Genomic DNA, 144,179 nt, shown 5'->3' with positions numbered 1-144,179 from the left:
CTGAAAAAGAGATACTAGCATCATATGAAGGAGTTCGCGCTGCTTCAGAAGTGATCGGTACTGAAGCACAGCTCCTCCTAGCACCTCGACTGCCGGTGCTGAGCTGGATGTTCAAAGGGACGGTCCCCTCTCTGTTACCAATCAGGATACATAACCACGGGCGTAGTTATATGTGGTGCTTTATTTCAGCGCTGGGAAACCAGGGGTTCGCACCCAAAGCTGGCTTCAGCAGTCAGTTTAAGTTGCACAGTATTTATACAGTCCATTCACATACATATTCATATAGTCATTAGGATCATTAGGATATGTAATAGTTACTCAACATTTATTGCAACATCGATTGCAACACCTTGGAACTACTTTGATCATGCACAGTGTCCTCTGGTGGTCTTTCAGGGGGTCTTCAGGATGAAGTAAGTAGTCTTCATTGCTTCTGTCCTTTTCACCTTTGGGTACTGCACATGCGCACTACTCTATAATTGCGTAACTGCTGACTAGCTTAATTTCCAGAGATACTGTATATATTTCTTCTCATTCTAGGCATATTTGGGCTAAGATAAATGCTAGGTGATAAGATAAGAGTATACTCAAATCCCTTATTAGGTAAAACACGATATGCAAAGGATGAATCAGTTTTGCACCTGTTCCAGAAGGGATCATTTTGTAAAATTGATTCTGTTACTAACATTTCCCCCCTTTGAAAATGCTTTTCTATTCTTAGACAATGCATTTTCACCTCAATCAACTTCTTCGATTATTGATTCATTTATTGCGATTGATTGGTAATTAGGCAGATGTGACAATTTGCGTCACGCTTCTTCATAAGCTGGAGGGCTATCAAATATAGGATTAACATAATTCCTACTCAGGACACTGAAAATGCAATTATTCCTAGCACTTGTTTGACTAATTGCACGCTTAATTGCAAGTACAACTACACTTTCTAGTAGTGAATGTACCCATCCTCCCAAATTTAAATCAAATTTATTCAACAGAGCTCCTATCCAGCTCTGTTCTGCATCTTGCCTTTCTTTTTCAGCTTCACCTCTATTTGGGTTAGTTGGGAGATGTCTTTCTCAACCTCTGAAGTTACGTTTGGAATATGGATGCAGCAATGATCGATTCTATCTTTCAAATATCCAGACACCATTTTCTTTCAATAGCATTATGTGAGTGCCATTCTATTCTGCAAGGTCATTTTAGTCGTAGCTTTTAATTGTATATTAAGATCCTGAAAACCTTTCTTAGTTATTCTGGCCAATCGATCCATTTGCCCGATCAATTTATCAATCATTTCTCTATTCCTATAGGCTGCAATTGGTGCAAAGAAAGATTCTAGTGCCCAGCTTGATGGTTCATGCCACACATCATCCTCATTTATTTCTCATTTATGCCTGACCAGTAAAAGTTCTTGACTATTTTTCAAAGGTGACCTTTTCCAAATGGGACATTGTGTTGGCAGTCCCAAAGTAATTTCTCTAATTGGTCCTCCCATTGGCAAATGTCTAGTCCAGGTCCCATCACTTAAGGCCCAAACTAAATGTCCCATACTGCCTATAACTCCTTTACAGTCAATTTTGTCTTTATCAATGCCAATTTTAGAGGCTACCTGTGAGTCTAATTGTTTCCGACAAATGCAGCCTGTAATCACTGCCACCTTGACAATGGACAAAGGTATCTCTTTAATATCTGCTTTTCTGTACCAATTTCTGTTTTCTCTTGGTTTTTTGTTTTTTGTTTTTTTTTTTTTTTTAAATTCCTGAGTGGCACTCTTAACTATCTCCTCCTTATACTGATCTTGCACTTCTCCAATTTCGTTCTATCATAACATTCAGAGTTAATATGAGCGTGATAGTTTAGAACATATTGGGTTAGTCTTCCTATTCTCACACGCTCGTAGCTCTTGGTACAGGGATTAGCCAGGCTAAGTTGGGAACAACAAGTCACCACTCCTAGCAAGCGGATCAGGTCCAGGTTTCTACACCCTCTGCCTCTCTGGCCTACCAGGTTGCAGCTGGCAGCCGAGTTTGTCATCTTCTCGGCAGCAAGGGTAGTGTCCCCGCCTTTCCTATTTTTACTGTTAGCGTGGCGAATTCTTATAGTTTCCCAACTTTTGACCTTCACTTCCTAGGCACAACAGGAGCAACACGGAATTTGATTTCTCTTTCTACACTCTGTTCTTTAATATTGGTAGCAGTGAAGGATATCAGGAGGTCTTGAAACGGACCTTCCTATTATGGTTCCAAAGTTCTCTGCAAGAGACTTCACATACACGTAACTAAAATGTGGCCTTCTATCAGAGGATATAACAGCTGGAACTCCAAACCTTGGTGTTATTTCATGTATCAATGTTCTAGTCACCTCCTAAACTTTTGCTGTCCTGGTAGGGAATGCTTCTGGCCAACCTCAAAAAACATCAGTTAATACCAACAAATATCGGTACCCCTCCCCCTTTTTCCTGGGAGTTCTGAAAACTCAATTTGCCATTGTGGTCCAGGCCCATTCCCCTTCCCCATTTGACCCATTTCAAGCTTGAGCATATTTTGGGATTAGTCTGGAGGCAAAGATCACACTGCTGTCACCTGTTTTACAGTGATATACAAATTTCTAGCTCCTGTTTCCCTAATCAAATGTTTGCATAGTGGTTCTACTCCCCCAAATCCTTTCCTATGTTCTTCCCTTACTAAAGGCCAAACTAGATGAAAGGGGACAATAAGTTTTCCCTGGTGGGGGGGGGTGTGAACCCACCCTTCCTTATTATATGATTCCTCTAAATCTATGATGAGTTTCGATTCTCTTTAGTATACTCTGGCTCACCTTTTAAAGAGACCTGCCTGCCAAGGACCAGAGTACTTTCTGTTTTTACCTTGTGCTTAGCCGTTTGTTTTACCTCTCTGTCCCCCAGCCTTTTCTGATTCCGAGCTCACTTTCTGGTGTGCCTTAATATGCATGGTTGCCATTTTCTTAGGAAGTTGAACTGCTTCCGGTAGTTTCAATATCTCCTCCACACGTTTGATATATTTGCCTTGAGAGTTCAAAAGTCCCTTTTCTTTCCAAATTGCTCTGTGCACATGCACAACCCTCACGGTTAGCTGCTTCCGTTTTCAGAGTTTTCAATAGGAATGTCTTTTAGATTTATTCGATTGTATTATGTTGCTTTGATGGTCTCCAGGCAGTCATGATGAACTGGTTCTCCAAAGTTACCACTGAGGAAAGAAGCTGGGTTGACAATGTTAGTGACGATAATTTCTACACCATCTTGTTAGACACTGTGTGGGATACTAGCACAGCCATTTTCTGACCCATGGTAAATCTCCAGGCCTCCTGTATATTCAGTACCACTGCAGCAACTGCCCGCAGGCATCCAGGCCACCCCTTTGCAGTTGCATCTAACTGTTCAGAGAAATAGGCCACTGCTCGTCGGTATGGGCCAAGATCCTGTGCCAATATACCCAAGGCTATTCCCTGTTTCTCGTGAGAGAATAGGAAAAATGGTTTACTCACATCTGGGAGTCCTAGAGCAGGGGCTGACATCAAAGCCTTTTTAAGTTCTTTAAAGGCTCGTGTGGCTTCCTTATTCCATTGCAGCTGTTTCTGGTCCGTAGGGTCCAGGTCATGCACATCTCCTTGGTTCTAGTAGCGATTAAAACGTCATCCACATATTGTAGCATCTGTCCCTCATCAGACGAGGCTTCCCAGGATTCAAAATCTTTAGCAAGCTGATTTCCAAATATTGTCGGGCTATTCGTGAATCTTCGTGGCAACACTGTCCATGTGAGCTGGGTTTTACATTTATTTTTAGGGTTTTCTCATTCAGATGCATGTATTGTCTGGCTAGCTTCATGGAGAGGGAGGCAAAAGAAAGCATCTTTTAAATCTAAAACTATAAACCAAGTCAAATTAGGTGTTAATACTCTCAGAAGGATGTATGGGTCTGCTACCACTGGGTAGAGGTCCTCAGCTATTTTGTTTATAGGTCATAAGTCCTGAACCACCCAACATGACCCCTCTGGCTTGCGGACAGGCAACATAGGGGTGTTATAACCGGACTCACATTGCTTTAATAACCCCATTTGCTGGAATTTCTCTATTACTGACCAAATTCCTACTTCTGAACCTGAGTCAGAAGGTGTATATCTAAGGGGAAATCCGCATACTCTGTGCACATTACACACACCCAAGCAGCCCAGCAGGAACGGGCCAGGCGGCGACTGCCCCCCACCTCGCTTCATTCCCCGCGGGTGGCGAGCCCAGAGGAGAGGAGCTGCAGCAGCCACCGCTCTCCTCCCCCCTTTTCCACCGCTTTAACAGGCTAACAGGCAGTCAGCTTTTCACCTTTTTTTTTTTCTTTTTTTTTTTCTCCTTGCCGCAGCTTATCAAGGGGGAGCTGCCGGGCATAGGCTTGGGCTCCTCTTGCCCTTTTTCTCTCTTCGTTTAATTACTTTATATGCAATTTCAATTAGCTGAACAATAGTTACGTCCCTCAGCTCCTACCTTTTGTAATTTTTTACAGATGTCAATAAACAGCATATTAAGCATCAATCCCTTACATTAATTTTAGATCCAAATCAGTCTATCCACAGAACAACACTAACTGCAATACAGCTAACTCAGAATTTCACATTGAAATCACTTCCCCCACGTATTTACCCTCATGTGTATAGATGCATCTGAAGGGGGAACAAGTTGGTACTTTAGTAATGGAACCGGTTCTCATTTTGTAATTATCTCCCCAAACAAATTCTTTTGGTACCAAATATAAATATACAAACTAAAATACTGAGCTCAGACACGCAAACCAAATACCAAGTTCAAATATGCAGATAGATCAGAGTTACACTTACTCAAGACAATATCTCAATCTTTGCATTGCACCTTTGGACCGCCTACTGCTCAGCCAGGTAGCAGTGCCGCTAGGTCTCCCTGACAAAACAAGTCAGTGCGCGCTGGAGTCCTATCGGCACCCACCCCCCCGCCGCCGCAGCAAGCTGGACTGGGCAAGGCTTTTATCAGTGTCTCATCTAGTGCACTACAACTGTATTCCAAAAACAGGATTCTTTATCCGGTGCGCATACAAAAGAGCCCAATTTAGTACACCGAGATGAAACACAGCCTATCACAGAGCTGCACAATTCTGGATGCTGGAATAAAGCTTAACATGCTAGAAAGAAAAGTAATGTCTACCACACACAAAACTTCATCCCATTTACCTTCCCTCTGACAAAATCTCATTAATTACTGGGGCCACCAGTGGGTACAATATTCAATTAACTTCTTTTTATACATTGATTGTCCAAATCCAGCCTCCTTCCAATGTTTCAACAAACAATCTAATGGTGACATCTTTGTATCGCACATATCAACACAAAAGAGTATCACACAGACGATTAACACAGAAAGATAACACACAGATAACTTTACCAGAACAACAGTAAATACGGATCAAATCACCAGTTTCAACAGCAAATACAGATCAAATTACCAGAACTACAGACCAGGTGCTGAACAGCATGAATAACCAAACCAAGTGCTGAGCCTGCAGCACAAATAACCAGACCAGGTGCGTGCAAATAACCAGACCAGACCAGGTGCTAAGCCTGCAGCATAAATAACCAGACCAGATGCAGAACCTGCAGAGGTTTCCCTCTGTCTGACGAACGACTGCCTAGGCAACACCTCGGAAGCTCCCTGCCCAACCGAGTGCGGCTTTCGCCGCGTCTGACCGGCAGGCTACTAGATGCCTGACCAGCAGGCTACCAGACCAGAACCAGACCAGATGGGTACTGAATAATCCAGATAAAACAACAGATAAAGCACCTTCTTACCAATCAGAGGTCCGTCATGAGCAGCGGAGAGCTGGTCGCATCCGATGCACTCCCCAACAATACCTCGGTGCTAGCTGGAGCAGGATCGAGATGCAATCCGTCTCAGCAATGCCCGCGAGGTCCCACCTGGGTTGCCAAAATGTTAGCAATCAGGACACATAACCATGGGCGTAGTTATATGTGGTGCTTTATTTCAGCGCTGGGAAACCAGGGGTTCGCACCCAAAGCTGGCTTCAGCAGTCAGTTTAAGTTGCACAGTATTTATACAGTCCATTCACATACATATTCATATAGTCATTAGGATCATTAGGATATGTAATAGTTACTCAACATTTATTGCAACATCGATTGCAACACCTTGGAACTACTTTGATCATGCACAGTGTCCTCTGGTGGTCTTTCAGGGGGTCTTCAGGATGAAGTAAGTAGTCTTCATTGCTTCTGTCCTTTTCACCTTTGGGTACTGCACATGCGCACTACTCTATAATTGCGTAACTGCTGACTAGCTTAATTTCCAGAGATACTGTGTATATTTCTTCTCATTCTAGGCATATTTGGGCTAAGATAAATGCTAGGTGATAAGATAAGAGTATACTCAAATCCCTTATTAGGTAAAACACGATATGCAAAGGATGAATCAGTTTTGCACCTGTTCCAGAAGGGATCATTTTGTAAAATTGATTCTGTTACTAACATCTCCACATCATGCAACCAATGTTACGTGGAGTAAATGGATTGCATTGATCACTCAATGAGCTCAAACTGGAAATCCCAATTGCCCAGGGTTCGTAGAAGTGATTACAGACTGGTCAGAAAGCAAAGACTTTGGGATGTCTCCAGATGAGGAGGAAGTAACACGTTCTGAAGGAGCAGCACTGTATAATACTCTTTCAGAGACTGATAAGCAGTATGCACTGTTCACAGATGGATCCTGTCGTCTTGTAGGAAAACATCCAAGGTGGAAAGCTGCTGTGTGGAGTCCCACACAACAAGTTACAGAAGCCACTGAAGGACAAGGTGAATCTAGTCAATTTGCAGAAGTAAAAGCCATCCAGCTGGCTTTGGACATTGCTGAACGAGAGAAGTGCCCAATACTTTATAGTGACTCATGGATGGTAGCAAATGCCTTGTGGGGGTGGCTACAGCAATGGAAGAAAAGCAACTGGCAGCGCAGAGCTAAACCCATTTGGGCTGCCCCATTGTGGCAAGACATTGCTGCTTGGCTAGAGAGCCTGCCTGTGAAAGTTCATCATGTAGATGCTCATGTGCCTAATAGTCGAGCCACCAAGGAACATCTAAACAACCAACAAACAGATCAAGCTGCTAAGAATAAAGTAGCTGAGGTGGACTTGGACTGGCAAAATAAAGGTGAACTTTTCCTAGCTCGGTGGGCCCATGATGCTTCAGGGCATCAAGGCAGAGATGCAACATACAAATGGGCTCGTGATCGAGGGGTGGATTTAACTATGGACACTATTTCACAGGTTATTCATGAATGTGAAACTTGCGCCGAAATCAAACAAGCGAAACGGTTAAAACCTGTATGGTATGGGGGGCGATGGTTAAAGTATAAGTATGGAGAAGCTTGGCAGATTGATTATATTACACTTCCACAAACACGTCAAGGTAAGCGTTATGTACTTACAATGGTGGAAGCAACCAGTGGATGGTTGGAAACATATGCCGTACCTCATGCTACAGCCCGAAATACTATCTTGGGCCTTGAGAAGCAAGTCCTTTGGCAGCATGGTACGCCAGAAAGAATTGAATCAGACAATGGTACTCATTTCAAAAACAGTCTTATATACAATTGGGCCAAAGAACATGGTATTGAGTGGATATATCATATTCCATATCATCCACCAGCCTCTGGGAAAATTGAAAGGTACAATGGTTTGTTAAAAACTACACTAAAGGCACTTGGTGTTGGAACCTTTAAAAACTGGGATTCACATTTAGCAAAAGCCACTTGGTTGGTCAACACTAGGGGATCAACCAATCGAACCGGGCCTTCCCAATCAGAAATTCTATGGACTGTAGAAGGAGATAAAGTCCCTGTAGTACACATGAAAAATATGTTAGGAAAGGCAGTCTGGGTTACTCCTGCCTCAGGCAAAGGCAAGCCCATTCGTGGGAATGTTTTTGCCCAGGGACCTGGCAGCACCTGGTGGGTGATGCTTAAGGATGGAAAAGTTCGGTGTGTACCTCAAGGGGATTTGATTTTAGGTGAAAATATGCAATACTGAACTGCATGATGTTAATTGCCATACTAACAGTGTTTAATAAGTGTCTTTCAGATCAAGACATTGGTGATGAAACCAGAGCTAGCTTCTTTGAGCGGCGCCTGACAACTTCTTCAAAGTTGATGTCTTTAACCCACAAACAGTGGTCATGAGATGTACTTGTACCATTTTTTCCTGCCCTGGGAGACTGTTGTGACAAAACGAACTTAATGAACTTTTCGAAGGATGGTCCACTGATTAAGATTAATTACTCCTGTGTATATATGTACATATGTGTGTGTGTATATATATATATAGTAGTGATTAATTAGATTGTATTGATAGATTGTATTGATAAGGTTTAAGTATTCAGTGAATGGCATATTATAAGGGGTGGAATGTCCTGGTTTTGTTAAAAAACAAGTTTCTCTTTTAGTGAATTTGCCTGTCAGCTAAAGTCTTCATATTAGCTGCATTTTCCTGGAGAACCAGATACATGTTTTGGTAAACATAGCAATGGAATGCTAACTTCTTGATAAGGACAGATTCACATCTCGCGAGAGGGGCAACGAGAAACAAGTGACCAAGAAACTGACCAACTGTGTATAACATTCCATTCACGTGAATACTTCATATAAAAGTGGGAGATCACGAGGATCTCGTCCCTTTTCCTTTTTCGCCCCTTTTGCTTATGGGCGACATTAGGAGAAGACCTTACTAGTCATCTCTGCGAACTGAGGCCTAGTGAGAGATTGAATCCAGCTCCGGTTGGCTGCAGAGTCTAATCCAGGACTTTGGGTGCTGGCTCTGCAGTTGCTGAGACTTTCAAGATTGGTTTTGTATATTTTGTATTATTTTCTCTATTCTTATTAGTAGCATTAATAAAACATTTTTAATTTTTCCAACTCTCTTCTTTCTGTCCTTCTTTTCCTCCCTATCGCCTGTCCTGAGTGGGAAGGGGGGAGAGGGAGGGGCAAAAGGGGGAAGTGGTGGGGAGAGAAGGTTAACAATACATCTGCCAGGGTTTTATTGTCACCCCGCAATATAAACCCTCGACAAACGTGGATGGGATGGAATTCTGAGTTGATCAGTTTTAGTCACCTGGTTTGTTTGCCTCTCCTTGCAAATACGCCTCTTTCACTTACAGGACGTGCATTCTTATTGAAGACCTTGCATTCCATTGCTATGTCTTCAAAAACATGTAGCTAACTTCAGAAAAGTGCAGTTACTTAGAAGAACTTAGCTGAAAGGAGAATTCACTTAGAGAGAAACTGGTCTTCTCTGGACAGACTCTAATAGTTTGATGTCCTTTTTATATTGAGGTGCCCAAAACTGCACACGGTGCTCGAGGTGAGGCCGCACCAGTGCAGTGTAGAGTGAGACAATCACCTCTCTTGACTAGCTAGCTATGCTGTGCTTGATGCACCCCAGGACATGGTCAGCTCTTTTTGGCTGCCAGAGCACACTGTTGACTCATATTCAACTTGCCATCAACTCAAACTCCAGATCTCTTTCCACAGGGCTGCTTTCCAGCTTCCCGTCCCCCAATTTTTACGTATAACCAGGTGTATGGGGATATAGTGGAAGACTGGCAAGGAGGTTGTTTAAATGTAAATACGCTCAAGTGACTTGCAGCTGTGGTGTAGAAAAAGCACATACATCACACTAATTTTTTTACTCACCTTGTACGCTTGACACGTAGAACCTCTGTGTTAGATAACATAGGCCTGTGAGAAACTCTAGGACACCTTATCATTGTGCCTGAGATTCCTGCTTTGCTGTGAGAAAGTGAAAGGCTGAACCTGCGTGAAGCTGTGAAATAGAGGCGAGTGCAGCAGGCCCAGTGATCTTCCACCAGGGCTGAACTGCTACAGTGTCTGCATCCCCGCTTGTGTTACCTCTGCATGGGAGCTTAGGTGCTACTTCAGAAATCCCCCAGTATAGAGGTTACTATAATAAAACTTACTGTTTGCAAATGCATTCGTGGCCTCTGGCTCTTCTTGCAATGTGACTGCATTGGTTCACACACCAGGATTATCCTGTCCCAAGTGCAAGATCTAGCACTTGCTCTTTTTAAATTTCATACGACTGGTGATTGCCCAGCTCTCTGTTCTATCCAGATCTCTCTCTGAGGCCTCTCTACCCTCGATGGAGTTCACAGCTCCAGTGTTGTCAGCAAACTTACGTAATATGCATTTGATTCCTGTATCCAGATAATTTATAAAACTATTAAAGAGTTCTGGCCCTAAAACTGAACCCTGTAGCACCCCACTGGTGACTGACTGCCAGCCTGATGTAACCCCAATTACTATAACTCTTTGAGCCTGACTCGTCAGCCAATCGTTCATCCATCGTATTATGGACGTGTCTAGCTGTATGCTGGACATTTTGTCAAGAAGGAAACCATGAGAGACAGTATCAAAAGCTTTGCTAGAATAATAAAAAAACAAAACCAAAAAACAGCACATCTACTGTCTTCCCTTGGTCAACTAGATGGGCGATCTTGTCATAAAAGGAAATTAAGTTAATTAAGCAGGACTTTCCCCTTGTGAACCTGTGCTGCCTGTGACCAATGACTGCATTGTCCCTCAAGTGTTTTTCAACAAAACATTCCTGTATCCAGATCATTTATAAAAAATTAGAGAGCAGTGTCCCTAAAACTGAGGCCTGGTGAACTCCACTGGTGACTGACTGTGTATATAAACCTTGTATCCACTTTAGATGGACAGAGTTGTGGCGGATGCACTCGACCCCCCCCCCCCAGCCAAAACAACAGCAGTTTGGTCCAGGCTCCAGAGGAGGGAAGGGCCTAAGCCATAGCCAGGCCAAGAACTCCTTCCAGGAGACCCACAATGAAGCAGAACAGCACACTGAACGCCGGTGGCTTGTGGGCACAGGGAGTCTCGTGCATACTTTTCCTACTGTATGCAATTTGACTACAAGTCAACCACTTCATTCTATAAATACAACAGCCTGGATGAACCCACTTTGAGCTCTCCCTGCTAAATGAGTGAGCTGTATGGCAATGGTTTTACTACTCACAGGTCAGTGGATGAGTCCAATTTAAGTTCAATATTAATCATTTAGCTTAAGTAGATGCACACAAAACATAACATATTATTTAGAGATATAAGGTTGCATGATTTTTAGTGTCCTCTTTGATTCATGTTACTTGGTAGACTAGATTTGCTAAAATTTTAAGTTGTAAGGTCCTGCTTGTATTTACCAAAAGCAACTGCAGACTATACTAAACGCCTGCAAGATCAAGTCTAGTTTGTATTTTGCTGGGAAAAATGGAACTGACTGGGAAAACAACGATCCAAGACTAACGCAGAGACATCAGACATCTACAAAGCGGGACCTATTTTGCACTTCGCTGAGAAGAAAGGATTTATCCAGACAAAACAGCACCTTCAAGGATATGGACCAAAACCAGTATCTACAATGGAACAAAACAAAGGCCCACGTGGAGTCAGAGAGAATGGGTCCAATGGGGAGCAAAGGACATGGTGGTGAAATTTTGCTATTGGACTGGATCTTGGTGTGAATGGTCTGTAAAGATATAAAATTTTGTAACTTTCTATGCTTGGGCTGACCTCTGCGCAGGTACCCAGCTCGAGCCAGGCCTTCTGCTATTCTACTCCGTTATTTTTTTTATTTTCTGAGAATTTTGTCTCCTGAAAGTCTGCTCTGCATACAGTTATAAGACCTTGCCTGAAAGTTTGCTACTGGAGTTCTAAAATGCACACTCCGGAGCAAACAGTTATCAGGGAAAGAGGCATCCTGACAGTTTGCACCATGACGGATAAGTCCTTGCCTGAAAGTTTGTCCCTGGAGCTCCAAGACACAGCCCCCGGAGTGAACGGTTATCAGGGAGGGAAGGCACCTGAAAGTTTGCTTCGTAATCAGATACAGGCATCTGGAAAGAAGGTAAGCAGCATTCAGCTTGGCATATTTCCCCCATGCAGTAAATAATAGAGTGAACTCACCATAGAACTCTTTTCACTGCCCTGTGACAAGAGTTCATATCAGCAGAGTCTGTTTCTCTGCTACTCTGTGTTCTCTCTTACAGCCATAGTAAATAAGCTGTTTCTGTTCTGACCTGACCAAAAATTTGTATTCTTGTTATTTCCCGAAAGTTGTCATGTTGCAGGAGAATAATATGCCTGGAGAATCCTTAATCTTAGTATGACATGTTCATGTACAAAGGTCTGAGGTTTGCTCCTTCAGTCTGGTGTTCCTTCTGTTACTCTATTCCTCCCACTAACATTTTGTTGACAGTGTATGTTTGTCTCAAAATGAAGAATGTGGCCTTATACATGTCATTAGCTAGAGTTTAGTGTTTCAAATGATTTGCATGTACTATTTGTGACAACCTTGAAGCACTTCCCCCCCCCATCCTTAGCAGAACAAAGGACAAAGGACCTTGTTATGCCTTAAATGTCTGGTTTTTGTTACTTTGGGAGGATAAGATTGTGTAGGCAGGCATGTCCCTTATCTTTACCAAGGCAGTATGTTTGGTGGAAGAGATAGATGGTTATAGTGTCAGGCACCTTGTCAATTGCTGTGAAAGCCTCATGGCCTAATTGGAATGAGATGAACCATCTGTCAGACAACTAATTATTAGAAGAAACCATGAACCAACAGGTACCCCTGATGGGCAAGACAACTCACTTCTAGTGAGTCCCATGAACTTTCCCCTAGTTGGAAGACCCCAGACCCATTTCCAGAAGAGTCTTCCTAATTAGCATGAAGAGTGAGCAGAGGGAGGAGATGAACTGCCCACATGTAAATGAACTTGGCTATAAAATGACCCCGCACGTGGCATCAGGTGGTGGCATGTATATGCTGTGCAGCCGAACCGGAGTCTTCAGTGTGTCCACCAGACATTACTGGATCGATAACCTGTGGAGTGGTGATATCTTACTCTCTTTCTCTCTCTCTCATATCTTAGTTTATATCTTATTGTCTTTCCCTCTCTCTCATATCTTAGTCTTCCTTCTCTCTCTCTCTTTTCCTTTTTCTTGAACATATAAATGTAACATCATTTTAAGTTCTGCTGCTAAAGTCTTGTTTTGTATTATAGTTACTAATTGTTGCCAATCCACCATTTGTAGAAGGACTTTTGCTGTCAATGTGTTGATAAGTTTTGTGATATTGTAACATACTTTTGCCAAGTCACTAATTGCTGTAATTTGTATTCCATCACATGCTTTTAGCAAACTCATAATTGAATTGGACCCCTGGAGTGATTGTCTGTCATTCACTTCGCATAACCGTGCAGAAATACCCAGAGTTAACTTACACCTGATCTCATCTGTTGAGTCAGGGTGCGTGTTGTGTTCAGAGTTAACTCATCCCTCATCCCATCTGTTGGGATGGGACACTATTGCACCTGGAACTATGCAAAATCTTGGAAAATATGCCCACTGTTTATCTGTAGAAGAGCAAGGCATCCATTCTCAGAGACTGATAGTCTTTTGGGGAAGCATGGAAATGAGAACATTCAAGTAAGCAGGAAAAGAATTGCAAAATTCCCTTTGTTGGGGTAAAGTAACTATGGGTGGCAGTGAACAAGGCTGACTTTGCTAGAAGTAAGAATGAGAGAACAGATGATAACTGAGAAGATGGTTGCAGAAGACATAACAATGAGCTTAGGAAAAGGAGAGCAGAGGATGACACAGGTAACATTAAACGTGGATGGCTCAAAGTAAATACATGCTTTAAAGTAGTCAGGATTATGTAATTTCAAAGTATATGATTAGATATCTAAGATGAAAGTTTGGAAGAAAAGAAAGACTATGGTGAAAATAAATAAGGATATTAGACAATGAAGGGAAGATAAGAAGAGGAAAAACGTTAGAACAGGAGAAATTCTAAACTTGACATTATTTAGCAGACACATAACATAGAGTATTATGCGAAAAATAGTGTAGAAGAGGCAGGTGTCTTTGGGAGATATGACTGTACTGGAGAATTAGTGTTTTCAACAGAACAAAAAATCCATCTTTTTCTTCCACCTAGTGATGGGAAGGAACATTTATCACCTGGAATCATAATGAAGAGGCAAGGAACATATGCACTAGGAAGTCTAGGAAGGAACCTCATGGTCATCTTTAGATTCCTCCCTTCCCCAATTTATAACCAAAGCTTTAGACTGTGATCATTATGTTTCTTGATCTTAACTATAATCCATTAATACTGCTTTACCTCAATTTGGGTCATGTTTTAGCTTTCTTATGGGCAACAAAGGTGGGGATTTTGTGGTTTTTGTTTGTTTGTGGTTTTGTTTGTTTGGTTTGGTTTTGTTTGTTTGTTTGTTTGTTTTTCCCCCCCATCCCCTCAGAACTGCAAACTGTGAAAAGAATAAACCCAAGGAGATGATCAGTATAGAAATCAGAAAGGGACTTGCTCTCACACACCACTAGCAGTATCAACTGCTCTGTACTGCTGCTTAAAGGTTTGTTTAGGCCAAAAGCCACTGATATTAATGAGTTTTCTATGGGCCCCAATGGCTGAGAAATCTGGATCCACTTAGTAACTGCTTCTGAACCTAACTGTGCTGTTCATGAAGGATTTTTATGGTCAGAACTTTTGTACTGTTTAAAATACGCTTTGCTGTGTAACGTACTGTTTTGATGCCAGTGGTACAGGCTCCAGTGTGTATGTAGCTCCTCAAACATCATTATGCCTTAAACTAGTTTACTCACATAAAATTACTGGAATAGATTATAATGGATCACCTTTGCTTCAGTTTAAAGGAGTTTACAGTTAGGTGTTCCCATTTGAAATGTTTCAGTTAAAAAATCATACCCCTGAGAAAAATGGTTCACTGGATGTAAGCTGAATGTCATTTAGCTTCTATGTAAGGCCTGGTTCATCTGCCTGCCATCCAGTAAATCAGGCAGAGGGATTTACTACCAACTTTGCATATATTAAAAACACAGTTGTGGTTTTCCCTGTCTTTGTGTTTTTGACAGACCAGTTATACATGGCTTTTCATAGGATCTTAAAAATGTTTTCCATTTAGAAACACTGTTCAAGACCACTGAAACATTGGTTAACAACAGAAGAGCCCATATATGCTCTCTACAGGGATCTCTCATGTTACTTATACCTTCCTCCTCATTATCTCACCTGAGACTTCTGCCCATTAGCCACTAGAGGAAGAAAAAGCCATTTGGAAAGCCTATGACCTTTCTTTGCACATTGTTAGCACAAGATTAAGAAGTGTCTGATATTGTCAATGCTCCTTGGTGTCTTTCTCTGTGCCTGCTGAATTCTCATGAGGCCTTTTTGGATCTCTGGGTTGGTATGTAAGAATGATAAGTTGTCCTTATCTACTGTTTTCCTAGTCCTGTGCTTTACACACTCCACTTCCCTTGTACCTTGTGTTCAACAATGCAGATTTTTAGGTGTTGTTTTGATCAGCACTGCATAGCCTGAGGTAACAGACAATACTGAAACAGAGGCTCACAGTTTTTTATATGGACAGGAATAGGATATTTATCAGTTATAAATTTGGGACTATAAGACAATAGAAACCAGAAATGGCTGTAGCCACTTCAAAAATAGAAGCTAAAAGCAACAGGGACTCTGATCTCTCTCCCCCCAAAAGGAATATGTGAGCACCATATGAACAGTGTATAATATTGCAGAAAGAAGTGCTTATTAAGGACTGTAGGCATTCTAGAAGCTTCTCTGCACCCCCACACTGGCTGTGGGGTACCCCTGAAGCCTCCAAACATCCCCCACACTGGCAGCAGGAGCCCAGCGGCTCACTGGCGCCTGGGCACTCCCTACTCCTAATGGCCCTGGCCAGGGTGCTCTGGGGCCAAACAAAAGAAGCTGTTAGCCTCAAGTAGCAGAGAGAGAGGGAGATGTGCCTACTCCTTCCATACTGAAGGAGGGGGGGGAGAGAGGGGGGGTTTGCATTCTGCCACACGGTATTGGGAGGTGTTTCAAAACATAGGAAAGCATTTGAAAATATGAGGAAGGAAGTTCTTGTGAAATATTGTAATTAATGGTGACTGCTGTATAAGTTAAATGACTGGGAAAAGTGTCCAGAGAATAGAATCTTGAAGTATAATACTTTGTTACAATTAATGCCGTTTTTAAGGCGAGAAGAGCAGGACAAAATACATCTCTACAAGAGATCATTAAATCATTTCTGACAGTTTTACAGGTGGAACAGTTTGAAATTCAACAAGCTGAGAGAGAGTTAACTGATAACACACAGGTCACAGTAAACTTGCTGAAGTCTGCAAGATGCTTTCCTCATTACCCTGTTTTCTTTGTAGGTATCTGTTTAAGAATATTACAGTTTAATAGGTCTTTTCCTGTTATATGGTATAGTTCATAGACTGTTAAATAATGAGAATCCATGGACTAAAAATGTGCGTTTGGTGATAATACAGAAGATCATGAGTAATTTAGTTCCTTACTGCGTGAACGTGATGATAAGATTTTGTGTGTAATAGCTGTTACTTTTCTTTGTAGCATACTAGCTTTATTACAATATCCAGACTTGCGCAACTCTGTGATAGGCTGTGTCTCATCTCGATGTGCTGGATTTGGCTTTCTTGTATGCACACCACGTAAAGAATCCTGGTTTTGGGATAACAATTGTAGCACCCCAGATGAGACACTAATAAAAACCTTACCCAGTCCAGCTTGCTGTGGCGGCGGGTGGGTGGGTGCTGATTGGGCTCCAGCGCACACTGACCTGTTTTGTCAGGGAGACCCAGCGGTACATCTGCCTGGCTGAGCAGTAAGTGGACAAAAGGTGCAATGCAAAAATTGAGATATTGTCTTGAATAAGTGTAACTGTGATATATCTGCAAATTTGAACTTGGTATTTGGTTTTCATATCTGAGCTCATTATTTTAATTTGCATATTTATATTTGGTACCAAAAGAATTTTGTTGGGGAGATGATTAGAAAATGGGAACTGGTTCCACTGCTAAAATTCCACTCCTAAAATTCCACCTTGCTCCCCCTTAGGATGCATCCTTACACATTAGAGTAATTGTTTATATTGTTATCTAGTAATTTTGAGACCAGAAAAGAACTTAAATTGTTAAACTCTGCATTGCATTGAAAAAAACAAACAACCCCAACAAACAAACAAAAAAATGCACCTAAATGCTATGATGGATGTGAACTTGGTATTGTATGAGGTTATATTTAAAAGTTGCTAGAATATGAACTGATTTGGATCTAGGAAAATGGAATAATGGACTGATGTTTAATATACTGTTTTTTGACATCTGTAAATTGTAAAAGGTAAATGGGGCTGAGGAATGTAACAACTGTTGAGCTAATTGGAATTGCATATAAAGTGTTTTATGGTTGGAATAAAATGGGAAAACAAAAAAGCAAAATATCCCAGGTCTGTGCTTGAACATAAATTTCAGGCCTGTGTCAAGCTGCAAGATAAACTCAGCTCATTGTAACGAAGGAGTTTGCCAGAGCCTCCTACTTCGTACCAGCGATTAGGCCACCTGTGTGGCCTTGGCTACATCTAAACTGCAGCAAGAAGAGAGAAAGAAGAAAAAAAAAGGAAAAACCTGTTTGCCCGCTGCTAAGAGGAGAAAGGGGGGCTTTACTCCCCCCCCCCCCCCCCCGATCTCTTTTTTGTTTTCCTGAAGTGTTGTCATCCATCCTTGTTGTGGCACTGTGTTGCTTCTCGACTTTGAATCAGGGGTTGTTGGTGTTGTTTCTTTTTGCTTCAGTCTTGTTTCCTAGGTTTTGGCACATCTGGGGAGAGAGCTCATCATTTTACCTCCTTGCTGAAGTCAGTCTTTTCACACTGGTCAGCTTTGGGGGGTCAGAGTGCTCAGTGCTTCTCTGGGTCAGAGTGCTACTAATTTGGGTGTGGAGTGGACCCAGGCTGGTTTGATGTGGAGTTCAAACTGATTTGTTTTCATACTGGGCTGGAGATCCTGCCGTCTCAGATGGGGGCGAGAGGGAAGTTTTATTCTTCCCCCAGCAATGTTACTGCTGGAGAACTGTAATACTGCACCAAGGAGTCTGAGGGTTGAAATTTAAAGGCATCACCAGTGGATCCATAGTTCTAATGAAGCTGGGATATTAAACCACATTTTTTTTTAATAGACTTATTCTGTGGTAACTAGCTGTAAGAGACTTCTTAGTAAATTCACCATGCTAGTTTCTGAGATCATGGGAGAGAATCAAAGAAAGGCTCTTTTTGAGACCAATGGAATGCCAAATTTGGAACAAAGTTTTAATACATGAATTCTTGTATTTGCTGGAAAGTCCTATACCTCTCTTGGGTCAAGATTTGTTAAGTAAATTGTAAGCTGAAATAACGTTTTCTGAGAATTCTGATTAGTTGCATGTCCTACAAGAAGCTGCTTGGATGGTGCAGATCTGCTTGTGCAAGTGAGAAATCTCCAAGGAAATTTCAAATGCTGTATTTCCACTAGTATTAACAGCCAATGATGTTTCGATAAAGCAAATACTACACTGATAGATCTGAAACAGGACTTCGATCCAGTAAGGGAAAACAATATCCAATAAATATGACAGCCAAAATGGAGTTAGAAACTTTGAGGAATAAATTTATGACAACCTTACAGGCTGACTGCATTCGATTGGACTTGCAGATTTGTCTATTTATAGCTACAACATTGAAACAACCTGTGGCTATTGTGGGACAGTATGATGAGATTGCTAACAGACTGATATACCAATTGTTACTCTGATCAAGAAAAGCAGGGAATGAGTTTAAGTCTTAATAGGCCATGATCCTTTTGTCATGCACATACCATTTGTGAAATTTAATTTCGATTTTTTATTTGCAATCTACATCTTTGTAAATTGCACTAGCTGATTTTCTTGACAGAAAAGCTTTTGGCATGCCTAAATGTAAATTGATGCAGAACCTGCAAGTCTTTAACATCAGGTCACAGACTATACTTGTATCTGGTCTGATCCTACATACTTGCACAGTTTTGTTGATGGTTCTGGGAAGTCTCATAAAGATGTAGTGGTCTGCTGTGAAGATAACAATTGACATCATTCTGTAAAAATTATTGAAGGTTCAACCCAATTAGCAGAACTTGGCGCAGCTTTACATTACTTAGAGCTTTTTAAGGAGGAACCTCTAAATTTGATTTCTGATTCTGAGTGTGTAGTCAAGGTCCAACGCATGTATCTGATTCTGAACTGTATTTATTTATTTATTTATTTATTTAAACAGAAAGGGGGGAGAAGTAGGGGAAACACCACAAAACCAATTGTCAAAATCATTGTATGTGATGAATCACTTGTATCTAAGTGATGCAGCCCTGTGATGAAACACTTTGCAAGTATGATCCAAAAAAATACTAAATCAGAAAGAACCTACATTAGTTATGGTCAAATCACTAGTTAATGGTAAATGGAAAAGGCCACATCACTTGATAAGCTGGGGAAAAGGTTATGCTTGTGTCATTACAGGTCGAGGATTGAAGTGGATTCAACGTGGATTCAACAAAGATTCAACGGATGCAGATGGACAGGAGGGAGATAAGTTGTGAGGACTGTTTCATATGTAAACCATGGATTCTAAATCAATGTTACAGATGCTCACAGACCTGGTGGTCCTGAAGCCTATTAGCAAGCAGGTGGTGTACCTTCTGTGGAGAACGGCAATTTGAACAAACAGCAGGAGAGCCAAAAAAGGGTGATATTACACTTAGATAGTCAATGCAAAAATGAGGTAAAATTATGAGACATTCCTATAATAGTATCTACTGCACTCTTTCTCCCTACTCTAGCAGCTGGTAAAGCTTTAGGAGACATATCAAAGTTAAGCTATTGGTCTTTTAAACAGGCTACTCTAACTTCTGAGATACTAATTCAATTAATAGTAGATGTTGATGGTATTAGGCATGTTACATTTCAAAATCGTGTTGCTATAGATTTTTGTTGTTATTGTAAGGACATGGTTGTGATGAATTTAAGAGAAAGATGTTGTATTAACTTGTTTAATCCTTCTGGATCTATTCATAGTACTTTAGACAAACTAAAACAGCATGTTAATAAGATTGTCATAGTGGAATTAAGGTTTGACAAATGGTTTAAAAGCTTGGAAATAGGTGGGTAGTTGTTTGATCTTATTATGTAAGTCTTAGCTACATTATATGTAACTGTAATCATTGTTGTTAATCATACGTTGTATGGTGCAGTGTATTTCAAAGATGATTCCACGTCTTGTAAACAAGGCCTGGCTGGTTCATAAACAAAAAGGGGGAATTGTGGGAGATTTGAGGGATTTTCTTGAGGTTGTTGTGTGGATGTGTTTCTATTAGATGGAGATTTATTACTGAACTACCTAGGCCCAAAAGGAATTTTAAGGCCAGTTTGAAAGCTGAAAACAGGACCTGCTGTGGGAGTGAGGCAGTTCTACAATAACAGGGCCTCAACAAGACGTAAATCAACAGACCTATTAACAGTGAGATTCGGGCGCATGGACAATTCTTGAATATGGACAATATCCAATCAGCTAATGCATGCTTGGAGCGTGGACGTGCGATCAGGAAATAACTGCATGTATAAGGAGGCTTGTTTCTGTAATAAATGGCTTCGCTTGAATTCCTGTTGGAGTGTGTGGAGTCCATGATTTTTCGCCCTCACAAACACTGCCAGATCCCTTTCTGCCAGGCAGCTTTCCAGCCACTCTTCCCTGAGCCTAGAGCACTGCCTGGGGTTGTTATGACCCAAGTGCAGGACCTGGCACTTGGCCTTGTTAAACCTCACACAATTGTCCTCAGCCCAATGATCCAGCCAGTCCAGATCTCTCTGTGTGGCCTTCCTACCCTCCAGCATATCAACACTCCCACCCAGTTTGCTGTCATCTGCAAATTTACTAGGGGTGCACTCAATCACTCTGTCTGAGTTGCCACCTCCTTCCTGTTGAGTGCAGAAATGAGATGCACTGAAAACTGCAATGCCTGCAGCCGGCACCAGTCAACAGAAAGGGCCTAGTTCTTCTCCATGACAGTGCCCAACTGCACATCACACAACCAACACTTCAAAAGTTGAACAAATCAGGCTACGAAGTTTTGCCTTATCCTACATATTCACCTGACCTCTCGCCAACCGACTACCACTTCTTCAAGCATCCCAACAACTTTTTGCAGGGAAAATGCTTCCACAACCAGCAGAATGCAGAAAATGCTTTCCAAGAGTTTGTCAAATCCCAAAGCACGTATTTTTATGCTACAAGAATAAACAAACTTATTTCTTGTTAGCAAAAATGTGTTAATTGTGATGGATCCTATTTTGATTAATAAAGATGTGTTTGAGCCTAGCTATAATGATTTAAAATTCATGGTCCAAAACTGCAATTACTTTTGCACCAACCTAATGAAATAATTTTAGCTGTTTCCATTAACAGAGTGCTCTGAAGGAAATGTCTACGCTCTCCATAAGCACACACAACTGCCATTGGATTTTGCAGGAGTTAGATAAGCATATGAAGAGAATAAATCTTTAAAGCAAGTGTATCAAGAGAAAAAAAGCCTTTAAAAAGGAGCAATTATAAAGATGACAGCTGCTGTTATGCATCCATTCAAACAAAACACAGCAAAAAACACAATGTTAGTGACATTTCTATAGTACTGTACTGTATTTATTGTCAAGTGAAAGTATAGGGTTAACTGATAGATGTATTTTTCTGCCCTCATGCCCCTGCCACATTACACAGGCTTTTTCCAGGTAAGTAAATAATAGAGCTAAATGCACATACTGTCAGTAAATGACTGAACTGTTGTGACTTTCTTTGCTTTAGGTATATTTTTGAATGATACACATTTTTACTGGAAAAAGTGCAGCTTATATTCAAAAGTATAATTAATACAAAGAAAGACTGAAAAGACACATTTTCTTTAATGGGTCTTCTTGAGTATAAATTCACCTTATTTTTGTGTGTCAGTCAGATGCTATTAGTAACAAATGCAATGTTTCTCTTTTTCTTTTTTTTTAAATGAAGGATCATTATAAGATAGAAGTAAACCGACTTTTAAAATCTGCTATGAAGTTTTAACTTAAAAATTATTTAAGCGACTCAGAACATAGTTTTACTCAATAAATTTTAAATACAAAAATACAAGCACGATTACATTGTTCAACAAAACATGTTAATGACATGGCAATCACCTTGGAATCATGCTACTGTGGTGTCACAGGCCAAACCATCCAGTCAGACTATATACACCAGTGTTAATGCTTTAAATTACAAAAAAAAAGTAATTTTCTAGACCAATCACTATCCCTTCCCTCACTCACTCTGCAATTCACGTGTTTAAGACTATTGTTCTTAGCAAAGGGTGGGGAGGGGGGTACAGAGTACTTATTTTTGAAACTTCAGTTATTTGTGCTTTCAAAACATGAGTAGAGACTGTGAACAGCACAGCAGACTGCTCTTGCACTGTTCACCATGTCCTTGCTACAGTTTACTTCCCGTGCTCCACTCCCCAGGCCAGCTCTGCCTTCACAAGGAGTTGGACTTTTTCGATCACTTGATCATGATAGGTTGAAACTCAGTGTGGCGCTGAGCATGCTTTGTCAGGTGGTCACTCCGCATGAACTGCTTCTCATAGAGGGGGCATCGAAACTGTTTTTCGCTTGTGTGGATCCAGTAGTGCTGGGTGAGCTCATCAGAGCAAGAAAACTTTTTAAGGCAACCAGGCCACGTGCAGGGGAATGGTCGTTCACCTGCAGGGAGAAAAGGATGACAAGAAATTTAGGAGAGGGATATGAACACCAGCACATACAAACTTTGCTGCAGCAGGACAGCTGAGAAATTGGGGAATATGCTGCTGAGAGTGATACAAATGGCTGTCACTTGTCTTTACAAAAATGTGGTGCAAGTGGTGCAACAAGCCTATCCTTGCAAAAATGTGCAGGCTTATGATAAGGAGAGGGGAAAGTTAAGTATCACAGTATCACAGTATGTTTGGGATTGGAAGGGACCTCAAAAGATCATCTAGTCCAATCCCCCTAAAAGAAAAAAAAAATATCGCTACGTCTAGGCGGGATTCTGACTTAGAGGCGTTCAGTCATAAACCCGCAGGTGGTAGCCTCGCGCCAGTGGCTCCTCAGCCAAGCACACACACCAGGGGTCTGAACCTGCGGTTCCTCTCGTACTGAGCAGGATTACTATTGCAACAACACATCATCAGTAGGGTAAAACTAACCTGTCTCACGACGGTCTAATCCCAGCTCACGTTCCCTATTAGTGGGTGAACAATCCAACGCTTGGTGAATTCTGCTTCACAATGATAGGAAGAGCCGACATCAAAGGATCAAAAAGCAACATCGCTATGAACGCTTGGTCGCCACAAGCCAGTTATTCCTGTGGTAACTTTTCTGACACCTCCTGCTTAAAATCCAAAAAGCTAGAAGGATCGTGAGGCCCCGCTTTCACGGTCTGTATTTGTACTGAAAATCAAGATCAAGTGAGTTTTTGCCCTTCTGCTCTACGGGAGGTTTCCGTCCTCCCTTAGGACACTTGCGTTACGCTTTGACAGGTGTACCACCCCAGTCAAACTCCCCACCTGCCGCTGTTCCTGGAGCGGGTCGCGCCTGGCGCTTGGCGTCAGAAGCGAGAGCCCCCCTCGGGGCTCTCCCCCCCGCCTCACCGGGTAAGTGAAAAAACTGACCAATCAGCTAACTAGAAGTATTAGGAGGGAGACCCCTATTTTGAATAAACCACAATTTGAACTTTAGTGACCTGTAACTCTAATGCGCATGCTTAATTGCCTTATACATATTAACTTCTCCGCCCTGAGATACCTTGAGTAAGATATAATGAACATTCAATTCATGTAAACCCATGTTGTGTGTTCTGTGCGGATAGATGTGTCAGAAAGTTGTAACCTCTGAGTACCTGAACCAGCGGGGAAAGGAGGAGGGAACTTGCAGCTGGAAAACTAGTATATAAGAGTTTTTGACCCTCCTATGTGTTGAGAGACCCCACAGGGACCTGTCTTGTGGACTCACTGATGCCCCTAGTTGACTCTCCCTTTATTTGAATAAAGTAACCTCTTTTATTCCTTTGTCTCCTTTTCTGAACATTTACCTCTAGTGAAGCAAATTGCCATACAAGAGGAAAAGCTGCCTTTATTTCTTGCCGTAGTGTCAGTGTCTGCAGAGTTGTTGATCACTTACTTGATTGGGTTTCAGTCTCACCTCTACAAGAAGCCAAAACCCCCTCCAACCACATGGAACTCACACTCTAGTGCAGAATTTTACATGACTCTGAAAGCCGTCATAACAACAGATGAGTTCTACCTATTCTATACATTTTTATGTTGTGCTCACTACAGAGGTTTGAGAAAGGAACACCACTATTATTCCTCTAAAACTTCCATTCTGGTGAATAAAAGAAACTGTAACCATTAGAAAACAAGCAAAAAAAAAAATCTCACTCCAATCTGGGAAGAACTTAGTGGGGAGGGGGACTGGGAGAGCTGTGCAGCCCTGGAACTAAAATATGTATAGCAAAAATGCTGTGGCTGTAGAGAGAAGGCCTGTGCTGCCCCTTTTTTCCTTTCCCTTTTTCCCAGAAATCCAAGCTGCTCCACAAAATAAAGGACTCCTCTCAGTTTCTTAGATGGTTGATTTGAGGGCAAGAAAAATTATCTCATTATTCAGAGGTCTATCAATATGAATGTTTGCTATGATGTTAAAGACTAAAACCAAACACAACCTAAAAAACACTGCACCTTTGTTTTAAAAACAAGGATGTGAGGAGTGAACAGTACTCACTATAATTTCCCTAACATCCCAAATCCCTGCAGTTCACCTCTACAGGTTGCATGAGCCTTGCATACAGTCACAGACCAAATTCTTCCTGATCTGCAAAGTTGACTGTGGTGGGCTGATCTTGGCTGGCTACCAGACCCCCATTCAGTCACTCATTCTCCCTCCTCAACAGGACAGGGGGAGAAAATAAGATGGACAAGCTCATGGGTTGAGATAAAAGTAGTTTAATGAGAAAAGAGAAGTCAAAAAGAGGCAGATGCCTCCCATCAACAGGCAGATGTCCAATCACTTCCTGACAAGCAGGGCCTCAGGATGTGTAGCGGTTGCTTCAGAAGACAAATGCTTTAACTATGAATGTCTCCCTCTCTTCCTTTCCCTCAGGTTTTATTGCTGAGCATGATGTCATATGGCAGGAGTGTCAAACTCATTTTCACCGGGGGCCACATCAACCTCACAGATGCCTCCAAAGGGCACAATGTAATTTTAGGACTGTATAAATGTAACTACTGTGGGAATGGCAGGATGTGTGGTTCCAGTTAAAGGGCCTTGGACAGGTTATAAAGAAGCATGTTTTTTATGAGTGTAAGGAGTGATAGCCCAGGCCAGTGAGAATGGTAGCTCAGGCCAGAAAACTGCTCCATTATGTATGATGTATGAATTTTGGGCCTGGGCGTGTGAATGAGTGAGTCAGAATGCCGCCCACAAAATATGCATGGGAAAGTGACTGAAAATAGTCACAACATGAGTGTGGTGTGTTTGGGATAACAATTATTGAAAAAAAACATCCTGTCTAACCTCTCGGTCCAGGCCCGTATCTGTAAACCTATAAATTGAGAACTGTTAATAAAAACCTGGCTCAGCTCTGTCTGTCTCTGCTCTCACTGCTAACAAGAACTCTGTGTCTGTGCATCTCTGTCTGCGTCTGTATGCATCGTTCCTCATGACCGCAAATGGTGCCCCGTGTGAATGTCTGACCCTTGTGAAGCTCTTCATCGAGCAGTGTGTGTGGAGGCGACCACGCAATCTGATGGGTGAGTAAATTTTTGTGGCTACACAATCCCTGGGTGTAACAGGGAAAAGCAGTCCTCGTTGAATGAGTGAGCTGTGGGATTGCATTAATAATGGGACAAGCTGCTTCCCCTGTACATAAGCTATATCTGCGAGTTTTACAGTACACATTACGTGCTTCTGTGTATTGCCTTTCTGAAAATCAAGCAGCTTGTCAGGAATGTGAGTTAATTGTTTTACTGTTTGTTATTATAGTTGTTTCTTTGTGGTATTGTTTGTGTAAGTGCACTGCAAGCCTTCTCCCTACTTCTCCCACTTGCACTGCAAGCCAATCCGTGCATCCTCCTCCTCCCTCCCTCTTCTCATGGTTTTTACTTACGTCACGGGGGAGTGATTTTAGGGTTCTGCTTGCTGCAGAACAATGTTTAGATTTCTTAAAGAGAAGCACGAGTGAAAAGAGTTCTATGGCGGGTTCACTCTATTTTTTACCACATGGGGGTATGCCAAGCCAAATGCTGCTTACCTTCTCTCCAGGTGCCTATACTCATTCACAAAGTAAACTTTCAGGTGTCTTTCCTCCCTGATAACCGTTTGCTCCAGGGGGCTGTGTATTGGAGATCCAGAGACAAACTTTCAGGTGAGGTCTTATCCGTTGTGGTGCAAACTGTCAGGATTCCTCTTTCCCTAATAACCGTTCGCTCCAGAGTCTGTATTTTAGAAATCCAGCAGCAAACTTTCAGGCGAGGCCTTATGACCACATGCAGAGCAAGCTTTCAGGAGACAGGATTCTCAGAAAACAAAATATTTAATGGAGTAGAATAGCAGAAGGCCTGGCTCGAGCTGGGTACCTGCGCAGAGGTCCACCCGAGCATAGAAAGCTACAAATTTTTTTATCTTTACAGACCATTCACACCAAGATCCAGTCCAATAGCAAAATTTTACCACCATGTCCTTTGCTCCCCATTGGACCCCTTTTCTCTGACTCCACATGGGGCCTCTGTTTTGTTCAGTTGTAGTCATTGTTTTTGGTCCATATCCTTGAAGGTGCTGTTTTGTCTGGATAAGTCATTTCTTCTCAGTGGAGTGCAAAACAGACCCCACTATGCAGATATCTGTAATGTCTCTGTGTTAGCCCTGGATCTTTGTTTTCCCAGTCGGTCTCATTTTTCCCAGCAAAATACAAGCTAGACTTGATCTTGCAGGCGTTTAGTGTAGTCTGCAGTTGCTTTTGGTAAATATGAGCTTAACATTTTAGCAAATCTAGTCTACTAAGTAACATGAATCAAAGAGGACACTAAAAATCGTACAACCTTATACCTCTAAATAATCCATTACATTTGGTGTGCATCTACTTAAGTTAAATGATCAATACTGAATTTGAATTGGGCTCATCTGCTGACCTGTGAGTAGTAAAACCATTGCCATACAGCTCACTCATTTAGCAGGGAGAGCTCAAAGTGGGCTCATCCAGGCTGTTGTATTTATAGAATGAAGTGGTTGACTTGTACTCAAATTGCATACAGTAGGAAAAGTCTGCACAAGATTCCCTGCGCCCACAAGCCACCGGCATTCAATGTGCTGTTGTGCTTCCCTGTGAGTCCCCTGGAAGGAGTTCTTGGCCTGGCCTCCTCTGGAACCTGGACCAAACTTCTGCTGGTTTGGCGGGGGGGTGGGTCAAGTGCATCCACGAGAACTTTCGAGATGGGGTCGGGAATGACTGTTGTGTTCCTAAGAAATCGGTATTGGGAGGTGTTTTCAAACATAGGAAAGCACTTGAAAATATGAGGAAAGAGGATCTTGTGAAATATTGTAATCACTGGTGGCTGCTGTGTAAGTTAGATGATTGGATAAAGCGGACGGAGAATAGAACCTTGAAGTACACACTTTGTTGCAATTAATGTTGTTTTTAAAGCAAGAAGAGCAAGGCAAAAATAAATATCTGCAAGAGATCATTAAATCATTGCAGACAGTTTTACAGGCAGAACGGTTTGAACTTCAACAAGCTGGGAGAGAGAATTAACTGATAACAAATGAGTCACAGAAAACTTGCAGAATATTCTGTGAGATGCTTTTCTTTATTGACCCGTTCTCTTTGTAGGTATCTGTTTAACCATATTACAGTTTCATAAGTCTTTGCCCGTTATATGGTACAGTAAGTTCACAGACTTAAATCATGAGAATCCATGGACTCAAAATGTACATTTTGTGATAATACAGAAGACCATGAGTAATTTAGTTCTTTACTGTGTGAATGTGATAATAAGACTTTGTGTGTGACAGCTGCTACTTTTCTTTCTAGGATGCTAGCTTTATTCCAACATCCAGACTTGCGCAACTCTGTGATAGACTGTGTCTCATCTTGGTGTACTAAATTTGGCTCTTTTGCATGCACACCAAGTAAAGAATCCTGGTTTTGGGATAATAATTGCAGCACCCCAGATGAGACGCTACTAAAAGCCTTGCTCAGTCCAGCTTGCTAGAACGGCAGGGGGGGTAGGTGCTGATTGGGCTCCAGCGCGCATCGACCTACTTTGTCAGGGAGACCAAGGGGTACCTCTACCTGGCTGAGCAGTAAGTGGCTCAAAGGTGCAATGCTAAAATTGAGATATTGTCTTGAATAAGTGTAGTTGTGATCCATTTACATATTTGAACTTGGTATTTGGTTTGCATATCTGAGCTCAGTATTTTAGTTTGCATATTTATATTTGGTACCAAAAGAATTTTGTTTGGGGAGATAATTACAAAATGGGAACCAGTTCCGCTACTAAAATACCACCTTGCTCCCCTTTAGGATGCATCCTTAGACATTAGAGTAACTTTGTGGGGGAATCCTCTGACAAAAGAAAGTTTGAAATGATATTGTATTCACTTGTGGTTTGAATGTGAGATTCAGAGTTATAGTGCTGCATTGCAATTAATGTTGTTCTGCAAAACTTTGGAGAAAATGGGATGAAGTACAGTACTGTAAGTTAACTGGTTCTTATTGTTATCTAATAATTTTGAGACCAGAAAAGAATTTAAGTTGTTAAATTCTGATTCAGATTGAATTTATGTGCTAGTTGGAGATATGGGAAAGAAGACTAAATGCTATGATGGATGTGAACTTGGGAGAGGTTGTATTTAAATTTGCTAGAATGTAAACTGATTTAGATCTAGGAAAACTGAAGTAATGGATTGATGGTTAATATGCTGTTTATTGACATCTTTAAGAAATTGCAACAGGTAAATGGGGCTGAAGACTGTAACTATTGCTCAACTAAACGGAATTGCATATAAAGTGTATTATGGCTAGAATTTAATGGAAAAATAAAAAAGTAAATTATCCCAGGCCTGTGTTGTACAGCTTGAACATAAATTTCAGACCTGTGTCAAGCTGCAACATAAACTCAGCTCATTGTAACCAAGGAGTCTGGCAGGGCTGGCAGCTTCCACTTGGTACCAGCAATTAAGCCACCTGTGTGGCCTTGGCTGTATCTAAACTGCAGCAAGAAGAAAAAGAAAGAAAAAAAAATAGAAAAACCTGTTTGCCCACCGTTAAAGCGGCAAAAGAGGGGCTTTATTCCCCGTCCCCCCGCTGCAGCGATGTTGCCACTGGGGAACTGTAATACTGAATGAAGGAGTCTGAGGGTGAAATTTAAAGGCATCCCCAGGGGATCTGTAGTTCTAATGAAGCTGGGAAATTAAATCAAAAATCTTTTAATAGACTTATTCTGTAGTAACTAGTTGTAAGAGTCTTTGTAAATTCACCATGCTAGTTCTTGGGGTCATGAAAAAGAAAGCCCATTTTTTAAACCAATGGAATGTCAAATTTGGAACAAAGTTTTACCAGATGAATTCTTGTATTTGCCAGAAAGCCTTATACTTCTCTTGGGTCAAGATTTGTTAAGTAAATTGTAAGCTCAGATAACGTTTTCTGAGAATTCTGTTTAGTTGTATGTTTGTCCCGGTTTTGTTAAAAACAAGACCAGTTCTCTCTCAGTGATTTTTCCTTTCAGCTAAGTAAGTTCTTCTAAGTGCCTTCTAAGTAACTACACTTTTCTGAATTCTTGCCTGCATGTTTCTTGGACACTGTGCTCCAAGACAGATAAGAGTGGCCAGTGGAATACTGAAGCTCGTGTTTAGATTTATTGCTATGACAGCCAAGTCAAGATCCTGGATCACATCCCCTCTACCTTTCTTAAAGAAATCTCACAACATCTCTTTGAAATGTTTGTATCATTGCAAACTGCATTACAGCTTCGCAGACGCCCATTGTTTGTTACTCATATACACTCCCATATGACTTTATCAGGTCCCATAACAGAAGGAAATGCAGTTGCAGACTCTTATACTGCAGCTACAGTCTGCTTCCAGTCTGCCAGGGCGTCACATGCTTTCTTCCATCAGAATGCTGCTGCTTTAAAAAAAGATGTTTGATCCAACACTCAGACAAGTGAAAGACATAGTTCACTCTTGCCTGGAATGTCAAGGTCATATTACAAATTTACACTCTCTTGGAGTTAACCCTCGCAGGCTCACAGTTAATGCCATTTAGCAGACTGATGTTACATATGTCTCATCTTTTGGTCATTTGAAATATGTACATGTTTCTATAGATACTTTTTCAGGTATGCTTTGTGCATCTACTTATTTTAGTGAGAAAAGCAAGGATGTTCAGTGACACACTGGACCCGCTGTTTTGCTATGCTGGTGTCACAGTCCATTTGGTGACGGACTCGTGATGGTTCATTTACCTTGATCTCAAAGCACAAAATTAAGGCGACCTAAATGCCAAGGGGTTATAATTCAATCAAACAGTGTAACTTTATTATTTTGCCCGTAAAGCGGCACATGATAAAGTGGAGAAAAAGGGAAAGGAAAGAAAGGAAAGAGGATTATAACTATCACCATGGGTCCATAGGTGTCCCTATGGTCCCAGGTCCCAAACAGCATCCTGCCAGTCCTCCGTCATGATCCTTTGGTGAGGAGATCTCTCCGATGTTTGGTTAGGAACCATCTTTTATGCTAAGCAACAGCGTTTCACCCCTCCTCTCTCCCATGGATTAAGGCCAATCTCTGCCTTTGTTTCGCAATCCAGACTTAATTGCGCAGGCCCAAAAAGTCCCCGCTTCACTTGCCAAAACTTATCTGTGCCTACGCCACCTCACATTCAGAGGTCTCTTACTTGTCCGCTGGGTGACCTCAAGACCCTCTGCGAACCTCTGCGTATGCTCCTCTATGTTGGCCTTAGTAACAGGGAGGAGGTGGGGCAAGTTTGATTGAGGCAGCAGGTGAAATCCATCTTCTGGACAGCAGTTATTGTTACCTGTAGTCCCAGGTTGTAGAGTCCCTGTAGCATGCAGTTCTTTCTCTCAGGCCATTCTTGGTGTCTCTCCAAGTTCCTGATGGTGATGTTGAGGCAAATACTGTTCTTCGGACTGACTCTTACACGAGTATGCCACAACAGATTAAAACTGACAACGATCCTGGCTACACTGACAAATCCACGCAATACTTTTTATAGCAATGGGGTGTTTCGCATGTCACAGGTATTCCACATTCTCCCACTGGACAGGCTATTATTGAACAGGCACATTTTACACTGAAATGTTATTAAAACAAAAAAGGAGGAATATGATGCCCCAAGAACAATTAGACAATGCAATATATCCTTTAACTTTTTGAATCGTGCTATGCCTCCCTTCCTCTATCTCAGCAGTGGAAAAACACTTCTGTGCTCCAGATTCACTGTCTCAGAGACCAAAGGTTTTGTATTCAGATCCCCTCCACAACAGTCACTGGCAAGGGTCTGTAGAGTTAACCACCTGGGGGAAGGGATATGTTTATGTTCTTCTTCCAACAGGACCAAAGTGGTTTCCTGCAAAATATGTTAAACCTTACTATGAGTTGGAGAAATGCGACACAGTACCCAATGCCAGAGATGCAATGTCTGTCCCTGGAGCAGAGGTCAACAAAGAAACAGAAGAGACCAAAGGAAGAGGCCAATGATGTTACCTGGGGGCAGCTGAAGAAGTTAGAACAAAACGCAAGCACTACGATGGCAGCGACAGGAACCCCCTTCACTCCAGTTAACACCTTCTTAACCTATTTGGCTATCATCTACTGCAAAAGTACAGTAACTGTTTCGTGATGATCAGTTTTGGCATGATTCCAACTATAGAGGGAAATCTTGTATATTGGGCTTACATGGTGGAATCCTGAAGTTCCTCTCTCCAACAGTGACACACACTGCATAGGTGGTGCATGGATACCACCAGAAGGTCAGCTGCTGGAAAACAAGGATTGGATTAAATTGAATCAAACATAACAGTATTTTGTTGAGACCACTCCTGTATGTGCTTCTAACAAGCCAATTAACAATTGTTTAACGATGTCAGAGAAGTTTCACTTGTTTTATCAAAAACAAGAGGACAGAGGGGTAGTTCAAGGCAATTTAACTTTTATTTCCATTCTGGGTCTTGAACACCATGATTTAAGTCACAGTTCTGCTCTGAAACCACCTGCTGACATTCCAACGTGCAAGATATCTAGAGAAACCATGGGAGATGTTTTGGGTTTTTACTGGCCCCCCTATAAATAGAGGCACCAGCATATCAGAATGGTACAGATTTACATTATTTGGACTGGGGACAAAGTGGTGAAAAAGAAATTCAGTGCATTTGTTTTCCTTGTCAGGATGGCTAACCAGCCTCCTCCAATATTTGATAATAACTGTAACTGTTGTAATTTTCAGTATTCTAGTGTTTATTAGTAGGTTGATTTGTAATGATAATGTATAACAGGAAAATGACACATAAGGTAAGATGATCCAAAGTGGGCATTCAAACTCACCAACAGAATGCCCCCCTTTGACTTGGGAGGGAAGAGGTGACTGCACTACCACTCCAAATTAGCCTGTCAGCTCATGACTGTGGCCACGGGGTGGATTGTGTGGCAGTTGCACATCCCCCCGAGATCTGGAGCCCTCAGTGGAGCTGTTGATGGCTCTTTAGCACCTTTTGTGTCCCACTGTGCCTTTCCTCATGTACACACCTACAGTGGTACCAAAGGTGTTGGAAAGTAAGATGTGGGAAAGCAACATGTGCGGTTCCAGCCACCTGGATGATAAAGAAAGATCAATACTAACATGACCATCCAGACAGTCGAAGACATAATGCTAACATAATAATATATAAAGGACCTTGGACAGATTACTTTGAAGTACGTTTCTCATAATTGTAAAAAGTTATAGCCCAGACTCGTGAGAATGGTATCTCGGGCTGGATAACCACCCCCAAGTGCATGGGATGTGTGAATGTCCTTGGGCCGGGTCTGTGAATGAGTGGAAAAACAAGTGAGACAAACATCATATGAGTTCAGTGTGTTCTTAAAAACAATTAGTGGAAAAAGCACCTTTTTGTAAACATCTTAGTCCAGGCCTGTACCTGTAAATCCTAGAAATTGTCAATGGTGAATAAAGAAGGCAGTCTAAGCCTAGGCCTAGGTCAGCTCTCTGCTTGACCAGGCTCTGCGTTCCTTCCTGAACAAGATCTCTGCCTCTGCATGAATTTCTGTCTGCGTCCCGGTATGCATCGTTCCTAATCGCCGCAAAAGGTGCTGTCAGTCACGTCCTCCCCTACCCCAGGGCAGGGTTACTTCACCTCTACCAGCTGGGGGGCAGGAGGGGTGGCACCCTTGGTCAATTGACAGGGTCCTCCACAAAGAAGGTGCCAGAGTAGCTGCAAAGCTTCTGGACTATGTTGTAGTGCCCACAGCCAGATCTGACCAGATAAAATGGGGTTCCCACCAAAGGTGCCCTTTGGAGTGGTCTTCTCAGAGCTGTGGGTCTGTGAACTGGAACCCTTTCCTTAGACTGTGACACCGTCTAAGGAGACTTCCCGGGATTGAGAGCGCCTCACCTCCTTGTTTGGGTGAGTGGCTATTTACCGGCTGTATCCTTGAATGAGTCCTCGCCTAACCCATGCAAGTGATAATTTCTTGTGGATACCCTGGAGTGAGAGGCCTCTGTTTTTGTTCTCTGTGAGTGAATATATGCATGTTGTGGATCCTCATTTTTCTTATGTTACTGTACCCCAATAATCTTCTCAACTGATATCCAAACCTGTATTTTATGTTGTTGGAGTGCTAAATAATTGTATAAACCCTGTTTCTAGTCAGTTTACTGGCTACATTTCTTTGTCTTGTTGTCTACCTAAAACTGACTTTGGGGTGCCTCTGTGAAACACATAAAGGAGGAGTCAAAATTCTTTCTGTAAAGACATTTTCTGCTGAGACTAGAGAGCACACAATTCAATGGAAGAACAAAACTTGACAGCTATTCACACCTCTGTAATAAATATATGTGAAGCAGCCCTGTTGTGGATAGGACATGGACAGAACACTTTGGCTACCAGAATAAAACTGCATTGTGATTTGGAATATACTCAAAAGAATTTATGTGCAACACCGTTGAAATTGAGCTATAGTGTTCATGAGTGAAATCAAGTGAAACAACATCTCCAGAGAGCATTCTCAGCTAATGTGCAAGACCTGGTTCAGGATTTAGCCAGTGCCCTGCAAAAACAATTGCATGATTTGCAAGAATCAACATTGCAAGACATTACGGATGACATTTTCTAATAGCATAAAGTGGTTAGACCCAAACCCATAGTTTTCAGTCCTCAATCTGCATATATGGATTTTTGTGGGAATGGGATTTGCTTGTGTAATATTTTTTCTTATAGTCCTCTGAATCATCTAGAGAATGACAGAGAATGTAAAGAATAATAAAGCCAGGGTCCTTGCTGCACTCACTGTGAACTGGATGTTCCAAAACAAAAAAGGGGGAGATGTGGGAATGGCACAATGTGTGGTTTCAGCTAAAGGGCCTTGGACAGGTTACAAAGAAGTATGTTTTTTATGAGTGTAAGGAGTGATAGCCCAGTCCAGTGAGAATGATATCTCGGGCCGGAAAACTGCCCCCATATGTATGATGTGTGAATGTTGAGCCTGGGCGTGTGAATAAGTGGGTTGAACGCCGCCCACAAGATATGCATGGGAATGTAACTGAAAACAGACACAACATGAGTGTTGATAGAGGGAACTAACACTTAAAGAGTTAACCATATAGCAATTGCCTAGCTTAGAGCTTTGTATAACTTATTGTGTGAGAAACAGGGACTTGCTGACGACTTCACAGGCCTTGCAAAGATAAAAAACACAGTTGTATCCTTGGGTGGACAAGATAACGGGAGTCTTGGTCACCAAAGAAGAAGATAACCTGGCTGTAACCAGCTCATCAATTTGAGCCTCAGCGAACCCAGCATACCAGGCCAAAGGTAAAAAGTGCACAGTGAGGTAGATGTGCAGCCTTCATCCCAAAGACCCTGGCCCGCAACCACCAGGAGGCACTGTGCAGGCGCAACCAGGAGGAGCTGAAGGTGGAGACTGTAGAAATGATTTGCCGGAAGTCATTGTAATATGAACTGCCTTTTTGGGGAAAGGTTATGAATATGCATATGCGTTCCTAGAATTTTCATGAATATGTAACACTTTGTAGCATTGAATCAAGTTTGCAGCTGCTGGGAATTTGCACATGTTTCGGAGGAGCTATCCCCCGTGTGCCCAGTGCTGAATAAACATACCTTCTTTATAACCTCACAGGTTGTAAATTTCTTTCCACACGTCAGTGTGGTGTGTTTGAAATAACAATTATTGAAAAAAAAACCATCCTGTCTAACCTCTTGGTCCAGCCCCGTATCTGTAAACCTATAAATTGAGAACTGTTAATAAAAGTCTGGCTCAGCTCTGCCTGGCTCTGCTCTTGCTGCTAACAAGAACTCTGTGTCTGTGCATCTCTGTCTGTGTCTGTATGCATCGTTCCTCATCGCCGCAAACTACTCCTACATTTATACAGTCCTAAAATTACATTCGGCCCTTTGAAGGCAACCATGAGGCTGATGTGGTCCCTGGTGAAAATGAGTTTGACACCCCTGTCATATGGTATGGAATACCCCTTTGGTCATTTTAGGTCAGCTGTCCTGGCAATGTGGTGGATTGTGGTGGTTGCAATACGACTCTCCCCATCTCCTCCCACTCCAGGTCACTCCATTATCTGGCTACCAGGACAGTCAGGCATGATTTGGGGAAAACAATTCCCATTGTGTGAGTGCGGCAAGACGGAGCACTGAGGCATCCCCCCCACTGTGTTCCGTAGCTCTGTCAAGAACAATTCCCCATTGTGTAAGCGCAGTGAAATTCAGAAAACTCAGGCACAAGCGCAATGAGTCAAGACACAAAGGCACGCCCTCCGTGCTCTTGGAACTTGTGCCGTATGGGAATAAATCCCCTTTCTGCCTGGGAAAGGTAGCGACCATCAGTCACTTTGGACAGTTTGGTACACCTGCTACCTGGGACTCAGCCTGAGCAAAACAGTACCAGAACTATACCATCCGGAGAGTTCTGGATGCTACCAGAATATTACCTCATCCTAAGAGTGGCTACAGTGGAAAAATACTGACTGAATTCAACGATCTCGTGACCCTATAAATAGAAATCCTAAAGTGATGCCCTTTGAGCTCTCCTGGATCACAGCGGGCTCTGATTCAGTATCTCCCTCTGAGGTGGGATGCCCCTCACAGACATCTCAAGATGAACCAATGCCACAAAGCTATGGGCAAGGACAGATTTCTCGAGTTTGAACAAATCGCCCATTGAGGAATGCTGATGCACTGAAGTGAGTAATTCGCTTAACTTGAAAGGGAAATTTTATAGGTATACCTCCACATATATTCCACATACATATGCAGAAACCTATAAGATAGTGTATGTGAATATATTCATATATCCATGGATTAATGCACACAAGTATGTGTGTTTATAGATTTGTATGTAAGCTTTTAATCATATACCTACCTCTGTGTGTGTCTATATGTGATTTAACTTTCTCTTTTGTAAGTACAGTGTGACCCTTTACATCATTAAATCTGTAATCAAGTTGCTGTTTTAATTATAACAAATCCCATTTAATTGTTTTAAATAATTTTGTTAATCAGCTGTTAATTAAGCATTATTAAAATCATATATTAAACTTGTGATCTACCTTAATAAATCTTAAATTGTTGCTAAACCAAAGCTGTGTAACATTCCATTCTGCAACACAGCCAGACCCAGTACAATTTCCACCCCTTATTCCGTACCATTTGCGTTATGCTCAGGTCAGTACACTGACTCAGTTATATTAAACAGAAAGAAATGAAAACTTTTAAGTTTGCATGAAAGCACCGAAAGTCACAGACATCATGTGCCAGTACATTTTGATGTCTTAATTCCCTTTCTTAAGAGTCTATGTGACAGTTATTTACAGTCAACCATGAAATATAAAAACTGTCCCAGGAGTGTTTCCAACTTGGAAGAGTTGGAAAGAATTTCAAGAACTCCAGTATTTCTCATACTGTGAAGTTTGACATAACACACAAGCTCACTTTATATTTACAGATTACAAAAAAAGGAATCATTTATAAGCAAGTGTGCCTTGGAATAACTCCTCAGAAACAGTCGCAGAGATGAAAGACCAGGCTAAAGAATTGAGGAATTAATAGCCCAGAAGCCAGAATGAAAACCAGTAATAGAAAGCATTGCAAAGCTTCAGAGAGAAAAACAGGGGCAGAAGACTGGGGGGAAAATGACCAGTAGCATCCAGAAGATGTGATAGCAAGGAGGAAGATGATGGACTGAACAAGCTGAGATTTAGCCACACAATGGGCCCTTAAAGCCCTAGTGAAATTCTCATAAATATTGTAGCAATTGTAATGGTTTAGGTTCCTGCTTATATTATATTCTTTGACAGGCAGACTACTCTGTCCCAAAATGACCAGCATTTGCTAGATGAGTAAGAGTTTGCACATTAAGGCAGCCTCTTAGGCCAGCCACAGCATAGCCTGCTTCCTGTGCAATTTCTTTCCTCATCTCACAGCAAGATTGGCTCTTGGTAAAGGAAGAAGGAAGCAGAAATAACAAAATGCCAATTTAGCCTGGTGCATTAACCCAGAGCAGGGTGGAAACATCACTGCAAGCCATTCTGACCTTGTCGCGGGGGAGTAATTTAGGGTTCTGCTTACTACAGAACAATATTTAGATTTCTTAAAGAGAAGTACAACTTAAAAGAATTTGGTGGCAGGTTCACTCTGTTGTTTACTGCATGGGGGAAACATGCCAAGCCAAATGCTGCTTACCTTTCTCTCCAGGTGTCTGTACCCGTCTTCCCTCGCTGATAACCATTCACTCCAGTCTGTGTCCTGGAGCTTCAGAGGCAAACATTCAGGCGAGGCCCATATCTGTCGTGGTGCAAACTGTCAGGATTCTTCTCTCCCTGATAACTGTTCGCTCTGGAGTGTGTATTTTAGAACTCCAGCAGCAAACTTTCAGGCGAGATCTAATAACCATATGCAGAGCAGACTTTCAGGAGACAAAATTATTAGGAAAAAAAAATAATTAATGGAGTAAAATAGCAGAAGGGTTGACTCAAGCTGGGTACCTGTGCAGAGGTCCCACCCGACCACAGAAAACCATAGACTTTTATATCTTTCTTTACAAACCATACATACCATGATTCAGTCCAATAACAATATTTCAATTTGAGATCTTCTTGCTTCTCATTGGATCGTTTTTCTCTGATTCCACGTGGGCCTTTGTTTTGTTTACCTGTAGACGTTGTTTATGGTCCGTAGCCTTGCAGGTACTGTTTTGTCTCAATAAATCCTTTCTTCTCAGCAAAGTGCAAAACAGGCTCTGTCTCTGAGTTAGCCTTGGATTGTTGTTTTTCCCATCAAAGTGCAAACAAGACCTTATCTTACAAGTGTTCAGTGTAGTTTGTAGTTGCTTTTGGTAACTATGAGAAGAACTTTACAGCTTAAAATTTTAGCAAATCTAGCTTACCAAGTAACATGAATCATCTACTTAAGCTAAATGATTAATATTGAACTTGAATTGGGTTCATCCACTGACCTGCGAGTAGTAAAACCACTACCATACAGCTCACTTATTTAGCAGGGAGAGCTCAAAGTGGGCTCATCCAGGCTGCCGTATTTATAGAACGAAGTGGTTGACTCGTAGTCAAATTTCATACAGTAGGAAATATATGCACGAGACTCCCTGCGGTTACTGGTGTTCAGTGTGCCATTCTGCTTCCTTGTGGATCCCCTGGAAGGAGTTCTTGTCCTGGCTACGGCTCAGGTCTTTGCCTCCTCTGGAGCCTGGACCAAATTGCTGCTGGTTTGTCTTGGGGGGGGGGTCGACTGTATCCACCACAGACCTATAGGTTATTTTTTAGAGATTTCTTGGCTTCCTGATGTATCTTTTTAAATGTGGTTGGAAGCCTTTCAGAATAAGCACTGCCTGTATAGAATAATTTAAACTGTATAATTTTGCTCGTAAACACGTGAAGGCCGTGATCACAGCTAAAACCCAGGGCAACACTGGGAGGTGAACAGAAACATACAGAGAACTTCTGTGATGGTGCCATGCTAACTGGTCTCTTGTGGCTTTGCTCTGCTTGATGTCTGCACATGACATGTGAGTCAAGCATTTCACTTGTACTGCTTTTTTACTGTCTCACGGTTTCTGTCACAGCTCCTTGAAGCAGGCAGCAGTGGGAGATGCAGATCCCCCAGGGAGTGTGGGAGAAGTGCTATGAATCTTGCATGTGTGGAGGCATCTAGTATATCAGGTACCTACATGCCAGAGCAGTAGAAAAAGTTCAGGAATCCTGCCCCTTCCCCAGAAGCAACTTTTCCTAAAATATACCTCAGGACAGCTATTCAGCCGGCAGAAATGCCTAATTCTATTAGAGGGAGATCAGGTATCTAGACTGGATAACAACGTGCTACTGACTTCTGTGCTCTAGCCAGACATTCCCCGCACCTGCATGTTTTTCACAGAATCACAGAATGTTAGGGACTGGAAGGGACCTCAAAAGATCATCTAGTCCAATCCCCCTGCCAGAGCAGGAACACTTAGATGAGGTTACACAGGAATGGGTCCAGGTGGGTTTTGAATGTCTCCAGAGTAGGAGACTCCACAACCCCCCTGGGCAGCCTGTTCCAGTGTTCTGATACTCTTACTGAGAAGAAGTTTCTTCTCAAATTTAAGTGGAACCTCTTGTGTTCCAGTTTGAACCCATTACCCCTTTTCCTACTGTTGGTTGTCACCGAGAAGAGCCTGTCTCCATCCTCGTGACACTCACCCTTTATATATTTGTAAACATTAATAAGGTCACTCAGTCTCCTCCAAGCTAAAAAGCCTCAGTTCCCTCAGCCTTTCCTCATAAGGGAGATGCTCCACTCCCTTAATCATCTTTGTTGCCCTGCGCTAGACTCTCTCCAGCAGTTCCCTGTCCTTCTTCAACTGAGGGGCCCAGAACTAGACACAATATTCCAGATGTGGTCTCACCAGGGCAGAGTAGAGGGGAAGGAGAACCTCTCTCAACCTACTAATCACCCCTCTTCTAATAAACCCCAGGATGCCATTTGCCTTCTGGCCACAAGGGCACAGTGTTGGCTCATGGTCATCCTGCTGTCCACCAGGATCCCCAGGTCCCTTTCCCCTACACTGCTCTCTAGTAGGTCATTCCCCAACTTATACTGGAACCTGGGGTTGTTCCTACCCAGATGCAATACTCTACACTTTCCCTTGTTATATTAAATTTTTCCCTGCCCAACTCTCCAGCCTGTCCAGGTCTCTCTGGATGGCAGCACAGCCTTCTGGTGTGTCAGCCACTCCTCCCATCTTGGTGTCATCAGCAAACTTGCTGATAGTACACTCTATTCCCTCATCTATATCACTGATGAATATATTGAATAATACTGCCCCTATTACTGACCCTTGAGGCACTCCACTAGATACAGACCTCCAACTAGACTCCGCCCCATTGACCACGACTCTCTGGCTTCTTTCCTTCAGCCAGTTCGCAGTCCACCTCACTATCCATTCGTCCAGACCGCACTCCCTCAGTTTAGATGTAAGGATGCTGTGGGAGACTGTGTCAAATGCCTTACTGAAGTCAAGGTAGACCACATCCACCGCTCTGCCATCATCCATCCACCTCATTATGTCCTCATAAAAGGCTATGAGGTTGGTCAAACATGACTTCCCCTTGGTGAAGCCATGTTGATTGCCCCTAATGACCCTCTTAGCCTCGATATGCTTTGAGATGGCACCAAGGATAAGTTGTTGCATCAGTTTCCCAGGGATGAAGGCGAGACTGACCGGTCTATAGTTACCCGGGTCCTCCTTCTTGCCCTTTTTGAAGACTGGAGTGACATTTGCTTTCTTCCAGTCCTCAGGCACCTCTCCTGTTTCCCAAGACTTGACAAAGATGATGGAGAGTGGTCCAGCAATGACGTCAGCCAGCTCCCACAGCACCTGCAGATGCATCCCATCCAGACCCATGGATTTATGGACATCCAGACTTCCTAATTGTTCCCTAACCCAGTCCTCCATTGTCCTGACTTCCTCTGGGGCCTCAGGGGTATGGGGCTCCTCAGGACAACCTCCGGCAGAGTAGACAGAGACAAAGAAGTCCTTCAGTAACTCTGCCTTCTCTGTATCTTCTGTCACCAGGGCACCCACCTCATTCATCAGTGGGCCTACATTGCCTCTAGTGTTAGTTTTATCTGCCACGTATTTGAAAAAGCTCTTCCTGTTGTCCTTGACCCTTCTAGTCAGGTTTAATTCTGAGGAAGCCTTAGTTTTCCTAGTTGCCTCCCTACATCTTCTGACAACAGTCTTATATTCTTCCCAAGCGGCCAGCCCCTCCTTCCATGATCTATAAACTCTCCTCTTCCACTTGAGCTTGCCCAGCAGTTCCCTGTTTAACCACGCAGGTCTCCTGGCTCCCTTCCTTGACTTTATATGTGTCAGGATGCTCTGATCTTGAGCTTGTTAGAAGCAGTCCCTCTATACTAACCAACTCTCTTGGACCCCTTTACCTTCAAGCAGCCTTGCTTGTTTGAAAAGGCCGAATTTTGCCCTGCTGAAGTCCAGGGTTGTGATTCTGCTTAATATTCTGTTCCTGCCACACGAGGTCCTGAGCTCCACTATTTCATGGTCGCTGCAACCAAGGCAGCCCTCAACCTTTACTGCTTCAACCAGACTTTCCTTGTTAGTGAGGATGAGGTGCAGCAGTGCACCTCTCCTAGTCCGCTCCTCCACCATTTGCATCAGAAAGTTATCGTCAAGGCACTGGAGGAACCTCCTGGACTGTGGCTGGCTAGCTGAGTAGTCCTTCCAGCAGACATCAGGGAAGTTAAAATCCCCCACAACAACCATGGCCAGTGACTGTGAGGCTGCTCTCAGCTACCTGTAGAATGCCTCATCAACTCCCTCACCCTCATCTGGTGGCCTGTAATAGACACCCACAACAGTATCACCCCTGCCAGCCTGCCCCTTGATTCCCACCCATAGACTCTCAACTTGCTCCTCATCAGTGCCTGGACAATACTCAATACATTGTAGTTGCTCTGTCACGTAAAGAGCAACTCCACCACCACGCCTGGCTGGCCTGTCTTTCCCGAAAAGGACATAGCCATCCATGACCACATTCCAACTGTGATCTGTCCCACCATGTCTCTGTAATTGCCACCAGGTCATAATCTCCTGCCTGAACACAGGTTTCTAACTCCTCCTGTTTATTCCCCATGCTGCACACATTGGTGTACAGGCATTTCAGAGAGGAGCCGAGCACACCAATTTCACCCTAGGGGTATGGGAGGCCTCCCAAACTTCATCAGCTCGAGAGTGCTGCCCCACTGATGGAAGCCCAACTACAACCCCATCCCCTTTCGAGTCTAGTTTAAAGCTTTCCAAATGAGCCCTGCTAATTCCTGTCCCAGCATCCTTTTGCCCCAGAGAGATAAACCTTTCCTGCGTATCACTGTCTGGACTGGTGTCTTGTGCCTGTAGCACCAGCCTTGTAGCCAGTTGTTTATGGACTGAATTTTTCTGTTCCATCCCATTTCATCACCCAAAACTGGAAGGAGGGAAGAGAATATCACTTGAGCCCCAGATTCTTTTACCATCCGTCCCAAGGCCTTGAAATCTGTCTTCATTCCCCTCAGACTGCAGGATGCAGCTTCCTCCCCATCTGTCTGGAAGATCAGCAGTGGGTAGTAGTCTGTTGGGTGCACCAGGTTGGGGAGCGTCCTGATAATGTCCCTGATCTTAACTCCATGTAGACTACAAACTTCCCTACGATGAGGCATGGATAGAAGTCTGTCCAAGATGAATGGTTTGTTAGACGTGCTTTGTTTTTCTGGCTGACAGTATTGAAGGTGGTCACAGCCATGAGTCCAGAGTCTGGGATCTACATTATCTGATTTGTTATCAAATAATGCTAATGATACCATTTCACGTATTGACTAGCAAGTCAAATGGACTGTAGGTGCAGTTGCATGAACAGACAGCTAATTAGACACCCCTGACTGATGTATGTACAAAACAAGATACCATCAGGTAAATGGTAGGACTGTACTGCCTAGGATGCATAATAGCAACTATATTAAGTATTAAAACTGAAGAATAGTTCTAAGTTTTACTTATGGGATGCAGTGTCCATATTCAATTCCCATTCTATGTCTAGCCATGTGACATGGCATAGCTGTAGCCATATAGTCATAGTGTTGAGGAATGGCTTAAAAATAAGGGACATGAGTCTGCAGAGCAGTTGTATGAGCAGAACCTGTTCTGAATGCCTTAGCATAAGTAGCAAGACTAGGTCACAGTGGGAACTGTTTCAGCAAAATCAGCAAGGTCACTGTGACCTTGGCAGAGGTTCCTAAACAGCTTTAGAGAAGCAAGAGCACAGGAACGTAAAACAAGCATAGCTAGTAACTGCAAGTAGGAGGACCATGCAAATGTGACTGTTAGAGCTTAAGCCAATTAGTAGGGGACAGGTATGCATAATTATCGCGAACTGTATAAGTATATACTGTTTGGGTTACTAAATCTAACTATGCTTTATCACTCCTATTGAGTCAACCTGTATGTTCCTCCGCCACTCAAAAGTGGCGCCCGAACGGGGAGGTGAAGTTTCCAGTCGGAGCGGTGGATGCAGAAAAGCACCGGTTAGCAGTGAACCGGGGGGTAAAGATCGACCGAACGCTGTTCGACACGGCATGTCGTTCCGAAAGCCTGGACCGTCCAAGAGGGGTCCGCCATCTGCAGGGGCTACTGGAAAGGTTGCAATGCAGAAAAGCACCGGTTAGCAGTGAATCGGGGGGCGAAAGCCTGGACCGTCTGAGAGGGGTCCGCCGTCTGGGGGGGTTATTGGAAAGGTTGCAACGAGGATAACGAGGATGAGGATAACGAGGATAACGGGAAAATGGGAAAATGGAAAAAGTTGAAGTGCCAGCAACATGGATCTCGATGTAGCCCTAGATTTATTACAGCGCTTCTTAGAAAAGCGGGGTGTAGATTGTATCAAGCCACTATCGGGGTTAGTTGCGTTAGGAAGAGTGAAGTTATGGAGCAAAACGTATTTTCTGAAGAACAGGCTGTAGTTAAGCTCCTCCTGCATATTCTCTCTGTGAAAGGACTTAAATAGGAAGAAAGTAACATTCGTAGACTGTTAATTTGGGAGAAACCGAGAAGGCTTTTAAAAGTTAACTTTGGGATGATAAAGGGCAGAAATTATGGAATAAGGTCAGCAATGGAGATGATAAAGAAGCTAAATCATCAGTAACTACATGGAAGCTTATAAAAGATTTTAAGGCTGAACGGTCTGCTGCTGCTGGAGTTTTTGTAGCGTTGTGGTCTGATAAGAAACCTGAACATCGCTGTGAAGTTTACCCAGTTCGTGTCTTTGATACCCTCCCTATTCCATCCCCTGCTGTGCTTTCGGCACCCCTGATTGTTCAGCAGTCTGGGGCGGGGGGAGGAAAAATGCCGAATGGGTGTCCTCCTACACTATTACCCAACCCTGGTGAGAACAGCAAGTCCAGAGGACTGGAGTCAGACAACTTGCCCAAGGAACCTGTGAAAGCTGAGAACACTAAGGTCATAAATAAGTGTATTATCAGTCCTTTTACCAATTTGTATCTGCCTTTAGCATCTTTTAACCCTCCAACTTCCACGAGAGAGCAGAAGGAATCACCAGATAAGAACTGGACAAAAGAACTGTGTGAAAGATCAGATCAGCTATTAGCGAGTGAACCCAACAGTCAGCAATATCAAGCTATGAGAGAGGTGCCTGAAACCAACAAAGCAGCCAAATCATTTGCAACTATTAATTAGGGTCCCAATGAGAATTACATGCAATTTATTGACCACCTTCAAGAGACCATCAATAAGCAGGTTGAAAACTTAGAAGTTAAGGAAGCACTGGCGTTGAAATTAGCAGTAGAGAATGCTCATGTTTGCTATCAACGTGTTATCTGCGAGTTTTACAGTACATATTGCGTGCTCCTGTGTACTGTCTCTCTGAAAATCAAGCAGTTTGTCAGGAACATGAGTTAATTGCTTTACTAGTTGTTTTTAAGTGCGCCGTAAAACCTTCTCCCCTCTTTTCCCAGTCACGCTGTAAGTAGCCCTGTGCTTCCCCCCCTCCCTCCCTCTTCTCAAGGTTTTTACTTGCAAGATTGGGTCAGGAATGATTGTTTTCAGTTGTGTTCCTAAAAAATCGGTATTGGGAGGTGTTTTGAAACATAGGAAAGCACTCGGACAAGAAATCATTAAATCATTTCAGACAGTTTTATAGGCGGGGCAATTTGAACTTCAACAAGCTGAGAGAGAATTGACTGATAACACACAGGTCAGAAAACTTGTTAAAGTCTGCAAGATACTTTCCTTATTAACCTGTTTTCTTTGTGGGTATCTGTTTAAGCATGTTGCAATTTTGGTAGGTCTTTATTATATGGTACGGTAAGTTCACAGTCTGTTAAATCATGAGAATCCGTTGACTCAAAATGTGCATTTTGTGATATTACAGAAGATCATGAGCAATTTAGCTCTTTATTGTGTGAATGTGATGGTAAAATTTTTGTGTGTAGTAGCTGTTATTTTTCTTTCTAGCATGCTAGCTTTATTCCAGTATCCAGACTTGCGCAACTCTCTGATAGGCTGTGTCTCATCTCGATGTGCTGGATTTGGCTCTTTTGTACGCACACCAAGTAAAGAATCCTGGGTTTGGGATAACAGTTGTAGCGCACCAGATGAGACACTAATAAAAACCTTGCCCGGTCCAGCTTGCTGCAGCAGCGGGGGGGCGGGGGGGGAGGGAAGTAGGGGAAACACCACAAAACCAATTGTCAAAAGCATTGTATGTGATGAAATACTTTGCAAGTATGGCCCAAAACCATGCTAAATCAGAAAGAACCTACATTAGTTATGGTCAAATCACTAGTCAATGGAAAAGGCCACATCAATTGATAACCTGGGGAAAAGGTTATGTTTGTGTCATTACAGGCCAAGGACTGAAGTGGATTCCTGCGAAATGGGTCAAGCCATGGCTGAATAAAGACAACAAAGATTCAATGGATGCAGATGGACGGGAGGGAGATAAGTTGTGATGACTGTTTCAGATGTAAACCATGGATCCTAATTCAGTGTTATAGATGCTCACAGACCTGGAAGATAAATCGAAGTCAATCCATAAGGAAATTCAACAACTTATGGACTACACTCAGAAGATTAAAGAAGATATAGGGCTTTTCGGTTTGGAGGGGTTAACAAATTGGCTAGGGTTAGAAGGGTGGTTTAAGAGCTTTTTACAAAGTGTGTTGCTTATCTTAGTTATAGTAGCTATAGGGTTATTGTGTTTAAGCTCTGCTCTCTCTTGCTTTAAAAGAATGTTTGAGCGAACAGCGAATCAGGCTCTGCTCATACAAAAAGAAAAAGGGGGTGTCGAGGGTTAAGATTGCAGGGTGACAATCAAACCCTGGCAGATGTATTGTTAACCTCCTCTCCCCCCCACTTCCGCCCTTTGCCCCTCCCTCTCCCCGCTTCCCACTCAGGACAGGTGATCGGGAGGGAAAGAAGGACAGAGAGAAGAGAGTTGGAAAAATTAAAGATGTTTTACTAATGCTACTAATAAGAATAGAGAAAATAATATATACCAAACCCATCTTGGAAGTCTCAGCAACTGCAGAGGCAGCACCCAAAGTCCTGGATTAGACTCTGTAGCCAACCGGAGCTGGGTTCAGTCTCTCACTAGGCCTCAGTTCGCAGGGACGACCAGCAAGGTCCTCTCCTAATGTCAGCCATGAGGAAAAAGGGAAGGAAAAAAGGACGAGATTCTCGTGATCTCCCACTTTTATATGAAGTATTCGCGTGAATGGAATGTTATACACCATTGGTCACTCTCTCGGTCACCAGTTTCTCGTTGCCCCTCTCGCGAGATGTCCATCTGTGCTTATCAATAAGTTTGCATTCCATTGCTAGGTTTACCAAAACATGTGTCTGGTTCTCCAGGAAAATGCAGTTAATATGAAGGCTTTAGCTGACAGGCAAAATTCACTAAAAGAGAAACTTGTTTTTTAACAAAACCATGACAGGGGAAATTGTTGGAGAATGGCTTAAAAATAAGGGACATGAGTCTGCAGAGCAGTTGTACGAGCAGAGCCTGTTCTGAAGGCCTTAGCATAAGTAGCAAGACTGGGTCACAGTGGGAACCCCTGACTGTTTCAGCAAAATCAGCAAGGTCACTGTGACCTTGGCAGAGGCTCCTAAACAGCTTTAGAGAAGCAAGAGCACAGGAACATAGAACAAGCATAGCTAGTAACTGCAAGTAGGAGGACCATGCAAATGTGACTGTTAGAGCTTAAGTCAATTAGTAGGGGACAGGTATGCATAATTATCGTGAACTGTATAAGTATATGCTGTTCGGGCTAATAAATCTAATTATGCTTTATCACTCATATTGAGTCGACCTGCGTTTTCCTCCACCACTCAAATCATAGCAGGGACTTCTATCTCTGCCTGCAATGCCTACCCTAAAATCCAGAGGTACAGAACTACAGCGGGGCTGACCTCTTCCTATCAGGAATTTGAGGGAGCTGATGGGAAAGAGATGGAAAAGCACACAACTATGGAAAGCTGCAATAAGGAAATCTTTTGCCATCAGGTCTTGTTTTTAACAGGACACTGAGGTACATTACTGGTCTCAATTTTATGTGTATTCAGAAAGATAATATGATTTTGATTATTTTAATATTAATTCAGTAGTCAATATTTGAACAGACTCTTCCTTCAAGTTTAATGTATTTATAGTGTTCTCAGGTTATTCACAGTCACAATAGCTTACATCTAGTTGATAAACTATATCACCACAAACAAACAGGCAAAAAGGATGACCCCAGCAACTACAGGCATGTCGACCTCACTTCTGTGCCTGGCAAAATCATGGAGAAGATTGTTCTGGGAGTTACTGAAAAACATCTGAATGACAATGCAGTCACTGGTCCCAGCCAGCATTGGTTCATGAGGGGAAAGTCTTGCCTGACCAACTTAATTTCATTCTATGACAAGGTTACCCACCTAGTCAACCATATGAAGCCTGTCGATATGATCTTTTTGTATTTCAGTAAAGCCTTTGATACTGTCTCTCACAATATTCTCCTGGACAAGATGTCCGGCATACAGCTGGATAAACACACAGTGCAGTGGGTGAGCAACTGGCTGATGGGGTGGGCTCGAAGGGTTCTAGTAAATGGGGTTATGTCGGGCTGGCAACCAGTCACTAGCAGGGTTCCACAGGGATCCATCTTAGGGCCAGCACTCTTCAATGTCTTCGTAAGTGACTTGGACACATGACTTGTGAGATTGCTTAGCAAGTTTGCTGATGACACAAAACTGGGTGGACCTGTTGACACTCTTGAGGGCAGAGAGGTCCTGCAGAGGGATCTGAACAAATTGGAGAACTGGGCAATCACCAACTGCATGAAGCTCAACAAGGGCAAGTGCTGGATTTTGCACTTGGGACAGGGTAACCCTGGCTGTACATACAGACTAGGGAATGAGATGCTGGAAAGCAGCTTCTGCGGAGAAGGATCTGGGGGTTCTGGTCGATGGCAAGTTGAACATGAGTCAACAGTGTGTCCTGGCAGCCAAGAGGACCAACCATATCCTGGGGTGCATCAAGCACAGCATCGCCAGCCACTCGAAGGAGGTGATTGTCCCACTCTACTCTGCACTGGTGCAGTCTCACCTTGAGTACTGTGCGCAGTTCTGGGTGCCACAAGTATACAAAAGATATGAAGCTGCTAGAGAGTGTCCAGAAGAGGGCTACAAAGTTGGTGAAGGGTTTGGAGAGGAAGCTGTATGAGGAGTGGCTAAAGTCACTTGGTTTATTAAGCTTGGAGAAGAGGAGACTGACAGGAGACCTCATTTCAGTGTACAGTTTCCTCACAAGGGGAGGAGGAAGGGTAGGCGCTGAAATCTTCTCTTTTGTGACCAATGATAGAACCCAAGGGAATGGCAAAAAGATGTGCCAGGGGAGGTTTAGACTAGACATTAGGAAAAGGTTCTTCATCCAGAGGATGGTGGAGCACTGGAACAGGTTCCCCAGGGAGGCAGTCATGGTCCCAAGCCTGGCAGTATTTAAAAAGAGACTGGACAATGCCCTCTGACACATGGTGTCATATGCAGGGACAGGAGTTGGACTCGATGATCCTTGTGGGTCCCTTCCAACTGAGTACATTATATGTTTCTGTGATTCTGCGAAACATTTGAAGTGTGCTTTACCATCACCACCCTAGAGTTTGGCCTTTTAATCCTCACTTTGTTTCTGCCTGCTCTTCTGGCTGCAGGTTTGGGAGCTCTGTGAGGCAATGAATGAGAGCGTGGTACAGAACAGCACTGCAATTAATGAAGGGGAATGATCATTCCCATATGGATCCTAACACCTAAGAGTGCAAGAGACACAAACTTAAAAAAAGCATAGGTGATGCCTACCACGTGGTGTTCAATATCATAACAATATAGCATGCAGGAAATCGGTAAAACTGCATTTTCGATACATTCATCTGGCAACAGGAGTCACATACTTATGTCTGGAATTTATACCCCCCCCCCCCCACACCCAGTGAGTTAAAGGTCCTGTAAGAGGCATCTCACAGGCTAACATCATGATACTTTCTCTATCCCTCTTTTCTGACCAGGATGATCTATTATGAGCTGCCATATGCCCTTTAACTGGCTTGTGTTCACATCATCATAGCAAGTGTACTTTCTTTAATTTAGTTTCTCCTGCCATTCTTTTCCTTTCTTTTGGTATCTTGTCCTTTGCTCAGTGCTTCCTGCCCAGGCCTTATGGCTGAGATTGCTTATTTACTCTCATACATCTGTCTTTATTTTCCCTGGAGATCCTCTGGTCTGCACATCCTCCTCTGTTAAGTTCTACCCCGCTTCATTTTTGAGGCTAACAGTAAACCTACATATTACTGGCCATATCAAACCTCTAAAACTACCTATTTAAAGAAGTCTTTGCATTTTCAAGTTAATCCTTTACATATCTGCTCTTACTTCCAGGGCTCTAGTCTTGTGCACATCTTGCCTATGTCTGGGCCTTTTTCTATGCTCAGAAAGCCCTTAAGGAAAGTCTGTAAGACTTGCCCATGCCACCTCAATACTCAAGTATTATGAGACTAAGGTAAGGTCACTTCATATTTCATATTCTCCATCTGCCCTCCAGACTTTTGGCTTGTGAGCTTTGGGATAACACCATCTTTTTTCTTCTACTTGAAGTGTCACATACCTCAGAGATGCTATGGAAAATAGTTCACACAGTCTTACCCGTAATAGTGTTCCTGTCCAAGACATCAGAATTTAAATAATAAATTCCAAGTTACTTTTGGATAGTAGTGATAAGACAGGAAAGGCAGTAGTTTAGTTTTAGTGATAGGCTTGTTCTTGTATCACAGGCTTTTGCAAGTTAATGAATTTTGAATTAGGTATACATCCAAGACAGATTGAAGCAGTACCTGATTACATCACAGAAACACTGGGGGTCTGGCAAGAAATGAAAGGCCTACCCTCTGGAAAAGAAGAGAGTTCAGACCTCCTTAGCTTCTGCCTGAAAATCCTATTCTAAGTTATACTGATTTCAGTGGGAATGGTGGCACAACCAAGGGTTGCTTGCTTAAGTAGGATGTGCAGCATCATCCACTGACTTTTTTGTTAAGATCACCACAGAATACAGTTTTAGATGGATGTGATGAGTCTGACTGGGATGGAGTTAACTTTCCCCATAGTAACAACTGGAACAGGCTACCTAGGGAATTGGTTGAGTCATCATCCCTTGCTCATGGAGAGTCTTAACTCCATCTAAATGCAGAGTACACCACTGAACCACATCCAATAATCCTCCTTCTCCTGACCTCTTGAGTCAGGCACATAACAGATCTTCTAGTAGGGCACAGGTAGATAGCCAACTTCAGGTATCTTCCTTTGCAATACAAATATAGCTAGATGAACAGGCAAGTCAGAGCAATGGGAGTTTAGCCAGTGTCCAGATTTGATCATGCCCTACTCAGACTGCACTAAATACTAAAGCAGTAACTTTCAACATGTTCCCTCAGTGATAAAATTCATTTTTTACTTCACTCCTTACTATCACTGTCAATATACAAAATCCAGAAGTCATTTACAAAACAGATATGAAGCACATGGCAGTGTATTTCCTTTGATACATACCTTTCCTATCTTTTGCTCCCCCCTCAAAGCAATATTCAGCAGACTGAGGGCAGCGCTGAGGAACAGCACTTTGCCACCCGCACAGTTGGCCTGGGTCTGGCGACAGCGGTGAACACCGAGGTGCGGTTGCTAGTAGAGGAAAGTGCTGGCTACCTCACGCAGTCCTGCTCAGGAATGACCGCATCGAATCCCATCACGTTAGGTTCGGAACTCCCCCCATCGGCCAACAAACAGCACAAGTCAACTCTATTTACGTTCTCTCCTCTTTCACTTGGATGAGCCTTTTTGCATGGAGGGTGTGTCAACCAGGCGGCAGACCCACCAATCCCTGTTCTCTTTCCTCAGACCACGTGCTACTCTGAGTGCCTTGGCGCGCCCCTTTAAAAGGGCGATGATGCGAGGGAAGTGAGAGGAGGGGATCTATGTCTCCCTCATGACTCCCTTGTCTCAGCCTCTCCAAGGTTCGATTCGCACCACTGACCCTGCATCCTCCTACGTGAGGGGTGCGCGGTGTGCTGGCAGGGTGTGGGGGGCTGCTGGGGTGGCCAGCGCCACATGGCATCAAGAGGGTTAAATGTCTCACTAAAAGTCCTACAGTCCCAGCGACCAGCCAGCTAATGAAAAGTGAGCCGGCTGATGTCACTGGCAAGGGCTGGGCTAATCAGAGCGAGTGTGCAACACTTGTAAACCTGGTGTGCCGGTCACAGTCCCATGGGCCAAGAGGCTTACTCAGGTACTCCAAAACCTCCAACCGACTCTTTTGTAAAACTAGTAGGCCTTCTCTCCACCCAATACAAGAAAGCACAAGTTTAGGGCAATGTACAATTACTTAATGAGTAACTTTTGTATGCATTCATATTTGTGTTTTTAGTTGACTTCCTGACTTTCCATCTGTCGGAATCTCAATGAGTCCCATTTCTCCCTGCCAGGAAAAAAGCAACCATGCCACAGGCTGCTCTGTATCTCCTTGAGGAAATAGGGTCAGCACAAGTTTTCTGAATGAACCTGCTGCTACACACACATTTCCTCACAGACAGCTGCAAGAGACTGATCAGGTCACTGTGCAGTGGATATGAAGCAAAAACAGGTCCATGGTGCACAGACCAATCCCTGGCACAGGTTCTGTGAAAGTGGAGAGGTCATGATGGGAGCAGAGTTCTTTTCTTATTATTTTTGAGAATTTAAAACATGTTTTTATTTTCAAAACCAGAAGTTTTTCTTCAGAGAAAAAAACCAAACCATCCCTCTTTCTCTCCACTGCTGCATCAACCCCCACCCAACTTAATGTTACTCTAAAAAGTTCTAACTTTTTTGCTTGGAGAAAAAGCTCAGTACACAAGTACCTGGCAAGAATGCTTGAAGAGACAGTCTACATGAGCACTGAAGTTTTTGTGCTCCAAAGGCCTCTTCATGTAAATGACCTTAGTGCTACTGTGATTGAGAAGCCTTTTCTTCAACAAATGAGTGTATAAAGGCATATGGGAGTCAGTCATCTTACTTCAAACTTTGTTCAGTTGCTCCCCTGGGCTCTTTTACAGAGTGCAGAAGTTTCTTCTCTGCTAGTGCTTTCCCACTAAAGATAAAGTACGGAAATACCTTTTGCTAATGCTCTGAATGCCAGAAGTTTCAACTATTATTTCAGTTTCCACTTTGACTTTTTTTCTTCTCCAGAGTCCTTGACACTATGTTTAAAATAAGCTCAATATGATTTGACAAGTCCGCGAGAAATTACCAATGGCAAGAAGGCTGGAAATTACTAAAATAATATACTGGTGTAAATGACCTATTTGCCAATCTGTATTCTTAACATTTGTGAAAATGCTGAAAATTTGTTACATGTTATTGATATTATGACAGCATTACAAGATAGCATTTGACAGTCATATAAACATGAACACATCATAAAATATTTTACATAGTATCTTTCACACCAATGTGTTGCACTGGTTCTCTGCATACATCATGAGTGAAATATGGCTACCTCTTCCATGCAACAACAGCAACTATCCATTGCAAAGCCTAGTGCAATAAGAAGGAAGCACTCTAACCTTTTGAAGAAATGCATCTTTGTCACTGAAAATGTGACAAAAAGTTGCTTTAGAAAATCATCTGAAGTAACAGAAGCCTTCAAATTTGATTTTTCTAGATCAGAAGTGGAAAATGAGAGTCACCACAGCTGATTGCTAAATAAATTATTGCAAGATAAAGTAAGTATACTGAAACCAGTTTTTACTTTAGCAAACTGATCTTCCATTTCAAAAGCACACAGTAGAAGGCTACTGATGGAAGACACATCTGGCCTTAAAATCCAGGACCATTAGGATTAAAGATCAATGTGCAGCTGCAAGGCTATGATCATCTTGGAATCATGGAGGTGTGGTGAGATGGCTGGAGTGTTGCAGTGGATGAATACAGGCAGTTCAGGAAGGACAGACTGGCAAGATGAGGAGAGGGAGTTGCCCTTTGTGTGAAAGAGCAACTGGAATGCATGCTGGAATCCAGGGATGGACGAGGAGGCAATGGAGAGTTTATGTCTTAGGATTAAAGAGAGGACAGGTAAAGGTGATATTAGAGTGGGTGTCTGCTACAGGCTGCCTGATCAGGAAAAGCAAGTGGATGAGGCCCTCTACAAACAGATAGGAGCAGCATCACATTTTCAGGCCCTGGTAATCATGGGGGACTTCAGCCACTCCAATATCTGCTAGAGGGATAACACAACAGGGCACAAGCAATCCAGGAGGCTCCTAGAGTGCATCGATGACAACATACTGACCCAAGCGATAGAGGAGCCAACAAGGAGAGGTGCTCTGGTGGAACCACATGCTTACCAACAAGGAGGGGCTCGTTGGGGTCGTGAAGGTCCAAGGCAGCCTTGGATGCAGTGACCATGAGATGTTGCAGTTCAGGATCCTGAGGGCAGGGAGGAGGGCAAAAATCAGACTCACAACCCTGGACTTGAGGAGGGCAGACTTTGGTCTCTTCAGGGACCTGCTTGGAAGAGTCCTGTGGGATAAGGCCCTGGAGGGAAAGGAGCCCAAGAAAGCTGGTTGATATTCAAGAGTCACCTCCTCCAAGCTCCAAGCTCAAGAGTGATCCATTCCAATGAATGCCTGGCAAAAATGCCAGGAGGCTTGCATGGATGAACAAGGAGCTACAGGACAAACTCAAACAAGAAAAAGAAGCATACAGATGAAAGCAAAGACAGGTAACCTGGGAGGAATACAGAGACATTGTCTGAACATCTAGGAATGAGGTCAGGAAATCCAAAGCTTACTTGGAACTGAATTTGGCTAGGGGTGTCAAAGACAAATAGAAGGACATCTATTAGTACATGAGTGACAAAAGGAAGACTAGGGATAATGTGGGCCTGCTGCTGAATGAGATGGGGGACCTGGTGACACAGGACATAGAAAAGGTTGAGGTACTAAATGTCTCCTTTGCCTCGGTTTTTACTAGCAAGACTGGCCTTCAGGAATCCCAGGTCCCAGAGCCCAGGAGGAAAGGCTGGAGCAAGGAAGACATGCCAAATTGGACATGCATAAGTCCATGGGCCCTGATGGGATGCATCCACAAGTGCTGAGAAAGCTGACTGATGTTACTGCAAGGCCATATTTAATAATCTTTGATTAATCATGGTGACTGAAAGAAATGCCCAAAGACTGGAAGAAGGCAAATGTCACTCTTATCTTCAAGAAGGACAAGAAAGAGGACCCAGGGCACTACAGACTGGTCAGCCTCACCTAGATCCCTGGGTAAGCAATGGAACAGCTAACCCTGGGACCCATTTCCAGGCATGTGGAGGACAAGAAGATGATTTGGAATAGTCAGCATGGATTCATCAAGGGGAAGTCATGCTTGACCAACTTTATAACCTTCTATGGTGAAATGACTGGCCTGATGGATGAGGGGATAGCAGTGGATATTGTCTACCTGGACTTCAGGAAGGCCTTTGACACTGTCTCCCATAAGATCATGATAGAGAAGCTGATGATGTATGGGCTGGATGAGCAGACAGTGGAGGTGAATTGAAAACTGGCTAACCATCCAGGCCCAGAAGATGGTGTACCCCAGGGGTCAATACTGGGTCCAGTCCTGTTCAACATCTTAATTAATGATCTAGATGATGGGGTGGAGTGTACCCTCAGCAAGACTGCTGATGACACAAAACTGGGAGGAATGGCTGATATGACAGAAGGTAGTGCTGCCATCCAGAGGGACTTCAACAGGCTGGAGAAATGGGTTGACAGGAACCTCATGAAGGTCAACAAGGGGAAGGGCAAAGTCCTGCACCTGGGGAGGAACAACCTCATGCACCGATATATGCTGGTGGCCATGCATCTGGAAAGCAGCTTTGCAGAAAAGGACCTAGGGGTCCTGGTGGACACCAGGTTGAACATGAGCCAGAAATGTGCCCTTGCTGCAAAGAAGGCTAATGGTATCCTGGGCTGCATTAGGAGGACTGTTGCCAGCAGGTCGAGGGAAGTGATCCTTCCCCTCTGCTCAGCACTGGTGAGGCCACACATGGAGTCCTGTGTCCAGTTCTGTGCTCCCCAGTACAAGAGAGACATGGACATACTGTAGAGACTCCAACAAAGGGCCATGAAGATGATGAAGAGACTGGTGCACCCCTCCTATGAGAAAAGGCTGAGAGAGCTGGGACTATTTAGACTAGAGAAGGCTCATGGAGGATCTCATCAATGTGTACAAATAGTTGGAGGGTGCAAAGAAGATGGAACCAGGCTCTTTTAATTGGTGCCCAGTGACAGGATAAGAGGCAGTGGGCACAAAGTGAAACACAGGAGGTTCCATCTGAACATCAGGAAACACTTTTTGACTGAGGGTGACCAAGCACTGGCACAGACTGCCCAGAGAGGTTGTGGATTTTTCCCCTTTGGAGATATTCAAAAGCCATCTTGACATGGCCCTGGGCTGTAGGTGGCCCTGCTTGAGCAGGGGAGTTGGACCAGATGATGTCCAGATGTTCCTTCGAACCTCAACCCTTCTATGATTGTGTGAGTAAAACCAAATTCAACTTTCTGGAAAGAAAAAAAGTGTTATAGATACACAGTCATGTCAGAGAACATGTTCCCTTTCTGTTTTCTGTTCAGCAAGGCAAACTCTTTGCTATTTTGAGCATTAGAATTTTCCCCTTTTTACATTTAACTTTTAGACTGTAATTCCATACATATTCTGCACTACAGTATTATTCACAGGTCTTGGTCTTGAGCTCTTTCTAGTATCTTCTGAATCACAGCTAATGTTGTTAACTGTGACCAATTCTGTTTGAACCTCAGAAACCAGAATGACTCCTCCCTCCCTTGGGTTTACCTATGCATATGATAAGTACCCAAGTAATGTCTATGCTTCAATTAAATTATAGCCTACATGGGTGTAACAGATATAAATTTAAGCTTGTTTTGGATACTGGTAGCAGCATAGGCACAGCACCACTGAACTCAGGATGGGTTAGCTGCTTGAGTGTGTACTCAGAATCCCAGATGGATTTTACAGCCTGCATCAGACACTATCTTTCAGTGCTTGTATGGGTGTGTGAGCTTCAAGTTCATAAACAGAAAGTTAATTTGGAAATGTCTACCTTTGACTGCAGTAAAGACATCCAATGAATAATAAATTCACAGCAAAGCCAGAACACAATATACATGGAAAATGTGGACTGGAAATCACTTTATGATTAGGTTTAAAGTACATTTAGTTTCTTTCGGTGATTCACACCATTTTTATAAACTGATCAAAAAACATTCCTCCTCCTGCTTCCTCAAGATTGTACTATGATGGTAACTGAAAATAGTTTTGTCATTCTGTCACAGAACATCAGCTCATCAGGTAAGTTTGTTATGTGCCTTTGCATGTAAGGCCTTTGAAACTTCCTAATATCTGCATGATAGTAAGAATCAATATCTGACAGCACTACTGTTTCAATGGAAGGCTGTCGCTGGGAAAGGGGTGCTGCAACACAGTCTATCAACATTGTCACCAGTTCACCCCATCATATGGGTTGTGTAAATTACACATACAAGGCACTGAAATGTTTCATTAAAAAAATAGTAGAGGGATTGAAATTTAGTGAATTTAAGTGTAAGTCATGATAAGTTTTGAACAAGGAGTGAGGTCTTTTAAGCCTTCTACCTTTCCAAGTGTGAAGGAAAATATTGTTACTAGGATATCACTGCATAATAAAGTACAATGGAGCACATACACAATCCTACAGCCAGCTTTTCATTGACTATTATTAAATTCATTAAGTGGAGATGGCAACAAAATGGCAAAACTGTTGCTTATACTGGTTTCCCACCAGTCACCATCCTCCGGGATCTCTGCTTAGCCCCCTGCTCAGCATATTTTGTGTTAATCTAGACAGGTATCTCTAGTCTTGCAATCATATTAGCTCCTGTTGGCTGACCCTAAAGCTTTTATTCCCTGATCACCACACTTAAATGTAACTTTTCTTTCTCTACTTTTGGAACGGCCTCCAGATTCCCATATTGGTCTACATGTTTTCCAGTGGTAGCTTTCCCTAGCACTGATGCATCTCCCTCTCCCTTCCCCTGAGAAAAATCCCAAGAAAAGTTATTTGCTTTTCAATGTGATTTTTTTTTCCTCTGCACATGGTCTCCTGGAAGAACGAGGTTGAACAACCATAGGTGCAGGTGCAGGGGGCCAGGCAGAGGTGTCGTTGTTGCCCCGGTGAAGCTATGGGACCATGTGGGCAGCTCTGCTCCCATTGCTCTGGCCTGCAGACAGTCCCCTGGCGGGCGTGGTGTGGCACCATTCCTCACTGAGGACTGCAGGCATGCATGGGGCACAAGTAAAGCCAAGGATGGCTCAGCATCATGGTATTGCCACTTTAAGAACGTGATGCAGACAGTGAGAGGGAGGGAGAGAAGGAGCTGGATTTATCCGAGAACACATTCTCTGTTCTCAGAAATCCTTTCACTACGGGAACATTGAGTTCCCATTACTGCAATTAAACAAACTGCACCCCACCTGTGCGCCAGACCCACGTAAGACATGCTGAAATTAGCACTCCCCTCCTCCGATGGGCAGCAGGGGTGGTTAGGCTCAGGGCTTCTGTCACCCGATGTCAATGTGGAACCACCATGGTCCCTCTGGGTTTGCTTGTGGTTTTTGTTTGGGTTTTATTCTTATTTTGAGAGAAGCTCCCTGCAAATCCTTATCAGCCACATGTAACCATTGGACTGTTATCATCAAAGATGGAATTCAGTGATTGGCAGGCTGTGGGAACATGTTTGGTGGTGGGTTATAATAATAACCTCTTTTAAGGATGGGGGAGTTTAAAATGCACCTGCACCACGGTGCTCACTAAATAAATGACAGGCTGCCATGAATTTATAAATAGAGCTATGACAATATGTGTTTAGGAAAAACAGATCACTCCCTCCATAATTTTTAAAAAACAATTGCCGCCATTGCATCCTGCATATGAGCGACACACATTTTTGGGAAGTTTTTTTTTTTTTTTTAAATCATGCCTCCTCCCCTAACCTGCAGCGGTTACCCCTGAGTCAGATTTATGAGTTTCCTGTGGCTGTTTGCTTGAACACTTTGTTCCAATTTTTCCCTACGTTATGCTAGCCCCACCCTGCCCCCCCTCCAATAGCCCAACCAGATGCTTCCGCTCCACCCCACTCCCCCTTCTTCCTGCCTCTGCCTCCATTTTATACCCCCGCCCCTACAACATTACTGGAATTGTGGTTTTTGCTAACGCGTCCGCTCTCGCCCCTCTGTGTGGGCACCGTGCCACTGTGGCACCAATTGCTGCCCGCTCTCAGTGGCAGTCCGGTCCTCTTCAGGCCGCTCTCTACAGGAGTCCACGAGGGAAGGGGAAGAGGGCAGGAGGCATCTAGGGAGAGGGGTGATGTTGCTCGAAGCAGGCAGCCCAGCTTCTTCCTTTGCTTCCACCGTTCTCTCCCATGACAGATGGGGCTTCCCCATCACCAACAGCTGGAGGCCATGAGGTGTCTCCTCAGCTACCTGTGGCAGTGGTGAGCTTGGCATGCCAAGGTTTTATGCAGGGCCCTGGGTAAAATTAAAGCATTTTCAGTGTTGCCACCAGAGTTTATGGTCACCTCTTTGCCTCACACACCCAGGGCTCTCATGCTTAGTCACAGCTAATGTCCTCAGCGTATGTATGGTTCTTTAAACCATTAATTTTCTATGGATTATCTGCAATGCTACTATATCCTAATAGGCTATTCTTTTTTATCTTATAGTTGAAGATTTTCTGCATGACAACACCATGGAGGAAATATGCCAAGCCAAATGCTGCTTACCTTCTCTCCAGTTGCCCGTACCCATTCACAAAGCAAACCTTCAGGCGTCTTCCCTCCCTGATAACCGTTCACTCCAGAGTCTGTGTCCTGGAGCTCCAGAGACAAACTTTCAGGCGAGGCCTTTATCTGTTGTAGTGCAAACTTTCATAATTCTTCTCTCCCTGATACCCATTCTCTCTGGAGTATGTATTTTAGAACTCCAGTAGCAAACTTTCATGTGAGGCCTGATAACTATATGCAGAGCAGACTTTCAGGACACAAAATTATTAAGAAAAAAAATTTAATGGAGTAAAATAGCAGGAGGGCTGGCTCAAGCTGGGTACCTGTGCAGAGGTCCCCCCTGAGCATAGAAAACCAAAAACTTTTATATCTTTACAGACCATTCACACCAAGATCCAGTCCAATAGCAATATTTCACTTCTAGGTCTTCTTCCTTCTCATTAGATCTTTTTTCTCTGATTCTACATGGGACTTTGTTTTATTCAGCTGTAGACACTGTTTATGGTCCGTAGCCTTGCAGATAAGTGTTCAGTGTAGTTTGAAGTTGCTTTTGGTAAATATGAGCAGTACTTTACAGCTTAAAATTTTAGCAAATCCAGCTTACCATGTAACATGAAGCAAAGAGTATATTGAAAATCATACAACCTTATATCTCTAAATAATTCATCACATTTAGTGTGCATCTACTTAAGCTAAATGATCAATATTGAATTTGAATTAGGCTCATCTACTGACCTGTGAGTAGTAAAACCATTGCCATACAGCTCACTTATTTAGCAGGGAGAGCTCAAAGTGGGCTCGTCCAGGCTGTCATATTTATAGAATGAAGTGGTTGACTTGTAGTCAATTGCATACAGTAGTAAAATTATACGAGAGACTCCCTGTGCCCACAAGTTACCAGGGTTTAGTGTACCGTTCTGCTTCCTTATGGATCCCCTGGAAGGAGTTCTTGGCCTGGCTATGGCTCAGGCCCTTCCCTCCTCAGGAGTCTGGACCAAACTGTTGCTGGTTTGGCTGGGGGGGGAGTCAAGTGCATCCACCACAGAGCTATACAGAGGAATGTGTGAAACATTTACACAGTGTGTCCAGAAATTCATATTCCATATGTATGCTAATAATTGGATAGTGGAACCTGATACATGATGCAACATGCACTATTTTATTGAATGTTACAGGTCTACAAATGTGACTTGATAATGTGATGTTAAAACTGTTCTGTAACATGCACTAATAAGTATCACGTCACAGTCATACTGGGTTAAAAATGAGACATATGGATATATATGTGTGTATATATATAGCTGTAATTTAAGCCTGGGGAATGAACAGTAGGAACTGGAGTTTTGTGTCATGTCAGAAAATTATGATACCATAGGAATAACTGAAACATGGTGGGACAACTCACATGACTGGAGGATCACAGTGGATGGCTATAGGCTGTTTCGTAGGGACAGGCAGGGAAGAAGAGGAAGAGGAGTCACGCTCTATGTTAAGGAGAACCTTGAATGTATAGAAGCCAATTATGGCGATTGTGGAAGCCCTATCAAATGCCTCTGGGTCAAGATTCAGGAGTTCATCTCCAAGGGGGATCTTACAGTAGGCATCTGCTACTGACCTCCAAACCAACACAATAAGGCTGACGAAGCAATATTTGAGTCACTTAAGCTTCGAGGCAACAGAACTTGGTTCTGATGGGCAACTTCAACTACCCTGACATTTACTGGAAGAAAAATACAGCAGCTCACATGTCATCCATCAAGTTCCTGGAATGCATAGAGGAGAGCTTCCTCATACATGTTAGATGTGCCAACCAGGAATGAGGCACTGCTGGACTTGTTACTCACACACTGAAAAAAACTGCTTTGTAATACCTCGGTAAGTGATAGCCTTGGCTGCAGTTATCACAATGTTGCAGAGTTTGGGATCCCGCTGAGCATGCCGAAGGTTAGTACTAAAACAAAGGTTTTAGATTTTAGAAGAGCAAACTTCAGCTCACTCAGGGCCCAGTTGGGAGGAATTCCGTGGGAAGCTTACAGGGAGGATAAAGGAGCTAGTGAGTACTGGGGGGTTTTCAAGAACACTCTCCTGGAAACACAAAACCAGTTTACCCCCTTTAAAGGTAAGGGAAGTAGGCACAGCAAGAGACCCCCTTGGCTTAACTGCAAGCCTCTGAGTCTGCTCAAAACCAAACCAGAAGGGTACCAGAGGTGGAATGTTGGAAAGTAAAATGTGTGAAAGCAACATGTGCGGTTCCAGCCACCTGGATGATAAAGGAAGATCAATACTGCCATGACCATCTGGATGGTCAAAGACATAATACTAACATAATAATATATAAAGGGCCTTGGACAGATTATTTTAAAGTACGTTTCTCTTAATTGTAAAGAGTTATAGCCCAGACTCGTAAGAATGGTATCTTGAGCCGGATAACCGCCCCCAAGTGCATGGGATGTGTGAATGTCCTTGGGCCTGGTCTGTGAATGAGTGGGAATGTAACTGAAACAAACATAACATGAGTGTGGTGTGGTTTTAATAACAATTATTGGAAAAACATCTTATGTAACATCTTAGTTCAGGCCCGTATCTGTAGATCCTATAAATTGTCACTGGCTAATAAAGAGAGGGTCTCAGCCTGGCTCAGCTCTCTGCTCGGCCCGGCTCTGCGCTCCTTCCTGAACAAGATCTCTGATTGTACATGCATCTCTGTCTGTGTCCCAGTATGCGTCACTTCTAATTGCTGCAAATGGTGCTCCGTGTGAGTGTGTGACCCCTGGAGACTCTTCATCGAGCAGTGTGTTTGGCGGCAACCACGCAATCCAAAGGTGACTAAATTTTATTTGTGGCCACATTAATCCCTATGGTATAAACAGGGACAAGCAGTCCTCGTGGAATGAGAGAGCTGTAGGATTGCGTTAGTATGGGGCAAGCCACTTCTCAGGAACATAAATTATATTTGCAGGTTTTACTGCAGATATTACGTTTTTCTGGGTATCGTATTTCTGAGAAGCAGGTCGCTTCGCTCCTGGTATGGCTGAGAGAGAATTGTGCTTGGTTTCTGAGTGAGGGGATGTTTGACAGTAAAATTTGGAAACAGGTTGGGGAATATCTACACACACAAAAGAATTCAGGTTTTGCATTTCCCGATAGTTTGCATGTAACTTGGAGATTTGTGTACTCTGCGCTATCGCAGTTGCAGTTGGCAGAGCAAATAATGCAAGGGTAAACAGGGGAGGATGGACAGAAAAACACAAATGAGCAGGTTGCTAATGATTTGAGTCTTGACAGCACTCATCCTTTTGAGTCAGGCTCTGTAGATCTCGAAAAAAAGTCAGTTTTACATCCATCATTAATGCCATGACAGCTGTGTAAAGATAAGGCAGAAATTTGTGTGGAGCTGGGTCAGGAGTCTAAAACTCTGCCCTCAGCACCTCCTTTCCCGGTTTTAATGATGCTTATACGGCACACAGTAACCCCTTCATGACTAAGACAGCAGAACACAAAGGGGTGATGCAAAAATGCCGTGAAAAGGCTATGGAGCACGGCGATTTTTCTTTCGCCTTTCCAGTTACTTACAAACCATAACAACCACCAGAACATAACGGAATACCTGCTCTTGTGTATTGCCTTTCTGAAAATCAAGCAGCTTGTCAGGAATGTGAGTTAATTGTTTTATTGCTTGCTGTTACAGTTGTTTCTTTGTGATATTCTTTGTATAAGTGCACTGTAAGCCTTCTCTCCACTTTTCCCACTCACACCGCAAGCCGCTCCATGCTCCCCCCCTCCCTCCCTCTTCTCATGGTTTTTACTTACGATATGGGGTTGGGAACGACTGTTTTCAGTCATGTTCCTAAGAAAATAGTATTGGGAGGTGTTTTAGAACATAGGAAAGCACTTGAAAATATGAGGAAGGAAGATCTTGTGAAATATTGTAATAAATGGTGGCTGCTGTGTAAGTTCGATGATTGGGTAAAGTGTCCGGAGAACAGAACCTTGAAGTATAACACTTTGTTGCAATTAATGTTGTTTTTAAGGCGAGAAGAGCAGGACAAAATAAAACTCCACAAGAGATCATTGAATCATTTCAGACAGTTTTACAGGTTGAATGGTTTGAACTTCAACAAGCTGGGAGAGAATTAACTGATAACACAAAAGTCATAGAAATCTTGCTGAACTCTGCGAGACACTTTTCCTTATTAACCTGTTTTCTTTGTAGGTATCTGTTTTAAGCATATTACAGTTTAAATAAGTCTTTGCCTGTTACATGGTACAGTAAGTTCACAGACTGCTAAATCATGAGAATCCATTGACTCAATACGTACATTTTGTGATTATACAGAAAATTTTTGTGATTATACAGAAGACCATGAGTAATTCAGTTCTTTACTGCATGAATGTGATTATAAGATTTTGTGTCTAACAGCTATTACTTTTCTTTCCAGCATGCTAGTTTTATTCCAACATCCAGACTTGCGCAACTCTGTGATAGGCGGTATCTCATCTCAGTGTACTAAATTTGGCTTTTTTGTATGCACACCAGATAAAGAATCCTGATTTTGGGATAACAGTTGTATCACACCAGATGAGACACTGATAAAAGCCTTGCCCAGTCCAGCTTGTTGCGGTGGCGGGGGGGGCGGGTGCCAATTGGGCTCCAGCATGCACTGACCTGTCTTGTCAGGGAAACCCAGCGGTACCTCTACCTGGCTGAGCAGAAAGCGGTTCAAAGGTGCAATGCTAAAATTGAGATATTGCCTTGAATTAGTGTAATTGTGATTCATGCGGCGATTAGGAACGATGCATACCGGGACTCAGACAGAAATTCACGCAGAGGCAGAGATCTTGTTAAGGAAGGAGCACAGAGCCTGGCCAAGCAGAGAGCTGACTTAGACCTAGGCTGCTTTCTTTATTCACCATTGACAATTGATAGGATTTACAGGTACAGACCTGGACTAAGATGTTTACGAAAAGGTGCTTTTCCACTGATTGTTATTAAGAACACACTAAACTCATGTGATGTTTGTCTCACTTGTTTTTCCACTCATTCACAGACCAGGCCCAAGGACATTCACATATCCCATGCACTTGGGGGCGGTTATCCGGCCCGAAATACCATTCTCACAAGTCTGGGCTATAATTTTTTACAACTACGAGAAACATACTTCAAAGTAACCTGTCCAAGGCCCTTTATATATTATTATGTTAGTATTATGTCTTTGACCATCCAGATGGTCATGTTAGTATTGATCTTCCTTTATCATCCAGGTGGCTGGAACCGCACATCTTGCTTTCCCACATCTTACTTTCCAACATTTCCCCCTTTTTTGTTTTAAACATCCGGTTCTCAATGAGTGCAGTAAGGACCCTGGCTTTGTTCTTCTTTGCATTCTGTATCATTCTCCAGATGATTCGAAGGACTACAAGAAAAAAAAAAATCACACAAGCATATCCAATTCCCACAAAAACCCATATAATGGTATTGCACATATTTAGCACTTTGAAAACAGAAAATACAGGTTCAGATAACAGCTAAGGAGATTATTTAAATACAATATCATAAGAATAATGAGGATCCACAATGTGCATGTAGTCACTCACAAGAAACAAAACTAGAGGCCTTTTACTTCAGGGTACTCACAAGAAATAGTCACTCACTCAAATAAAGAAGTGAGGTATCATTAATCTCAGGAAGTTTCCTTAGACGGTGTTCCTGTCTAAGGAAAGGACTCCACTTAACAGACCCGCAGCTCCGAGAAGACCACTCAAAGGGGGTCTTCGGCGGGAACCCCGTTTCATTGTTTGGCCAGATGTGGCTGTGGGCATTACAACATAGTCCAGAAGCTTCTCAGCTAGTCTGGGCACCTCCTTTGTTAAGGACCTTGTCAATTGACTGAGGATCCCACCCCTTCTGACCCATCAGTTGGTAGAGGTGAAGCTGGTTGACAACACCTTGGTACCATTCTAGGTGTATCACAGTATCACAGTATGTTTGAGATTGGAAGGGACCTCGAAAGATCATCTAGTCCAATTCCCCTGCTGGAGCAGGAACGCCTAGGTGTAGTCAACCACCTCTTCCTATGTGATCGTGTAGGAAGGCTTGGCACCACCTCCTCACCTACCTCCTCCTGCAGATCCAGGACCTCAAACCTATTACGGAGGGGCACCTGGGGAGGCAAAGCAGGCAGGGAGGGGGGCTGCCCGTGATGCCAAACTGGAATACACTTCCAACCCTCGTCATCTTTTAGGTCCCCTACCTCTGCCCAACAGCGACAAGGGTGGAGACAGGCACAGTGGGTCACAGAAGGTGCTAAAGAGCCATCAACCTCCTAATTGAAAGCTCGAGATTTCAGGGGAATGTATACTGCCTCGCAATCCAGCCTGTGACCACAGTCATCTGACAAACTACTTTGGAGTGGTGGTACAGTCACCTCTTGCCTCCAAAGCCAAAAGGGGGCATTCTGTTGGTGAGTTTGAATGCCCACTGTGGATCATCATATATTATGTGTCATTTTCTTGTTGCAAATCAACCTACAATAGAACAGAATAATACAAATTACAACAATTACAGTTATTAACAAATATTGGAGAAAGCTGGCTAGCCATACTAATAAGGAAAACAAATGCATTGAAAGTTTTTTCACCAGTTAGTCCCCAGTCCAAATAATGTAAATCTTTATCATTCTGATATGCTAGTGCCTCTTCCTTTGGTCTCTTCTGTTTCTTTGTTGCCCTCTGCTGCAGGGACAGATGCTGTATCTCTGGCATTAGGTCCTGCGTCATGTTTGTCCAACTCGTAGAAAGGTTTAACATATTTTGCAGGAAGCCACTTAGGTCCTGTTGGAAGAAGAATACAAGCATACCCCCTTCCCCAGGTGATTAGTTCTACAGGCCCTTGCCACTGACTGTTGTGCAGGGCATCCCAGTATAAAACCTTTGGTCTCTGAGATAGTGAATCTGGAACACAGAAGTGTTTTTCCACTGCTGTGATAGAGGAGGGAGGCATAGTACGATTCAAAAAATTTAAAGCATATATTGCATTGTCTAACTGTTCCTGAGGCATCATATTCCCCCTTTTTTGTTTTGGTAACATCTGTTTCAATGTGGAATGTGCTCGTTCGATGACAGCCTGTCCAGTGGGAGAATGTGGAATACCTGTGACATGCGAAACACCCCATTGCTGTAAAAAATATTGCGTGGATCTAGCAGCGTATCCAGTACCATTGTCAGTTTTAATCTGTTGTGTCACTTCCAGCATAGCAAAACAACGGGTCCAGTGACGCTGATCATCTCTGCTTTTCTCACTTGTATGCGCAGATGCACAAAGCATGCCTGAAAAAGTATCTATAGAAACATGTACATATTTCAAATGGTCAAAAAATGAAACGTGTAACCTCAGACTGCCAGATGTCATTAGCTGAGAGTCCACGAGCGTTAACTCCAAGGGAGGGTGAGCTTGTAATCAGACCTTGACATTCTGGGCAAGAGCGCACTATGTCTCTCGCTTGCTCGAGAGTGAGACCAAACACCCTTTTTAAGGCAGCAGCATTCTGATGGAAGGAAGCATGTGAAGCCCTGGCAGACTGGAAATGGTCTGTAGCTACAGTATAAGAATCCGCAATTGCATTGCCTTCAGTTATGGGACCTAGTATGACCTGGCTGTCATATTTATTGGATATTGTTTTCCCTTACCGGATCGAAGTCCTGTTTCAGTTCTATCAGTGTAGTGTTTGCTTTACTGATACTTTGGTTGCCCATACTAGCGGAAATACAGCATCCAAAATTTCCTTGGAGATTTCTCACTTGAAGCAAGCAGATCTGCACCATCCAAGCAGCTTCTTGTGGGACATGCAACTAAACAGAATTCTCAGAAAAGGTTATTTGAGATTACAATTTACTTAACAAATCTTGACCCAAAAGAGGTATAGGGCTTTCTGTCAAATAGAAGAATTCAGCTGTTAAAACCTTGTTCCAAATTTAGCATTCAATTTATTTCAAAAAATGGTCTTTCTTTCTTTCCCATAATCTAAAAACTATCACGGTGAATTTACTAAGTCTTTTACAACTGGTTAGCACAGAATAAGTCTATTAAAAGATTTTTGGTTTAATGTCTGAGTTTCATTAGAAACAGGGATCCACTAGGGATGCCTTTAAATTTCACCCTCGAACTGCTCCATTCAGTATTACAACATCACTGCAGTGGGGGGGAGAGAAAACCCCCCTTTCACCATTTTAAAAGCGAGCAGCCAGGTTTTTCTTTTTTCTTTTTTTTTTTTATTTCTTGCTGCAGTTTACATACAGGCAAGGCCACGCAGGTGGCGTTAATTGCTGGTGCTAAGTGGGAGCTACCAGGCAGCTAAGTTTATCTTGCAGCTAAGACACAGGCCTGGAATGTTCAAAACAGTACAGCACAGGCCTGGGATATTTTGCTTTTTTTATTTTCCCATTACATTCCAGCCATAATACACTCTATATGCAATTCTAATTAGCTGAGCAATAGTTACATTCCTCAGCCCCATTTACCATTTGCAATGTCTTACAGATGTCAATAAACAGCATATTAACTATCAATCCATTAATTTAATTTTCCTAGATCCAAATCAGGTCATATTCTAGCAACTTTTAAATACAACCTCCTCCAAGTTCGCATTCATCATAGCATTTAGTTTTCTTTTCCATACTTCCAACAAACACACAAATTCAATGCAAATCAGAGTTTAACAACTTCAGTTCTTTTCTGGTCTCAAAATTATTAAATAACAATAAGAGCAATTACTCTTATGTGTAAGATGCATCCTAAGGGGGAGCAAGGTGGTATTTTACTAGTGGAACCGGTTCCCATTTTGTAATTACCCCCCCAAACAAAATTCTTTTGGTACCAAATATAAATATGGAAATTAAAATGCTGAGCTCAGATATGAAAACCAAATACCAAGTTCAAATATGCAGATAGATCACAGTTACACTTATTCAAGAAAATATTTTGATTTTAGCATTGCACCTTTGGGCCGCCTACTGCTCAGCCAGGTAGAGGTGCCGCTGGGTCTCCCTGACAAAACAGGTCAGTGCGCGCTGGAGCCCAATCGGCACCCGCCCCCCCGCCGCTGCAGTAAGCTGGACTGGGCAAGGCTTTAATTAGTGTCTCATCTGGTGCGCTACAACTGTTATTCCAAAAACAGGATTCTTTACTTGGTGTGCATACAAAAGAGCCCAATCCAGCACATCGAGATGAGACACAGCCTATCAGAGAGTTGTGCAAGTCTGGATATTGGAATAAAGCTAGCATGCTAGAAAGAATAGTAACAGTTGTCACACACGAAATCTTATCATCACATTCACGCAGTAAAGAACTGAATTACTCACAATCTTCTGTATTATCACAAAACACACATTATGAGTCCATAGATTCTCATTATTTAACAGTCTATGAACTTACTGTTGTGGAGTCTCCTTCCCTGGAGACATTCAAAGCCCACCTGGACATGTTCCTGTGCGACCTCACCTAGGCGTTCCTGCTCCAGCAGGGGGATTGGACTAGATGATCTTTCGAGGTCCCTTCCAATCCCAAACATATTGTGATACTGTAATATAACAGACAAAGACCTATTAAACTGTAATATGCTTAAACACATATCTACAAAGAAAACGGGTTAATAAGGAAAAGTATCTCGCAGAGTTCAGCAAGTTTTCTATGACTTGTGTGTTATCAGTTAATTCTCTCCCAGCTTGTTGAAGTTCAAACCATTCCGCCTGTAAAATTGTCTGAAATGATTCAATGATCTCTTGTAGAGTTTTATTTTTGTCCTGCTCTTCTCACTTTAGAAACAACAAAGTGTTATACTTCAAGGATCTGTTCTCTGGACACTTTTCCCAATCATCGAACTTACACAGCAGCCACCATTTATTACAATATTTCACAAGATCTTCCTTCCTCATATTTCCAAGTGCTTTCCTATGTTCTAAAACACCTCCCAATACTAATTTCTTAGGAACATGACTGAAAACAGTCGTTCCCAACCCCATATCGTAAGTAAAAACCATGAGAAGAGGGAGGGAGGGGGGAAGCACGGAGCGGCTTGCGCCGTGCGTGTGAAAAGTGGACTTATACAAACAATATCACAATATCACAAAGAAACAACTGTAACAGCAAGCAATAAAACAATTAACTCACATTCCTGACAAGCTGCTTGATTTTCAGAAAGGCAATACACAAGAGCAGGTATTCCGTTATGTTCTGGTAGATGTTATGGTTTGTAAGTAACTGGAAAGGCGAAAGAAAAATCGCCGTGCTCCATAGCCTTTTCACGGCATTTTGCATCACCCCTTTGTGTTCTGCTGTCTTAGTCATGAAGGGGTTACTGTGTGCTGTATAAGCATCATTAAAACCGGGAAAGGAGGTGCTGAGGGCAGAGTTTTAGACTCCTGACCCAGCTCCACACAAATTCCTGCCTTATCTGTGATCGCATTAATGATGGATATAAAACTGACTCTTTTTTGAGATCTACAGAGCCTGACTCAAAAGGATGAGTGCTGTCAAGACTCAAATAATTAGCAACCTGCTCATCTGTGTTTTTCTGTCCATCCTCCCCTGTTTGTCCTTGCAGTATGTGCTCTGCCGACTGCAACTGCGACAGCGCAGAGTTTACAAATCTCCAAGTAATATGTAAACTATTGGGAACTGAATTCTTTTGTGCATGTAGCTGTTCCCCGACCTGTTTCCAAATTTTACTGTCAAACGTCCCCTCACTCAGAAACCAAGCACAATTCTCTCTCACCCATACGAGGAGCAAAGCTACTTGCTTCTCAGGAGTACGATACCCAGAAGAATGTAATAGCTGCAGTAAAACATGCAAATACAATTTATGTTCCTGAGAAGTGGCTTGCCTGATCGCGTTCTATGACAAAGTAATATGCTTGGTTGATGTGGGGCAAGCAGTGGATGTTGTCTATCTAGATTTCTCCAAGGCTTTCTATACGTTTTCTCACAGCCTCCTCCTAGGGAAACTGATGCTTTACAGCCTAGACAAGTAGTCTCTACGGTGAGTGGGGAACTGGTTGACAGGCTGTACCCAAAGAATGGTGGTTAATGGCTCCTTTTCACACTGGTAACCTGTATTGAGTGGGGTCCCCCAGGGATTGATATTGAACCCAACACTGTTTAATGTCTTCAGAAGTGATCAGGATGATGGGATCAAGTATACCCTGATTAAATTTGCCAATGACACCAAAGTGAGTGGCTAAGTGGACACTTCAAAAGGAAGAACCACCCTGCAGGAAGACCTGGATAGGCTGGAAGAGTGGGCTAACAAGGACCTTATGAAGTTCAACAAAGGACAAGTGTAAGGTCTTGCACCTGAGAAAACATAATCCAGGAGTGCAGCCCAGGCTGGGATTTACCTGGTTGGGGAGCAGCTATGTGAAAATGGACCTTGGGGTCCTGGTGGACAGCAAGCTCAATATGAGTGAACACTGTGCTGCTGCAGCAAAGAAAGCCAACAGGATGCTGGACTGCATTAGCAAGGGCATCACCTGCAGAGGCAAAGAAATCATTATCCCACTCAGTGCTTGTCAGGTTGCACCTGGAATACTGTGTTCAGTTTTGGTCCCTGCTATAGAAAACAGATGTGGACAGGCTAGAGAGGGTCCAGAGAAGGGCCACAAAGATGATCAAAGGACTGGTAAGCCTGCCATATGAGGAAAGGCTGAGAGAACTGGTTTTGTTCAGCCTTGAGAAAAGAAGGCTTAGAGGAGACCTTCTCACCATGTTCCAGTATTTAAAGGGTGGCAACAAAGAAGATAGAGACTCCCTTTTTACAAGGAGTCACATGGAAAAGACTAAGGGCAATTGGTACAAGTTATTCCTGGGGAGATTCTGATGGGATACAAGAGGGAAATTTTTCACAATGAGAACAATCGGCCATTGGAATAATCTCCCCAGGGAATCATAGAATCATTGAATAATTTTGGTTGGAAGAGACCTTTAAGATCCAGTCCAACTGAAGTGGTGGATTCCACAACATTTGACACTTTCAAGATTCAGCTGGACAGCGTGCTGGGCCATCTTGCCTAGACCGTGCTTTTGCCAAGAAAAGTTGGACCAGATGATCCTTGAGGTCCTTTCAAACTTAGGATTCTATCATTCTATGATATATTTAGTCTATCATTTGATACAGAATGCCATATGACACGTGCTATAGTTGAATGATAATACTTTTACTCTCACTAAAAGGTCATAATAGTAGTGGGAGTGGGAAATCTGGTCCCATTGTTTTACCATCAGATTAAAAAAAAGGGGCAGTTTGACACAATGTGTAAAAAAACAAGTGAGGATAAAATAATCTAACATCCAGGATAATATATCCTATAGACAGCCTATTGTATAATAAATGGGAAGCATTCAGGAAAAGTAGTGTTCTGACATCTTGCAATCACACTTTTAATATCTGAATTTACATTTTGTATATATACTGGAAAACTCCAAGAGGTAAATAAAGTATCCTTTTTTCATTTTACCTGGAATGTGTGCTCCAGATGAATAAAGTGCTGCATCCTAAATATTTATACACATTCTGGGTTTCAAAAATTCCTTTATCGTGACAAACTAAGCAATAAAATATACCCCTGAGTGTGGGAAAACAAAGACGTGGGAAAGCAAGATGTGCAGTTCCAGCCACCTGGATGATAAAGGAATACTAACATGACCATCTGGATGGTCAAAGAAGAAATAGTACTAGAGGCACTAGCATATCAGAATTGTACAGATTAATAACAGGTTAAAAAAAAAAAAAAGAAAAAAGGAATCTTTCAATGCATTGGTTTTCCTTATTAGGATAACCAACCAGCCTTCTCCAATATTTGTTAATAACTGTAATTGTTGTAATTTGTACTATTCTATTCTATTGTAGGTTGATTTGTAATGATAATATATAACAGGAAAATTATACATAAGGTATGATGATCCACAGTGCGTATTCAAACTTGCCAACAGAATGCCCCTTTTGACTTGGGAGGCAAGAGGTGACTGCACCAGAACTCCAAGGTAGCCTGTCAAATCATGACTGTAGTCACGGGGTGGATTGTGTGGCAGTTGCACATTCCCCTGAGATCTGAAGCCTTCAATGGGGTAGTTGATGGCTCTTTAGCACCTTTTGTGCCCCACTGTGCCTGTCCCCACATACTTACCTACGGTGGTACCAAGGTGCTGATAGTCACATCCTCCCCTACCCCAGGGCAGGGTGACTTCACCTCCACCAGCTGGTGGGGCAGGAGAGGTGGGACCCTTGGTCAATTGGCGGGGTCCTCAACAAAGGAGATGCCCAGACTAGCTGCAAAGCTTCTGGACTATGTTTTAATGCCCACAGTCACTTCTGACCAGACTATAAAACAGGGTTCCTGCCAAAGACACCCTTTGAGTGGTCTTCTCGGAGCTGCGGGTCTGTGAACTGGAGCCCTTTCCTTAGGCAGGAACACTGTCTAAGGAGAATTCCTAGGATTGAGAGCGCCTCACCTCTTCATTTGGGTGAGTGATTATTTACTGGATATATCCTTGAATGAGTTTTTGCCTAACACAGGCGAGTGATTATTTCTTGTGAGTACCCTGAAGTAAGAGGCCTCTAGTTTTGTTTTTTGTGAGTGACTACATGTACGTTGTGGATCCTCATTATTCTTATGTTATTGTATTCAAATAATCTCCTCAACTGATATCTGAACCTGTATTTTATGTTGTCAGAGTGCTAAATATGTGTAACATTATTGAAATTGAATTATAGTGTTTATAAGTGAAATCAAGTAAAACAACACCTCCAGAGAGCAGTCTCAGCTAATGTGCAAGGCCTAGTTTAGGATTTAGCCAGTGCCCTGCAAAACAATTGCATATTTTGTAAGAATTAACACTGTAAGACATAATGGCTATTATTATCTAATAGCATTAAGTGGTTAGACCCAAAAACTTGGTTTTCAGGCCTCAATCTGCATATATGGGGTTTTGTGGGAATTGGATGTGCTTGTGTAATGATTTTTCTTGTAGACCTCTGCAACAACCTCAAGAAAATCCCTCAAATCTCCCACAGACCTCCGAATCATCTGGAGAATGATACAGAATGCAAAGAAGAATAAAGCCAGGGTCCTTACTGTGCTCATTGAGAACCTGATGTTCCAAAACAAAAAAGGGGGAGATGTGGGAAAGTAAAGACGTGGGAAAGCAAGATGTGCGGTTCCAGCCACCTGGATGATAAAGGAATACTAACATGACCATCTGGACCATCAAAGAAGAAATAGTACTAACATATTTAGATCGTAGCAACTAGTCAAAATATAAAGGGCCTTGGACAGGTTGTGCTGAAGTACATTTCTCATAATTGTAAAGAGTGATAGCCCAGACTTGTGAGAATGGTATCTCGGGCCGGATAACCGCCCCTAAGTACATGTGATGTGTGAATGTTGTTGGGCCTGGTCTGTGAATGAGTGGGAACGTAACTGAAACAGACATAACATGAGTGTGGTGTGTTTTCAATAACAATTACTGATAAAACATCTTATTCCAGGCCCGTATCTGTAAATCCTATAAATTGTCAATGGCTAATAAAGAGGGCCTCAGCCTGGCTCAGCTCTCTGCTCTGCCTGGCTCTGCGCTCCTTCCTGAATAAGATCTCTGCCTGTGTGTGCATCTTTGTCTGTGTCCCGGTGCACATTGTTGCTAATTGCCGCACCTGAGGAGAGCCCAATATCTTCAACTAATTCACTACTCTCTTGAGGGATTTTTTAATGAATTTGAAATTCCTTTCAAATAGGCTCATAACACCCTGTTTCCCCAAAAATAAGACCTACTGTGAAAATAAGCACTAACATGATTTTTCAGGATTTTTGAGGATGCTTGAAATATATGCCCTACTCCAAAATTAAACTCTAATTACACTTCATAAAACAAGTCAATTTAAATTGTGTCTAGGCAGCTATACATGTAAAAAAGTAATAAGTTTTGGAGCAAAAATTAATGTAACACCCTGTCTTATTTTCAGGGAAACAGGGTATCATGGGGGTGGAAGAGTCCATGAACAGTTTCAGGAGACATTCATAAAAGTAAAAAATAAAACAAAGCAAGAAAATCCCCCCCAAAACTACTCGGATAGTGTTAATATTCTTAATTGCTCTGGTCTGAGAACCAAGGATGGTTCTGAGTACTCTGCCCATAGGTGTGAGGCAGCTAGTAAGGGCACCATGTATGGGGCAGACCTTGACTGACATCCAGACTGATCAATAAGAATATTCCATGCCATTAGCATCATGCTTCATATTTAAGGAGAGTTGCGATTTTCCAGCTAAGTTCCCGTTTGGTTGGAGCTGGGACGGAGACCTGTTTGGGGAAGTTCCGTTCGGGAGTTTCTTTGGTTTGACCTTTTGCCCTCATGCTGTTTTGTAGAGGTCTCTGGGCCTTTCTACCTTTTTCTCTCTTCTCTCTCTGGCTCAGCTGTTCAGGACCTGGGTACTGCTTCCTAGGACTGGCTGCTCAGTGCAGATGGAGTTTTTGAGGAATTGTATTGAGTAGCTTTTATATTCTGTTTTCCATTTTATAAATATGACTATTAGTAGAGGTATATTAGTGTTATTTTGTTATTTTATTAAACTGTGTTTATCTCAATCCATGAGTTTCTCCCTTTCCTTTTGATTCTCTCCCCTATTTTGGTTGGAGGGGGTGGGAATGTTGTGAGCCAGCAGCTATCATGGTTATATTGCTAGCTTGGGTTAAGCCATGACAGGCTTTTGTGGCACCCATCATGGGGTAACAAAACACTAAAATTTGGCACTAAAAAGGGGTAAAATTTGGAGATTTTGGTGGGTTTACTGCTGTGATGCAGGTTCAATTTTCTTGGCATGATGCTAACAAACAGGTTTGAAACATTTACAGGTCTGTGTGCTTTGGATATTATTTAGCAGTGTTAAAGCAGGTTGTATTTATTATGTTGGTTTAAAAATGCTATAGCAAAAGTTGTATCAGCTGCTTTCTAGTGTGTTCTGCGGTAGCTTATTTGTGCTGGGTATATTTTACTAATACGTTTGTACTGTCAATCACCTCTGGAAACTGGTCTACAGTGATGGTTTTGCTGTATGGTTTAACACTGATTTACTTCATCATACTTCAGCCAATAATGAATTTATGTTCATTATTATTGTACCATGAGAGCCAACTGGTAGAGATTAAAGAGAAATACACCTATGTGTTTTCCAGTTGGACAAGCCAATCTATAGAAAATCTAACTAACAACACCTTTCCTTTTTTGTTAGGACAGATTACAGATGTTTTTGAGAATTTTGAGTATCCTTGGGGATCTGATTGTACCATGTGGGTATTGTCAGGTATGCTGCATATATGTTAGTTTGTGCTAATGATAGAATTACTGAGGGAGATGAAACTAAATAGAAGGACTGCATCTTTTCCAACTCCTGAGACATATGTTGTGTCTTCTTGAACCTCAGCAACAGGTACAACAGCTACTGCAGCTCCCAAGGCAGCTGCTACAGCCACTACACCCCCCAACGGGGCAAGGCAGCCAAGGCACTTCCAGCTCCTACATGGAGCAAAGCAGCCAAGGCCTCTGCTCTAGCCCCCACAGCCACTGCCCACCCGACACCAGGCACTGATGCTTCTCCAGGCTCAGCGACTGACAAGGCAGCTACTGCACTCCCCACACTTGGCACTGCTACTGCTCCAGCAATGGGCACTGCCCACACTGGACACTGCTCCTACTGCAACCTCCACAACAGGCACTGTAATTATGCTAATGCCGGTGACAGTTACCTAGACTCCGGAAATAAATCAAGAGATGGCGAGCCCACATCAGCATCAGTTGCCCCTGTAAAAAGAGTCACAAAAAAGACTACTCATGCCACAGATGATGGCCAAGGGGCATCATCAATGCAAGGGGGAGAAGAAGAGGTAACCACTCGATCCTTTTCTCAAAGATTTTGGTCCTCATGAAGGTGAGAATGTTGTAACCTGGCTGCTCCAATGCTGGGATAACGGAGCTGGAACTAGACGACTGGGAATCCACGCAACTGGGATCTCTGTCAAGGGATGCAACCCTTGACAGGGCAATTGCAAGAGAGAGAGACTCCTCCAGCCTCTGGAGTCAACTCCTGACAGCCATGAAGGCAAGGTTTCCCTTCAAGGAAGATGTTGTATGTCATCCAGGGATATGGAATACTATGGAGAGAGGTATCCAGTTCCTGAGAGAATTAGCTGTGCGGGAGATAATCTATTTTGAGCCAAACAGTCAGGAGGGGAGAATGCATATTCCTGACTACAGTCAGATTGTGAGCCCTCTCTATCCAGTGACTTGGAAAAAGATCCATTTTGAGTGGGGCCCTGAACAACAAAAAGCCTTTGAACAAATTAAGTGTGAGATATCTCATGCATTAGCCCTTGGGCCCATCCAGACAGGACTAGATGTTAAGAATGCACTCTATACTGTAGCCGGAGATGATGGTCCTCTGGGAGAAAGCTTCAGGAGAAACTTGAGGCCAACCATTATGTTTTTGGAGTCAAAGATGCAAAGGATCCAAGGCCAACTGTGCTCCAACTGAAAAAGAGATATTAGCAGCATATGCAGGGGTCTGAGCTGCTTCAGAAGTGATTTGTACTGAAGCACAGCTTCTCCTGGCACCTCAACTGCCAGTATTGGGCTGGATGTTCAAAGGGAAGGTTCCCTTTGCATCATGCAGCCGACGCTACATGGAATAAATAGATCGCACTGATCATGCAATGAGCTTGAACAGGGAGTCCCAATTACCCAGGTATCTTAGAATTTATCACAGACTGGCCAGAAAGTAAAGACTTTGGAATGACACCAGACGAAGAGGAGGTGACACGTGCTGAAGAAGTCCCATCATATAATCAACTACCAGAGAATGAAAAGTGGTATGCCCTGTTCACAAATGGATCCTGCCATCTTGTAGGAAAATATCGAAGATGGAAAGCTGCTGTGTGGAGTCCAACATGACGAGTCACAGAAACCACTGAGGGACAAGCTGAATCAAGTCAATTTGCAGAAGTGAAAGTCATCCAGCTGGCTTTGGACATTGCTGAATGAGAAAAGTGGCTAGTACTTTATCTCTACACTGACTCATGGATGATGGCAAATGCCCTGTGACGGTGATTACAGCAATGGAAGAAAAGCAACAGGCAACGCAGAGGGAAAACCATTTGGGCTGCCACACTGTGGCAAGACATTGCTGCCTGGCTAGAGAGCCTGCCTGTAAAAGTACGCCATGTAGACACTCATGTGCCTATAAGTTGAGCCACTGAGGAACATCAAAACAACCAGCAAGTGGATCAGGCTACTAAGATTAAAGTAGCTGAGGTAGATTTGGACTGGCAACATAAAGGTGAACATTCTCTAGCTTGATGGGCCCATGATGCTTCAGGGCATCAAGGAAGACATTCAACATATAAATGGGCTCTTGATCGAGGGGTGGACTTGACTACGGATATTATTTCACAGGTTATCCATGAATGTGAAACATGCACCGAAATCAAACAAACCAAATAGTTAAAGTCTGTATGGTATGGAGGGCAATGATTAAAATATAAGTATGGATAGGCTTGGCAGGTTGATTGTATTACACTTCCACAAACACGTCAAGGTAAGCGTTATGTACTTACAATGGTGGAAGCAACCACTGTATGGTTGGAAACATATGCCGTACCTCATGCTACAGCCCAAAATACTATCTTGGGCCTTTAAAAGCAAGTCCTTTGGCGACACGGCACGCCAGAAAGAACTAAGTCAGACAATGTGACTCATTTAAATAACAGTGTTATAGATACTTGGGCCAAAGAGCATGTATTGAGTGGTTATATCACATCCCTTATCATGCACCGGACTCTGGGAAAATTGAAAGGTACAATGGACTGTTAAAAACTACACTAAGGGCAATGGGTGGTGGAAACTTCAAAAATTGGGATTCACATTTTGCAAAAGCCATTTGGCTGATCAACACTAAAGGACCCATCTGTCGAGCCGGGCCTTCCCAATCAGAACTTCTACATACTGTAGAAGGGGATAAAATCCCTGTAGTGCACATGAAAAATGTTTTAGGGAAGGCAGTCTGGGTTACTCCTGTCTCAAGCAAAGGCAAATGCAAAACCTGGAAGCACTTATTGGGTAATGCTGAAGGATGGAGAAGTTCAATGTGTATCTCAGGAGGATTTGGTTATAGGTGAGAATATTCAGTATTGAACTGCATGATATATTAATTGCTACATAATGCTATATGCCATACTAACAGTGTTCAATAAGCATCTTTCAGATTAAAGCAGTGGTGATGAAACCAGAGATAGCTTCAACAAGTGGCGCCTGGCATCTTCCTCAGAGTTGACACCTTTAGCCCACGAATGGTGGGCACAAGCTGCAGAAAATATACCATCTTGCCTGCCCTGGGAGACTGTTGTGATGAATGGAGTTCAGAGTCATGAAATAAAATGAACTTAATAAACTTTTTAAAGGAATGGCCCATGGACTAAGGGAATGATGAATTATATCTGTGTGTAAATATGTATATATGTACATATGTGTATATATATAGTAGTAATTAGAGTGTATTGATAAGGCCTAAGCATACCATAAATAGTATGGAATAAGGGGATGGCATATGCTGGTTTGACTGAAAATGAGTCCATTAAGTTAGAAACCTTTCTTTTTTGTAGCTAGCACAGTCATTGTTTGGAATTAGTTTGAGAAGAAGAAGATAACGCCCTGAGATAGAGTTAATGTTTTTAATTGCTCTGAAAGCCAAGGCCTCTGAACTCTCTGCCCACAGGTGTGAGGCAGTTAAGGGGGGGCGTAGATGGGGCAGACCTTGACTTACATACAGACTGATCAATAAGAATATTCCATGCCATTAGCGTCGTGCTTCATATTTAAGGAGAGTGGGGATCTTCCTGCTAGGTTTTTCTTCAGAGTTGGGATGGAGATCTGTTTGGGGGAGTTCTGTTCAGGACTTTATTTAGTTCGGCCTTTTGCCCTCATGCCGTTTTTCAGAGGGCCCCTGTGCCTTTCTGCCTTTTTCTCTCTTCTCTCTCTGGATCAGCTGTTCAGGACCAGGGTGTTGCTTCCTGAGACTGGCTGCTCAGTGCGGATGGAGTTTGTGAGGAATCGCACTGAGTATCTTTTATTTCATATTCTATTTTCCATTTTATAAATATGATTATTATTAGTAGTATGTTCATGTTATTTTGTTATTTTAATAAACTGTTGATCTCAATCTATGAGTTTCTCCCTTCCCTTTCGATTGTCTCCCCTGTTGGGGGGGAGGGACTGTGGAGTGAGCGAGCAGCTATCGTGGTTATATTTCTAGCTCAGGTTAAACCATGACAATATCCTAATCCAGGAAAAATTGTCACCTTCTTTCCATTCAAACTTTGTCTGTACTAAACAAGCAGAAGATAAATCATGAAAACACAGTTCTCTCCTGAGGTAACACATGAGATCAAAAGGAATACCTTAAATATAGGTTTAACACATACTGTCTACCACTGGAAGAGATAGTCACTTGAAAAAGCTGCCAAGACTTATGCATGTTTAGGTAGAAATTATGTACATTAGTTGTATGCCAGTGTTTGTTAAAAAGGCATTGTGTGTGATTCTCAGCTTGTCTGAAATCCAGTGAAATAGATAGGTGACTTTCCACTGATTCTAATGGGCAGTTTATCAGGACCTTTGGCCTGAGAGATTGCATTACAATTGTTATTTTCACAAGGTTATAGACATTTCAGTCATTCCAAATAAATTTTCAGTTACCTATTTTTAAAAGTGATAAAACAAGGATCTATTGGTGAAGCTTTATAGGCTCCATTGCCTTCTTTTGATTACAGGAAAAGTAATAAAATTTAGACCTTTTTGCACAGGAAGGGAGCTGATATGCCTCTGAGTCTCTTGCCATGCCACAGTGTTTTCATTTCATTCCCAAATAGAAAGGGTATAATTCTATAATTGTGTAGAGCTCAGAAAAGCACATTATGATAAGCACATTCTGTTACTGAAATTTGCAGAAAATAATATGCTCAGCCATTCAGCTGCTTCCTTCCCATCTCTTCACCTTTGCTTTAGACTGTCACTTTTAAATCTCTCAAGCCTGTTCCTGCCCCTCTTTTAATTTCACTTTGAATACTTGTTCACAGGGCCCAGAGTTAGGACTTATCATTACAGTTATTTTGTTGGATGCAACATAGAGTCAGGTGAAGAGAAAGTTCCTTAACATAGGAAGGATGGAAAGAGTCATCTGTTGCCTCCTGAGTCTAAACTTACAGTAAAAGCTCAGTATAAAATCTCAGGTTACAGGTTGCATTAAATATGGTCTGTTGAGGAATCCAGGAGCTATTTTGGGCTTACTCTACTGAAATATCAGTAAACAGCTTGATCCCATCCACTGTGGTGAATTGTACTTGCAAGACCATAAAACGAAAAAGAGCTAAAAGGGAATGTGATTTAAAGAAAAAATACACAAGAGAATCCATTGCAGCCTGGAGGGAGCAGCTGCATTTCCAAGGGAAGTCTATGCATGATATAAATGAGTTGGACATCATGAAAGTGGATAAGGTGGCCAGAAAACAGACTCAAAAGGCAAATTTATGTAAATCAAACCACTTAGACCTTGTATGTGTGGGCAAAATGAATGTGCCAGAGTTGCTGAGTGCATGGAAAGTTCACAGAATCACAGAATGTTAGGGATTGGAAGGGACCTCGAAAGATCACCTAATCCTATCCCCCCACTGGGGCAGGAATACCTAGATGAGGTTACACAGGAAGGCATCCAGGTGGGTTTTGAATGTCTCCAGAGAAGAAAACTCCACAACCTCCCTGGGTAGCCTGTTCCAATGTTCTGTTATCCTCACTGTGAAGAAGTTTCTTCTCATATTTAAGTGGAACCTCCTGTGTTCCACTTTGTACCCATTGCCCCTTGTCTTATCATTGGTTGTCACCAAGAAGAGCCTGGCTTCATCCTTGTGACATTCACCCTTTACAAATTTACAAACATTAATGAGGACGCCCCTCAGTCTTCTCTTCTCCAAGCTAAGGAGACCCAGCTCCCTCAGCCTTTCCTCATAAGGGAGATGCTCCACTCCCTTAATCATCTTTGTGGCTCTGCACTGGACTCTTTCAAGCAGTTCCCTGTCCTTCTTGAACTGAGAGGCCCAGAACTGGACACAATATTCCAGATGCAAACTTGCTGACAGTGCACTCTATTCCCTCATCCAAGTCATTGATGAATATATTGAATAGCACTGGTCCCAGTACTGATCTAATCCACTCCACTAGATACAGGCCTCCAACTAGACTCTGCCCCATTGACCACGACTCTCTGGCTTCTTCTCTTCAGCCAGTTCGCAATCCACCTCACTACCCGATCGTCCAAACCACACTTCCTCAGTTTACAACAAGGATCCTGTGGGAAACTGTGTCAAATGCTTTACTAAAGTCAAGGTAGACCATATCCACTGCTTTGCCCTCATCTATCCACCTCATTATGTCCTCATAAAAGACTATGAGGTTGGTTAAGCATGACTTCCCCTTGGTGAAGTGTCGTGGTTGAGACGGACAAACGACATGGACCAAGTTCTTCCAGGATGAAAGTAGTAGATGCCATTTATTGCCACAAGTGCATTTTTATACAGTTTTACCAATTCATGTGTCTCTTCACTATTGGTTACAAGTTACAACAGTAACATCTCATTGGCTAATTTTGCTATCATCAGTGTTACTCTTCTACTCCCTTCTCTCTCACGGGTACATCCTTAATATCTCCGGATACTCCTTTACTCCCATCTTTCTCATGGGTAGGCCTTCATATCTTCAAGGCTAATGTCTGTTCCCATGCCCTCCATCAGGGAATCCACGGACCCACCGTAGTCCCCCACAATTCCCCCTTTTTGTTTTTGTGCTAAAAAAAATTGCCTTCATTGTCTACTGCAGGGCCCTTTGCAGCAGAGAAATCATGCATGGCAACATTAGTAACACAACCACAACAATCATCAAAACAATCAGTCCCGTTTTCACTACTGATAGCAACCATCCTAAAAACCCCCAACCACTAAGCAATGCTAATAACAAAAAGTCTATCGTGGCTCTACTCTGCCATGTGGCATGTCTTACAGAATCTGCATCTAACAAAAGTCCACTTAAAGCCTTAGAAGTTCTGTTAGTTTGCTTAACTAACCAGCATCCTAATTTTTCTAAAGTATTTAAAGCTTTAGCTGTGCCAACACCAGATACTAGAGGTCCTAAAACCCTTAACCCTGATCCCCAAAAGTCTACATTATCATCACATTTGACTCATATACATGCAAAAAGTATTTTTCTCGTCTTGCTCTTCTGTGATCTATTATCATAGATACATTGGGCATTAAGAGAGTTAACCGTCCCAAACTACATGGTCCTCCAACAGCATTAGAAGGAATTCCTGATCAGGCTCTATCTCCACAGATCAAGAATACATCATACAGGAGGTTTTTGGGGTCGCTGTCCCACATTATCAATGACACCCCTTGGATTCTTCTGCGAGGCGTTACACCATCGAGTTTCATTTCTATAGTCACCAAGGGTAGCATTAACATTTTGCAGTCTTATCCATTCATGTTCTCGTATATTGTTCTGACACTTTTCACAAACCAGGTTGATACAAGCGTCCATGGAGATAGATGCCAGCAATTCCAGTTCCTGTGGTTCAATATCTGCTTCCAGGAGGCAATTAATCGAAAGTGCCATGCTGGTATTATTACAGTTTGTTGCAATGCCTCTGGATCAACCACTATTTTGAAACAGTCGTGTGATGCTGCTGTAGTTATCAAGGGGGATGCCAACCAAGCATGTGTGGAACAGGTTTTCCGGAGATGTCATAGCTAGGCATATAGAGTCCTGGCCAGTCATGTTGGCTAAAGTAATCCACATGTTAGTCTTTGTCTGTGCAGGCATCCAAAGCACAGCAGATGCAGCAATCATTGTCAGGAAGACAACACAGATTTCACATTTCATGCTGGCAACCATTGTGGCCCTTGATCTGTAAGGACACAAGCATAGCCTCTCCCCCAGGTTATCAATTGATGTGGCCTTTTCCATTGACCATTAACTAGTGATTTGACCACAACTAATGTAGGTTCTTTCTGATTTAGCATGTTTTTGGGTCATACTTGCAAAGTGTTTCATCACATACAATGCTTTTGACAATTGGTTTTGTGGTGTTTTCCCTACTTTTCCCCCCTTTTTGTTTAAAAAAATAAAAAAAACCAAAAACACAGTTCAGAATCAGATACGTACGTTGGACCTTGACTATGTACTCAGAATCACAAATCAAATTTAGAGGTTCCTCCTTAAAAAGCTCTAAGTAATGTAAAGCTGCGCCAAGTTCTACTAATTGGGTTGAACCTTCAATAATTTTTACAGAATGAGGTTGTCATAAATTTATTCCTTAAAATCTCTAACTCCGTTTTGGCTGTCGTATTTATTGGATATTGTTTTCCCTTATCGGATTGAAGTCCTGTTTCAGATCTATCAGTGCAGTGTTTGCTTTATCGAAACATTGGCTCTTAATATTAGTGGAAATACAGCATTCGAAATTTCCTTGGAGATTTCTCACTTACACAAGTAGATCTGCACCATCTAAGCAGCTTCTTGTAGGACATGCAACTAAACAGAATTCTCAGAAAACGTTATTTCAGCTTACAATTTACTTAACAGATCTTGACCCAAGAGAGGTACAGGGCTTTCTGGCAAATACAAGAATTCATGTATTAAAACGTTTTTCCAAATTTGGCATTCTATTAGTCTCAAAAAACAGCTTTCCTTTCGTTTTATCTCATGACCTCAAAAACTAGCACAGTGAATTTACTAAGAAGTCTCTTACAACCAGTTACCACAGAATGAGTCTATATATATACATATAAATATATATATATATAATATTTTTGTTTAATTTCCCAGTTTCACTAGAACTATGGATCCACTGGTGATGCCTTTAAATTTCACCCTCAGACTCCTTCATGCACTATTACAGGTCTCTAGCAGTAACATTGCCTAGGGGAGGGGCGTGGCGGGGAATAAAACCTCCCTCTCACCCCCATCTGAGATGGCAAGATGTCCAGCTCAGCATGAAAACAAATCAGTTTGAACTCCACATCAAACCAGCCTGGCTCCACTCCACACCCAAATCAGTACCAGTCTGACCCAGAGAAGCACTGAGCGCTCTGACCCCCAAAAGCTGACCAGTGTGAAAAGACTGACTTCAGCAAGGAGGGAAAATGATGAGCTCTTTCCTCAGATGTGCCAAAACCTAGGAAACAAGACAGAAGCAAAAAGAAACAACACCAACAACCCCTGATTCAAAGCCAAGAAGCAACACAGCGCCACAACAAGGATGGGTGACAATACTCCAGGGAAAATAAAAGACAGAGCAGGGGGAGTAAAGCCCCCCTTTCTCCGCTTAGCAGTGGGAAAACAGGTTTTTCCTTCTTTTTTTTTTTTTTTTTGCAGTTCAGCTGTAACAAGGCCATGCAACTGGCGTAATCGCTGGTATGAAGTAGGAGGGTCTGGCAAACTCCTCGCAGCTCGACACAGGCCTGGGATATTTTGCTTTTTTGTTTTCCCATTTCATTCCAACCACAATACACTTCATATGCAATTCCAAGTAGCTCAGCAATAGTTACATTCCTCAGCCCCATTTACCTTTTACAAGTTACAGATGTCAAAAACCAGCATATTAAACATCAATCCATTATTCCATTTTCTTACATCCAAATCAGTTCATATTCTAGCAACTTTTAAATACAACTTCATACAATACCAAGTTCACATCCATCATACCATTTACGTGCTTGTCTTTTTTTTTTTTTTTTTTTTTTTTCCAATGCAAAGCAGAGTTTAACAATTTAAATTCTTTTCTGGTCTCAAAATTACTAGCTAACAATATAAGCAATTACTCTAATGCGGAAGGATGCATCCTAAGGGGGAGCAAGGTGGAATTTTAGCAGTGGAACCAGTTCTCATTTTGTAATTATCTCCCCGAACAAAATTCTTTTGGTACCAAATATAAATATGCAAATTAAAATACTGAGCTCAGATATGAAAACCAAATACCAAGTTCAAATATGCAGATAGATCAGAGTTACACTTATTCAAGACAATATCTTGATTTTAGCATTGCACCTTTGAACCCCTTACTGCTCAGCCAGGTAGCAGTGCTGCTGGGTCTCCCTGACAAAACAGGTCAGTGCGCGCTGGAGCCCCATTGGCACCCACCCCCCCCCGCTGCAGCAGCAAGCTGGACCGGGCAAGGCTTTTATCAGTGTCTCATCTGGTACGCTACAACTGTTATCCCAAAAACAGGGTTCCTTAATTGGTGTGCATACACAAGAGCCAAATTTAGTACATAGTAATGAAACACAGCCCATCACAGAGTTGTGCAAGTCTGAATGCCGGAATAAAGCTAGCATGCTAGAAAGAAAAATAACAGCTACTACACACATTTACACAAATTTTACCATCACATTCAGGCAGTAAAGAACTAAATTACTCATGATCTTCTGTATTATCACAAAGCACACATTTTGAGTCTCATTCTCATTATTTAACAGTCTGTGAAATCACTGGACCACACAACAAAGGCCTACTAAAACTACAACTTGCTTAAACAGATACCCACAAAGAAAACAGGTTAATGAGGAAAGCATCTTGCAGACTTCAGCAAGTTTACTGTGACCTGTGTGTTATCAGTTAACTCTCTCTCAGCTTGTTGAAGTTCAAACCGTTCCAGCTGTAAAACTGTCTGAAATGATTCAATGATCTCTTGTAGAGTTGTATTTTTGTCCTGCTCTTCTCGCTTTAGAAACAACAAAAAGTTATACTTCAAGGTTCTGTTCTCCAGACACTTTTCCCAATCATCAAACTTACACAGCAGCCACCATTTATTACGATCTTTCACAAGATCTTCCTTCCTCATATTTCCAAGTGTTTTCCTATGTTCTAAAACACCTCCCAATACCGATTTCTTATGAACACGACTGAAAACAGTCATTCCTGACCCCATCTTGTAAGTAGAAACTACGAGAAGAGGGAGGGAGGGGGGGAAAGCACAGGGTTGCTTGCAGCGCAAGTGGGAAAAGTGGGGAGAAGGTTTTACGGCGCACTTATACCACAAAGAAACAATTCTAACAACAACCAGTGAAACAATTATCTCACAGTCCTGACAAGCTGCTTGATTTTCAGAGAGTCAATACACAGAAACACATAATATGTACTGTAAAACTCGCGGATAACATGTTGATAGTGAACATTAGCATTCTCTACTGCGAATTTCAACACCAGTGCTTCCTTAGCTTCTAAGTTTTCAAACTGCTTATTGATGGCCTCTTGAAGATGGTCAATAATATTGCAATGAATTCTCATTGGGACCCTGATTAATAGTTGCAAATGATTTGGCTGCTTTGTCGGTTTCAGGCACCTTTATCATAGCTTGCTATGCGAGGTCTCTTGACTGCCTCAGGATTTCAGGAATTTATCGTGCCTGTAATTGTGGTATGTCAGTTAGTGTCTCTTCCAAGAGTTGGGGGGTAAATCCCAGCTTTTTGGTAAGTTCGGTTTACGCTCTGAAACTCTACCCCCCCCCTCAGGAATTTGCTCTGCAGCAGCGTGGGAGGGGGGCGGGGGCAGGCTGTGGGCACCTAAATTTATAGGAATTACGTTATTTGGCTCAGTCTGGCTCACCACGGGAGGATTCTCCCCACCTAAATCTCCAGGCAAGAGGGGACAGGAAAAAAAAATGTCCACTTTTTCCTTCTGCGACTGATAGCGGCGGGGCAGAAGGTTGAACTGTGATTAATGGCGGTGATGCAGATGGTGGAACCGCGATTGATGATGGTGGAGCAGACGTTTGAGCTGTGATTGATGACAGCGGAGCAATCGGTTGAACGCACTGCTCTGACCGGTGCTCCGGGGGCCCCTCCCGAGATCGTATATAACCCAACGCTGTTTTTTCATGTGAGTCTTTCATAGCTTATATCTGATCTTGGGGCCACACATACGTACGCTCCTCCTCTATTCCTTTTAACTTTCCAAGAAAGTGTCGCGGATCCTTATCCATATCAGATAATATGGACTTGGGCGGTGTTGACGAACCTTTAGTAACAGGGGGGTTCGGTGTAGTACTTAATCTCGCCTTTTCCTCTGAATCTGGCCCAGGAGAGCCAGGAAGACCATCCCTCCCCGCCGTCTCTGCATGTTCCCGTTGCTCTTTTAATCCTCTCAAAGTCTCTAGCAAAAAGTGACATGTTGTTAACAGTTCAGTTGTTTCTTTGCATCTTTCACTAGTGCTTTGCCCCATAGTAACACAATCCTTCCTTCATAAAGTCAGTTCCAGAGGGCTAATACCCTGCTTCTTCAGAAGCAACTTTCATGTAGATAATATAATACCCTCTTCTTTAGATAAGTTCCACCCCCCTCGTTCCCGGTAGCTCACCAACTCTTAGTGTGGTGTCTTTTCAACGATCCGGATCTTCGGCAGCTCTCCTCGGCTGCTCTATCAGCTGTACCGGGCTCCGTCTCCACAGTTCTTCTTTGGCTGTCACAGCTTCATGCTGTCTCGTCTTCATGCGAGATCCTCTTCAGGCAGGATCACGTCGGGGTCACCATATGTCGTGGTTGAGACGGACAAACGACATAGACCAAGTTCTTCCAGGATGAAAGTAGTAGATGCCATTTATTGCCACAAGTGCATTTTTATACAGTTTTACCAATTCATGTGTCTCTTCACTATTGGTTACAAGTTACAGCAGTAACATCTCATTGGCTAATTTTGCTATCATCAGTGTTACTCTTCTACTCCCTTCTCTCTCATGGGTACATCCTTAATATCTCCGGATACTCCTTTACTCCCATCTTTCTCATGGGTAGGTCTTCATATCTTCAAGGCTAATGTCTGTTCCCATGCCCTCCGTCAGGGAATCCACGGACCCACCGTAGTTCCCCACAGTGAAGCCATGTTGACTGCCCCTAATGACCTTCTTATCCTTGATATGCCTTGAGATGGCACCAAAGATAAGTTGTTCCATCACTTTCCCAGGGATGTAGATGAGGTTGACTGGTCTTTAGTTACCCGTGTCCTCCTTCTTGCCCTTTTGGAAGACTGGAGTGACATTTGCTTTCCTCCAGTCCTCAGGTACCTCTCCCGTTTCCCACAACTTAGCAAAGATGATGGTGATCTAGCAATGACCTCAGCCAGCTCCCTCAGCACCCATGGGTGCATCCCATCTGGACCCACGGATTTATGGATGTCCAGATTGCCTAATTGCTCCCTAACCCAGTCCTCACCAACTAAGGTAAACTACTCCATTGTCCTGCCTTCCTCAGGATCCTCAGGGGTACGGAGCTCCTCAGGACAGCTTCTGGCAGTGTACACAAAGAAGGCATTCAGTAACTCTGCCTTCTCTGTGTCTTCTGTCACCAGGGCACCCACCTCATTCATCAGTGGGCCTACATTGTCTCTGCTGTTAGTTTTATCTGCCATGTATTTGAAAAAGTTCTTTCTGTTGTCTTTGACCCCTCTCGCCAGGTTTAATTCTAAGGAGGCCTTAGCTTTCCTAGTTGCCCCCCTACATCTTCTGACAACAGCCTTATACTCTTCTCAAGTGGCCAGCCCCTCCTTCCATGATCTGTAAACTCTCCTCTTCCACTTGAGCTTGCCCAGCAGTTCCCTGTTTAACCAGGCAGGTCTCCTGGCTCCCTTCCTTGACTTCCTCTGTGTCGGGATGCTCTGATCTTGAGCTTGTTAGAAGCAGTCCCTCAATACTAACCAACTCTCTTGGGCCCCTTTACCTTCAAGAATCCTTGCCCATGGGATTTCCACTAACAATTGTTTGAAAAGGCCGAAGTTTGCCCTGCTGAAGTCCAGGGTTGCAATTCTGCTTGCTGTTCTGTTCCTGCCACACAAGATCCTGAGCTCCACCATTTCATGGTCGCTGCAACCAAGGCAGCCCTCAACCTTTACTGCTTCAACCAGACCCTCCTTGTTAGTGAGGACGAGGTCCAGCAGTGCTCCTCTCCTCATCGGCTCCTCCACCATTTGCATCAGAAAGTTATCGTCAATGCACTGGAGGAACCTCCTAGACTGTGGCTGGCTGGCTGAGTAGTCCTTTCAGCAAACATCAGGGAAGTTAAAATCCCCCACAACAACCAGGGCCTGTGACTGTGAGGCTGCTCTCAGCTGCCTGTAGAAGGCCTCATCAACTTCCTCACCCTGATCTGGTGGCCTGTAATAGACACCCACAACAGTATCACCCCTGCCAGCGTGCCCCTTAATTCTTACCCATAGACTCTCAACTTGCTCCTCATCCGTGCCTGGACAATACTCAATACATTGTAGTTGCTCTCTCACATAAAGAGCAACTCCACCACCACGCCTGGCTGGCCTGTCTTTCCTGAAAAGGACATAGCCATCCATGACCAGATTCCAGTCATGTGAACTGTCCCACCAAGTCTCTAACTGCCACCAGATCATAATCTCCTGCCCGAACACAGGTTTCTAACTCCCCGTGCTTATTCCTCATGCTGTGTGCATTGGTGTACAGGCACCAGGGAGTGAGCTAAGCACACAGATTTCACCCTAGAGGTATGGGAGGCCTCCTGGTCTTCATCAATTCTAGAGTGTTGGCCCACTGGTGCAAGCTCAGCTACAACCACATTCCCCTTTGAATCTAGTTTAAAGCTTTCCAAATGAACCCTGCTAATTCCTGCCCCAGCATCCTTTTGCCCCTTTGAGATAAACCTTTCCCACGTATCACTGTCCGAACTGGTGTCTTATAAAACCAGCCATTATCAAAGAATCCAAAGCCCTGCCTGTAGCACCAGTCTCATAGCAATTATTTATGGACTGAATTCTTGTATTCCATCCCACATCATCACCTGAAAATTGAAGAAGGGAAGAGAAAATCACTTGCACTCCAGACTCTTTCATCAACCGTCACAAGGTCTTGAAATCTTTCTTCATTCCCCTCAGACTATGGGATGTAGTTTCCTCCCCACCTGTCTGCAAGATTGGCAGTGGATAGTAGTCCGTTGGGTGCACCAGGTTGGGAAGAGCCCTGGTGATATCCCTGATCCAGGCTCCAGGTAGACTACAAACTTCCCTATGATGAGGGTCAACTCTCCATATTGGGCCCTCTGTCCCTCTCAGAAGGGAATTGCCTACTACAATTACCCTTATTTCTTTCTTATCAGAGGCAGTCATGAGGTGTGGAGTCAACTGCCTCTTCCTGTGTGACCTTGTAGGTGAGCCTTGCACCACATCCTCACCTACCTCTTCTTCAAGATCCAGGACCTCAAACCTATTATGGAGGAGCACCTGGGGAAACAAAGCAGGTAGGGAGGGGGGTTGACTAGGACGCCAAACTGGAACTTGCTTCCAACCCTCATCATTTTGTTGGTCCCCTACCTCTGCCCGACAGTGACAGGGTGTAGTGGCAGACCCCCCCCCCGCCCTGGGGGGATGGGGTTGTTGCCAGCCTGGCTGAGAGGTGAAGCCAGAGACAAAAGAAACTAAAGGAGCACCATTAGAAGGTAACAATGAGTGAACAATCGCCAGACACATGCGTACAGAGTGCGTGGACAGTACATGCAGCCTATCACGTTATTGTAGAGCACGAGTTACAACCAATCACATTGTTGTAAGGCGCGTGGACAGGGCAGCTTTGCTATAAAGCTAGCCCGGTCCGACAATAAAGTGAACTCTGTGAACATCACATTGGTGTGTCAGGTTCCGTGTCTCGCATAGAAATAGCAACAACAGGGCAGGGGCTGTCTTGGGTCTCCCCCCTCTGCCTGACAGGGCAGGGTGTCCATCACCTTTTGGGGGGTATCTCCCTGGGACCTTCCTGACTGGCATGTCAGGTAGTTACTCCTCTAGTCGATCTCATTTTTGCAGTCCCTGATGCTCCTCAGCCTCTTGACCTCCTCCTGAAGTGTCACCACCATGCTGAGGAGATCTTCCACCTGCTCACACCTCACACAGGTGGAATGCTGGCCTTCCTCCCCCGGCAGCAGCAGGCTCTGGTGCTTCCTGCAGCCAGAGACCTGAACAGCCACGGTTCGGAGCAGGCCCTCTGTCTGTGTCACTACAGTCTTTTTGTGACAAGCTCTCTTTCTGGAGACCATGGTCAGCAGCAGTCTGGGACACTGGCAATAGGTGAAAGGGTCTAAAAAGCAAGGAGTGACAACCTCTGCACCCTGCTGCACGGCCTATCAAACTCGCTGCTGCAGCACAGTGTGGCTGGTACTCGCTTCACAAGCTGGTCACGCCTCCCAGCGCCTGGTGGGCAGCGACGCATCGCTACCCTCTCTGAGGCTTTTTCAAGGAGAGGGGCAGGGGTGTGATCGCTGTCACCGTGGTAATGCCCACACCATGTCAGCCACTCTCGCAAGGGCTGCCGGGTGCTTCCAGTCATGAAATCAAAACCCAAAAACCGAAAAACCCCCTGTACCACAGGATCTGCTGATGCAGCTTGGGCTGAGCTGGCTCTGATCAGCTGACCTCGGGGACTGAGTGCTAGTTTCGGGTTTCAAGTTGGATGAGATATGAAAATCAAATAACAGGAAAGCATTAAATAAAACAACTTTCCTACTTAAATAGATGCCCACACTTTCAGAATATTCTGGTAGCAAAATTCAACCCCCTCTGAGTGGATCCTGAGCCTACAGGATAGTGATTTTTTTGCAATTATTTTCCATAGAATACAAAAGTGGAATGAGGCTTTTTCATTGTTGTCGTGGGGGAGTGATTTAGGATTCTGCTCACTGCTTTTCTCAAAGAAAAGCGCAGTGGCAGGTTCATTCTATTAGTTACTGCATGGAGGAAATATGCCAAGCCGAACATTGCTTACCTTCTCTCCAGGAGCCTGATACCCGTTCATGGAGCAAACTTTCAGGCATCTTCCCTCCCTGATAACCCTTTGCTCCAGATTCTATATTTTAGAACTCCAGAGGCAAAATTTCAGGCAAGGCCTGATAAATGTTCGCAGAACAAACTTTCAGGATTCTTCTCTCCATGATAACGGTTCGCCCTGGAGTCTGTATTCCAGAACTCTGGAGGCAAACTTTCAGGTGAGGTCTGATACCTGTTTGCAGAGCAAACTTTCAGGCGTTTCCCTCCCTGATAACTATTTGCTCTGGAGTCTGTATTTTAGAACTCCGAAGGCAAACTTTCAGACAAGGCCTGATAAATATTCGCAGAGTGAACTTTCAGGAAACAAAATTCTAAAAAAAGAAAAAAAAAAATTAATGGAGGAGAATAGCAGGAGGACTGGCTCAAGTTGAGTACCTGTGCAGAGGTCCAATCTGAGCATAGAATACCATAGACTTTTATATCTTTACAGACCAGTCATACCATGATTCAGTCCAATAGCAATATTTCACTTTGGGGTCTTCTTGCTTCTCATTGGATTTTTTAAATTGATCTCAGATGGTCCTTTGTTTTGTTTAGCTGTAGATATTATTTATAGTCCATAGCCTTGCAGGTGCTGTTTTTTCTGAATAAATCCTTTTCTACTCAGAGAAGTGCAAAACAGGCCCTGTTTTGCAGATGTCTGTAATGTCTTTGCATTAGCCTTTAAATCGTTATTTTTTTCCCCAGGCAATTCTGTTCTTCTCATCAAAGTGCAAACTGGACCTTATCTTGCAAGTGTTCACTGTACTTTGTAGTTGTTTTTGGTAAATATGAGCAGAACTTTACAGCTAAGGATTTCATCAAATCCAGCTTACTAAGCAACATGAAGCTGAGAGTATATTAAAAATCACACAACCTTATACTTCTAGATGATTCATTCTATTTAGTATGCATTTACTTAAGCTAAACGATCAATATGAAACTTAAATTGGGCTCATCCACTGACCTGTGAGTAGTAAAATGATCACCATACAGCCAGCTTATTTAGCAGGGAGAGCTCAAAGTAGGCTCACTCAGGTTGTCATATTTATAGAATAAAGTGGTTGACTCGTAGTCAAATTGCATACAGTCAGAAAGGTATGCACGAGACTCCTTGCACCCACAACTTATTGGTGTTTAGTGTGCCATTCTGCTTCCTTGTGGGTTTCCTAAAAGGAGTTCTAGGCCTGGCTGCAGCCTAGGCCTTTACCTCCTCTGAAGTCTGAACCAAACTGCTGCTGGTTTGCCTGGGGGGGGTCAAGTGTATCTGCCACAATTGTACATATGTGAGGATGCCAAAGGGATGGAAATTATATTATTGTGCTGCTTTCAACTATTTCCTTTTCATGGTGATCCCAGGAGAAAAATAAACCACTGTTTATACTGCTGCTGAAGCTGGGCCCCTATCAGTCCTCTGTAACACTGACTACTCAAACTTTGCTTATTCATGAACAACCTGTTTATTAATCAGTTTTCAGGTTGTCTTTGCTGGCATCACAGGTCTGAAAATTTTTGTCCATGGCACCTGTGAAAAACGCAGAACAGGAGGGCAGTCTGTTTTTTAAAAGTTTTATAGGCTGTGGATTGTTTAATCCCCAGTGGTAACCACATTCCTTGATGGAGGGACATGGTCCAGATGGGGATGATAATGCAGTGTTTTCTCCTTGGTCTTTTCCCTTGTCCTCCTGTCCTTTTCCATTAACCTTGAGCAAGAACTCTTTTTGCTTTCAACTAAACTACTATTTCTTTGTAATTTATCACTGTCAAGGTTTGATTGTAGGGTGACAATAAACTGTGGCAGATGTATTGTTAACCCCCTCTCCCCCCACTTTTCCCCTTTTAGCCCCCCTTCTCCCCTTTTCCCACTAAGGACAGGTGATTGGAAGGCAAAAGAAGGACAGAGAGGAAGAGTTGGAAAAAATTAAAAATGTTTTACTAATGCTACTAATAAATTAGAGAAAATAATACAAAATGTACATTCATGTACATTCATGTACATTCCCCTTTCCTATAACTATGAGGAAAGAGAGTGGTTGGGTCTTTCACTTTATGGACCTTGTTAAGCCAAACAACAAGAAGCTATTTCGGCTTACTGATTGTTGTCCACATATAATTCATACAATGGTAATATTTATATTTAGAAAAATTAATATTCAGTTGGCTGTTTTTACTGAATGTCAGTCTCAATGGTAATTTCGCCTTGATTTTTAAAAATAAATCTTAAACCCCAAATATAGCCATGATTTACACAGTAAAGGCCACATAACTACATACATGAGCATGTAAGTTAGATACATGTTCCGATACTCGAATACCAGGGACACATGCATGTGCCTCTGTAAACTGAGTAGTTTTCTTTAGCTCATACAAGCAAAATAGTGCTTTAATGCAACATTTCTGTTGAAATGTAAGAAGAAAAATCTAAGGTGTTAGAAGTTATGCATCTCACAGCAAATACCACTCAGTCCCTTTTGTATGCATTTATTATTATGTAAACTGTTAACACTCCTGTCATTTTATGTACATGTGACCAAGGGACAGAGGCTGTCTCACAAGGTCACAAAAGGACAAGGAAGATGAAAGAATGTGTGGATATAGAGCAAAATATAGAAAGGTCACAGTTCCAATTGTGACCATTACATTTTGAACATACCATTCTTATTATAGAAAATATTTTTGAGGGTCTCGAGGTATTAAACACTTTTTGTTACCTTAAAAAAAACCTCTCTCCTTTGCAACTAGTTAAGAATTATCACCCTCTGGATTTACTACAAATGAGACACACAGGTGTAGGATATTTTTGCTGTTGAAGAGAGAGCTCAGAGAAAGACAAGCAATATAATCTAGTAGGGGGCTATGTAGAGTATTCAATTCAGTAAGGCACTGATATCTAGGTCAGATAAAAATGTGCATCTGTAAAAAATACAAATAAATTTACAGTGATTTCACTGGCCAAACCAAAGACATTGAGTCAAGAACGTTGTCACCATTTACTGCAGCGCGACAATAAACCGTGGCATATGCTCTCTGTTAACCCCCCCACCCTCTCCACTAAGGAAAGGCAATAGGAGGAAAAGGGAGACAGATTTACAAATTAGAAAGTTAAAAATGCTTTACTAATTCTACTAATTACTAATGCCAATGTTACTAATAAATAGACAAAATAATACAAAATATACAAAACCAATCTTAAATTTCCCGGGGTAGCACAGCGGCAGCCTGTGGTAGAGCTGGCATTGCTCCAGTGGCTGCAGGGTGGGTACCCTGAAGTACTGGGCTGGACTCAGCAGTAAACCAGAACTGGATTCAGGGATGCATGGACTGGAGATCACCCTTGTGATCTCCCACTTTTATACGGTGTATGATGTGTATGGGATGGAATACTCAGTTGGTCAATTTTGGTCACCTGTTCTGTCTGCTCCTCCTTGCAAATTCGCCCCTCTCACTTACGGGATGTGCAAAATCTATCAGCAACCTTGGCTGCCATAGCAATAAGTCTAAACCTGGGCCTCTTCTGCATGCCACTGCTACTGTTATCAGCTCTGGAGCGAACAGTGCCTGAAAAACACGCAGCCATTTTCAGAAAAGTGCAGTTACTTAGAAGAACTTAGCTGAAAAGAAAATTCACTGAAAGAGAACAGGTCTTGTTTTAAACAAAACCAGGAGAAACATGCTGGCAAAACACAGAAAGAATACATCAACTTCTCTTACTGTTTTCCCAGTCATCATAACATACGTTCACAAATACTTGTTTACTCTGAAGATGTCTAACAACTGTATATACACCAGTAAATTATGCTAACACAGTATAACACATGGCCATTGCTCCAGAGTGGCAGATCATGCAGACAGAACACCATACCAATGAAAAACAGGAGAACAGCTATGACAGCAGTAACATTCCAATACTACTGGAGTCAAACTTTTACTTTCTATAACAGTTTCCCAGGCTCTGACATCAATATCTGAAGGACACAGGTCTGAGCAGACTCATATTGTTCCTTAAAAAGGTAAGTGTCATTCTTATAATTTTCTTAGAATTCATTGTCAGAATGAATTTTAGGCTTGTCTTCTATGAACAATCTCCAACATCTGCTTAGAAATCCATCACCACAAATGTTCTTGACTTTTTTGGATAGGACAATTTAGAGTGAAAAGATAAAAATGGCACACACAAGATTCCTGCCAGCAGTCTCCTACTGAGACAGTCTCCATTAGTGCTGCAGAGCCCTCCTGTGGCTACCGCCTCTATTTTCCTTTTTCTTTTGGTTAGTGAAATGTACTCATTATAGGTCACACAATGCCTTTTCCTCTGTTCCTTTTATTTGTAATGTAGAGTTTACGGTAGCGTTTGAAAACTATCTTCAAAATCTAAGTCACTATTGCAAGAGCATTTTTCCTCTAGTCCTCAAAAACACTTAAAAGCACATTTGCTGTGGAAAATACAAATGCAGTTGATAACAAATTTAGCCCAGGGGTATAAATGTGCTGTTTCAGCTGAAGTCAACAGGACTCATAACCACTCATATCAGGGCTGAATTTGGCCTCTGTTGTCATTGTGGAATTAATGCCTATTTGGCTAACTGAAAAGGTAACACTGGTACCCTGTTTCTCCAAAAATAAGACCTATCCTGAAAATAAGCCCAGCATGATTTTTCAGGATTTTTGAGGATGCTCAAAATATAAACCCTACTCCAAAAATAAGTCCTAGTTACAGTTCATAAAACAAGTCAATTTAAATAGTGTCCAGGCAGCTATACATGTACAAAAGTAATAAGTTTCGGAACAAAAATTAATATAAGACTCTGTCTTATTTTTGGGGAAACAGGGTAGTTTGGAATGGGAGAGACCATGAGGGAGACCCTTAGGGAGTCCTAGCAATCAGGAGCACTGCGAACAGGGCAGGCAAACATGGCTTGGCACGTAAACAAAGGGAGTGGTACAGCAATTTGAGTGGAAAGATGGGCAGGAAGGGTGCTGTAGCTCTGCTGGCTCAACCAGGGAGCAACGGTATCTACCTGGCAGAAGACTGTGTCCTCCCTAAACTCTGGTTTCACTGCAAATGACATAGTTTCACAGAGCTCAGATGGGGAACATGCTGCTACCCAGGTGTCAGGCTGTAGGGTGTGCCCTACTCTTATGTCTATACTGAACAGCAGTAGTGAGCACAGCTGTGGGAAGTGCACTCAGATAGAGGAACTCCTCAGTTTAGTGGCAGAGCTCCAGGAGGAAGTGAGTAGGTTGAGGAGTATCAGGGAATCTGAGAAGAAACTAGACTACTGGAACCACACCCTACCATCCCTGGGACAGATCTGTCAGGCAGACAGGACACATGATACAGAGGATTCCCTATCACCTTTCCACCCAGCAGAATGTGGTGACTCAAGGGAGAGGGGAAAATGGCAACAAGTTCCTGCCCGGCACAGCAGGTGTGTCTCCTCTGTGACTACCCCATGTTCCCAGGTGCCTTGTATAATAGGTATGAGGCTCTGCAAGTGGAACCAAATAATTATGAGTATGACGGTCCATCTAGGTTGGAGGTGTAGCCAAGATTAAATTGGGCTACATCCTGCATCAAAAACACTTTAAGAAAAAAAAAGATGGGTTATTGTCATAGGAGACAGCAGCAGCAAAAGGAAGATTAAGGAAAATGTAGGTCCACTGATGAATGAGGTGGGTGCCCTGGTGACGGAGAATACAGAGAAGGCAGAGTTACTGAATGCCACCTTTGCTTCTGTCTTTACTGCTAAGAACGACCCGCAGGAATCCCAGACCCTGGAGGTAAGAGAGAAAGTCTGGAGAAAGGAAGACTTTCCCTTGATTGAGGAGGATCAGGGTAGAGATCCTTTAGGACACCCACAAATCCATGGGCCCTGATGGGATGCACCCATGAGTGCTGAGAGAGCTGGCTGATGTTATTAAGCTGTTCTCCATCATCTTTGAAAAGTCTTGGAGAACAAGAGAGGTGCCTGAGGACTGGAAGAAAGGCAAATGCCACTCCAGTCTTCAAAAAGGGCAAGAAGGAAGACCCAGGAAACTACAGGCCAGTCAGCCTCACCTCCATCCCTGGAAATGTGATGGAACAACTCGTTCTGGATGTAATCTCCAGGCATGTGGAGGAAAAGGTTACCAGGAGTAATCAACATGGATTCACCTAGGGGAAATCATGTTTGACCAACCTGATAGCCTTCTATGATGGCATGACTGGCTGGGTAGATGAGGGGAGAGCAGTGGATGTTTTCTACCTTGACTTCAGCAAGGCTTTTGACATCTCCCACAACATACTCATAGGTAAGATCAGGAAGTGTGGGTTGAATGAGTGAACAGGGAGATAGATTGAGAACTGGCTGGATGGCAGAGCTCATAGGGTTGTGAACAGCAGTGCAGAGTCTCACTGCAGTCCTGTAGCTAGCGGTGTTTCCCAGGGATCAGTACTGGGTTGAGTCTTGTTTAACCTATTCATCAGTGACCTGGATGAAGAGACTGAGTGTACCCTCAGCGAGTTTGCTGATGATACAAAACTGTGCTGCCATTCAGTGTGATCTGAACAGGCTGGAGGACTAGGCAGAGAAGAACCTAATGAAATTCAACAAAGGCAAGCGTAGGGTCCTGCATCTAGGGAGGAATAACTCCAGGCACCAGTACAGGTTAGGGATTGACCTGTTGGAAAGCAACATTGCAGAGAAGGACCTGGGAGTCCTGGTAGACAAAAAGTTAACAATGAGCCAGTAATGTGCCTTTGTGGCCAAGAAGGTCAATGGTGTCCTGGGGAACATTAGCAAGAGTGTGACCAGCAGGTCGAGGGAGGTTATCCTCCCTCTCTACTCTGCCCTGGTGAGGCCGCATCTGGAGTACTGTGTCCAGCTCTGGGATCCCCAGTTTAAGAAGTATAAGGAACTACTGGAGGGAGTCCAACAGAGAGGTACTGTAATAGACTTAACGATATACTTGTTAATCAAACCGGTCTAAATGGATATGTTATCAGTGGCTGTGAAACCTGAGCATATAATATTAGTACATGCTGCCATTAAACAATGCAACCTGTATGTAGTCTTTGTAAAAATCTTGTTCCACAGATATGTGTAAAAGCCTAATTTAGTGTACCCTGCAGAACATTCAGGAAGAGACTGACAGAGATAAGGGCCCAGTTGCATCCTTGTGTGAACGGGATAACGGGGGTCTTCAGCACAAAGCAGAAGGAAAACCAGCTCAAGCTGTTGGAGCCTTGGCCAAACCCAGCGTGCTAGGCCAAAGATAAGAAATGCATGACAAAATAGACTGCAACCTTCATTCGAAAGACCCCCGCCCGTGACCACCCGGAGACACTGCGCAGGCACAACAGGAAAGAGCCAAAGCTGAAGACTATAGATATAATTCCTTGGAACTCATTTTAAAAAGAACGGCCTTTTCGAGGAAGAGTTATGAATATGTATAGGCGTTCCTGGAATAACCATGAATATGTAATCCTTTACCACATTTAACCAAGCTTGTTGCTACTGGAAAGGCGTGCCGTGGTGGAGCGCAGACTCCCCGGTCGCCCAGCGCTGTTTTGCCCGCTTGCCGCTTGCTGTAATAAATTCTAAGCAATTTATTCCAATGATTGCGTGCTATTTATTGTGATCGTCTATAGCAATTTGGTGCCGTGACTCGGATACAGGATCACCTGGTCCGGGATTTGAACTTCGGGGAGACGCCCCATCCTTGGATGGCCCCGGAGTAAAGAATACCCACCCAGGACCTGTACTTCTGAACTTAAATTCGACAAGTGGGCAAAAGTTTGAGCGGTGGAGGAACACGCAGGTCGACTCAATATGAGTGATAAAGCATAGTTCGATTTATTAGCCCGAATAGCATATACTTATACAGTTCACGATAATTATGCATACCTGTCACCTACTAATTGGCTTAAGCTCTAACAGTACATTTGCATGGTCCTCCTACTTGCAGCTGCTAGCTATGCTTATTCTACATTCTTGTGCTGTTGAAAGCTGTTTGTGAAACTCTGCCAAGGTCTCAGTGACCTTGCTGATTTTACTGAAACAGTCAGCGGTTCCCACTGCGGCCTAGTTTTGCTACTTATGCTAAGGCCTTCAGAATAGGCTTTGCTCATACAACTGCTAAACCATTCTCCAACACAAAAGAAACTGCAGTACCCCGTAATTTTTGTGCACGAAGATCCAGACGAAGACTCCAGGTTGAGTGAGTATTAATAAGAAATTCCATTCAGTCGGGGTGGGTTTCCCGGAGTGCGCTTGAATGAGACGTTCCCGAGAGGAACGAAGTGACCGTGGACCCTCTTGTAGTGTGGTTCTCATTGCCCGCGAGGATGTGAGCCACGAACGAGGGGAGAGTGTGTGTGTGCGAGTGAAGGCACTTTGGAAGATGGGGCAGAAGAAAAGCAAGCCTTCTGACCCCATGGGAAGGGGGAACCCAAGGATAGGGTTACCCGATATACTGCCAGATAGTCCGTTAGGGGTAATGATTGCCACTTGGCATGACTGGCCGTCCAGACAAGGAAAAAGCAAGGAAAAAATGGTACATTATTGTATGCAGGTGTGGGGAGGGAAACAAATAAGGGGAGATCATCTGTATTGGCCTGTTTTTGGATCATTTGAGGATTGGATATGCCAGGCTTTAAATATATATGTGAATTCCAAGGAACCTTTCCGCTTAGAGGAAAGTGAATATGCTAGTTTATGGATAAGGGCAGATACTAGGATTTATGTGTTTGCTCTAAGTGAAAAGAATTCTAAGAGAAAGCCTAAACACCATGAGGAGACACCCATTTCTCCCCCCCTTACGTTCCTCCCGCACTCGATCCGACACCTTCTCCTCCTGCTCCTCCTCCGACGGCCCCAAACCTAAATTTAGACTCTCCTAGTTCCCATGAGGAGACTTGGAGAGTAACAAGGAGCCAGACTAGGAGAAAGGGGCAGTTAGAAGACAGACTATACCCTTTAAGGGAAGTGCCTATGGGAGGTCCGCAGCCTGGAATGGGTTTTGTGTCAGTACCCTTGAATTCGGGCGATGTAAGGCAATTCAAAAAAGAAATGGGGAACCTTTTAGAGGACCCCTTGGGAGTATCTGATAGGCTGGACCAATTTTTGGGGCCTAACTCATATACTTGGGAGGAACTGCAAGTAATTTTAAGTATATTGTTTACAATGGAAGAAAGAGAGATGATTCGGAGAGCAGGAATGAGGGTTTGGGACCAACAACACCAGCAAGGTCCAGCTGCAGACATTAAATGGCCCTTAGAACGGCCAGCTTGGGACAATCAGAATGCCGAACATAGAGCCCATATGTCAGATTTGCGCATTATAATTGTCCAAGGCATAAGAGAATCCGTCCCTCGAGGACAAAATATTAACAAAGCATTCAGCGAACACCAGAAAAAGGGTGAAACCCCCACAGGATGTTTGGAGAGGTTACGAAAGAATCTGCAGCTTTATTCTGGACTAGATCCTACCACCCCTGTGGGGCAAGCCTTATTGAAAACTCAGTTTGTGGCAAAAATCATGGGTGGATATTAGAAGGAAGCTGGAGAAGTTGGAAGATTAGCAGGAGCGGGGATTAGATGAGTTGCTGAGGGAAGCTCAGAAGGTGTATGTGCGGCAAGAGGAAGAAACTCAGAAGAGGCAGGCACAACTTTTTGTAATGGCTGTTCGGGAAGGGCAGAGAGCGATGTCGCCCTGCAGTGGGGGAAGTGGTGCTCAGAAAGTGAGGGAGAGACCCCAGAAGAGTCAAGGGAATGTAAGGGATTCAAGTCAAATTGAGTGTTTTTACTGCCAGAAAAAAGGACACATTTACAGAGGCATTGTAGGAAACGTCTGCATGATGAAAAAGTATTTAAAGAAGATTAGGGGTCTCAGGGGCTCTACTTGCTGGGGACCAAACAAAACTTTAAACCCTTACTAAACCAAAAACTAAACTAGGAATGGGTCCTCTGCAACAAGAACAATTTAAAGCTGTAAATAATCTTTTTCTGTGAGTATCTGTTGGAATGTGTTGCAGTCTTGTAAGTCTTTACCTGTTGTATGGGATAGTAAAATTTTGTGTATAAAAGCCTTGCCCAGTCCAGCTTGCTGGAGCAGCAGGGGGGGGTGGGGGGGTGGGTGCCGATGGGGCTCCAGTGTGCACTGACCTGTTTTGTCAGGGAGACCCAGTGGTGCCTCCACCAAGCTGAGCAGTAGGCTCAAAGGCGCAATGCTAAAATTGAGGTATTGACTTGAATGAATGTAATTGTGATCTGTTTTTATGTTTGGACTTGGTATGTGGTCTGTGTGTCTGAGCTCAGTATTTTAGTTTGTATATATTTGGTACCAAAAGTATTTTGTTAGAGACATAATTACAAAATGGGAACCGGTTCCGAGACTAAAAATATCACCTTGCTCTCCCTTTTAAGATGCATCTGTAAATTAGTTGGGGAGAGTGATTTGAATATAAAGTTCTAGAATTAGCTGTATTTCAATTTAGTGTTGTTTCGGGGATACATTGATTCAAATCTAAATTTAATGTAAGAGATCGATGCTTAATATGCTGTTTATTAACATCTGTAGGAAATTACACAAGATAGAGGCTGAGGGATGTGACTTCCAGCGAGAGGATCAAGTATTAATAAAAACTTGGAGAGAGCTCACTGGTCCCTCGTTGGGAAGGACCTTTTTGTTGTTCTTCTCACTATAGATACTGCGATTCGCACAGCAGAGCGAGGCTGGACTCATGCATTCCGGGTCAAAGAACCAGTAGAATCGACCTCCACCAGATGGACTGTCATGTCTGAACCAGGAAATCTTCAAATGAAAATAAAGAGAAGCGGTCTGGCAAGTGAATCACTCTAAAAGGACCGTAAGAAAAATTTTAGGACTAAAACTATAAAACAAACACACGCAATATATTAAGATAAAGTGCTGTATTCGTGATTGTAATTGTTTTCCTTTTGTCTGTTATCGTTATATATTGTAAAGGAAAGTGGTATTACCATTGCAGTTACAATAACATTTCTCGAGGGTTGTGTCCCAAATGTATGCGAAAAGAACTTAAAATAACTCGAACTACTGGCCATATTGCTGGCAAGCTAGGACAACTTAAACTAGACTTTGAGGGCCAAGACTATTGGGATTCAAAGGGTTTTTGGGGAGCTCTTTGAAAAAGGAGTCAGAGGAGAACTACAAAGTCGTAGTCAACCACTCTGAATAGCGTGTCGGAGAGTGGTCAAGATTCCTTGTACTCTATCCCAGATAAAAGCTAAAGTGTGGGAATTTATAATTAAGAGATACGACAAACGAAAATTCCTACCTGGGGCTCCTGAAGAATATCCTTGCTGCCGAGAAGATGGACCACCTCGCTGCTGGAAGCAACCCAGTAGGCGAAGGAGGCAGAAGGGTAAAACAGTGGGGCATGTTAATCAGGTAGAATTCAGTTTTGAGTTTACTACAGATGCTCAGTGGGACTATACATCCATTTTCCAAGAGCTTCCAAAGTGTGAAACCTGGCCATAATAAAGATTGTCCTGTAGCTCGACAGCAATACTGGGCTGTTAAACAAATGTTTAAAATTAGCTTAATTCTTTTTATAAGATTAGATGCGGTATGTGGAAGTAATTTTAATAATCCACATCAACCTTATGAATGGATCCTTTAAAGATGGGAAGATCAAGTTGTGATTGGGAGGAATATAACCGTAAGATCCCCTAGCTTTACAGTTACTGAGTGTCAACTAGTACCCATAGCCCCATGTCTCAACCCAAAAGGTTTTTATTTCTGCCCCAGTTCTAACCCTGGGAAAAGTTATTGTAACTACCCTAATTCTTATTATAGCACTTATTGGGGGTGCGAAACGGTGGCATCAGACTGGAACCCTAGAGGAGGAAAAGACAAATTTTTATCTGTTGGATGGGGGCCTTATGGGTGTATTCCTCCTAAACGAGACTCTAGTGGGGATATAGTCCAAGAAGGAAATTGCAACTATATCTACATAAATATTACGAATCCTACCGATACCACATGGCAAATTGGGAAAACATGGGGGATGAGATATTGGGAACCTAATACTGATTGAGGGGGCTTGATCTTTATTAAGAAAGAAACTGTAGCACCTGTACAAGCTATAGGTAATTAAAGGACCCAAAACTGTACCTCCAATTAGTAATACAGAAGAAACCCCAAAGGAAGGGAGTCAAATGAAACCCCTATGGGATATAATACAAGCTCCCTACCAAACCCTGAATCATACTAAGCCAAATATGACCGCAGGATGCTGGCTTTGCTATGACGTAAATCTGGCTTTTTATGAAGCTATTGGAGTTAATAATACCTACAACCTAAGTAATTAAATTGTGCCTTTGCAATGCTCCTGGGGAAACAGGAAGAAAGGAATAACTATGCAACATGTAATGGGAACAGGGATTTGCACTGGCTCAGTACCAGCATCTAAACGAAAACTATGCAGCACCATAGAACCCCATATCAACAAAATTGATGAGAAATGGATTATCCCTCCAGAAGGAGCTAGATGGATATGTTCTAAGACAGGACTCACCCCATGTGTATCCCTAGACATACTCAATGCTTCCAGAGAATATGGTATTCAAGTGATTATTATTCCCAGAGTGTTATATCATCAAGAAAATGTAATATATGATTATTGGGATAGTGAAGCACATCATCTGGTGAAAAGGGAACCCATAACCACCATTACTATAGCCACACTACTAGGTATTGGAGCAGTAGGGGCAGGAACAGGAATAACTTCTCTTATCCAACAGAAGCAAGGATTTACTTCCTTGAGAGCTGCTGTAGATGAAGACCTTGAGAGAACAGAGAAATCCATAACAGCCCTAGAAAAATCCTTAACTTCACTGTCGGAGGTGGTATTACAAAGTAGGAGAGGAATGGATCTCCTCTTCTTACAGCAGGGAGGATTGTGTGCTGCCTTAGGAGAAGAGTGTTGCTTCTATGCAGATGTCGAGGGTTAAGATTGTGGGGTGACAATCAAACCCTGGCAGATGTATTGTTAATCTCCTCTCCCTCCCACTTCCCCCTTTCGCCCCTCCCTCTACCCCCTTCCCACTCAGGACAGGCGATCAGGAGAGAAAGAAGGACAGAGAGAAGAGAGTTGGAAAAGTTAAAGATGTTTTACTAATGCTACTAATAAGAATAGAGAAAATAATACAAAATATACAAAACCAATCTTGTAAGTCTCAGCAACTGCAGAGGCAGCACCCAAAGTCCTGGATTAGACTCTGTAGCCAACCGGAGCTGGATTCAATCTCTCACTAGGCCTCAGTTCACAGGGACGACTAGCAAGGTCCTCTCCTAATGTCGGCCATAAGCAGAAGGGAAAAGGGACGAGATTTTCGTGATCTCCCACTTTTATATGAAGTATTCGTGTGAATGGAATGTTATACACAGTTTCTTGGTCACTTGTTTCTCGTTGTCTCTCTCGCGAGATGTCCATCCGTGCTTATCAAGAACTTTGCATTCCATTGCTATGTTTACCAAAACATGTATCTAGTTCTCCAGGAAAATGCAGCTAATATGAAGGCTTTAGCTGACAGGCAAATTCACTAAAAGAGAAACTTGTTTTTTAACAAAACCAGGACATTCCACCACTTATAATATGCCATTCACTGAATACTTAAACCTTATCAATACAATCTATCAATACAATCTAATTAATCACTACTACTATATATATACACATATGTACATATGTACACAGGAGTAATTAATCTTAATCAGTGGACCATCCTTTGAAAAGTTCATTAAGTTCATTTTCTCACAAGTCTCCCAGGGCAGGAAAAATGGTACAAGTGCATCTCATGCCCACTGTTTATGGGTTAAAGACATCAACTTCAAAGAAGTTGTCAGGCGCCACTCGAAGAAGCTAGCTCTGGTTTCATCATCACTGTATCGATATGAAAGACACTTATTAAACACTGTTAGTATGGCAATTCACATCATGCAGTTCAGTATAGAATATTTTCACCTAAAATCAAATCCCCTTGAGGTACGCACTGGACTTCTCCATCCTTAAGTATCACCCACCAGGTGCTGCCAGATCCTTGGGCAGAAATAATCCCACGAATGGGCTTGCCTTTGCCTGAGGCAGGAGTAACCCAGACTGCCTTTCCTAAGATATTTTTCATGTGTACTACAGGGACTTCATCTCCTTCTACTGTACAAAGAATTTCTGATTGGGCAGGCCTGGCTTGATTGGTTGATCCCCTAGTGTTGACCAATCAAGTGGCTTTTGCTAAATGTGAATCCCAGTTCTTTTCCAATCCCATGTTCTTTGGCCCAATTGTCTACAAGACTGTTCAATACTGAATATTCTCACCTATAACCAAATTGTCCTGAGATACACATTGAACTTCTCCATCCTTCAGCATTACCCAATAAGTGCTTCCAGGTTTTGCATTTGCCTTTGCTTGAGACAGGAGTAACCCAGACTGCCTTCCCTAAAACATTTTTCATGTGCACTACAGGGATTTTATCCCCTTCTACAGTATGTAGAAGTTCTGATTGGGAAGGCCCGGCTCTACAGATGGATCCTTTAGTGTTGATCAACCAAATGGCTTTTGCAAAATCTGAATCCCAATTTTTGAAGTTTCCACCACCCATTGCCCTTAGTGTAGTTTTTAACAGTCCATTGTACCTTTCAATTTTCCCAGAGTCCGGTGCATGATAAGGGATGTGACCTAACCACTCAATACATACTCTTTGACCCAAGTATCTATAACACTGTTATTTAAATGAGTCACATTGTCTGACTTAGTTCTTTCTGGCGTGCCGTGTCGCCAAAGGACTTGCTTTTAAAGGCCCAAGATAGTATTTCGGGCTGCAACATGAGGTACAGCATATGTTTCCAACCATACAGTGGTTGCTTCCACCATTGTAAGTACATAACGTTTACCTTGACGTGTTTGTGGAAGTGTAATAGAATCAATCTGCCAAGCTTCTCCATACTTATACTTTAACCATCGCCCCCCATACCATACAGGTTTTAACCGTTTTGCTTGTTTAATTTTGGCACAAGTTTCACATTCATGAATAACCTGTGAAATAGTGTCCATAGTTAAGTCCACCTCTCGATCACAAGCCCATTTATATGTTGCATCTCTACCTTGATGCCCTGAAGCATCATGGGCCCACCGAGCTAGGAAAAGTTCACCTTTATGTTGCCAGTCCAAGTCCACCTCAGCTACTTTAATCTTAGTAGCTTGATCTGCTTGTTGGTTGTTTAAATGTTCCTCGGTGGCTCGACTTTTAGGCACATGAGCATCTACAAGACGAACTTTTACAGGCAGGGTCTCTAGCCAAGCAGCAATGTCTTGCCACAGTGTGGCAGCCCAAATGGGTTTACCTCTGCGCTGCCAGTTGCTTTTCTTCCATTGCTGTAGCCACCCCCACAAGGCATTTGCTACCATCCATGAGTCAGTATAGAGATAAAGTATTGGCCACTTTTCTCGTTCAGCAATGTCCAAAGCCAGCTGGATGGCTTTCACTTCTGCAAATTGACTCGATTCACCTTGTCCTTCAGTGGCTTCTGTAACTTGTCATGTGGGACTCCACACAGCAGCTTTCCACCTTGGATGTTTTCCTACAAGACGACAGGATCCATCTGTGAACAGTGCGTACTGCTTATCAGTCTCTGAAAGAGTATTATACAGTGGTGATCCTTCAGCACGTTTTACTTCCTCCTCATCTGGAGACATCCCAAAGTCTTTACTTTCTGACCAGTCTGTAATCACTTCTAAGATCCCTGGGCGATTGGGACTTCCAATTCAAGCTCGTTGCATGATCAGTGCAATCCATTTACTCCACGTAACCTCAGTTGCATGATGTGGAGAGGGAACCTTCCCTTTGAACATCCAGCTCAGCACCGGCAGTTGAGATGCTAGGAGGAACTGTGCTTCAGTGCCAATCACTTCTGAAGCAGCTCAAACTCCTTCATATGCTGCTAGTATCTCTTTTTCAGTTGGAGTATAGTTGGCCTCAGATCCTTTGTATCCTCGACTCCAAAAAACTAAGGGTCGATCTCGGGTTTCTCCTGGTGCTTTCTGCCAGAGGCTCCAGGTAAGTCCATTATCTCCAGCTGCGGTGTACAGCACATTTTTAACATCTAGTCCAGTCCGAACTGGTCTGAGGGCCACCGCATGAGTTATCGCACGCTTAAGTTGTTCAAAGGCTTGTCGTTGTTCAGGGCCCCACTCAAATTGGTTCTTTTTACGAGTCGCTCGATAGAGAGTGCTCACAATCTGGCTGTAGTCAGCAATATGCATTCTCCAAAAACCTACAGCACCCAGGGATGTCTGTGTCTCCTTTTTATTAGTAGGTGAAGACATTGCTGCAGTTTTATTGATCACATCCATTGGGATCTGACGACGACCATCTTGCCATTTTATTCCTAAAAACTGGATCTCTCATGCAGGTCCCTTGACCTTGCTTCGTTTTATGGCAAAACCAGCATCCAAAAGAATCTGAATTATTCTCTCACCTTTCTCAAAGACTTCTTTCGCTGTGTTGCCCCATACGATGATGTCATCAATATATTGCAAGTGTTCAGGAGCTTTACCTTGCTCCAGCGTGGTCTGGATCAGTCCATGGCAGATGGTAGGACTGTGTTTCCACCCCTGGGGCAAGCGATGCCACGTGTACTGGATGCCCCTCCAGGTGAAAGCGAACTGCGGCCTGCACTCTGCTGCTACAGGAATAGAGAAAAATGCATTAGCAATGTCAGTTGTAGCATACCCCTTAGCTGCTTTTGACTCCAGTTCAAATTGCAGTTCTAACATGTCAGGCACAGCAGCACTCAGTGGTGGTGTAACTTCATTCAGGCCACAATAGTCTACTGTTAGTCTCCACTCGTCACTAGACTTGCGCACTGGTTACATCAGGCTGTTAAAAGGTGAGCAAGTCTTACTGATCACACCCTGGCTTTTCAGTTGACAGATCAACTTCTGAATAGGAATCAAAGAGTCTCGATTGGTGCGATATTGCCGGTGATGCACCGTTGTGGCAGCAATTGGCACCTGCTGATTGTCAACCATCAGCAGTCCTACAACAGAAGGGTCATCTGAAAGACCAGGCAAATCAGACAGCTGTTCAATTTTCTCAGTGTCCACAGCTGCTATACCAAATGCCCACCTATACCCTTTTGGGTCCTTAAAATACCCTCTCCTGAGGTAGTCTATGCCAAGGATGCACGGAGCATCTGGACCAGTCACAATGGGATGCTTTTGCCAGTTTTTTCCAGTTAGGCTCATTTCAACCTCTACAACAGTCAGTTCCTGGGATCCCCCAGTCACTCCAACAATATGGATGGATTGTGTTCCTTTATAATTAGAAGGAATTATTGTGCACTGAGCACCAGTGTCCACTAAAGCTTTGTACTCCTGGGGGTGTGTTGTACCAGGCCATAGTATTTGTACAGTCCAATAAACTCTGTTATCCCTTTCCTCCACCTGGTTGGAGGCAGGGCACCTCTAATTCCTGTTTTGCACAGTCTCTGGGTGTGAATTAGAGGTTCCTTCAAGAGCATCAGAATCTCTTCTGCTCCTTTTGTAAACTGGAGCAGCCACCTTGAATGGTACGTATCTTCTCTGAGTTCTTTGCAACAGCTTTTCAAACCGGTCATCAGATTTTTCACACAGTTTCTCCACAGCAGAGACACAAGCCCATAGAGAACCAGCAAGGCTGTCCTCAAAGTTCCAGAGCTACTCAATCACTTCAGTAATATTTTGTACACCTCCAGCTGAGCAGACCATTCCTGCCAATGACTTAGCATATGCAGGCAGCGCACTTTGTACAAAGCTGTGCCACAGAGGTCGTGTACAATTGATTCTATCTGAGTCTGTCCCCTCGTGGCTGTTTGGTCCAAAACAGATGATCTCTAGCACAGCTAATTCTCTCAGGAACTGGATACCTCTCTCCATAGTATTCCATTTCCCTAACTTGGATATACAATCTTCCTTGTAGGGAAATCTTACTTTCATAGCTGCCAGGAGTCGGGTCCAGAGGGTAGTGGTGTTAGACTCTCTTGAAATTGCCCTATCAATGGTGGAATCTTTTGACAGAGATCCCAGCTGCCTGACTTCGCCACCTTCCAATTCAATTGTTTCTGCCCCATTGTCCCTAACCAGGACAGTTAGATGTAGATTCTGTAAGACATGCTACACTGCAGAGTAGAGCCGCAGTAGACTTTTTGTTATTAGCTCAAGGACATGGGTGCGAAGATTTTGATGGGATTCATTAAATAAATTGCTTAGTGGTTGGGGGTTTTTAGGATGGTTGTTGTCAGTAGTGAAAACAGGACTGATTCTTTTGATGATTGCTGTGGTTGTGTTACTAATGTTGCCATGCATGGTTTCTCTACTGCAAAGGGCCCTGTAGCAGACAACGAAGGCAATTTTTTTAGCACAAAAACAAAAAGGGGGAATTGTGGGGGACTACGGTGGGTCCATGGATTCCCTGACGAAGGGCATGGGAACAGAAATTAGCCTTGAAGATATGAAGGGCTACCCGTGAGAAAGATGGGAGTAAAGGAGTATCTGTAGATGTTAAGGATATACCTGTGAGAGAGAAGGGAGTAGAAGAGTAACACTGATGATAGCAAAATTAGCCCATGAGATGTTACTGGTGTAACTTGTAACCAATAGTGAAGAGACACATGAATTGGTAAAACTGTATAAAAATGCACTTGTGGCAATAAATGGCATCTACTACTTTCATCCTGGAAGAACTTGGTCCATGTCGTTTGTCTATGTGGTTTGTCCGTCTCAACCACAACATATGTAATTGTAATTATGTTGTTAATGATGTGATTGTATGTTGCAGTGTATTTCAAAGATGATTCAGCGTGCTGTAAACACAACCTGGCTGGTGCAAGAACAAATAGGGGGAATTGTGGGAGGTTTGAGGGATTTTCTTGAAGTTAATGTGTGGATGGGTTTCTATTAGATGGAGATTTGTTATTAAACTAGCCAGGCCCAAAGGAATTTCAAGGCCACCTTGGAAAGCTGAAAACACAATGTGAATCAACAGACCTATTAGCAGTGAGACTCGGGCACGTGGACAGCTTGTGAACATAGACAGTATCCAATCAGCTAATGCATACTTTGAGCGTGGACACGTGATCAGGAAATAACTGCATGTATAAGGAGGCTTGTTTCTGTAATAAATGGCTTTGCTTGACTTCATATTGGATTGTGTGGAGTCCATGATTTTTCACCCTCTCAGTGCCCCACATGAAACCCAGCAAACCCATTAAAATCACACATATAAAGACAAAAAGAAGGGCAATTGTCATGGATGACTCCCTTCTTAAGGGAACAGAGGGCCCAATATCCTGACCTAACCCAACCCACAGGGAAGTTTGCTGCCTCCCTGGGGCCAGGGTAAGAGATATGGCTCAACAACTCCCCAGGCTGGTAAGGTCCTCTGACTATTACCCACTATTGTTTTTTAATGTTGGCATGAAAGAGATAGGAAAAAGTAGTATTAAGCAAATCAAAATGGATTTCAGAGCTTTGGGGCGGTTGGTCAATGGCTCAGGTGTTCAGGTGGTTTTATCCTCCACTCTTTCAGTAGCAGGCAGGAATACAGAATGGAACAGGCAGGCCCAACTAATCGACATGTGGCTATGTGACTGGTGTCATTGATGGAACTTTGGGTTTTTTGACCATGGGATAGTCAGTCCTTTTCCAGGTCTCCTAACACCCCGTGGAATGCATCTCTCACATAAGGGGAAAAGGGTGTTTGCTCAGGGGCTAGCAAGGCTGATTGATAGGGCTTTCAACTAGATTGGAAAGGGGAAGAGGGCAGTACCAGGCCAGTCAGTGATGAGCAGTGGGATATCACATGAAAGCTTGAGGAAGTGCTTGGCAGTGAGATTCCTCAGACTGCGCCATGAGGTGAACGGCACAATCAACCACACTTGAAGTGCTTCTACACTAATGCGCACAGTATGAGGAAAAGGCAAGGTGAACTAGAACCCTTGGCCTGGTCCCAGGGATATGGTATAATTGGCATTAGTGAAACCTGGTGGGATGAATCCTGTGACTCATATGTCATAATGGATGGCTACAGGCTATTCAGAAGGGATAGGCAGGGTAGGAGAGGCAGGGGGATGGCACTCTGTGTAGTGGAGGGGCTGGAGTGCATGAAACTGGCAGTTGGCAATGGCAAAGTTGAGACCCTCTGGGTAAGGATTAAGGGTCAGACAAATAAAGCGGATGTAATTCTGGGTGTCTACTACAGGCCACCCAGCCAGGATGACAACACTGATGAGTTATTCTTTAAGGAACTAAGTGAAACCTCCAAATCATCTGCCCTTGTCCTTATGAGAAACTTCAACTTGCCACATGTCAACTGGGAATATCACACAGCTGGCACCAACAGGTCCAGAAGATTCCTGAAGTATCTGGATGATAACTTCTTGGTGCAGGTACTAAGGGAAACAATCAGGAAAGGTACCTTCCTAGATTTGATTCTCACTAACAGAGAGGGTCTCGTGGGAGAAGTGGCGACTGGTGGCTCCCTTGGCCACAGTGACCACGAAGCAGACAGGTTCAAATTCTTTGCTAATGGGAGGAAAACTGCCAGCAAGACCTTAACACTAGATATGAGGACAACAGACTTCAGGCTGCTCAGAGAACTACTTAGTAAGATCCCTTGGGAAGAAGCTTTTGAAGGTGTTGGGGTCCATCAGTGTTGGTCATCTTTTGATGTACCACCTACTAAAAGCACAGGATCAGGCAATTCCAAAATGTGGAAAATCTAGCAGGCAAGGTAAAAAGACAGCTTGGTTGAGCAGGGATCTTCTTCTTGAAATACAGCGAAAAAAGAAATTACATGTTCAGTGGAAGCAAGGTCAGGCAACGTGGGAGGACTACAGCCATGCTGCTTGCCACTGTAGTGAGGAAATTCGCACTGCCAAAACTCAGTTAGAATTGAAGCTGGCCAGTATTTTGATGGACAATAAAAAAGACTTTTAAAAATATATTAATGGCAAAAGGCAAACTAGAAATAACATGGGCCCATTACTTGATGAGCATGGTCACCTTATTAACAGAGACATGGACAAAGCTGAGATGTTTAATGCTTTCTTCACCTCAATTTTCAACACCGATGGTAGACTTGGGGGCCCTCAAAACCCTGGGCTGAAAAACCATGGCTGTGAGAAAAATAAACTCCCAATGAACGCGGAACTTGTATGGGATTTGCTACTCCAACTAGATCCCTACAAGTCGATGGGGCCTGATGGGATTATTTCAAGGGTGCTTAAAATGCTGGTTGACATAACGAGACCTCTCTCTGTGATTTTTTTAGTGCTCTTGGGAATCTGGATAGGTCCCAGATGACTGGAAGCTGACAAACATTGTCCCAATCTACAAGAAGGGCAACAGGGATGACCCTGGCAACTATAGGACTGTAAGCCTCACTTCTGTGCCTGACAAAATAATGGAGAAGATTGTTCTGGGAGTTATTGAAAAACATCTGAATGACAACGCAGTCATGGGTCCCAGCCAGCCCGGGTTCATGAGGGGAAAGTCTTGCTTGACAAACTTAATTTCGTTCTATGACAAGGTTACCCACCTAGCTGACCAAGGGAAGCCTGTCGATGTGATCTTTTTGGATTTCAGTAAAGCCTTTGATATTGTCTCTCACAGTATTCTTCTGGACAAGATGTCTGGCATACAGCTGGGTAAACACACAGTGCAGTGGGTGAGCAATTGGATGATAGACCGAAAGAATGAAGCAAAACTGAAAGTCGAAACAAGAAACAAGATTAGCTTTCCAGCACTGTATCACCACTCTGAGTAACCCCGCGATGGGAAGGATCTTTTCTTGTTTTGTAGACTACAGAAACAACTGTCCACACCAAAGAACAAAGATGGACTCACGTATCTCGTGTTAAACGACTCATAAAGATCAAAGACCAGTGGAAGTAATCCAAGGACCAGGAGAAATCCAATGAAGATTACTCAGACACTCAGGAACACAGTGATATAATTGTATTTTTGTCTAAATGAATGTTGATAGCAAGTGTATTCACCAAGCAATTGTGTGTTGAGAACCTAAATGCATTTTAACCCTTTTGTGGGAGATTTGAGGGATTTTCTTGAAGTTACTGTGTAGATGGGTTTCTGTTAGATGGAGATTTGTTATTAAACTAGCCAGGCCCAAAAGAATTTCAAGGCCATGATCCTTTTGTCATATACATACCATTAGTGAAATTTAATTTTGATTTTTTGTTTGCAATCTATGTCCTTGTAAATTGCACTAGCTGATTTTCTTAACAGCACAGTTTTTGGCATGCCTAAATGTAAATTACTGCAGTACCTGCAAGTCTTTAACATGAGGTCACAGACCATACATGTATCTGGTCTGATCCTACATACTTGCATAGTTTTTGTTGATGATTCTGGTAAGTCTAATAAAGCTGTAGTGGTCTGGTGGGAAGATAACAATTGGCATCATTCTGTAAAAATTACTGAAGGTTCAAATCAATTAGCAGAACATGGTGCAGCTTTACATTACTTAGAGCTTTTCAAGGAGGAACCTCTAAATTCAGTTTGTGATTCTGAGTACACAGTCAAGGTCCAATGCACATATCTGATTCTGAACTGGTTCTTTGTTTTTTTTTTTTTTTGGTTTTTTTTTTTTGTTTGTTTGTTTTTTTTTTTTTTGTTGTGTTTTTGTTTGTTTTTGGGGTTTTTTTTGTTTTTGTTTTGTTTTGTTTTTTTTTTTTTCAAAAACAAAAAGGGGGGAGAAGTAGGGGAAACACCACAAAACCAAATGTCAAAAGCATTGAATGTGATGAATCACTTATATCTAAGTGGTGCAGCCCAAATTTGCCCTGTGATGAAACACTTTGCAAGTATGACCCAAATCCATGCTAAATCAGAAAGAACCTACGTTAGTTATTGTCAATTCACTAGTTAATGGTCAATGGAAAAGGCCGCATCATTTGATAACCTGGGGAAAAAGGCTATGCTTGTGTCATTACAGGCGAAGGACTGAAGTGGATTCCCGCCAAATGGGTCAAGCCATGGCTGAATAAAGACAGCAAAGATTTAACGGATGCAGATGGACAAGAGGGAGGTAAATTGTGAGGACTGTTTCAGATGTAAACCATGGATCCTAAGTCAGTGTTATAGATGCTCACAGACCTGGTGGTCTAGAAGCCTATTAGCAAGCAGGTGGTGTACCTTCTGTAGAGAATGGTAATTTGAACAAACAGCAGGAGAGCGAAAAGGGTGATATTACACTTAGATAGTCAATGCAAAAATGAGGTAAAATTATGAGACATTCTTACCATAGTATCTACTGCACTCTTTCTCCCTAGTCTAGCAGCTGGTAAAGCTTTAGGAGACATATCAAAGTTAAGCTACTGGTCTTTTAAACAAGCTAATCTAACTTCTGAGATACTAACTCAATTAATAGTAGATGTTGATGGTATTAGGCATACTACTCTACAAAATCGCACAGTTATAGATCTTTTACTTTTAACACTAGGTCATGGTTGTGAAGAATTTGTGAGAATATGTTGTATTAACTTGTCTGATCCTTCTGAATCTATTCATAGTACTTTAGACAAACTAAAACAGCACGTTAATGAGATTGTCATAGTAGAATTAGGGTTTGACAAATGGTTTTAAAGCTTGGAAATAGGTGGGTAGTTGTTTGATCTTATTATGTAAGGCTTAGCTACATTATATGTAACTGTAACCATTGTTGTTAATCATATGTTGTATGCTGCAGTGTATTTCAAATGTTAGTAACAGAATCAACTTTACAAGATGTTTCCTTCCATGTTCCCTTCTGGAACAGGTCAGGACGGGCCTTCGCTGGCTCTACCCTGGATATCGCTGGATCTGTTACAGTGTTTGTGTGTCCTGATTGCTAACATTTTGGCGACCCAGGTGGGACCTCGCAGGCATTGCTGAGACGGATCGCGTCTCGATCCTGCTCCGGCTAGCACCGAGATATTCTTGGGGAGCGCATCAGACACGACCGACTCTCCGCTGCTCACGACGGACTTCTGATTGGTAAGAAGGTGCTTTATCTGTTGTTTTACCTGGATTATTGGGTACCCATCTGGTCTGGTTCTGGTCTGGTAGCCTGCTGGTCAGGCATCTGGTAGCCTGCCGATCAGACGCGGCGAATGCCATGCTTGGTTGGGCAGGGAGCTCCCGAGGTATTGCCTAGGTAGCCGTCCGTTAGACATAGGGAAACCTCTGCAGGTTCGGCATCTGGTCCGGTTATTTAAGCCGCAGGCTCGACACCTGGTCTGGTCTGGTTATTTGCGCGCACCTGGTCTGGTTATCTATGCTGTTCAGCACCTGGTCTGTAGTTTTGGTAATTTGATCTGTATTTGCTGTTGAAACTGGTGATTTGATCCGTCTTTACTGTTGTTCTGGTAAAGTTATCTGTGTGTTATCTTTCTGTGTTAATCGTCTGTGTGTTACCCTTTTGTGTTGATATGAGCGATACAAAGATGTCACCATTAGACTGTTTGTTGAAACATTGGAAGGAGGCTGGATTTGGACAATCAATGAGTAAAAAGAAATTAATTGAATATTGTACTCACTGCTGGCCTGAATATGACTTGCCTAATGAAGTACGGTGGCCGCCGGAGGGTACTTTAGAACCTGGAACTATTAATGAATTAATGAGGTTTTGTCAAAGGGAAGGTAAATGGGATGAGGTACAGTACGTGGATCTCTTTATCTTGTACAAAAACAGGACTGGAGGAAGGAATGTGGGTTAATGTTAGTCCGGAGGAGCGATACTAATGATAAATGTATGGGCTGTACGACAGAAAAGAAATGCATGACGTGTTTGGCAATAGAAAACAGCTGCGGTAACGCCTTAAAATTAGATATGCCGTGTCTTGACGTTGCACCTCCAGAAACTGAACGCTCTGCACCTAAACCCCTTAAACCCTCGGCACTTGTGCGTCTTACTGAAAGTGATATCAATTCCAGTGGGGATGAGGGGGCAGCAACCGGTGTAAAAGGAGTAACAACTACACCAATATCCCACAGGACTAGGAACAGAGAAAAGGAAACCCAAAAGGGGGGTGGACCGCCAAATGTAATAGCACCCCTGAGACAAGCGGTAGGAGTGGGGGGAGAGCCAGTTTATGTAAAAATCCCGTTTTCACCAGGAGATTTAATGATCTGGAAACAATCAGCCGGTCCTTACCCGGAAAACCCGGACAAGGTTGCAAGGATAATTAAAATGATAATTAAAACGCAGAATCCTGATTGGGATGATTTACAAGTGATTCTTGACACATTAATGGATTCTACAGAAAAGGATATGGTTATGCGGGTAGCAAGAGATAAAGTAAGGGAGGATATTCGGAATGGAATAGTGGGTGGCAATGTTGATGAAAATTTTCCAAAGGAGGATGCCCGGTGGGATTATAATACTGGAGGTGGTCAGCTTCGCCTCCGGAGGTATCAGGACTGGTTATTGATTGGTGTTCAGACTGCTATGCCAAAACAAATGAATTGGTCAAAATTGTATAATGTTAGGCAGGAAAAGAATGAATCCCCTTCAGCCTTTTTAGAAAGATTAAAAGAAACTGCAAAGAGATATATGGATTTAGATATTGAAACAGAACAAGGAAGGGTTCAGTTGGCTTTAATCTTTTTGGGACAGTCTCAGGATGATATTCGGAAGAAATTACAGAAACTGGAGGGGGCACAATTACGAGATCTGGATGTTATGTTAGAAACAACCTGGAAAGTTTATAATAATAGAGAAAAGGAACAGTCGAGGCATTCTCAGCAAGACTTGATGGCCCTGGTCCGAGGACAAGGCAGGGGAATAGGAATGGAAGTCCATGGCAGAGGAACTAGAGGAGGCCGAGGGCGTGGTTTTCGGAATGTTCAGGGAACTTCTTTAAGACCTGTTGCAAAGCTTGGTATAAATTAATGTGCTTATTGTAAGGAGGAAGGACACTGGAAAAATGAATGCCCGAACCGTCTGGGCTCCACGAGTCAGGTACCAAGTGCAGTAGGAAATGCAATACAAACTATGGTGTTGGGGGAGTATAATAACAACATCTGACTATATGGCAAGTGTAGTAAGAGCCAGGAAGAATAATTCTGGGTGGTATGTAACCACCAATGGACAAATTGTGGTACCAACCACTATTATGAGAGGAATACTTCAGACGGAACACCAGAAGTGTCACTGGGGTGCAGAAGCATTGGTAACTTATTTAAGAAAACAAATTATCTCGGTCCAGATGTTAACAATGGCAAAGTCTATCACAGCTAAGTGTGAAATTTGCTTGAAAAATAATCCTTTAGTAAAAAGAAAAATAGAAATGGGGAAAATAAAGACAGGCATACAACCCGGGGATTATTGGCAAATAGACTATGCGGAACTCCCCAGAACCCGAGGATTCAGGTATATACTAGTTGGGGTAGATACCTTTTCAGGATGGCCGGAAGCTTTCCCTTGTCACACCAACCAGGCAAAAGAAACTGTAAAATGGTTACTAAAGGAAATAATCCCTAGATTTGGGGTACCACTGGGGATATCCTCCGATAGGGGACCACACTTTGTTGCACAATTGGTAGAAGAAATCAGCAGATGTTTGGGAATTAAGTGGGAGTTACATACCCCATGGAGATCCCAGTCTAGTGGACAAGTGGAGAAAATGAATCAAACACTAAAAAGGCAACTTAGCAAGATCTGTCAGGAAGCAAAAATTCAATGGCCTCAGGCCTCGCCAATAGCATTGTTGCGTATTAGGATTAAACCTAGGAGTGGAATGTCAGTAATTCCATACGAGATGTTGTATGGCAAACCATATGAAGCACCAAACCCAAACCCAGAGGTACATGTGAAAGGTAATCAGGACTTGTACAATTATGTCTTGTCTCTTGGCAGGACATGGAATCAACTCAGATCCGCACTAGTGTGGAATCACCCACTAGCGCTCGAGAATCCGGTACATGGTGGCAATCACAGAAACATGGTGGGACAGTTCACATGACTGGAATGTGGTCATGGATGGCTACGCCCTTTTCAGGAAAGACAGGCCAGCCAGGCGTGGTGGTGGAGTTGCTCTCTATGTGAGAGAGCAACTGCAATGTACAAAATTCTGCCAAGGAGCGGATGAGGAACGAGTTGAGAGTCTATGGGTCAGGATCAAGAGACAGGTTGGCAGGGGTGATACTGTTGTAGGTGTCTATTATGGGCCACCAGATCAGGCTGAGGAAGTTGATGAGGCCTTCTATGCGCAGCTGAGAGTGGCCTCTCAGTCACAGGCCCTGGTTGTTGTGGGTGATTTTAACTTCCCTGATGTTTGCTGGAAGGACCATACAGCCAGCCAGCCACAGTCCAGGAGGTTCCTCCAGTGCATTGATGATAACTTCCTCATGCAGATGGTGGAGGAGCCGACTAGGAGAGGTGCACTGCTGGATCTCATCCTCACTAACAAGGAGGGTCTGGTCGAAGCACTAAAGGTTGAGGGCTGCCTGGGCTGCAGTGACCACGAGATGGTGGAGTTCAGCATCTCGTGTGGCAGGAACAGAACAGCAAGTAGAATTGCAACCCTGGACTTTAGCAGGGCTAACGTCGGCCTTTTCCAACAATTGCTGGGGGAAATCCCATGGGCAAGACTGCTTGAAGGAAAAGGGGCCCAAGAGAGCTGGATTGCATTCAGAGATTGCTTCTTCCATGCTCAGGATCAGAGCATCCCCACACGTAGGAAGTCGAGGAAGGGAGCCAGGAGGCCTGTGTGGTTGAATAGGGATCTGTTGGGTATGCTCAAGCAGAAGAGGCGAGTTTACAGGTCATGGAAGCAGGGGCTGGCCACTTGGGAGGAATATAAGGCTGCTGTTAGAGGATGTAGGAAGGCAGCTAGGATAACCAAGGCCTCCTTAGAATTACAGCTGGTGAGAGGGGTCAAGGACAGCAAAAAGAACTTTTTCAAATACATAGCAGATAAAACTAATACCAGAGGCAATGTAGGCCCACTGATGAATGAGGTGGGTGCCCTGGTGGCAGAAGACACAGAGAAGGCAGAATTGCTGAATGCCTTCTTTGTCTTTGTCTATTCTGCTGGAGGCTGTCCTGGGGAACCCTGTACCCCTGAGACCCCAGATGAAGCCAGGTCAATGGAGGAGTTTGCTTTAGTCGATGAGGACTGGGTTAGGGAGCAATTAGGCAATCTGGACATCCATAAATCCATGGGTCCAGATGGGATGCATCCGCGGGTGCTGAGGGAGCTAGCTGAAGTCATTGCTGGACCGCTCTCCATCATTTTTGCCAAGTCTTGGGAAACGGGAGAGGTGCCCGAGGATTGGAGGAAAGCAAATGTCACTCCAGTCTTCAAAAAGGGCAAGAAGGAGGACCCGGGTAACTATAGACCGGTCAGCCTCACCTCTGTCCCTGGGAAAGTAATGGAACAGCTTATCCTTGGTGTCATCTCAAGGCATATCAGGGATAAGAGGGTCATTAGGGGCAGTCAACATGGCTTTACCAAGGGTAAGTCATGCTTGACCAACCTCATAGCCTTTTATGAGAATGTAACAAGGTGGATGGATGGTGGCAGAGCGGTGGATGTGGTCTACCTTGACTTCAGTAAAGCCTTTGACACAGTCCCTCACAGCATCCTCACAGCTAAGTTGAGGAGATGTGGTCTAGACAATAGAGTAGTGAGGTGGGTTGCAAACTGGCTTAAAGAGAGAAGCCAGAGAGTGGTGGTCAATGGTGCGGAGTCTAGTTGGAGGCCAGTATCTAGTGGAGTGCCTCAGGGGTCAGTACTGGGGCCAATATTGTTCAATATATTCATTAACAATTTGGACGAGGGAACTGAGTGTACTATCAGGAAGTTTGCTGATGACACTAAACTGGGAGGAGTGGCTGACACGCCAGAAGGCTGTGCTGCCGTCCAGCGGGACCTGGACAGGCTGGAGAGTTGGGTGGGGAATAACCTGATGAAATTTAACAAGGGAAAGTGTAGAGTCCTGCATCTGGGCAGGAACAACCCCAGGTTCCAGTATAGGTTGGGAAATTACATATTAGAGAGCAGTGTAGGGGAAAGGGACCTGGGGGTCCTGGTGGATAACAGGATGACCATGAGCCAGCACTGTGCCCTTGTGGCCGGGAAGGCCAATGGCATCCTTGGGTGTATTACAAGGGGGGTGGTCAGTAGATCGAGAGAGGTCCTCCTTCCCCTCTACTGTGCCCTGGTGAGATCCCATCTGGAATATTGTGTCCAGTTCTGGGCCCCTCAGTTCAAGAAGGACAGGGAACTGCTAGAGAGGGTCCAGCGTAGGGCAACAAAGATGAGTGGAGTGGAGCACCTCCCTTATGAAGAAAGGCTGAGGGAGCTGGGTCTCCTTAGTTTGGAGAAGAGGAGACTGAGGGGTGACCTTATTAGTGTTTATAAATATATGAAGGGTGAGTGCCACGAGGATGGAGCCAGGCTCTTCTCAGTGGCAAACAATGATAGGACAAGGGGTAATGGGATCAAGCTGGAACACAAGAGGTTCCACTTAAATTTGAGAAAGAACTTCTTCTCAGTGAGGTTGACAGAGCACTGGAACAGGCTACCCAGGGAGGTTGTGGAGTCTCCTTCCCTGGAGATATTCAAAGCCCGCCTGGACACATTCCTGTGCGACCTCACCTAGGCGTTCCTGCTCCAGCAGGGGGACTGGACTAGATGATCTTTTGAGGTCCCTTCCAATCCCAAACATACTGTGATACTTTGATATTCTGATGATATAGGGCCTGGAGACACGGTGTATCTAAGAACTTGGAATGAAGAACCCTTAAAAGAGCGTTGGGACGGACCCTATCGAGTACTCCTAACTACATTCACCGCAGTCAAAGTTGCTGGAGTAGACTCCTGGATACACTATACCCGAGTGAAAAGAGTCCCAAGACTCTGGAAATCACAGATAGTGGGTCCTACCTCGCTCAAGATTACATCGCAATAATGTCTGGTTTGCATTACCGAATTCTGATTTTGGTTAGAGTGTTTGTACTTTTGAAAACTGGAGAGGGAAGTGCCACTCTATTCCACAAGGCCTCTGATAAACAGTGGGAAAATGAGACTATTCAAACGGAATTGCAAATTAGACCACGAAGAGCAGTAGATAATAACGAAAGTACCCAGATACCACAGGTGGTACAAAGTGTATAGAATCAGGCAGAGAATCTGATGATAGGATTAATTCGAGATTTCGCACTGACTCAGAATACCAGTAGCATCACTGCTTGCCTTCCAATTCCAAAATCAGCCGAAGAGTCAATACAGTGGGGAATAATATCTACCACCCTACCAGAAATAAATAGAACTGGTAAAATAGCATGCGAATCCCGCACTAGAAAAGAAGTCGTCCCAACAAGAACAAAAGGTAAAAGAACAAGGAAAATGGAAAACACCAGGGCCAAAGGAGGATTGTTTCAAATTACCTGGGGCGAAATGGGTTAAAATAGGAATGACCAGACCATTCAAAAATATAGGTTGGTGTTATTATGACACATGGACCACCAAAGTATTAAACCAAATGACTGAACAGACTTAGTGGGAATGCAAAGATCAGGATAACAAAAATATAACTGAATCATGGAGTAACATGTGGACATTGAGTATTGTACAACAATACCAATACAGTGAAGCATTTCCATGGTGTGTACGGTGGTCCAATGTAACAGGAGGAACAACAGTACCATGGTGGAATTGTTCACGAGTAATAACTTGCCAGACAGATATGAAAGAGATACCAATATCCATCATTAAAGTTGCGGTAATTGCAGGTTGCATTTGTCAGAAACAATTGGATCTAAAGGAAGGAACCAAGATAGGCATTGATGGAAATAGAATTGATTGTAGAGGCGTTATAGGTAGTGTGGGACATCTAGTTTGGGCCTTAAGTGATGGGACCTGGACAACACATTTACCAATAGCAGGACCAATAAGGGAAATTACTTTGGGACTGCCAACCCTATGTGCTATTTGGAAAAAGTCACCCTTGAAAAATGGGCAAGAACTTCTACATGTTAGGCACAAACGAGAAATAGATGAAGATCATGTGTGGCACGAACCATCAAGCAGTGTTAAATTCGGCTGGGCACTAGAATCTTTCTTTGCACCAATTGCGGCATACAGAAACAGAGAAATGATTGATAAATTGATCGGGCAAATGGATCGATTGGCTAGAATAACTAAGAGAAGTTTTTGGGAACTTAATATACAATTACAGGCTACGACTAAAATGACCTTGCAGAATAGAATGGCATTCGACATAATGTTATTGAAAGAAAATGGTGTCTGTGGATATTTGAAAGACAGAATTGATCATTGCTGCATCCATATTCCAAACGTAACTTCGGAGGTCGAGAAGGACATTTCTCAACTGACCCAAACAGAGATGGAGCTGCAAAAGGAAAAGCAGGATGCAGAACAGAGCTGGATAGGAGCTCTGTTGGATTCATTTGGTTTAAATTTGGGAGGATGGGTACATTCACTACTAGAAAGTGTAGTTGTACTTACAATTGTTACTATACTTCTTTGTTTATTATATGTAGGTCTTAAACGTGTGATTAGTCAAACAAATGCTAAGAATAATCGCATTTTCAGTGTCCTGAGCAGGAATTATGTTAATCCAATATTTGACAGCCCTCCAGCTAGCCCTCCAGCTTATGAACTGTCACATTTGCCAAATCACCAGTCAAATCAATAATTGAAGAAGTCGATTGAAGTGAAAATGCATTGTCTAAAGAAAAGCATTTTCAAAGGGGGGAGATGTTAGTAACAGAATCAACTTTAAAATCTGTTTCCTTCCATGTTCCCTTCTGGAACAGGTCAGGATGGGCCTTCGCTGGCTCTACCCTGGATATCGCTGGATCTGTTACAGTTGGATTAACATTAAGATAGCAACCAGCCCTGTAACCATAGAATTCTTGTATTCAGTAATCAAACCCTACTCTTAAAGTTGACATAGATTTATGGTATATTCTTATAAGGCAGGTAACTGTAACCGAGCCTTATTCTTAAGGTGGACATAGATTTACGATATATTCTTTTAAAGTTGGTACCTTAGGAAATAACTGATAAACATAGCATCTTTTAGATAGGAAGTTTGTGTTAGAATAGGTGTGGAATATGCTAATGGTTGTCAGGGGTTGTAATGAATATGTATGTGACTACCTTGTATAATAAGGTATAGTCTGAATCAGCTGTTCGAAGCCAGCTTTGGGTGCGAACCCCTGGTTTCCCAGAGCTGAAATAAAGCATCGCATATAACTACGTCCGTGGTTATGTGTCCTGATTGCTAACACAAAGATGATTCAGCGTGCTGTAAACAAGGCCTGGCTGGTTCAAGAACAAAAACGGGGAAATGTGGGAGATTTGAGGGATTTTGTTGAAGTTAATGTGTGGATGGGTTTCTATTAGATGGAGATTTGTTATTAAACTAGCCAGGCCCAAAAGAATTTCAAGACCACCTTGGAAAGCTGAACACACAACATAAATCAACAGACCTATTAGCAGTGAGACTCGGGCGCATGGACAGCTTGTGAACATAGACAATATCCAATCAGGTAATGCATGCTTGGAGCATAGACGCATGATCAGGAAATAACTGCATGTATAAGGAAGCTTGTTTCTGTAATAAATGGCTTTGCTTGAATTCATATTGGATTGTGTGGAGTCCATGATTTTTCGCCCTCACACCCTTTTGCATGTATTCAGTGTTTATATTCTAAAGAATTGTGGTATAAGCACATACATGGAGGATATTTGCCATCAGGATTATGTTTTAATTGCCTGGGAATAGAACATAAAGAAACAGAAGCCCAACTAAGAGTATTGATATCCACAGGGAAGATAGAATTAGATAGCCAAGAGTGGTGGGAATTGTTTTTAAATGGAACGAAAGGGGGTTTGGGAAATGAACCCATTATAGATGAATCGAGTGTAGAAACAAAAATTGTGTCCCGTGTTGTTCCTGTCATTCATGGGAAGTTAAAGCCAAGAGATGGGAAAAGATAAAAAGCCACCATGCGAAAAGGCAGGATAAATGGGAGAGGCAGGGACAGTACCCTTGCTGCCGAGAAGACAAGCCACTCGGCTGCCGGTTGCAACCTGGTAGGCCAGAGATGCAGAGGGTGTAGGAACCTGGACCTGTTCCCTCTGCTATGGCTGGTGTGCTGCTCCCATCTTGGCTCGGCCAATACCAGTTAGAACGGGATCACAATATGGATTAAAGTGGATAATAGTAATTATTTGGGGTTTTTTTGTCAAGACTGAATGTAACATCTGTAAGGAGAAGTAGTAATTACCATTGTCGTAGGAGTTATCCTCCTGGAGGGTTGTGTCCACCGTGTGAATGAATTAAGCAAAGAACATATTGCGGGGAAGGACTACAGAAGAGAATAATAGAGTTAGATTCTCAGGAATAGTAGCAATTGTGAGACCACGGGATTAGCAAAAAGTTGTGAAGTAAGGCAAAAAAAAAAAAAACAACAGGTAGAGTGTAGAAAAAAAACTGAGTGTCTTGTGGGTGTGCGCTGGTAAGAACCAAAACTTGAGAAACCTTTAAAGCCAGGCATTGGAAACACAACAGCTCCTATGGATCCCCTGAAGACTATCCTTGCTGCCAAGAAGATCGCTTGCCTCGCTGCTGGAAGCAACCCAGTAGGCAAAGGAGGCAGAGGGATACTAATCATGTGGGGATGTCCTGGTTTTGTTAAAAACCAAGTTTCTCTTTTAGTGAATTTGCCTGTCAGCTAAAGCCTTCATGTTAGCTGCATTTTCCTGGAGAACCCAACACATGTTTTGGTTAAACCTAACAATGGAATGCAAACTTATTGATAAGCACGGATGGACATCTCGTGAGAGGGGCAACGAGAAATTGATGACCGAGAGACTGACCAATGGTGTATAACATTCCATTCACGTGAATACTTCATATAAAAGTGGGAGATCACGAGGATCTGGGCCCCCTTTTTTCCTCATGGCTGACATTAGGAGAGGACCTTGCTGGTTGTCCCTGCGAACTGAGGCCTAGTGACAGACTGACTCCAGCTCCGGTTGGCTACAGAGTCTAATCCAGGACTTTGGGTGCTGGCTCTGCAGTTGCTGGGACTTACAAGATTGGTTTTGTATATTTTGTATTATTTTCTCTATTCTTATTAGTAACATTAGTAAAACATCTTTAACTTTTCCAACTCTCTTCTCTCTGTCCTTCTTTCCCTCCCGATCGCCTGTCCTGAGTGGGAAGGGGGGAGAGGGAGGGGCAAAAGGGGGAAGTGGGGGGGAGAGGAGGTTAACAATACATCTGCCAGGGTTTGATTGTCACCCCACAATCTTAACCCTCGACAGGGGACTAATAACCCTACTCATGAACCTGCCCCTGGGTGGGATTGCGAATCCATGCTTAAAGTGCTTCTAAAATGTTGGATATAGGAGAAAAACGAAATTAGTTCTCCAGTATCACATCCACATAAATTTAAGATACTCTAGTCAAAAGAAACTAGGAAAATGTATGTTTCAAAGTTTGCAGGTATAGGTAGTACAGAATATAGGAAAAAGGAGGTTTCAGAGTAGGATCTAGAATGTGAGATATTCAGATGATAGAGAAGGTGTAGAGCCTAAACAATTATTAAGATGAAATGAAACACACATATCAGGAGAAGCTAGACCAGAAAGATAAGTTTTAAATTATGAAGTAATTGGGTAAATATGTATTTCAGATATGGAAAAACTTAAAAAAAATGTATATATATACATATATATACTCCTTGTAAAACGGTACTTGCTACTAATCCTTCTAAATTGGAACGTAAGTCTAAGATGGGAGTTGGAGACATTGGAGATATTGTACCCTGATGTACATGTTAAATAGAATAATCCGATTACAGGCTGTAATAAAAATAATATATAACCGGACAGTCGAGACTCTAAATCTAATAGCAAAATGATTATTACAAACCTGAGCTGCAGTATATCAAAACTGAGGAGCCTTAGACTACCTCTTAGCAGAAGAAGGAGGTGTTTGTGTAAAGTGGAATATCTCTGAGTGTTGTTTAAAGATAGATGGTAATGTGTTGGAACAATAAAGGACTCAGCATTCCGATTCAATGTGAATCACGCAAAGCCATTTATTACAGAAACAAGCCTCCTTATATATGTAACTATTCTCTGATCACGCGTCCACGCTCCAAGCATGCATTCGCTAATTGGATATCATCTATGTTCATGAGCTGTCCACGTGCTGAAGTCGCACTGCTGATAGGTCCATTGATTTACACCACGTTGGGGTCTTGTTATTTCGGAGATGCTTCTCTCCCACGGCAGGTCCTGTTCCCAACCTTGAAATTCCTGTCTGGTTCAGTAACAAATCTCCATCTAACAGCAACCCCTCCACAGTAATGGGTATGCAATAATGAACATTGTAGAAGAAATCAAATGGGTCAAACATATATCGGTAAAAAAAAAGAAAAAATAAATAGAATTCTTTACTAATAGATGATTAGTGTAACCGATTGTTTGGGGAAACCTAGTGGAAAAATTAAGATTTATGTTATTATGTGTACTTTTAAGATTGTTATTTTTACCATGTATGATTCTGTGACTTATTCGGTTAATGCACTCAGTAGTTCAAGGAATGCAAATTACTGCAATGCCTGTAGACCCTGAGATGGCAACCCAAGGTTAAACACATAAACTGCTCGTCCTGAAAAACAACACAGTCACGAGACAAGTGTTAGCAAAGTTTGAAGCCAAAGCATGAATCAATAGGAGAAAAAGAAAAAGGGGGAATTGTGAAAAATGTAGTTATGATAGGTGCTGAAGGAGTGCAGCTATTCTGCTTGCATGAAGGGTTGCAAGGGGGACATTGCGAGGGTTGCAAAAGACATTGCGGTTGCTGGTGTGTCCCCCTCTTAACCAAAAAGGGCATGGAGCTAGGACAAAGGAAATAATGGCTAAGCTTTGAGCAAACTGTGTGGCTAATTGTAAACCTAGCTTGTACAACTGTAACACTAATTGTGAAACTAGAAGGTAACAAGGTAAGAAGAAGACACGGAGGAAAAAAGAGGAACTTCCTCCAGAATGACCAACCGCAAGAAGGCCTCCTGAAGACCGCAAAGAAAAGAACAAGTAATACCGAAGAAACTAATACAGGCTGAAACTAACTGAAATCCGGAACTCAAGGACAATAAAAAGGGCCAGTTTGGAGATCTTAGTGTGCGTGTTTGTGGAGCACAGACTCCCCGTGCACCCAGCGCTTTCCGAGTTTAGCTACTGTAGTAATGCATGATGATAAAGTGTATCACCTGAATGAATGGAAGTGGGATAGGAAGGATTGGATTAGAGTCCTGAATGGTACAATTGGAGAAAAAATTAAAGTAGGATGCAGAAAGGTAGAAGGATCTAACCATGAGAAAGTCTCTTCAATTACAGTTACTGGAAACCTTTTAGATCTAAATTTGACAACCCAAATTCACCCTAACATCTCAGCAAAACTCTGTCCTACTGCAGAGTGGAAATGTGATAAACAAAATTCTCTCATTTTGTGTTGTCGCCAAAAGAATCTCGGCAATTACAACAATACCACCTTGGACCCTAGTACCTACAATGTGGAGATTACTAAATCCTGCAAGGATGAAGAAATTGATTGTTGGCACAATTTCACTTTAACAAGGACCATCTGGGTGGTGTGTAATTGGCGAAACAATCATGCTAACCGGTCAGAACTACTAGGCCTGAACTACAAATTTAAAATAAATGCTGTCTCCAAACCCCTAGTGACACTCCTAACAATAGTAACCTATCACAACAAAGACAGTGTTTTCACACTAAATGACAAAAATAAAACTTCACCCTCTTTTATGGTGGTCCAGGGTGATGACCTCTCCGTGCAATGCAGACTGATTACTGAGTCCCTCACCGAACCAGTAAACAGCTATGGAATTGGACTACATGGTTCTACTATATCATGCAAAAGACAAAGCCAAAATTGTTGGCTAAATTTGACTGCAATACAATATACTCATAAAGTAATGTGTGGTAAAAATAATACCAAACATTGGGGGGAACTCAGGATAGAGGTTGTGACACCTACCACCCGACCAATAGCGGTACCTAGTCCGGAAATTTTTGAAATTGGACCATATGTGATCAAAAATATAGGCCAACAACAAATGTTGTTCAATCCAGAATGGTTTCTCAAGCGTGTTGAGTTGTTAATGCAAAATAACATTTCTGAGATTCAGTCAGCCTGCTCTCCTTTCTTAAGGACCTCCTTCGAAGGGTGGATGACCTGGCTGAGGAAATGAATTTCTAATAGGACACCGAGAGACCTAACTGGTGTGTTGGGGACGGGACTGGGAGTTCTAAATGGTATTGTTTCAGAGATATTAATGAATAAATTGACTGCTACAACTAGTGATTTAGCAAAATTGCAAATGCCCTTGCGGTCTTCCCTATTGGCTTTGGGAATTAACCAGGGGCTGTTATCCAAAGTATTACCAAAATGGGAAAAGGTAAATGTAAAAGATCACAAATTGATAATAGATGCACTTGATGTAGTCCAAAATAACCTTTCTTTGGCTCTCAGTTGTATTCGGACACAACTGTGTATCCAATCAGTGGCTGCCTCGATCATAAGAGAAGGTGAAGAAGGCACTTTCCCTACCGAAATTTGGAAAATTGTTTGGACAGCGCCATTGAATTTGAGAGAGAACTCCAATCCTGGTGGACTTTGGTAAACTTTACCTATAACCCCATCACGAAGACAGCCATGACCTTTGTGTTAACCGTATGTAATGCTACAATGTACATAATTTACCCAATTATTGCATTAGGGTTGAACCACAACGGAACTATACTCTATCCTTTCGAGCATAGAGTATGGGTCCCAAAAGTAGATGAAAAATGGCAAACTGTCAATTTAGAATCTTGCATTGTGCAAGAACAGCAAGGATTCATCTGTGAAAGTAATACAATCAGTGCTCAAGACATTTGTCTGGACACTGAGCAGAATGTTTGCCACTTTGAGGTTCATCCTGACAATCAAGAAATGGTATTAGTGTATATTGGCAAAGGTTGTGTGCGCTTGAGGACTGCTTGCAACTCTATATTAGTAGATACAGGGATGGTAAATATTAGAAATCATTCAAATTTTTGTGCTTGTAATTTTGTTAAAATTAACGGATGTGATTTTTCTTATCTCACACCAGTTACATCTCATCAACTTATACAATCTAATTACACACTGATTCAAGAAATACTGCGTACACCTATTGGGATGAATCTTACATTGATAAAGCAATTGTTGCAACACCAAGACCTGATCAAGATCCTGGAAGAAGTTCAAGTAAATGGACAGAAAACCTTGATAACCATTCATCACAATGCTAAAGAGATTCACTGTATGTTAATAAGAATAGAAAAAGACGCTGAACAGAAGTGGTGGGACACGCTTTTCGGGTGGTCACCTACTGCTACAGGCATCCTGAACAAGTTGTGTCACCCCATAGTTACTCTCTTTGTATTAGTTTTGATAGGTTTTGCTCTGTCCGCAGTATTGTATGTTTTAAACTGGAAAATGGTAAAGCGTTTGATGTGTTTGACATCTGTAATTAATGCCCACAATTTGTTTAGTGTACCTTCCAATGTAGACATCCCTAAATTCATTGATACAAAACAGATCGCGTGATGAATCGCTTCTCTTTTCCTTTCCTTTCGCTTCCTCCTTACTTTCTCTCTCCCTTTGAGGATTGCGTTGCTGCCATGAGCTCCAGATAACAATGTTCAGTGACCGGGTGGTGTGAGAATCGGTCCGAAGATGGAGCAGTATTTGCCTGAACATCGCCATCAGGAACTGAGAGAACTGAGGCCCTGACAGAAAGAACGCATGGACAATGACTTGGAGAGAGGCCCAAGGAGAAGCATTGTGTTGTACTGGTTTCTCCGATATGGGGGGGCTGCTGCTTACAATGACTGCTGTATGGACTTCGCCTGCTACTTCAGCCAAACCAGCCTCTGCTTCCTGAAAGTTATTGTTATGAGGGTCTCTTCAACCCAGGAACAATAGCTGCCGTCCAGAAGATGTGTTCTCACCTGCAGCCTCAGTCACACCTGTCCCCCACCTGCTCCCCCAAACAATGGTCAATGAGAAGGAGCATGCCCAGAAGCTTGCCAAGGGTCCCGAGGTCACCCAATGGACCAGAGAAAGACCCCCAAATGCAGGCCACGTAAGCGTTGGCAAAAGAAAACGTGAATCTTTCAAACCTGAGCAGTACAAGCCTGGGTTGTGAAATCAAGGTGGAGATTGGCCTCAAACAATGGGAGCGAGGGGGGGTGAAGAAGCATAAGAGATGACTCCTGAATGGACACTGTGGAGATCTTCCCACCAGAGGATCCCAACCCACGACAGAGGACCAGCAGGACTCTACGGGACCGGAGACCAGAGGGATACCTCTGAAGCTCAACTGCTGGTAAATGCAACCTCACTTCTCATCTTTACTTTCACTTTTCCTCGTTTCTTTTCCCTTCTCTTTTTCTTACACTCTCTTTCTATTGCGTGCCGCTTTACGGGCAAATTAGTAAAGTAACACTGTTTGATTGAATCATAACCCCTTGGCCTTTTGGTTACCTTAATTTTGCGCTCTGAGATCAAGGTAAATGAACCATCACGAGTCCATCATCAAGTGGACCGTGACACCTACGTGCCCCAAAAAAACCTGACAAAGCCTGATGTAGCCCAACAGATCACGACAGAGCCCGACAAAGCCTGAGAAAGCCCAACAGAACCAGACAGATACTGACATAACCTAACAGGGCCTGACAGATCCTCATAGAACTCGACAGAGCCTGCCATGGACTGAGAGAGCCCACAAGAGCCTAATAGAGCCTGACAAAACTCGAGAGAGCCTGACAAAACCCAACAGAGCCCAACAGAGCTCGACAAAGCCTGAAAGAGTCCACCAGGGCCTTACTAAGTAAGAACAGGCCTGCCACAGACTAACGCAGATCAACAGGGTTTGACAAATCCTGACAGCACCCGATAGCGAACTACAGAGTCCAGTAGGGCCTGACAGAGGTCAACAAAGCGCGACAGAGCCTGAAAGAGCTCAGGAAAACATGACAGAGCATGACAAGGCGTGACTACAACTTGAGAGAGTCTTACAGATCTCGACAGAACCTGACAGAGCCCAACAGGGCCCAACAAAGCTTGAAAGAGCCCAAAAGCACCCAACGGAGACTGACAGAGCTCGACAATACCAATAAGAGCCCAACAAAACCCGACAGAACCTGACAAACCCTGACATGGCCTGACAGAGCCCCATAGATTCCTATAAAGCCTGACCGAGCCCCACAAAGCCAGAATACGGATAAGAAAGCCCGACAAACCTGACACAGCCTGACAGAGCCTAGCAACACCTGACAGAGCCCAAACAGGCCTCACAGAGTCAGACAGAAGCTGACTAAGCCCGATAGGGCCGATCACAGCCCAAAAATGCCCTAGAGAGCCCGACATAGATAGACAGAGCCCATCACAGACCTAAAAGACCTGGACAGAGGTTGACATGGCCCAACAGAGCCTGAGTGGGCATGACACAGATTAACAGTGCCATACATGCCTTAAAAAAGCCTGACAAAACCTGATATGGCATGAGAGATCACAACAGAGTCCAATAAAGCCTGAGAAAGACAAACAGAGTCCAGCAGATCCTGTCAAAGCCCGAGAGAGCCTGAGAGGACCTAACAGAGCACTACAGAACCCAACAGAGCCCGCCAGGGCACAACAAAGCCTGACTCTGTGAGGTATGCTCGGGCTCTGGCAGGTTCTGTCAGAATCTGTAAGGCTCTGTCAAGATATGTCAGGCTCTGTAATGTTTTGTTGAGCTCTTTTAGTCTCTGTTACACTTTGTCAGTCTCTGTCACGTCCTGCCAGGCTCTATTGTTCACTGTCAGACACTGTCAGGATTTCTTGAACCCTGTTGAGCTGTGTTGGGCTCTATCAGGCCCTGGTGGTCTCTGTCTAGCTTTGTCGAGCTCTGTTGGGCTCTCTCGGGTTTTGTTGGGCTCTGTGTGGCTCTTGCACGCTCTGTCAGTTTTTGGCGGTCTCTGTGGGGTTCTATATGGATCTGTCAGGCCCTGTCAAGCTCTGTTGAGCTTTTTTGGGCCCTGTCATAATCTGTCAGTCCCTGTCGGGTTCTGTCAGGATCTGTCGGGATCTGTTAGGCATTGTCATTCTTTATCAGGTTCTGTTGGGCCATATCAGGCTTTGTCATGCTTTGTCGGGCTTTCTTGCCCTTATTCAGGCTTTGTCAGGCTCTGTCGGGCTTTCTGGTTGTCTATTGGGCTCTGTCATGCCATGTCCAGATTTGTAGGGCTCGGGTGTGTTTTGTCAGGCACTGTTGGGTATTGTCGAGCTCTGTCAGGCTCCATTGGGCACTGTTTGGCTCTTTCAAGACTTCTTGGGCCCTGTCGGGCTCTGTCGGGTTCTGTCAGGCCTTGTCGGGCTCTGTCAAGCTTTGTTGGGCCCTGTCGTGCTCTGTCGGGCCCTGTTGGACTCTGTCAGGCTTTGCTGAGCTCTGTTGGGCTCTCTCGGGTTTTGTCAGGTTCTGTGTGGCTCTTACATGCTCTGACAGTTTGTGGCAAGCTCTTTTAGGTTCTGTAAGGATCTGTCAGGCCTTGTCAAGCTCTTTTGGGTTCTGTTGGGCCCTGTTGTGCTCTGTAGGGCTCTGTCAATCCCTGTCAAGTTTTGTCAGGCCCTTCCAGGCCCTCTCGGTCTCTGTGTGGCTTTGTCGAGATCTGTGTGTCTCTTGGACTCTGTCAGGCTCTGTCAAGATCTGTCAAGACTTTTTGTACTCTTTCTGCCCTACCAGGCTTTTTTGGGCCTTGTAAAGTCCTGTCATGCTCTGTCAGGCCTTGCCAGGTTCTGTTGGGTTCTGTCGGGCTTTGTCAGGCTTTTTCATACCCCGTTGTTCTCTGTCAGGCCCTGTCGGGTTCTCTCAGAATCTGTCAGGATTTGTTGGGCTCTCTCCAGCTTTGTCAGGCTCTGTCGTGATCTCTTGGGCCATATCAGGATATGTCAAGCTTTTTTGGTGCATGTAAGGCACTTTTAATCTGTGTTATGCCCTGTCAGGCTCTGTCAAGATGTGTTAGGCCTTGTTGGGCTCTTTCAAGCTCTGTTTAGTGCTGTCAGGCTCTGTTGAGATCTGTAAGGCTCTGTCAAGCTATGTCAGGCCCTGTCGTGCTCTGTAATGCTTTGTTGAGCTCTTTCAGGCTCTGTCGTGCTTTTTCCATCTCTGTCAGGTCCTGCTGGGCTCTATCATTCGCTATCAGGCGCTGTCAGGATTTGTCAACCCTGTTGAACTGTGTTGGTCTCTGGCAGACCCGTTCATGCTCTCTAAGGCCCTGGTGGGCTTCGTCAAGATTTGTCGAGCTCTGTTGGGTTTTGTCGGGTTCTGTCAGGTTTTTTCAGGCTCTCTCAGGCTCTTCCAGGCTCTGTCAGTCCCTGGCGGGCTCTGTCGAGTTCTGTCAGGATATGTCAGGCCCTGTCAGCTTCTGAAAGAGCTCAACAGCTCCCAATGGAGCCTGACAGAGCTTGACAATACCCAACAGAGCCCGCTAAAACCCAACAGAGCCTTACAGACCCTGACATGTCCTGAGAGAGCCCGACAGACCTTGAGAAAGCATAACAGAGCCTGACAAAGCCTGAATAAGGGCAAGTAAGGCCTACAATGCCTGACGAAGTCTGACAGAGGCCAACAGGTATTGAAAAAGCCAGACAAAGCTCGACAGAATGTGACAGAGCCTGACAAGGCCTGACAGAGCATGACAGGGATTTACAGAGTCTGAAAAAGTCTGGTAGGGCAGAAAGAGCCCAAAAAGGCTTGATAGAGCCTGACAGAGCCCAAGAGACATGGACAGATCTTGACAAAGCTACACAGAGACCGACAGGGCCTGAAAAAGCCCGACAAAACATGACAGGGATTTACAGAGCCCTGCAGAACCCGAAAGAGCCTGACAAAGCTCAACAGAGCCTGACAGATTGTGACAGAGATCGACAGAGCCCCAAAGGAGCTTACAGAGCCCCACAGGTCCTGACAGAAGCCATCAAAACCTGATGGAATCCAAGAAAGCCTGACAGGGATTAATAAAGACCAGCAAAGCCCAACACTGCCAAACAATGCTTGACAGGGCAAGAGAAAAAGGGGGACATTGGCTTTCCCCACAAAGATTTCTCAAATATCAGGCTAAATCATGCTCACTAACATTGCCAGTCCAGCTTCTTTCCTCAGTGGTAACGTTTGAGAAGCAGTGCATCATCGAATCAACATAGTCCATTCAACCGGATCTAAAGGACAATCCTATAGAAAACACTGAGAACTGCTTTATGGACGAAAGCAGCAATATCCTGAACAAGAAAAGGCATGCTGGTTTTGCTATAGCCATGCAGTGATGGAATCTGGACCTCTGCCTAGAAGTACTTCTGCACAAAAGGCAGAAATAATCGCCCTTACCTGTGCTCTGGAACTAGCTGAAGGTAAAACTGTGAACTTTTATATGGACTCTAAGTATGCTTTCAGGGTTGTGCATGCACACGGAGCAATTTGGAAAGAAACAGGACTCTTGAACTCTCAAGGCAAACATATCAAACATGTAGAAGAAATACTGACAGGTCAACTTCCTAAGAAGGTGGCAATCATGCATATCAAGTCACACCAGAAAGTGAGCTCAGCATTGGAGAAAGGAAATGAGCTGGGGGACAGAGAGGCAAAACTAGTGGCTAAGCAAAAGATAAAAGTAGAAAGTGCCCTAGTCCCCGATGGACAGGTCTCTTTAAAAGGTAAGCCAGAATATATTTAGGAAGGGTGGGCTCACACCCCACAGGGAAAACCTATTGTTACCTCCTATTTAGTTTGGCCTTAAGTAAGGGAAGAGCACAGAAAGAGACATTGGGGAGCAGAAGAACTATATAAACATTTGATCAAAAATATTAGTTAGAAATTTGCATACTACTGTAAGACAGGTGACACAGCAATGCGCTCTGCCTCCAGGCTAATCCTAAGAATATACCCAAGCCAGAAATGGGTCAAATCGGGAAACGAATTGGACCTGGGCAACAATGTAAAACTGATTTTTCAGAACTCCCAAGAAAAGGGGGGTGCCTATATTTGTTGGTACTAACTGATACCTTTTCAGGTTGGCCAGAAGCATTCCCCACCAGAACAGCAAAAGCTCGGGAGGTAATTAAAGCATTAGTACAAGAAATAATACCAAGGTTGGGAGTTCCAGCTGTTATATCCTGGGATAAGGGGCCACATTTTATTTCAGAAGTTGTACAGCAAATCAGTCAGCACTTGGGAATAGACTGGCAACTACATACCCCTTTTGTCCTCAATCCAGTGGCCAGGTAGAAAAAAAAAATGAATCATCTAATTAAACAAAAAATTGTAAAATTGGGGCAGGAGGCAAATTTGGCTTGGCCTCAATCTTTGCCTTTGGCACTCTTGCGTATACGAACAAGGCCAAGGGTAAAGGAAGGGTTGAGTCCTTTTGAAATCCTGTATGGGAGACCCTATAGTGTACAGAAGGGGATGTCTGCACAAGTAGGAAATGAAATTATGACTTCTTCTATGGTAGCATTGGGTAAACAACTTAACAAAATTGGGAAACGTGTTTGGAAATCAGAGTAGAGGGATGGGCCAGTATATAGCATCCAATTGGGAGATTATGTGTATGTGAAGTCTCTTGCAGAAAAGAACTTTGTAAACACAATAGGAAGGTTTATTTCAAGTACTCCTGACATCTTTCACTGCTATCAAGGTTAAAGAACAGAATGCCCAGATCCATCATTCGAGAGTTAAGAAAGCCTGCAAAGCACCATGAAGGGTAACCCAGGTGCAACCTGGAAAATTGTATTTCTTATGGTCATAGCCTTAGCACACGAGTGGGATGAAAACTGCCATGGGCAAGATCTGAATAAAACCATGTGGGGACGCTTTAAATTGGTGCTTTGGAAGCAAACCAACCAGAGTATATATATTTTACATTGCCCACTTCTGCAAAAGAGAGTTTTAAGTTGGTAGTAATTAACCAAAACCTTTCTGAAATTCTATGAAAGAAATTAGGTTCTGTCCACCTTGACATGCTTTGGTCCTTCTGGACCTTCTGGGTGACCTTTTGGTCCCTTTGCTACATTTGGTCCTTCTGGGTGACCGGCCCGGGCGGCACTTACTACCTCAGCAAAATGAAAGCCAAAAGAGAAGACAAATGCTACAGCTGCAGTGAGCGGGGTTACCATGACAAAGAATGCAAGCTCCTGTCGCAGTCAGATGACGTTTCTGCCAGAGCACCAGCCATATGGTTGCCAGCTGCCCCAAAAGAACTTAGCAGTGCAGCAGACAAACACCGGGAGCCTGACTTTTGCATTAACATTAAAAATCTGTTTAAGGACAGAGATGGGTTTTCTCAGGTAGAAGTAGCCTTCTTACCTGTGGCCAGAGAAAACATAGATAAAGAATCATCACATTAGTAAAAGAATTTAATAACCTCTTAGAAAAGGGGGGAGTGATAGAGGGAATTAACAATTAACTAATTAACACTTAAAGAACTAATACTTAAAGACTTAAAGAGCTAACACTTAGAAAGCTAACCCTTTAACCCTCATCACTATTGCTTAGCCTTGCTTAGCTTTGTGTAACTTACTGTACGAGAAAGAGGAGTTTGCTCACACCTTGCAAAGATGATAATCTTTGGGTGCATCCTTGGTGCATCCTTTGGTGAACTAGATAACAGAAACTTGAGCACAGGACAGGAGATTCACCAGTTTTAACCAACTCAGCAGTCTGAGACCTAACCAACTCATCACACCGGACCAAAGGTGACCGTGTACAGAGAAGAGGACCCGGGTTCACGATCACTGCGCAGCAGCAACTAGGAGAAGCCGGACGTGGAGACTATAGAAATGTTCTCCTGGAAGTCATTGTAATAAGAACCACCTTCTCGGGGACAGGTTATGAATATGCATAGACATTCCTAAAACTTTCATGAATATGTAACACTTTAATGCATTTAACCAAGCTCACAGCTACTGCAAATTTACACACATATTGGGTGAAATTATTCCCTGTGTGTCTGGCGCCGTGTAAATAAACATAACTCTTTACAATCTTAGAGGTTGTAAAGTAATTTCCGCACCTCATCTAGCTTTGTCAATCTGTGTCAGGCCCTGTCGTGCTCTGTAATGCTTTGTTGAGCTCTTTCAGGCTCTGTCGCATTTTGGCGGCCTCCGTCAAGTCTTGCTGGACTCTATAGTTTGTGTAACGCCCTGATGGGCTCTGTCAGATTTTGTCAGACCCTGTAACACTCTGTTGGGCTCTGTCAGGCATTCTCGGGTTCTGTTGGGCTCTGTCAAGCTTTGTTTTAATCTGTCTGGCTCTGTCATGCCCTGCCAGGCTCAGGTAGGCCCAACAGATCCTGACAGATCCTGACAGAACCTGACAGGGCCTGACAGAGGACGATAGGTCCTGACGAAGCCCAACAGTGCCCGTCACAGCCTGACAGAGCCCACCAGGGCCTGACAGAACCCGAAACAGCTCAACAGGGTTTGAAAAATCCTGACAGCGCTTGATAGCGAATGATAGAGACCGGCAGGACCTGACAGAACCTGACAGAGCCCACCAGGGACTAACAGAGCATGCAAGAGCCACACAGAACATGACAAAACCCAGCAGAGCCCAACAGAGTTTGACAAAGCTTGACAGAGCCCACCAGGGCCTGACAGAGCACGACAGGGCCTGCCAGATCCCAACACAGCTCAACAGGGTTCGACAAATCCTGACAGTGCCTCATAGTGAACGATAGAGCCCAACAGGGCCTGACAGAGGCTGACAAAGCGTGACAGAGCCTGAAAGGGCTCAGCAATACATTATAGAGCACAACAGGGCCTGACACAGCTTGAGAGAACCTTAGAGATCTTGACAGAACCTTACAGAGACCGATAGAGCCCAACAAATCTTGAAAGAGGCCAAAAGCACCCAAGGGAGCCTGACAAAGCTCAACAATACCCAATAGAGCCCGAAAAAATCTAACAAAGCCCTACAAATCTTGACATGGCCTGATAGAGCCTGATAGACCCTGAGAAATCCTGATAGAGTCCCACAAAGCCTGACTAAGGGCAAGAAAGCCCAACAAAGTCTGACAGAGCCCAAAAGCACTCAGTGGAGACTGATAGAGATTGTCAGAGCCCAAGAGAGACCGACAGATCTCGACAAAGCCACACAGAGACCAACACAGCCTGAAAGAGCCTGACAAAACCTGGCAGGGATTGACAGAGCCCTACAGAGCCTGACAGAGCTTGAGAAAGGCTAACATAGCCTGACAGATCACAACAGAGCCCTACAAATCCTGACATCGCTTGACAGAGACTGATCAAACCTGAGAAAGCCCAGCAGAGCCTGACAGAGCCCATCAAAACCTCACAGAGCCCAACAGAGCTCAGAAAAGCTTGACAGAGACCACCAGGGCCTGACAGAGTCCAACACAGCTCAACAGGGTTCGACAAATCCTGACAGCATCTGATAGCGAACAATAGAGCTCAGCAGGACCTAACAGAGGCTGACAAAGTGCTACAGAAACTAAAAGAGCTCAGAAAATCTTTACAGAGCCTGACAGGGCCTGACACAGCTTTACACTGCCTTACAGAACCCGACAGAGCCCAACAGGGCCAGACAGAGCTTGAAAGTTCCCAACAGAACCTGACAGTAATTGACAGAGCCCAACTAAGCCCGACAGTGCCCGATAAAGCTGCAAAGACCCAACAGAGCCAGATAAAGCATGACAAAGCCTGAAAGAGCATGACAGGGCCTGAAAGAGCCCGATAGGCCCTGACAGAGCACGACAGGGCCTAACAGAGCCTACCAGAAACTCAGAGAGCCCACAAAGGTATGACACAACCTAACAGACTTCGAAAAAGCTTGACAGAGCCTGACAGAACCTGAGAAAGCCTGACGGAGACAGACACAGTCTTATACAGCCTGACAGACCCAACAGAGCCTGACTGTGCTCGACGGAACTCGACAGGGTCCGACAAATCCTGACAGCGAACTATAGACTCCAACAGGGCCTGACAAGGCTGTGAAGGGACAATAGAGCCTGAAAGAGTTCAACAAAAAATTACAGAGCACAACAGGGCCTGTCACAGTTTGACAGAGCCTTACAGATCCTGACAAAAACCAACAGGGTCTGACAGAGTACAACAGTGCCCAACAAACCCCACAGAGTCCGACAGGGCATAACAGATTTTGACAGATCTCGACAGAGCCTAACAGAAGATCGACAAAGCTTTACAGAGCCCGACAGATTTCACAAAGCTTGACAGAGCCCAACAGAACTGTACAGAAACTGAGAAAGATGGCCGACACTGTATCACAAGACCCAACAAAGCCCGACAGAGACCGACAGGGCCTGACAGGGCCCAACAGAACTCGACAGGGCCTGACAAATCCTGACAGCACCTGACAGTGAACTATAGAGTCCAGTAGGGCCTGACAGAGGCCAACAAAGCACGACAGAGCCTGAAAGAGCTCAACAAAGCATGACAGAGCATGACAGGGGCTAATGCATCTTGAGAGTGCCTTGCAGATCTCGACAGAACCTGACAGAGCCCAACAGAGCCCAACAAAGGTTGAAGAGCCCAAAAGTGCTCAATAGAGCCTGACAGAGCTCAACGATACCCAACAGAGCCCGACAAAACACGACCGAGCCCGACAAATCCTGAAATGGCCTGACAGAGCCCCATAGAGTCTGAGAAAGCCCGACAGAGCCCCTCACATCCAGAATACGGCCAAAGCCTGACAAAGCCTGACAGAGTTTGACAAGGCCTGACACAGCTTGACAGAGCCTTACAAATCTTGACAGAGTCCGACAGGGCCAGACAGAGCTGAAGAGAGACCGACAAATCTCGACAAAGCCACACAGAGACTGACAGGGCCTGAAACAGCATGACAAAATTTGACAGGGATTGACAGAGGCCTATAGAACCGAACTAACCCAAACAGATCCTTACAGACACTCCAGAGCATGAAAAGGGGCTTACAGAGCCCCCCAGAGTCAGACAGAAGCCGAAAAAGCCTGATTGCGAGGGCAAAAAATCATGGACTCCACACAATCCAATATGAATTCAAGCTAAGCCATTTATTACAGAAACAAGCCTCCTTACACATGCAGTTATTTCCTGAATCATGTGTCCATACTCAAAGCATGCATTAGCTGATTGGATATTGTCTATGTTCACGAGCTGTCCACGCGCCCGAGTCTCACTGCTAATAGGACTACTGATTTACATCTTGTTGAGGCCCTGTTATTGTAGAACTGCCTCACTTCCACAGCAGGTCCTGTTTTCAGCTTTCTGAAGTGGCCTTGAAATTCCTTTGGGCCTAGGTAGTTCAGTAACAAATCTCCATCTAATAGAAACCCATCCACACATTAACTTCAAGAAAATCCCTCAAATCTCTCACAATTCCCCCTTTTTGTTTATGAACCAGCCAGGCCTTGTTTACAAGACGTGGAATCATCTTTGAAATACACTGCACCATACAACGTATGATTAACAACAATGATTACAGTTACATATAATGTAGCTAAGCCTTACATAATAAGATCAAACAACTACCCACCTATTTCCAAGCTTTTAAACCATTTGTCAAACCCTAATTCTACTATGACAATCTCATTAACGTGCTGTTTTAGTTTGTCTAAAGTACTATGAATAGATTCAGAAGGATCAGACAAGTTAATACAACATATTCTCACAAATTCTTCACAACCATGACCTAGTGTTAAAAGTAAAAGATCTATAACTGTGCGATTTTGTAGAGTAGTATGCCTAATACCATCAACATCTACTATTAATTGAGTTAGTATCTCAGAAGTTAGATTAGCTTGTTTAAAAGACCAGTAGCTTAACTTTGGTATGTCTCCTAAAGCTTTACCAGCTGCTAGACTAGGGGGAAAGAGTGCAATAGATACTATGGTAGGAATGTCTCATAATTTTACCTCATTTTTGCATTGACTATCTAAGTGTAATATCACCCTTTTGGCTCTCCTGCTGTTTGTTCAAATTACCGTTCTCTACAGAAGGTACACCACCTGCTTGCTAATAGGCTTCTAGACCACCAGGTCTGTGAGCATCTATAACACTGACTTAGGATCCATGGTTTACATCTGAAACAGTCCTCACAGCTTATCTCCCTCTTGTCCATCTGCATCCGTTAAATCCTTGTTGTCTTTCACAGGAATCCACTTCAGTCCTTCGCCTGTAATGACACAAGCATAACCTTTTCCCCAGGTTATCAAGTGATGTGGCCGTTTCCATTGACCATTAACTAGTGATTTGACCACAACTAACATAGGTTCTTTCTGATTTAGCATGGTTTTGGGTCATACTTGCAAAGTGTTTCATCACAGGGCAAATTTGGGCTGCACCAATTAGATATAAGTGATTCATCACACTCAATGCTTTTGACATTTGGTTTTGTGGTGTTTCCCCTACTTCTCTCCCCTTTTTGTTTAAAACAAAAACAAAACAGTTCAGAATCAGATACTTGCATTGGACCTTGACTACGTACTCAGAATCACAAATCAAATTTAGAGGTTCCTCCTTAAAAAGCTCTAAGTAATGTAAAGCTGTGCCAAGTTTTACTAATTGGGTTGAACCTTCCATAATTTTTACAGAATGATGCCAATTGTTATCTTCACACCAGACCTCTACAGCTTTATGAGACTTCCCAGAACCATCAACAAAAACTGTGCAAGTATGTAGGATCAGACCAGTATGGTCTGTGACCTGATGTTAAAGACTTTCAGGTTCTGCATCAGTTTCCATCTAGACATGCCAAAAACTGTGCTGTTAAGAAAATCAGCTAGTGCAATTTACAAGGATATAGATTGCAAATAAAAAATCAAAATTAAATTTCACTAATGGTACGTATATGACAAAAGGATCATGGCCTATGAAGACTTAAATTCATTCCCTGCATTTCTTGATCAGAGTAACAATCGGTATATCTGTTTGTATTCTCATCATACTGTCCCACAATAGTCATAGGTTGTTTCTATGTTGTAGCTATAAACAGACAAATCTGCAAGTCCAATCGAATGCAGTCAGCCTGTAAGCTTGTCATAAATGTATTCATCAAAGTTTCTAACTCCACTTTGGCTGTCATATTTATTGGATATTGTTATCCCTTACGAGATCGAAGTCCTGTTTCAGTTCTATCAGTGTAGTGTTTGCTTTTTTGAAACATTACCTGTTAATAGTAATGGATTTTTTTTTTATCTTGTAGCTTGACACAGGCCTGAAATTTAGGTTCAAGCACAGGCCTGGGATATTTTGCTTTTTTGTTTTCCCATTTCAT

Source organism: Patagioenas fasciata, chromosome W, assembly GCF_037038585.1.
Source record: "Patagioenas fasciata isolate bPatFas1 chromosome W, bPatFas1.hap1, whole genome shotgun sequence".
Taxonomy (NCBI): Eukaryota; Metazoa; Chordata; class Aves; order Columbiformes; family Columbidae; genus Patagioenas; species Patagioenas fasciata.
The sequence above is the reverse complement of the archived record's forward strand: the minus strand, read 5'-3'. Positions refer to the sequence as shown.